The sequence below is a fragment of the Cryptotermes secundus genome, unplaced genomic scaffold, assembly GCF_002891405.2.
Source record: "Cryptotermes secundus unplaced genomic scaffold, Csec_1.0 scaffold635, whole genome shotgun sequence".
Classification (NCBI taxonomy): domain Eukaryota; kingdom Metazoa; phylum Arthropoda; class Insecta; order Blattodea; family Kalotermitidae; genus Cryptotermes; species Cryptotermes secundus.
Genome location: NW_019733328.1, coordinates 395,676 through 510,965, shown reverse-complemented (window position 1 = coordinate 510,965; position 115,290 = coordinate 395,676). Strand labels below are relative to the sequence as shown.

Sequence of the window (115,290 nt, the reverse complement as noted above, 5' to 3'; positions counted from 1 at the left end):
TGATGATGATAATGGTGGTGATGATGATGATGATGATGATGATGAAGATAATAGTAATAATAAAAATAAATGAGGGGAAGTTCTTGAGTAGCTGCACAATTCGAGGCTTCTCAAGAATGGCTCAGCTCCATGAGTGAGAGTCTAAACACGTGCTGTTATAAAATAATAATAATAATAATAATAATAATAATAATAATAATAATGAATAGCCTAAGGAATAAAGAAGGGCGAGTTGCAGGAGAGTAATGTAGAAATTAGATATTACTGAGAAAGTGGAAATTATTTGCAAACTACATTTCAAGCAGCAGTACTATTTACATCATCCTATGCAAGCATCTCCAAAGGCGGAGGAATACATCTTAGCAACAAAGGAATTGGCTAACTCAAGAATAATCCACGCACTCCGACACCTGGCTCCCCTGACAACGACCAGTGTCCCTCCGCTGTTACAAAATAGGTCCCAGGCCACGCGAATGGGAGATCACGTGATCCATTGCGGCACGCGTCCCCAAGAGATGGAAACTCCAGTTGAGGGGGGTCAAGGGGAAGCTGCCAGAAGCAAGAAAAAGGAAGATTATAAGACGAGATGGGTCCAACGTCGTTGCGTTCCCACGGGGTGGCTCGGGACGGCACGGTCAACACCTGCCACACCGAGCTAAACAGGAGATTTCAATGAGGGAACAAGAGGAGAAGCCATTTCACAGGGTCGCAAGTGTGTTTCACAAGATCACACCCCGTTATGAAGAAAAGATCTCTGTGGTTTTCGCTAAATGTCTTCTCGGTATCATACTGTGAAGAAATGGTAAAAATTATCGACTTTTCGGAGGAACTATCTGATTATTTTTTCAGAATTTGAAGCATAAATTACTTGTACTGTCAATATCAATAACAGTAGCAATATACAGAATCACACAGAATTACTGGGTTTTTGGACTTTTCAATCGTCCGGAATTCTAGGTAACAGAAGACACGACGTTTCGGAGACAGGGTGTGTTTCCGTCTTCAGGTGAGGACCAGTGATTGAGATTAGCTCTGTCTAAGGGGCCAAACTGAGTAGGTATCTTCCTTCCTCACTTGAAGACGGAACCAGATCCAGTTTCCGAAACTTCGTGTTTCTGTTACCTAAAATTCCGGACGATGGATAAAGTCCAAAAATCCAGTAATTCTGTGTGTCATCCACCATCGTCAGAACTCTTTAGAATCTACTAGTAGCAATTTAATTACAAACAACATTACTACCTAAAATCTATATTTGAGGGTGTTTGAGAATTCATTTTTCAGAAAGGCGAAATATAGGAATAATTTAGAGAATTACATAACCAACTTCATAATTCTAAAGTTTGATGCTAAAACACGGAAACTAGTATTAGAACGTTTAGGATGAAACAGTATGCAGTGTTTCAGAAATTTAAATTGCTACGGTGATAATTTTCACTAATGCCATATACATGTCATATCAGTTTTATGTGCAGCCAGTTTGGTTAGTGTCTGGCATAAACCTTAGAACTGCTCAGAAAGATATGCTTAAGTGGTTGCTGCTTCATGTTTCTGAGGTATGCAGTGATAATGCATATGCCGACAGTAAACAAGTATAGCATTAGCAAGTGAAAGCACGTTTTCTTCTAAATAATATCTAAGAATCCAGTTCGTGCCTCACAGGAAACACATTATGTCTCCGCTACAGAGACCAACCAGTTAATGCTGTTTAGGGAAACAGTCGCTGTTTATTGTGAGAACCATACAAAACACAAGGATACACTCCTTGAGCAGAATGCAGAGTTTTAGTGTCTTAAAGAGGATGGTACATATAGTAACCAATGAAGTGTGGAGGGTTAAATAAATATAGTACAGCTAGATTGCAAATACGTTTTACTAAAGACGTGTCAACTGATCATTGCAGATATTTTAAAAGAAGTGTCTCATACATATGGCCTATCAATATGAGACACCATCATACTAAATACAACAGCAATATTCGAAGCTAGTTTTCCACGTTTGATTCACTGCATTCATCACTCTCTGATTCTGGGTTAGAATAGGGTCCAATTATCAGCTTTTGTAAACACGCCGATGAATATTTGGTTTCCATAAAACCATTTAATTTCTGACCAGCTGAGCGGCTAAAACCTTATCAAACTTCCGACTTGTTTTCGAGGGTTGCCAAGTTAGTATTTCTGCTGGGATACAATTTTGACTGAGGGCTTTAGTGGTTTTCCTCAGACCCGCCAAGCATATGTCGGTATAATATTTCGAATTACGCAACGGTCGCTTCCTTCCACTAGCTTTCCACTTCATTACTCACTTATCGTCCAGTCATTCAACGCTATATAGTGCGAGCTATTGATACTGTCATTAAACATATCACATATAAATTGTACGCGATGTGACATGCGCTGAGAGATGCTGCACTAGATGCATCATCAAATGGAAGACACTGATCAACACAACGTCAAGTTATGACCATTGACCCCATCAGGATTATATCATGGGGAGAAGGGGGAATAGTCAATTTCCAAGAGGAGAAACCACGAAATTTGCTTGAAGAATTACGTTCAAGCCATTTAGAAATATTTTCAAAGATCACCCTAGAGTGTTCAGGTCAAAGTTGTTCCTCTGTTTAATTAATTAAGTACCATACCATGAGAATGTATGGGGGAGTGGAGGTATAACTACATCATTTTTAATCTCGGCACTAGATGGCGGTCAGCTTCAAGCACTGACCACTTTACCCCCCAGGAAAGAGCACCGAGGATCCACTTGGAGGATGGGTCGTCCCCAGAGCAGGTCTGCACGTTGCGGAGAAGAGAAAAATCTCTTGCCCCTGCCGGGAATCAAACTCCTGTCGTCCAACCCGTCACTGTGACATGAGCTGTCCCGGCTAGTAGAGTATTCAGGATAGAATACTTCTTAAAATACTTTTCATTTTTGTTATTAATATTAGGTATATTTCCTTTTATTTCAATTTTGATTATTTTCTCAAAATCACAGTGGACCAGGGAGCGAGGGGAATACCTGGATCCCCCCCCCCATATGTCGACGCCCATTGATATGTCTCGGAACGAAGATGTCTGCCCGAAACGCAAGCGCTTGTCACTTGTCACTTCATCTGGAGCAGAAGACAAGCGTATGGCACCAGCGAAACACTGCGCCACACAATTACAGTGGTATAGAAAGTGTGGCTCGGAGGAACGGCCCACAAGGGATTCAGCTGTGGCCCCCGTGGGGTAAGCACCTCGCCTGGTGCTAGAGAGATCGGCCCCCTTCCCCTCGCGTTACTTGCAGCACCGCAAGGTCGCCTGCGTGTTCGGTCTCTCAATAGACGGCAGTAACGGTGCCTCCAAAGGAATTGGGATAGGTAGAACAGGAGTGTACTCTGATCTGCTATTCACATTTTACGATAGTACTAATGTCCTCTGGGAGGTGACGCCGTGTAGTTTGGTGGATAGATACCAATGCTTTTGAGGAACGTGATGCATCCATCATCAGGATAAACTGAGATTTTAGTTTCTCAGGGAGGAGATTTTGAAGATTTTGTCTCCTGCGATGTGATGTCGTGTAGTTTTGTAGCTAAATAAACCAACTTCATGGAGCTGAGCTCTTCTTGAGAAGACGCCCGTTGTGCAGCTACTCAAGAACTTTCTAGCATTTTATGGAATCCGAAGGTTCATTTCTGCGTTCACAAAAACCCTCCACTCTCCCTTATCCTGAGCAAGATCAATTTAGCCTATACCACCCCATCCTATCTCTCTAGGATCCATTTTAATATTATCCACTCACATACGTCTTGGTCTTCTTAGTGGTCTCCTTCCTTCTGGCTTTCCCACCAATATTCTATATCCATTCCTTTTCTCATCCATTTGTGCTACGTGCACTGCTGATCTCATCCTCCTTGACTTGATCATTCTAATTATATTCAGAGAAGAGTACAAGTTATGAAGCACCACATTATGCTGTTTTAACCAGCCTCATGTCACTTCATCTCTCTTCGGTCTAAGTATTCTCCTCAGCACCCTGTTCTCAAACACCCTCAGTCTATGTTCCTCCCTTAATGTCAGAGACCAAGTTTCTAATTTTTACGTTTTTAGACAGCAGGCGAGAAAACGGAAGGTTCCGGACTGAATGGCAGCAAACATTAACAGAATTCAGTCTCCTCGTATTTTCCCCCTAAATCAAATTTCGATTTGTTTTATAGCTATGAACCAGAATTTTTAGGTTGAATCCGAGAAGATAGTATTCTTCGTAGACTACACAGAATTGTTGAATTTGAGGTTCTCACAGCTCTGACTATGAAGAGCACTATATTCTGGGATGTGACTACGTGTAGTCTGGTGAATATCCCTGGGCGTTAGGAACATACTGCTTCCAATTACAGGATTGAAGAGTGAGTCAAATAGAGAAGCAGGAATTAGTAGCCTTGCTTGCTGCCCGCTTCTTTCGTGACCCTGACAAAGGAAGCAGGACGTTCCTTTGAAACGTCCATGGCCTTTCACCAGACTACACGGCGTTATATCCCAGAAGACAATGTTCTTATTTATAGAACATAATTTCTGACGCTTAGCCCCTGCGTCACCAAACATCCCTTCTCTGAATATTACAGACATTTAGACAACACCTCACTTGAGATATTGAGAAGAAAGCTGTAGACTGACAAAAGAAACTGAAATGTCGACTCTTGAATTTTATTTCTCTATAAAGTTTCTTTCCCTTTTGTATTGTTATTTACCCCTGAAACTTCCCTGTAACACAGTCGCTTGTCGTTATGTTTTGAGAATAAGTGAAATGAAACTTGATGGATGTCTCGACCGTTACTATGGACACAGTGGCCTCTCTGATATGTGTCGAAGGTTTTCGTTTCTGTAGATTCACTTCAAATTGAAATGCAGTTTTACAAACCGAAAAAAAGGCCGTTTCTGAATATGTACAAGCCGTTTTTTCGACCTGGCATCTGAGATCCGCACGAGGAAATCTACAGCGAGAATAGGGTAGTGGTTGCAGCTGTTTTGCAGGAAAAATTATGATACAGTGTAGCAGAGATAAGGGTATAACAAGCATAACAAGATGAAATCCCTGTGTTTAATTAGTTAAGCATTATTCCATGAAGACATATGGGGGAATGGAGGTATATATCCATGTATTCTTGGCCTAGACACTAGTTGGAGGTGAGTGGTCGGTTTTTCTTCCCGGCCGCTTTATTTTGGGGGAAAGAGCCTCCGGTACTCATTAGACAGGGGGCTGTGTGGGCCCCAGAGACTATCTGGAAGCTGTGGAGAATAGAAAAATCTTGCTCCTGCCGGGAATCGAAACCCGACCGTCCAGCTCATAGCAATAACTCACATACACCTTACGATTATTATCTCAGTAAATCTGATTGAATGAAATGCTCAGTCTGTTGCAAGCGGCCAAGTCTAAAACGGACAGTACCATGTGATATGCACCACTGCAAGTTTCCCAGCATTTAATTTCAAAACACAAGAGTACACGTTGCATTTGAATCTTCTTTGGACCAGATGCCATTATCCTTAAAGACAGTTGCATAAATAGCTTCCGAAACGTCATTCAACCATGATAACGGACAACCAACCAAGGAAGCAACAAAGAAACTTACCAGTCAACAGACGGAAACTTACTTACTTACTTACTTGCTCATGGAGCTGAGCCCTTCTGGAGGAGCCGCCAATTCTGCAGCTACTCAAGAATTTCCCAGCATTTTATGGAAGGTTCATTACCGTGTTCACAAGAGCCCTCCACTGGTCCCTATCCTGAGCCAGATCAATCCAGTCCATACAATCCTATTCTATCTCTCTAAGATCCACTTTATTATTGTTCACCCACCTACGCCTTGATCTTCCTAGTGGTCTCTTTCCTTCTGGCTTTCCTACCAATATCCTATACGCATTCCCCTCCTCCCCATTCGTGCTATATGCCCTGCCCACCTCATCCTCCTTGACTTGATCATTCTAATTATACTTGGAGAAGAGTACAAGTTATGAATCTCCTCATTATGCAGTTTTCTCCAACCTCCCTTAACTCCATCCCTCTTCGGTCCAAATATTCTCAACACCCTGTTCTCAGACACCCTCAGTGTATGTTCCTCTCTTAATGCAACAGACGGAAACAGCGAATAAATATCCAAAAGTAACAAATTAATCAATTAACCGAATTCGCCGCTTATATAAGCTCTCAAACAATTAAACAACCAATCAACTGGTCAAGAAAACAACCAATCCACCTTAAACAGATCAGATGCACGAAAAATGACGAATACTAACGAAGCAAACAATGAAACCGACGGACCAATCAACCAGTGAAGCAGCCAGTTAACCCAAGAACCAATTGTCCATCGAGGCCAGGAAGTAAACAACTAACAAACCAGTCAACTCCCCAACCAGTCAGCCAATAGACAAACAGACGGACCAATCAACCAACTGATTACTCAGCTTGCCCAGCAATTATTCATTGCTCGCTGTGGTGAAATGTTTCTCGGTAAGAAGCTGATCAATTGCTACACAGTCTGGAGTTTCGTCATGTACTGTGGGACGCTTCTTCAGGGAGTGCAAACCACAAAAAGCCGTCGAGTTGAGCTCGACAGTTCAGTCACGTCTCCCGGTATACGTAGCGCTAAACGAGCTGCCTTGTGAAGCAAGTCACATATTGCTGCACTGATGCGAATGTCGTAACTTCCTGCGTGCTTACGGAACTTGCCCGCCCGTTTCCTAGCAATGAACATCACGTCTACTCCATTGTTAACAGACTGTCAAATAAGGATGGATCACACTTCGTCCCCACCATGCACGTTTGCATATACAGTTTCAGGTAATTTAATGTACCTGCATGAACAAATGTTGAGTGCAGAATGATGTATAATGGTGAACTATGTATGGAAATCTATTAAAAAGGAAAGTGGTCGTGGCCTGTTACAAGATATCAAGAAGAACGTCCACGGAAATGTGTCGCAATGCCAAACAATCACTCCACGATAGGGTATAAGAGGCATGGAGGTAAAGCTCCAATACACTGTAGACATCTTCATTTCATGAATGTGAAGGGCCAGCTTCACGCTCTGGCTGTGTTACAACTGCGATAAGTTTACTGCAACGTTTTTATACGAGGTCTGCTTACGTATGTGCCATGCCATTTTTATTGTTGTTATTGTCGTTATTATTATTATTATTATTATTATTACTCTTGAACTCTGGGCCGTCAAGTTTGTACATAAATAAATAAGAATTTAATTGAATTATCATCATCGTCATTATCATTACTGTCCCACTAAACCCATTATTATTATTATTATTATTATTATTATTATTATTCAGTAAACCTTTAGCAGGCTAAAAAGAGTTTACGGGACAGAATGTAGGGCATTTAGCCCTAAAAATGCTGGGTGTGATGACTAGTATAGACTGCAACAAGTATGAGATGAATAGCTCATTTTATTGGCCTATGTTAATAATTTTTAAAAGACTTATAAGTAGAATTACTAGGTGTTTAGAAATTTTCCATCGTCCGATATTATAGAAAATAAAAAAAACGACGTTTCGGACACTGGATCTGTTTCTGTCCTCAGGTGAGGGGGAAGAGACCTACTCAGTTTGGCTCGTTAGGAGGAGCTAATCTCAATCATTGGTCCAGTGTCCGAAACGTCGTGTTTTCTATTTTCTAGAATACCGGAAGGTGAGAGAAGACCAAAACCCCAATACTTCTATATGTTATACACCATTGTGAGAACCCTTTAGAATCTAATTATAAGTAGGTTTATGAGATCATCATGCTGACTGTGTGTCTGTGAATGCCCTCACGAATTCCTCAACAAATCTCTCTACTATATTTGACAACGAGATGACAGAGGAATTAATTTTAAATTTCAGCTGAATAATATTTTAAGATTCCGGTTCCTGTGTCAGGGATAACACGTTGCCTTGTTATTGCAGAAATCAGTACCTTAATTCTTTTTGGGAAAATTATCGTCTTTTATTTTGTGAATCATATGAAACAAATAAATAAAGAGTAAGGATAAAATTTAGAGTTTCAAGACACTATATCATATACTTCGTCTTTTTGTTGGTTATTTCACGACTCTGTCTATAAACACAGCATCGGATGGAGGGATGGCTGAATAATGTTAAAGGGTTTAGAAGGAAGTGGTCATGGCCTAACTGAGATACTATCCTAGCATTCACCAGGAAGGACTGGGGAATATCACGAAAATACGCAGTTAAGATTTGCCGGTGTCTGAGCGTCATCAGCTCTGAAAAACAAACAATACAAACTACTACAGGAATTAGGGTAGCTCAGTCAGTGTAGGGACGATCTGGACGGTCGCGGTTAGATTCCCGGCAGGGACAAGATTCTTCTCTTCCGCACAGTGTCAAAACCGGTTCTGGGGGCCACCCATTCTCCTAATGGGTCCCTGGGGCTCCTTTCCCGGAATTAAAACGGCCGGGGCGTAAAGCAAATCATTCACCTGCGTCTAGTGTCGAGGACAAGAATGGTGGAGCTATACCTTCACTTCCGAATACGTCTTCATGGCATACTGCTTAATTAATTAATTAATCAATCAAAAGAAATTTATTTTTTCACACTACACCAGTGTCTCGGGAGTTTCATGAAAATTGTTTTTGTTATTATTATTATTATTATGACTCTACAACCCTCTGTTGGGCCTTAGACGCTTTTTCAGTTTCTTTATCCTCTACACATTCGGTAGGACTCCTTGGACGGGGGATCAGCCCGTCGCAAGGCCGCTACCTGCACACAGAACAACACAAATACGGAATAAACGCACATAATACAGACATCCGTTCTTTTAGTGGGATTCGAACCCACGATCCCAGCTTTCGAGCGAGCGAAGACAGTTCATGCCTTAGACCGCGCGGCCGCTGTGGTCGACGTTTTATGAAAATACCCCCGAGGTCGTAAATGAAGATCTAACTGCGGACAGCGGTGGGACGGGGTCCATGTAATTCAGCAATTCAAATGGTGCACACTTGTGGGAACATGTACAGAGAAGCAAAACAGTTGAATGGAGTAGCTGAGTTACAGCTTACAGAGTACAGAGTGCGTCCCCGCATCCCTTCCGCGCATTTCCCGCACAGATAAAAACAATTATATATTGTGCAATTATTTGAGTACACTTCCCAGCTCATTCCTAAACTATCGATCGGTGCGGCCGTCTTGGAAGTTGTCACATAAATAACTTAACAGAAGCAACTTATTATAGATGTCAAGATTTCCTGGCTTGTGGTTCTAGGGAGAAATAAGTCCACGAGGACAGAAAGAAAGAAAGAAAGAAAGAAAGAAAAAAGAAAGAATGTATAAAAGAGCAAAATAGTAGGACAAAGAAAACAAATAAAAACGATGGGACTCTTTAAAGACACCGGATATGATAAATCATACTTTTAAGAATCTTATGGGAATTGTAACTTGTACGACCTCACGTCCATCTGTGAGCCGATTGTCTAGAAAATGTGGGAGCCTCGACGTCTCAAAACCCTATGGGCCTCCACGGCCTCTCACAAGGATAGCTTTACCTTTTTTTTTTACCGCTTACAACTCTGACTCTCAACCATTCGTATCTCACTGTCCATTGCGCAATTTTATAAATAAAATATAGTACCACCATAGTAAAATTAAAGCTTGTCCTTTTCCAAGAAATGTATTTTTATAATTATCTGCATCTCAATGGGTTCTGTCTATCTGTACTAGAGTATATATGAAGTCACGTGATAGCTTGGGTAGGTAACTTTGAGGAAGAATAATTCTGCATATCCTCAGGAGTCTCAGGTATGGTGATTTCGGTTCCTATCATATCGTGACATGTATACCCATTGCTAAGCAACAGCTCGGTAAACGAACTTCAACAATAGAGATATTGTTTTCTATGGCTTCCGATGGCCTATAGAAAAGTCTACCCTAGTCTGGGGATACTGAGGTGAGATTAACTAATTCTGTGGGGTCAAGTCCTTCTTGAGAAGCAGCCAGTCGCCGCTCAGAGTCTCATTACCATCCTCACAAGAGCCAGCTACTGGTCCGTATCCTAAGCCAGATCAATCGAGTCCATACCACACCATCATATCTCTCTAAGACCCATCTTAATATATCCTCCCATCTACGTCTAGGTCTTCTTAGAGGACTCATTCCTTCTGGTTTTACCACCAAAATCCTATATGTATTCATCTTCTCCCTCATGCGTTTTACATACCCTGCCCATCTCATCCTGCTTGACTTGATCATTCTAATTATATCTTGGGAAGAGTACAAGTTCGTCATTATGCAGGTTTCTCCAGTTTTCTGATATTTAATCGCTTTGGGCTTCAGATAACTGTGGTGGGGCAGTATGGACACAATTTCAGCAGATGATGGTACTTAAGAACAGTGCAGGGTTTATGTTACAGTTGCGTCTTGTTCGCTTCTGAAGTAATTTAGTAGTCAGAATAAATCTAGTTCCTGACTACAGCGAAACAGGAGGACGTCTGGATGAAAAAGAGGAGTCTCTTCTTTTTCCTGCAGTAACTGTTGTCTCATTCCGGTCCCAGAGTTGTGTAAACATGTATCCATGGAAATTCATACATTATGTATGTAGCACGAAGGCTACTCCGGATTTAGAGGTAAAGAGAACATTAATTTGAAATTGCTGGAATTTATAAGATCATTTGATACTTGTATATCACACAAGATTTAATCGCTTATAAATACGTTGAGGAATATCAGATGCTCAGTATATATGAAAAAGCTTTCAGATCGCAAAGTTCATCGTTTTCGAAGTCTAGCTGCATCATTTCTTTCTCGAAGGTCGTAACTCCAAATGGATTTACAGATCCAGAAGATCATATCTCATTTTTCTGAATAATATTTATTTATGTATGATTTATCAATCAGCATAATGACCACTCACTTTCATCAAGTGCCGAGGTTAAGAATGCTTGGAGCTATAGCTTAATATCCCCCATACGTCTTCAGAGAGCCAGGCTTAATTAAGTACATAGACTTTTTATTTTTACTTATATTTAAGGACGCTTATCATAATTCAAGTTATTGTTGAAAGACAGGGTGATTAGTAAGTAAGGAATTAGAGGTTTGAGGTATACTTGTGCCTCATTCTTAATGTTATCTACTCATCTTCTCTCTCTGTCTCACATCCCACTCTCCTAATAATTTAAGGCCCACAGTTCTCTATGTAGGGCCTATAACTTGATTGTAAAATCCTAGCCAATTGGCCACCCAATTCTACTGACCATTATTTCATATGACGTTTATACAGAAAAATCCTCATCATGTAATATTAATGCAATTGCCATCTGTGAGCCGATTGTCTAGAAAATGTAGGAGCCTCGACGTCTCACATCCCTATGGGTCTCCACGGTCTGTTACAGTGACAGATTTACTTTTCTTTTAATATAATGTATGTAGAAATTTCTGTGGAAAACTTTAATACTTTCCAATCTCTATTAGCAGTTTTAAAAAATGGCGCCTCCTTTGATCCAAATTCCTAAGCCGTCGTCAATAGTTCTTTTTCGGCAGAAGTTAAAATTGCAATGCCGCCTGTCGACCAATCCAGTAACTACTTCCACAGCTTCCTGTTTGATGGGCATTGTTTGCACATCAGAGCCAGTTTCAAGCCCATGTATCTGTACAGATACTAACCCATTCACAATTCTTTTGTGTTCTACCATATCAATATTTTCGAATTTCCGGTATCGTCTAATTTGGGCTGTATCTTCTTATCAGACAGGTTTGGACGACGGCTGATTTCTGTGTGGGAAAAACTTGGCAAGGCAAAGCCTCCTGAGGAACTGTTAGCTCAGGTGGCCGGAGACTAGTGGCAAAAACCGCCGATGCAGGAAGGCAGTTCAGGCGATATGCAGCAAGCAGTAACATGGAATTCAGTTAGTGTTTACCTGAGGAGGCAGTGGCAGAGCGGGGAGGGGAGAAGCAGGGTGTGGAGGAAGAATCCAAGGATTACTGTGTTTGGGTGCACTGCTTTTCTAATCTGATGCATGTTTACCAATATTTAGGAAGAAAAACCTGTCTCCAATCAGGGAAGAAAATTGAGACAGTACGTTCCACCAGACTATACGGCGTCATATATAAAATATATTCTATAGTGTCCGCAATGGGAACCTCAGAGAGGAGTTAATTGTTTTATTTATGGTCAATACAACGGGAACGCTACACGATGGTCGATCAAGGGTTCGGATTCGGCTGCCCCAGAGCATCCACACCGGATTATGGGTCCATATATCCAGTGGGCATGAAGCTGACCCCTAACCTCCATCTAATGTCAAGATTAAGAATGCATGGAGCTGCATCTTCACTCATCCATACGCCTTCATGGTGTAGTGTTTAATAAAGAACAATTAGTTTACTTTTGTTTTATTTAACGATGATATCAGCAGCTGATACTACAGAAGATAGCAAACAGTGAACAGGAAATGGACTTTGGTAGAAGCTGCAGAAACCCAATCTGAGGCACTGTACAACACCTGCCTTGGGGGAATGGCTGAATTAACGACAAGCCTCACTCAAGGAAATGGTAGAAAGAAGGAGGAAAGAAAAGGCGAAAGATAAAACAAGGACAAAGGAAAGGCCGAAGAGAGAACACAGGAAAGTGAGAATAGGAGAAAGAAAAACTAAGGAAATAAGAAAAGAAATGAAATTACTTACAAAGTGTAAAATGTAAAGCTAAATTTGACCTCGTGCTTAACTAATCACAGGCCGCGCCATAGCTCAAGCGGTTAGTCGCTGGCTTCCCACCGCGTCGGCACGGGTTCGATTCCGAGTCTGGTCAAGTGGGATTTGTGGTGGATAAAATGACGCTGGGGCGGGTTTTCTCCGAGTACTTCGGTTTCCCCTGCCAATTTTCAATCCACCAAATTCTCCATCATCATAGTTATCCGGGGCAGGCTACAATAGGCCAGTCAGTAGCCGCCGTGCCGAGTGGACCCAGTTGGACTCCACCACCCACTAAGCGAATAATTGAGCACAACGTCAAGAATGCACACTGAGAAATGGAGGTATAACTCCACGCATTCTAATGTCTGAAATAGTTGGAGGTGAACTGTCACGTCCACGTCCCGGACGTTTTAACCCAATGAAAATATCCCCCAGTTCCGATTGGAGAGGATGGCGAGTGGGCCCTAGAACCGGTCTGACTAACACGAAAAAAAAAGAACAATTTCATACCTGCTGGGAATCGAACCCCGATTTCTAGGTCGTCCAGTCTGTAATCTAATCGCTACTCCAAGACTATTTTATGGTGGGAGAAGTGATTGTTGTTCATACGAAACCGAAATTAAATAAATTTACTTACTAGATATAAAGTTATAAACAATTAAGGTAAAGGGTGATAATACTGTCCTACTAAGGCTCAAGATAATTGTACATCAAGACTACAAACAACTTGATGGCATATGGTGTATTACGTTACGTACTGCTTTGTGAACTGTGGACAGAGACAACCCTTGGCAAGAACGGAAGGAAGAACAAGATATTGAGGAGGGCGATTTCCTGAAGATGGCGTTCCGGTAACCATCACCATGTTGTCATATTTCCCGATGTCTCGCTTTAGAGTTGTGTGACTATAGAAGGGGTATGGATTGGTGAATGGGTTTATTGGTCGCTTAAACACACGACACGTAAGATCAAGTAGTTACAGCTCCACCGTTAATCTTCACAATTCACAAATCACCGCAGTACCCACTAAGTCTTTTTTCAGCCTCCTGTGTCTTCGAAAGCTGTTCCCTAGCAATTGCTTCTAACAGTGGAGATTCGTCAGCTTCCAGCTATCATGTCCTCTTGCCACAGCCGCCCGTACAGAAGAACTCTTGTCGATTGACAACTCAACAGACTAGGTCCCAGGTTGGCAGTTATTCCACACGAACCTCATAGTCTTCTCTTCATAGGCTGACTTTCAATTGAAACCTCTCACTCACCAACCAGCTACTTCATGTCACTTCACTCAACTGAACTGCTGACAACTCTTAACTACTGATTACTCCAGCCAACAACTTACTCCGGAACTCGACTGACCCTGCTGGTAACATTTCGGCACGGACTACATAGAAAACACCGTTCTTCAATTATTGTGTTGATATCCGTTGCTACGGAAACGTGCTTACAGAAACGTTGCTTAAGTCCGTTGTTTTATTATTTAGTGCGTTACCTAGCAACGGTAGCTGTTTACAGAGTTACTACTCAGCAAAGGGCCTGTACTCTACAATATCAAAATGAATTGCGAACCACGCTATGAAGACGTATGGGAGAGTGGAGATATAGCTCCACGTATTTCTAAATTTGTCACTTGATGGCGGTTTATCTCCACACATCGTCGCAAATAGACGGCTGGTGAGCCCCAAAGTCGATCTGGACGCTACAGAAAAGAATCTCTGCCAATGCCGAGAATCAAACCCCATTTCCTGTAGGCCAGTCCGTAGCGAGCAGGTAAAAACTATAAATTTGAGAACATATTCGTACAGCCGTTAAGACATATGGGACCAGCTCAAGGTTCTGGCACCGGAAACGGAAGTATCTATGCTTCCTCTCGCCTGACCTTGTCTCCGCCTGTATTCAAAGGTCGCCTGCGACACCTGTTTAATGATGCACAATTATTTCTCGTACTCAGGTACAGAGTCTCATTGTTTCCGGAGTAAGATGGCTTGTACTGGTTTCATCTGGCTCAGAATACGGGCCACTGACGGACTTTCGAAAACTCAAAATGAATCATCGGGTTACGTAAAAGATGGGACATTTACTGACTAGGTAAAAGGCATTTATCTTCTCAATAAAGGTTTTACTTCATTGAGTTTGTTTGTTGACCGCCTCTGTGGTCTAGTGGTCAGAGTTCCTGCCTACATTTTCAGAGGTTCCGGGTTCGATTCCCGGCGCCACCAGATTTTCTGAGAAGTACTGGGTCTGGAACATGGTCCACTCGGCCTCGTGAAGATAATTGAGGAGCTATTTCAAGGAAATTGCGACTCCGGTCTAGAAAACCGAGATTAACGGCCGTGGGGATTCGTTGCTCTGACCACGCGACACCCTCTATCCGCTAAAGTTGGCACTATCTTCGCCGACAAGCGGCGGTCGCTCGGTTGGTATAGTTCGCCACGGAGTTTGTTTTGTTTTAGTTTGTTTGTTATGTAGTTGCCTACTTATTTACTTCATTTGGCTTCACTTTCCTCTTAATACTGTGTCTTCTTCTATAGCAGACGCCTGATCATCTCTGTTATTTTCCTTCTGTCTCCATCTCTTCACTTTCAGCTCTCGCAAATCATTCTCTGCATCTTTTATCCATTTTAATATGTGCCTTCTCATATTTTCTTCTATTTTCTGCCTTGCTTTAAAACATTACTATCTGTTCTTGTTTGATCCACTCTAATCACACACCCCAAGAACTCACAGCTACTCCGGCCTTCTATTAATATTCACTACCAGATCCGACGGGGCAAGAGAATGTTCTCTTTTCCATAGTCTCCAGTCCGGTTCTGGGGCACACCCAGTTTCCTATCCGAAGGGTAACGAAGTTTCCTTCTGCAAGGATAAAGCGGCCGGGCATGAAGCTAACCACTCACAACCATCTAATGCCGATGTAAAGAATGGTGGATCTTTACTCCACTCTCCCATGATAAGCGTAATGCTTAATTAGTTAAGCACACGGACAACTTTATATTTAACTTTCACCAGATCAGGGGCTTTATATAATTTCGTCAGTTTTCGGTTAGTTATGTATGAAAGTGAAATGTGAGTTTTTTATTTAACAGTTTCACATGGACAAGGCTGCGTGGCCCACAAATTACAGCTAAACTGGCCACAAAAATGAACTGGCCAAAACAGTTGTCCAACCCTGGCCCAGACGATATTAAACACAGTCGAGCGACTGACCAAGGACAGGTGAGACGCTAAAGTAACTGGATACGGGTTCTACATCCGGAGTTCGAGTCCCGACACAGACGGAATTTTTTTCTTTGCTGCCACCACATCGAGACCGGTTTTATGGTCTAGTCCTATCCAGTGGCTATAGCGTGGTTTACTTCTAGAGGGGAAAGTGGCTGGAGCTTGAAACTGATCACTCAATTCCATTTAGTTGCCAAGATTAAAAATGCGAGGAGCTGTACCTCCTCTCCCACAACACGCATTTATGGCTTGGTACTTATAGCGCACAACTTTTGTATCTTTAGTCAAATGACGAACTAACTAGAGAACGCAGAGTACTTCCAAGAAGCTAACACTCGCTTAGCCGGTCACGGTAGCCGAGAGGTCTAAGACATGAACTGTCTTCGCTCGCTCGGAAGCCGGGATCGTGGGTTCGGATCCCACACAAGGCATGGATGTTTGGTATGTGTATGCGTTTATTCTGTGTTTAGGTAGAGGCCTTGCTACGAGCTGATCACCTGTCCAAGGAGACCTACCGTCTGTAAAATGATCAATGAAACTGAGAAAGGCTCCAAAGTGGGAGCAAGAGGAAGAGAACAGTCGCTTAGGTAGTCAAGACTTCCCCCGTCGTTCGTAGAACCCAAAAGTTAAGTTCTCAAGAACGAACAACAACAACAACAACAATAATAGACACAGGTCATTGTGCAAAATTACTGGAAGTCCAGTGTTCGATTCCACACAAGCCTCCAAACTGTTATCCAGCGGGTCCCAGGGCCTTTCTCCCCAGAAGTAAAGTTGTCAGAGCGTGAAGCTGAACACACCTCCATCTAACGTCTAGGCTAAGAATGCATGGATCCTTACTTCCATTTAATGGCTTCATGCGCCAGCATAAGGGACCGCTTCCATTTTACCCTCAACTCGGGGTTAAGGTACCTCCCCCATTTTATTTTGTTCTGTCGCATGGAGTGTTGTGTTGCAGACAGTAGAGATTGGCCATGCACCCTCCTTTAAAAGCACCCGTTGCTTCTCAGCCGTAGGATCTATGTCCCACAAGAGAGTGAAAGTTGTGTATTTTTGATCAACTTCTATTTTCTATACTTTCCCTTAGTAACGCATTATTTAAGATCAATTCCTTATTCCTGGGACAATTCAAAGTCACGGTTCAGCTTTTGAAAAGAAAAATCGCCTCTCTTAAAGCATAAACGATCTAAGTATCAGCATTATGGCGTGCACTGGACGTATGCTGCAATGCACCACAAATTTCTTGAAGAAACTGATAGACGCTCACCTATGAAAGACGTTCCATGCCTTTTCGGGAACTGGAAGATTCATTACCATGTGCACAGGAAGTAGGATTCTATCCCTGTAACAGGGCTTGGAGGTCCATAGGTTTGTGAGACGTCGAGACTCCCACATTTTCTAGACAATCGGCTCATAGATAGCGGTGAGGTTGTCAGCCTTACGCGCCGGCCGGCCGGCCGCCTTTTACCCCCAGAACGATTCGTGGTACTCATTTCTCTTAGAGACTGAGTCGACCCTAGGGCAATAGTGCGGCTGGAAGGATGAGTTCAGTTGAAAAATCCAATGACCTCATAGTGAATCGAACCCGCGACCTTCCGGCTTGTAGTAGAATTATTAGGTTTTGGGACTTTGTCCACTGTCCAGTATTCTAAAAATTATAGAACACAACGTTTCGGAAACTGGATTTATTTCCGTCTTCAGGTCAGGTGGGAGACACCTGCTATGTTGTTGTCCCTTAGAAAGAGGTAGACTGAGGTTAGCTCTTTTTAAGCTAACCAACAGAGTAGGTGTCTCGCACCCCTCACCTGAGGAAGGAAACAGATTCATTATCCGAAGCGTTGTGCTCTCTAATTTTTAGAACACCAGATGATAGGGAAAGACACCAAAACCCAATAATTCCGAGTCTACACAGGAACTCCACACTGATTCACATTATGAGCCAGCTAAATCCTATGAAGCGTGCGATGTTTCGAGTTCTAACACTCTGTAGATCGATAGAAATCCGACAAATCTACCGGACCACACGGCGTCACCACCAAGTAGATCGTAATATTAAATTTTTCTGGTATGTCGACTATTGTTTTGTGGTTTATTTAATGACACTTGTCAATAACTCAGACTACACGTCATAAGGCGACAGGATTATCAGGCAGTAATGAGTTGGAATGGATGTCGAAGGAAGCTCACATGATCTAATTTGAGGTAGTGTCTGGAGTAGCAGAGGAAAACCTAGAAAACATCAATAATAATAACCGGCTTCCAGGCCGAGATTTGAACCCACAACTTCCTCAAACTGATTTAAGTCATTTAGTGCCTAACTCACTAATAAGATAAATAAATGGAGGACGGACGGACTGACAAAAGAAATTAAATAACAAACTGAATCACATAGGCTTACTTGCTTCTCTGAGAAGCTGACAGTTAACTATCTCTTCTCACTGTTATTACGGAACTCCCGTAAAGATCGTCCTTCTGACTTTCCGTGTCTCCGCAGATTCAATCAGTCTTTCCGCGTGAATGATGGGACTTCATAATAGGCCACGGCAAAATTATGCCAGATATTTTCCAATTCATCTGTTCCGACAACCGCCCCAGTCATTATATAAACTATCTAGCTGACAAAGCAATGTGAAACAAATTAAAGAACGCTTTCTTTTGTTGCGAGTCGCAGAAGATCACCAAGCATAGTGACTAAACTGTGGGTTGGATGACAGGCATTCGATTCCCTGTAGGGACAGAGATGTTTCCTGTCCATAACCACCAGACTGTTTCGGGGGGGGGGGGTTAACCTCCTGTCCAATGGCTAACAGCATTATTTCCGCTTGTATTAGCGGCCGGGACGTGAGCCTGACCATTCGCCTCAATCTAATGTTGTTATGAATGCGTGGAGCTATACCTCCCACTCACCTATACGTCAGCATGGTGTGGTGCATAATTAAGCACAAGGATAATTTTACTTTTTGAGAAGATTTTCGTTACCGACACTTCAACCAAACACAATTTCTGTCTACCATCTGCTCTGGATATGAAAGAAGTATGGTCCCTCAAGACATCCATAAAGATATACCAGACTACACGGCATCATACCCCAGGACACAATATTCATCACTGACTGCCACGAGAAGTGTAAATCTTGTTTATATTTGCTTACGTTACTTGGTCCGTTTTGCAATTAATCGTCGGTTCTCCGGAGCCAAGTGAGCAGAAAAGAGAAGGCGCATTCTGGTAGCTGGGCCGTACCGATGAAGAGCAGACAGATGAAGTCATTGTCAACATCAATAAGCCACCCCCTCCAACCCCCACACACTTCCACTATCTTCCAACCCCAAACAGAAGAAATACAAAAAAATGCATACGCGCAACTACTTACATCGTTGCCAGATACTGACATCACAATACGCTCTTCTGGGATGTGACACTGTGTACTTTGGTACACACGTACAGACGTTTCAGAGCAACCTGTTCCTTTCTTCTCCCATTCTATTTCTTCCTTTTTTCCTCCTAGAAGCAGAAACAGAAATTTTTCCTCTTCTCTCTCTTTCTTTTTCTCCTTTTAAGTAGATAGAAGAATCAAGTCCCTTCGAAACGTCGGTACCTACCGCTCAAACTACAAGAAATTACATTTCAGAAGATTTGATTTTGCTCCCGCTGTGTGAAAATAAATCCCGAAGAGGCCTCTGTGGTCTAGTGGTCAGAGTTTCTGGCTACAGATCCAGAGGACCAGGGTTCGAATTCTAACGCTACCAGATTTTCTGAGAAGTAGTGGGTCTGGAACGGGGTCCACTCAGCCTCGTGAGAACAATTGAGGAGCTATTTCAAGGAAATAGCGGCTCCGGTCTAGAGAACCGAAAATTAACGGCCGTGGGGATTCGTTGCGCTGATCACGCGACAGCCTCTACCCGCTAAAGTTGGCACTAACTTCGCCGACAAGCGGCGGTCGCTCGGTCGGTATATTTCGCTTGCGGGCTCAAACCACAATGTTTAGTTCAGAGGCATACTAACGCGTGTGTATGACAAGCGATCATTTAAAATGGTAACAAACCCTTCTGCTTATCGAATGTATAGACTTCTACAGCCTGCTTCAGACAACAGACCGTCTCCAATGCAATCATAATGTAAATATCCGGCTACATTACAAAAAAATTAGCAAATTGTCTTGTAATCTTCGAAAACAGTCTCTTAATCTGATGGAAGGAAATAAATTAAAGGCAAGATATACGAAAATGTCTACACTCCACAGCGTCCAGGTCAGCTGTGGGGGCCCATCCAGCTTCTTATTCAATAGGTAACGGTGGCTCATTCTGTAGATATAAAGCGGCCCGGGGCGCTAAGCTGACCACTCACCTCAAGAATGGCGAAGCTATGCCTGCACTCCCCAATATGTGTTCATGCTGAATTAATTAAGCGTAGGGTAATCTTTACCTTTATAAGAAAAGCGAAGTATCTCAGGAAGACATGAGATAACGCATAAAAAGGAACATTATTTCAGGAAAAAAATATTCACGTGTATGAGTGACTGTATCCGGGGTTTTGGATAATTGGATTTGACAGTGACAGGTCGTAACTACAAATAACTGTAACACTATCGCTATTTCCGCACCTTACACAATCACGCTAGGCCTTTTCTAGGCCGCGGGCTCCCACATTTTGTAGAGAATCGGCTCACAGATTTACCGCCGGCCGTCCTCCCCCCCCTTCAGGAAGATTCCTGGTACTCATTTCTATTAAAGGTGGAGCCGACCTCAAGGCCATAGTGCGACTGGAAGAATTAGGTCAATTGAAAAATCCAATGACCTCATTGGGAATCGAACCCGCGACAAAGAAATCTGAATTATTTGAAATGCATATATTTCAAAGTGCATAAAAATACTGTGACATGTAGACCCGTTGCTAGGCAACGACCGCGGAAGAAGCAGCTATACAACAGCCACTGCTGAGTAACGGCTGAACAAACAAGCATGTTCACACAGGAACAACTGGAAACAGCAACAGACGAACGGTGTTTTCTGTACGGTACGGGCCGAAATGTTATAAACTGGACAAGTTAGTGAGAGTCGATATTTAGTCGCGAGTTTCTGTTGCTGAGGCCGGGGATAGTTCGGGAACCTAGAGTAATGGGAACGTCCGCCGTTGGAAGCCGCTACCGAACAACGGTTAGGGAAGACTGAGAAGACTGTATGTGTGCTGTAGTTACAGTGATCTTTAGATTGTGTAACTCAGTGAGACTGTACTTATATTCACCAAATGTTCAAGAAATCGGATTACCAATACAAACTCCGGTTATGGTCACTCTAAACTTATGGCAATATTTACTAAACTAATTGTGAAAACAATACATGTCTATACGGCACAGATAAACGTGGTGTTACAGAAACAAACGGACAACAGTAAAGAGCGTTTAAAACATTTTTGAGCGTGAGTCATTATCAGACATTGTAATAGTTTTTATGTAATCATTGAATGTGAACCTAATTCACTGTTCCGAATATCTCCCTAAACACACGGAACCTTCCGCCCGCCAAGATTTCTAGTACAAGGTATGACGTATTTTCGAAGATATTGTAACCTGTAGACCCATTGCTGGGTAACGGTGACGAAAATACGCCCGTTGCTGGAGCAGCAGATTATTAGTAAATATGATTACTCAACCAGTTTCTGGGCAACAGCTTAGTAAACACGTTCCTGCGGCAACGGACAAGAACGCAACAATAGAAGAACCATGTTTTCTATGTGATCCGTTCCGAGAAGTTATAACCATGACAGATGGAGCAATGAGTTCAGTTGAGTTCTGCACGGGAGGCTAAGAAGAAATTGCGCTGTGATTCAGAGTTGAGGATTCAGCTATGGAGTGTTAACCAGTAGGCAAAATAGTGACCCCAGAAGCTGAAGAATCTCTGTTGTTGAAATCCGTTACCAGAAACATCTAGTGAAAGAAGACAGAGGAGATTTAGCGTGTAGTGATTTGTAATGTGGAAAGCAGCGATAGTGTTATGGTTATTTTTAGTTAGGACCTGTAAGTGGACAATAAATCCAATTATCCGAAACCCTCTCTATATTCACTTATACACCTGACAATATTTTAGACAGATAATATACAGCTTGTTGAGGCCTATGCAGACATCCAATTTTTTATTCTACATAGATAGTAGTGTTATTGAATTTCTGCCTAACAATGCTAGACACTTCGGAAACTTTCCCCGACATATCGCTGTGTTTTTGTCTGTAACGCATCGACAATATTGCACAATGGTAAGCGCGGCTTCACAGGTAACCGAGGCGCGCGCCATCCTTCGTCATTGACGTGAACTGCTTCTGAGACACTCTTCAGGTACACAGCAGTTCTTTGTACGAATCCATCACGCGTGAGATGTGCGTGGGTCTTCGTATTCTGCCGAAATTTTGAGACATAAAAAGAACTCAGGTCATTGTATCCCACGAAATCAATGGAGGTTTTAGTTCCTTCTTCTACTCTTCTCAGCCTTCGTCGGTATATTCTTGTTTGTGTTTCGTCTATTGTGGTTCTGAACATAACCTAACAATCTCTATCGATGTTTTCTGAAGTGTTAAAATCGCAATGCATTTTAGGTTATGAGGAACTTAAATCTGGACCATACTTTGTTAGGGCTGCGCCATAGTTCAAGCGGTTAGTTGCTGGCTTCCCAACGCGGCGGCCCGGGTTCGATCCCGGGTCTGGTCAAGTGGGATTTGTGGTGGAGAAGTGGCGCTGGGGCGTTTCCTCCGAGTACTTCGGTTTCCCCTGCCAATCTTCATTCCACCAATTGCTCCACAATCACCCTCACCTATCAGCTGGGGCTGGTACAATAGGCCAGAAGTGGCCGCAGTACAAGGAACTTAGTCCCACCCCACTAGCAATAAAAATACATGTTAAGCGTGTCTATGGCTAATTAACTACACCCCACCTACATATTATAGGAACGAGGGTGCGTCATCTTCACGTGCAGTAGATCATTACGTCATTACTAGAAACTTAATAAGAGCTAAAAGTTTGTGACAACGGTACATTAATACAAATATCATGTTTCTGGACATTATCCATCGTCCTGCCTTTGTCTAAAAACAGCGTCCTATTTTAAGAATAAAGAGGACGTTACTTTTAGATAAATACAGAGCGATGGATAATGCCCCAAAATATAATATTTGTTTAGAAACTTAGTTACCGCAGCCTATTTTCAATATACTACGAGTATTTATATGCCAAATATATTCAAACATATTTACATCGGGCGTTTCTTCTGTACGTCAGCCTGCACAAGGTATAACCTACGTACCTTGGCTTCACCGAGTAGATGGGCTTTAGTGGTTACTCAACTTCCCAATAAGGGTCAAGGTTTTATGAATCCGGAAGGTCAAATTTCATGTTCATGAGACCCCGTCACTTGTGTCTATTCCGAGTCGAATGAATCACATTTATTTAAATATTTTTCCGCTTATTGGGGGATGGAGTCCAACTGGGTCCACTCGGAAAGGCGGCCACTGATTGGCCTATTGTACCTGCCCTGGGTGATTATGATGATGGAGAATTTGGTGGAATGAAGATTGGCAGGAGAAACCGAAGTACTCGGAGAGAACCCGCCCCAGCGCCACTTTGTCCACCACAAATCCCACTTGACCAGACCCCGGGATCGAACCCGGGCCGCCACGGTGGAAAGCCAGCGACTAACCGCTTGAGCTATGGCGCGGCCTTTCTTTAAATATAGTTTCAGTGTTATATTTTCAGATAATCCTGTCTTCCAAATGGTCTCTTTCCCTCACGTTTTCCGAACTAAATGTGTACACATTTCTGATCCCTGCAATATCTATTGAAGGGAAGATATCACTTAGGAGATCTAGATGTAAATGGGATACTAATATTGTAGCATGTAGACCCGTTGCTAGGTAATTACCGCGAAACAAACAATGAAACAACGTCCGCTGCAAGGTGATAGATTCCCAATAGGCAACAATTGAATTACAAGAGTGAGGGACGGTGTTTCTGAGCGGTCCGTGTCGAGATGTCATAACCAGGACATTTTTGAGCATCAGTTGAGTTGCGAGACGGTGGCTAGAAGGCAACTGCTTGAGGGCGGAAGTTGAAAAATCTCCAGTGTTAGAAGCCGTTACCAGGAAATGACTAGTGGAGGCTGTAACAGACTGAGAACACTATTGTGTAACAGCAAACGGTAACGAAGATTAGCAATGGTGCTATAATTACTTGCAGCTACGAGTTGAGTGTATAAATGATCAATAAGTCCAATCACTAATAGAAACCCACATCCAAAGTCACACACGTACACGTGATAATATTAAAATACATCATAAGGAGCTAGGAAGGGAAGATTTGGGGTGGATTGATCTGGCTATGAAAAGGGATCAGTGGAAGGCTCTTGTAGACACGGTAATGAATCTCTCACAAAGCGTGGGAAATTACTTTACTACTCGAGGAACATTTTGTTGCCCTGGGACTTCAGTTAATTAGTTAGTTAGTTAGTTTCAGAATTGTGACTTGAGCCCGCTCCCTTCATTCAGTAGTTCTGCATTTCGAGTTTTAAGAGTAGAATGAGGGTTATTGCCTTCTGAGACGTGACGTTGTGTAGTCTGGTACATTGCTATCAACGATTAAGAAAAACCTGCTACCACCGTCTTCAGAGGAGAAATGCAACACGGCGTTACATCCCAGAAGACTAATGAAAACCTAAATCTCGTGCAAAATTAGGGCACTGGGACAAGCTAACTAAGTAACCACAAGGATTACAGTCTATGTTGCGAATCTAATAGTTGCTCACCTATTCAAATGTTTTCCAGCATTTTATGGGACCCGAAGGTTCATTGCCGTGTTCACAGTAGCCCGCCAATTACCCATATCCTGAGCCAGATGAATTCAGTACACATTCTCCAATTCTATTAATACTAATTTCAGCATTATCATCCTATCTAGGCCTAGGTCATCCTAGTGTTCCCTTTCCTTCGTATTTTCCTACCAAGCTATGTATGCATTTCAGTGGCATGCGATAGCGCAGTTGGTTGAACACTATACTACAAGCCGGAAGGTCGCGGGTTCGATTCCCGATGAGGTTATCGGATTTTTCAATCGGCCTAATCCTTCCAGCCGCACTATGGCCCTGAGATCGACCCAGAAATGAGTACCAGGAAACTTCTGAGGGGTAAAGAGCGACCGGCCAGCGCGTAAGGCTGACAGCCTCACCGCCATCTGTGAGCCGATTGTCTAGAAAATATAGGAGCCTCGACGTCTCATAATCCTATGGGCCTCCAAGGCCTGTTACAGAGACTGCTTTGCCTTATGTATGTACGTATTTGTCGTGCATTCTACATACCCTGTCTACTGCCCTGTCTTAAATTTGATCACTGTAACAATATTTGCCGAAGAAGGAAATTTTCAGGCCGAAATTCAGGATATAGTTAGCCAAACTTTGTGATGCGAAGGAGGCAGATAATAGCTACTATGTCTGGGGGGGGGGGTCAGGTGCGTTGCAGTTGCAGGGCTCTGTCCTCATTAGTGGCGTTCCCAGCTCCCAGGCTAACATCTCCAAGGCCAGCCAGCACCTGCACAGCCGGCCGAATTCTTGCGACATTTAAAATCATTTACCTGTGCGCGAGCCTTGTTGCACACTTGTTTTGTTCTGTTTGTCATATTCTCATTTCCGTTCGTGAAACACCAAGAAATGTACAACCAGACTTTCACGATGTTTGATGAAATAACTCTCAAAGCATAAAACCGATTTTAACAATGTTTTGTGCCAAGCAAACTCGAGGCATCGCTTTTGTAGGTAATGCAGACATGGGCGCCAAGATAATTTTGTTTCTCAGGGAACGGAAGGCAGAAAATTTGCTTAGAAATTTATGCTTTTAAGGCCCTTGTGAATATCTTTACTGATCGCCTCGGAGTATTCCGGACAGAAGAATATTTCTTAAAATAATTTTAATTTTTACCTTTACTCCCGTATAAATTATCATTTTTATATGAAAATCCAGGTGATCAAATGAATGACTTGCCCCCGTGTCCGCGTCCAAAACCAAACTCCATGGCCTGTAGTCCGCAAGCGAACTATACCGACCGAGCCACCGCCGCTTGTCGGTAAAGTTAGTGCCACCTTTAGCGGATAGAAGGTGCCGCGCGGTCAGCGCAACGAATCCCCACGGCCGTTAATCTCGGTTTTGAAGACCGGAGCCACTATTTCCTTGAAATAGCTCCTCTTCCGGGTACAAACCCTGTGCAGTTCATGTGGTATTTGTGGTCGGTAAACTGGCAAGGCGCAGGTTTCTCTCCGGGTACTTCAGTTACCTCTATCAGGTGTTATTCCACCGCTAGTAAGGAGGTTGTTCTGGAAGTATACGCAGAGAAAACTAAGTACATGTTGCTGGCTCGTCACCAGAATGTAGGGCAAAATCATGACTTAAAGATAGCTAACAAATTCTTTGAAAATGTGGCACAGTTCAGATAATTGGGGTCAACAGTAACAAATCAATTTTGATTCAGGAGGAAATTAAGAGAAGACTGAACTCGGGTAATGCTTGCTACCGCCAGTCACGGTAGCCGAGCAGTCTAAGGCATGTACTGTCTTCGCTCGCTTGGAAACCGGGATCGTGGGTTCGAATCCAACTCAGGACATGGATGTTTAGTTTGTGTGTGTGTGTGTGTGTGTGCGTGTGCGTTTTTCTGTGTTTGTGTACAAGTAGAGGCCTTGCGACGAGCTGATCACCCGCCCAAGGAGTCTTACCGAATGTGTAAGATCTAGAAAAACCGAAGTGAACGGAGAAGTTCATGGAGGTAGGCCTAGGACCACTGGGGCTGTAGTGCCAAGGGGGAAAAAATGCTTGCTACCATTCAGTCCACAAATTTTGTCTTCTCGTTTGCTACATTTTTTTCTCCTTAGCACTACAGCCCCAGTGGGCCTAGGCCTACCTCCATGAACTTCTCCGTTCACTTCGGTTTTTCTAGATCTTACACATTTGGTAGGACTCCTTGGGCGGGTGATCAGCTTGTCGCAAGACCTCTACCCGTCTGCTGTATAGAAACATAAAAATTAGAATTTACAAATTATAATTTTGCCTGTGGTTCTGTATGGGTGTGAAATTTGGTCTCTGACATTAAAGGAGGAACACAGACTGAGGGTGTTTGAGAACAGGGTGCTAAGGAGAATATTTGGACCGAAGAGAGATGAAGTGGTAGGAGGTTGGAGGAGACTATATAGTGAGAAGCTTCATAACTTGTACTCTTCTCCAAGTAAAATTAGAATGAACAAGTCAAGGGAGATGAGATGGGCAGGGCATGTAGCACAAATGGGCAGGAGAGGAATGCATATAGGGCATTGGTGGGAAAGCCAGAAGGAAAGAGACCACTGGGAAGACCAAGGCGTAGGTGGGTGGATAATGTTAAAATGAATCTTAGAGAGATAGGATGGCATGGACTGGATTGATCTGGCTCAGGATAAGGACCAGAGGAGGGATTTGTGAACACGGTAATGAACCTTTGGGTTCCGTAAATGCTGGGGAGTTCTTGAAAGGCTACACAATTGGTGGCTTCTCAAGAAGGGCTCAGCTCCATGCAGTTAGTTTTAGTTAATGTTAAAAGTTGCTCGTCTGGGGACCGTAAAGCAGGCTCATTTGGGGCCTAAGTACCAAGGGGGTCAGTCTCTCTCCTTCTCTGGAATAAAAGGATAGAAATATGTTATGTTGGGGTAAAAACGCTACTTAATGAATTCTTAAGTTACTGAAAGTGCAAAGCATTTCGTTTCCTTCTAGGTGGTAATGTCATTTCCAAAATTCCCGAAGTGTCAGGTGCAACAATTAATTATTTTCTTACAGTTTCTGCGGGCACTGACAGAGCGTTCCCATGTGTAACACAGAAATGTGCCTCTTAAAGGCAGAAAGAAGCACAAGCATGTCAGAAAGTCATAATTTATTATATGAAGACCTATTTCAAAATGGAGACATTAGTCATCGGAAATAGACGTTTGTGTTGAGTAACGGACGGAAGAGATAGAAGCTCGTGGAGCATGAAAACTGGTACAGCCTTAACCGAGCCGAAAAAATTCTGTACTTTAATTCCTACACAGGGTCATTCAGAAATAGGTACAGAAATTGAATGAAATCGTTCACATACCTGAACTGATTGTAACTCAACAAAACAAAAAAACAAACTCCTTGGTCTGTAGTCCGCAAACGAATTATACGGACCGAGCGACAGCCTCTTGTCGGCAAAGTTAGTGCCAACTTTAGCGGATAGAGGGTGTCACGTGGTCAGCGCAATGGATCCCCACGGCCGTTAATTTCAGTTTTCTAGCCTGGAGACGCAATTTCCTTGAAATAGCTCCTCAATTATCCTCACGAGGCTGAGTGGACCCCATTCCAGACCCACTATTTGTCTGAAAATCTAATAGCGCCGGGAATCGAACCAGGGACCTCTGGATCTGTAGCCAGGAACTCTGGCCACATCATCATAGAGCTAAGACAAAATAATTTGAAGAGTATCTGTGTAGATTTTAGCAATACAATACAAAAAAAAACGATATAGAAACACAACTAGAAATGATAAACAGATTAAATTTCATAAAATAATAGACCCTGGGAAACAATGTTAAGCTACAAAAGCAAGTGGAATGATCGCATCTTAAGAATGAAATATTGAAGAATGATCCAAAATGTTAAGAAATACAACCGGATGGACGACGAAATTTCGGACGGCACAGAAGATGATGAACGATAGCCCTTGACAAGGAACGGGCCAATAAAAGCTTAACTTGAAGTGGATGATGATCATCATGATTACTATTATTTAAATTGAGCTGTGAAGTGAATAAGAACATGTGTCTTAAAATATTTATATCTTATTAAATTAGATTAAGCATAGTTGGTTGAGGCACTATGGTACAAGCCGGAAGGTCGAGGGTTCGATTCACGATGAGGTTATTTGATTTTTTTCATTTGACGTAATTCTTCAAGCCGCACTATGGTCCTGGGGTCGACTGAGCCTCTAACAGAAATGAATACCAGAAATCTTCCTGGGAGAAAACGACTGCCGGCAGGCGTGTTAGGCTGACACACTCACCGCCATCTGTGAGCTGATTGTGTGAAAATGTGGGAGCCTCGACGACTCACAACATCATGGGCCTCCATGGCCTGTTACAGGGTTAGCTCTTATAGTATTTCTACGTAAGAATACATATATATTTAATGAATAAATATTTACAACATTTAGATCATTGCATAAAATACTTCAGCATTAATATTAGCATGTCGTTTGCCACTCCTGGAGNGTTAGTGGCTAGCTTCCCACCGCGGCGGCCCGGGTTCGATCCCGGAGTCTGGTCAAGTGGGATTTGTGGTGAACAAAGTGGCTGTGGAGCAGGATTTCTCTGAGTGCTTCGGTTTCCCCTCCAATCTTCATTCCACCAAATTCTCCATCATCATAATCACACGGGACAGGCTACAATAGGCCAATCAGTGGTCGCCATGCCGAATGGACCCAGTTGGACTCCACCCCCCACTAAGCGAATTAAAAACGTATGGAGACAAATTTAGATTCCAAGTTTGCCACAGCCTACCGCACAGCGCTAAATTCGGCACGTAGGCCGTTCTTGTTGTTACAAGAAGCGAAGAAGAAAACCCGAAACAAGAAACATTCCTCAGGACAGAATTCTTGCACGAGATCCTCAGAATCGGACATCAGGCCTTTCTTCGGCTGCCTTCATTCGAGCCAATCGGAGATGACTCAGTGGGCTCACGAAAACAGAGATGAGGAATTGACACAGGGTGTCGAAAAGATAACTGCATGAAGATTTTATCATCATCCTCATCATCACTATCACTGGACTCAACTGTCCGTCTCCACAATATTTAGGGTTATTTCACCCTTACATCTACCGTCCCAGAAACTGTCTGACAACTTTACCATAGAGTTTCGTCATGCTAGGACCTCAGGAGCCGGTGTAGTGACGGGCTGAACTGTCGGGATTCGATTACTGGCGAAATCAAAAGATTTTTTCTTCTCCTCAGCGTCCAGACGGGCTCTGGGGACCACCCTGGCGCCTATCCAATTAGCACCGGATGGATCTTTCCTCGGAGGTAAAGCGGCCGAAACGTGAAGCTGACCAGTCACCTCCTTCTAGTAACAAGGTAAAGAGAGATTGCTTTATACCTGCACTACTTCATATGTAATTTTTTTTTTCAATTCACCTAAACCTTCCAGCCGCACTATGGCCCTGGGGTTCACTCAGCCTCTAACAGAATTAAATAAATAATTTTCCTGGAGAGTAAAGCGCGGCCGGCGCGTAAGGCTGACAACCTTACCGCCATTTTTTTTGCCGATTGTCTAGATAATGTGGGACCCTCAACATCTCACTTCCCTATGGGCCTTCACGGCCTGGTACAGAGATAGCTTTACTTTACTTACTTTACTCCCCCATGTGTCTTCATGGCGTGGAACGTAGTTATTTAAGCACACAGACAATTTACTTTACCGTACCATGAACCCCTTCTCCACGTATAATTAGAATGATGAAGTCAAGGAAGATGAGGTGGACAGGGCATGTAGCACGAATGGGAGAAAAAATTAATGCATATAGGATATTGGTGGGAAAGTCAGAAGGAAGGAGACCATTGGTAAGACAAGGCGTAGGTGGGTGGACAATATTAAAATGGATCTTAGATAGGGTGGGATTGTATGGATTGGATTGATCTGGCTTAGGATAGGGACCAGTGGAGGACTGTTGTGAATATGGTAATAAACCTTCGGGTTCCATAAAATGCTGGGAAATTCTTGAGTAGCTGCAGATTTGTCTTCTCCTCAAGAAGGGTTCAGCTCCATAAGTAAGTGAGTACCATGAACCCAGTGAAAATTAAAATGCATTTACACACTAATTACAGATCCATACCTACCTCACAGAGGCTGCATTAGATGTCCGTTTAAAAGATATACAGGCTACTGCTGTTTAGGGAAATAACCGCTCTTTACTGTGAGAAGGATACGAAAAGCATACGTACACTCTGTGGGCAAAATTCGGAGCTTAGGAATGTTAAAGCATATGATGCATACAGTAAATTCTGTGCCGGGGTTGGAACCGCGAAAGGCAGACGGGAGGAAAGAACCATAAATTATGACCAGAACAACTTTGTTGCTAGAAAGTAACTAAAAATAGAAAACATAAAATTTTAATTGATGCTAGTAAGGAGGTTGGTCCAGAAGTAAACACAGAGAAAACTAAGTACATGTTGCTGTCTCGTCACCGAAATGCAAGGCAAAATCATGACATAACAATAGCTCACAGATCCTTTGAAAATGTGGCACAGTTCAGATATTTGGGAACGACAGTAACATATCAAAACGTGATTCAGGAGGAAACTAAGAGGAGATTGAACTCGAGTAATGCTTGTTACTGTTCAATCCAGAAACTTCTGTCTTCTCGTCTGCTGTCTCAAAACGTAAAAATTAGAATATACAAAACTATAGTTTTGCCTGTGGTTCCGCATGGGTATGAAACTTGGTCTGTGACATTAAGGAAGGAATATAGATTGAGGGTGCTTGAGAGCAGGGTGTTGAGAAGAATGTCTGGATCGAAGAGAAATGAATTAACCGGAGGATGGAGAAAACTACATAATGAGGAGCTTCATAATTTAGACTGGATTCAACTGGCTCAACATAAGGTCCACAAGTAGGCCCTTGTGAACACTTAATTGGGGGGACTTACATAACTAGAAGGGAGAGTATTATATTCTAAACAAAGACTTTTCTCCGTAGCATTAGTTAGATAAATGTAATGATGTCCCTATGTTTAATTAATTAATCACTACGATATACAGACGTATGGGGAAGTGGCGGTATAGTTCCATGCATTCTTAACTCAGAACTAGGTGAAGGTGAGTAATGACGCTTACACTCCAGCCGTGTTTTCTTTGGGAAAGATCCTACCGGTGAGTCCCAGAGCCCCTCTGAACGCTATGAAAAAAATCTCTTGTGGCGAATCTAACACCGGTTTCTCGACCGTTCAGCCGGTCACTATACTATCTGAGCTATCCCGGTGTCGGTGATAATATAAGACACTAATCATGGATCTGTGCGAAGTGAGTTACTTGTTCCGGAAATTATGTTAAAAAGAACGGAGAAGTATTACCTTTTAATAGATAAACATTTCATATCATGCCCTATCACTGCATTTATTTATTTATTTATGGTTTATTTTATGACAATCTCAGACTGTAGAGTCTGGTGGCAAGTAAATAGTGATTTGGTAAGGGTGTGACTGGAAGTGGTCGTAGCCTGATTGGAAGCACTACACTCGTATTTGCCTATAGAGGTTGAGGGGAACCTCGTGAAACTTGGGCCCGGATTTACAGCCATAATATCTGCATACACTTCAAACTAGTGACGAAAATATAAAACCTTAGACACACTCTGGGTTCAAACACTGAATATTTCAAATATGAAAATATTATTAAGTTCCGCGTGATCAATTATGTAATTTGAAACGTTGTTTCCACACCTGCAACCATCTACATGTAAAGAGGTTCACGTGACACCACAAAAAAGTACTCATCCTTCATCTTTCGACCTATAGCCACGGCATGAAGACAAATACGTCGGTAACTCTGCGTAGCACACAGCTACCAACACGTTGCAGGCAGGCGGCTATTACCGAGCTATAAATCTACCAACGAACCCAAACTCATATCTCAATAGACATTACTGAATGCAACATGGAAGTATGTAGGTTCAGGCAATTTGACTATAAGAAATTAACCCTTTAAAAGACTAAATTTCTTCTAAGTTATACATATATCAGTTCGTACCTCACAGGGAACACAATATATCTTCGCTACAAAGCCCAACCGGTTAATGTTGTTTAGGGAAACAGTCGCTGTTTATTGCGAGAACCATACGGAACACACAAATACACTGTTTGGGCGGAATGGTGAGTTTTGGTGTCAAAGCAGGTGGTATATATAGTGGCCAACGGGTTTTACAGGATTAGTAGCTCTTTAAAAAGTACGAAATGAACGCCTTACAGGAACGTCATGTTTGCCAATCCATTTATCTCTCTGTGGCCTATAATTAGCTTCTAAACCATTGGACATAATTTCTATTATGAGATTTGATGTTTTCACTGCGGTTAATATTGTCACGTGTATTAATGACCATAGACGGGGTTGAATTAGTTGAGTGAATGAATTTGTTGCACCCTATACATTCACAGCTCGGGACTACAGCAATACAGAGCTATCGCTGATTTACACACTTTGCAGTTCACTTTTACATACACACTATAGAGTTCTCAGTCTTCACTAGTCTCATCCTGGCAACGTATTTATAACAGCTTCACTGTAACTTCAAATCACACATGAAAATCCCTTTGCATCTCCTCACTCCTTTCTGCCATTATCCTGCAACTGCAGATTCCGAAGACTCGACTCAATTCAATTCCTCTGGTCCCAAGCTCATATCCTGACTGGCTGGTTTCTCGAAACTCGATTCTTCATACTCGACTACTCTTCTATACTGCCGAACACTTTCTTACAGCCACTTTGTACGAACCACGCAGAAAACAACCTATATTGTTAAGGATGTGAATTTGTTGATCTGTTGCCTAGCAATAGACGTCCTATTGTTGCGCACATTTGCTTGCTCTGGAATGTGTTAGGATAGAAGATGGAGAGACAGGTTTCTGAGTAACCCTTGTAACAGTCTGACTAAACTTCAGGTTATAAAAATGTATCTCGATATAGGAAATGTTCAATAGTAATCACTGAGCGATTCTAATTTTTAGCCATATTGACTCCTGATAAAATAAACAAACTCCGTGGCTTACAGTCCGCAAGCGAACTATACTGACCGAGCGACCGCAGCTTGTCGGTGAAGTTAGTACCAACTTTAGCGGATAGAGGGTGTCGTGTGGTCAGCGGAACGAATCCCCACGGCCGTTAATCTCGGTTTTCTAGATCGGAGCCGCTGTTTCCTTGAAATAGCTCCTCAGTTACCTCAGGAGTCTGGGTGACTCTTAATAAAGTCCATTTAATTAGGGACATGAACGGATAAATAAGGCACCAATAAAATCCATAAACTACAAAAATATCGGCTTTGGAAATGTTTTGTATTGTGCTATGGAGTACGATCTTCCCAAACTTATTGCGAACAAAAGTATTTTATATGTGACGCAGGGTAGTGTGGTGGAAGTTTACCGGCGTTTAGGAGGAAAATACTACCAGAGCACACAACTTCGCATCCTAGAAGTTGGTGCTCTTTATAATCACTGATATGGTAACTTCAGATCCAACACGATTACAGGCAAGACTGGACGCTGAGCGCCATCGCCCACGAAAAAAGTAAGTAAAGTGAAGGTATCCCTATAACAGGCAGTGGAGACACATATGTTTGTGAGATGTTGAGATTCCCACATTTTCTGGACAATCAGCTCATAGATGGCGGCAAGGTTGTCAGCTCTACGCGCCGGCCGACCTTTACGCCCAAGAACATTCCTGGTACTCATTTCTGTTAGAGGCTGAGTCGACCCGAGGGCCATGGTGCGGTTGGAAGGGATTAGGTAAATTGAAAAAAAAATTCAATAACCTCATCGGCACTTGAACCCGCGACCTTCCGGCTTGTAGCATAGTGCCTCAACCAACTATGCTACCGCGTCACGAATAACACTCACGAAACCGTCAAACATAGACCTTCTGATGGTACATTTTACATATTATTATTACCCACACAATAGAGCGATATAAGTAACTTTATGGAGCTGAGCCCTTCTTGAGAAGCTGCCATTTGTTCAGCTATTCAAGAACAGATCCATATACTCAAACAGAAATTGCTCGCTCGTTCGTCCAAACCTTACTACATAACTTAGTTCATGCAACGCGCTAACGCTCGAGAATTCGTTGCTATGGTAACCACAAACTGCGTAATTTCATCTCACAGCCACGTTAAGTTTCTATATGCAGCACATAGAAGGACAACCTACTTCAATGGCACTGATTATTAAAAAATTCCAAAAGACCCTAAATTTCGTAGCGACACCTAATGTACCATTTCACAAAATTACGTCCAGCTTTGCGAAGCAGGATAACTCGATATAGCTACAAGGCTGAGGGATACAAGGTTCGATTCTTGGAAGGTACAACGTTTTGTTCTCTCTCTCTTCTTCAGTGTGTTCAAACCGGCTATGGGACCCATCCAGCCTTCAATGTAATCGACATGGAATTTCTATTCTTTTGGATAAAGCGACAGCGCCGTGAAGCTGACCGCTTATCTCTATTTATCTCCGAGGTTAAGAATGTGTAGAGCTATAAGTGCGCTCCCTCCATACGTCTTCATAGCGTGGTACTTAATTAAGCACAGAGACAACTTTCTGACATTTTTCGCAGGGTGTAAAATACGAAGGTCAGATCTACACGTCTGCATGTTTGATGTTCATAACCAATAAACGGATTTACATTAAATTTCGTATTTTGAGCCTAACACCAAGTGTTTTTGAGTAAATTATTTTGCTGAAAAAAAAATGGCACTGTGGCAGGTTTTCTCCGAATATTTCGGTTTCCCTAGCCAATTCTCATTCCAGCGACTGCTCCACACTCATCACGTAATATCCGGAGCTGGTACAATAGGCCAAATAGTGGCCGACGTAACAAGTGGACTCAATCTCACTAATTTTGGAGTGGTCCAATATAATGGATCAGTCAAGAAAATTAGTGGCCAACTGCAAGTGGACTCTTACAGAAATATACTGTGGACTGGTTTCAGTCGGCGAAAGAGGGAAGAGTTTGGCCAACCTTAATGTAGTTCCACAATTACGGTGCGAGGTGGGACACGAGTGAAATGTTGGTCCAAGTTGCGAGCAGGAATTACAGCAGACTGAGATAAACTATTTATAGGAACGTATCTGGGACAGGTTCTAAACTCACCCGCGACGTAGTCTGGCGCTGCTCTTGAAGAAGGGCTTTGGCGTAATGTCTGATGTTGCAAGAACAAAGGGAGACAAACAGGAAGGAAGAAATAAGAGAGGGGGAAAAAGATTTAAAAAGAAGAAGAATGAAACATTTAAAACAGGACGATACAAAAGGGATAACGGAGAGGAAAACAATGGAAGAATGAATAGGCAAAAACAAGAAAATAAAGAAAGTATGAATATAACAAATATTAAAAAGGGAGAAATGAGGAAGAAAAGAGGAATGGAGGAATAAAAACAGGAAGAGAAAAGAAAGAAGGAAGAACAGAAGAAAAATAAAGGAAGAGTGTGAGATGAAGATGTCATCACGTGATGTAGTGACTATAGACGGGGTTTGGATTGATAATTGGATTTATTGTTAGCATATTCTGTGCTCAATTCATCACAAATATTTAACCTAAAATGGGAACTCAAATACTCTATATCGTAGAGGTGTCCTGCTTCTTGAGGATGATGATGGCCGCTTAATGAACAGGTCTACTCAGCTACTCGTTGCTCATGTGTCCTTCACGTGGCGAAACAAATGACGACCGAGATATAACACAGTTAGGAATTCTCTCATTTACGGCCTTTATGCTGCTTACGTGATGACAGAGGTCAGTTTCAGGATAGGAATCAAGAATAGTGTCTTCAAGGCAAGACAGTTGCAGCCTGACTCACTCTCTGGCTACATAACTTACTAATTAAGTAATTAGTGACTGACTGACTGCCTACCCATTTACATAACAGCATAACTTAAGCTAACTACCTGCTATCAATCTAGCACAGTGGTTCACTATTGTGTTGAGGCTCTCTTCAGGTGAAGAAACAAGACCCTAAGCCCCCTGCATCTACAAGAACGGCTGAAGTTTTTGCCTGCCGGTCACAGTAGCCGAGCGGTCTAATGCATGTACTGTCTTCGTTCGCTTGGAAACCGGGATCGTGGGTTCGAATCCCACTCAGGGCATGGATGTTTGTGTACAGGTAGAGGCTTTGCGACGAGCTGATCACCCACCCAAGGAGCGCTACCGAATGTGTAAGATCTACAAAAACCAAAGTGAACGGAGAAGTTCATGGAGGAAGGCCTAGGCCCACTGGGGCTGTAGTGCCAAGGAAAAAAAAAGTTGTTTTCTAGCAATTAAATAAGAAAACGAGAAATTCTGGGAGAACTAAGTGTCTACTTTCCTTTAATATGACACGGGCGTCATGAAAAACCACATAGACAGCAAACCGAAATCATTAGTCTCGTATTCAAAATTACGGGGGGGGATACAAAGAGAGATAGCAAGGTGATCTCACAAGCATAAAAAATGAAGGGGGCATACACAGACAGACAGCAAGATATTCTCATAAGCTTACTTTTACTTTTTCAGAAAAAGGAAACTAGGCTAACTATGCCGCTAATGAACTTAAATAATATAATTAAGTAAGAAGTGCTTTTACTACGCCCCCCCACCCCCGAGGAATAGCTCCCGGTGTCCACGAGATAAGAGGCAGGATGGGCCCCAGAGTCTATCTGAACGCAGTGGAGAAGACAAAACGAAGGGCCTGAAGGGAATTGAACTCCTATCCACCGCTTGTCGAGCCTGTAGTTAAGTCACTATATTGACTGAGCTATCCCGGCGCCTATAACTAACTTCGTACTCTAACTACTAAGGGCTGTTCACACTGGCCGCGCGGTTTTGGCTCGCTGGAACAATGGGATCGTGGGTTCGAATTCCACTCAAGGCATGGATGTCTGAGCGTGCAGACAGATCTTACTACTTAGGCAGTGCGCAGCTCAGACTGTTCCCATCGTTGCAGCCTGGGTTAGATCCCAGGTCAGATCATGTGGGATTTTTGGTAGAAAACGTGGCGACGAAAAGAGAACCGAGTGCCCGGGGGTATAACTGGGCCACCCTGTCACGGGGGACATAAATACAGGGACCTGGGCCTCCAGGTTGGGGTTGGACGCAAGGCTGACGACTTTAATATGTAAGAAAACATTGTTGCAAAATCCAGAGAAGTGAATGCCGGATGCAGTCTGGCAGAATCTTACAAGGAAGGGCTGTTTTGCCAATGCTGCTAAAATGGCTCTGGTAGAAGTATTCTCTAAGTAATTCGGTTTCCCATGCCAATTCTCATTCCGCCAAATGCTCCATACTCATTTATCAACCTAGGCTGGTATAACAGGCCAATTAGTGGCCCAAGTACCTGTGGGTTCAGTCTTACCCGTACCTCAGGAATTTATCTAACTAGCTGACTATCTATCTGACTGACTGACTGACTAACTAACCATATGAGATTTGATGTTTTGACGTCAGTTAACATTCACACTTAATTGTACACCGCGATGCCAGGTTACTCAGCGGTCGCGAAGTGTCATGCTTGCAGGCGAAATTTTGGGTGAGGGGAGGGGGTTGTGGGAAATGAGGGTATCCTTAGCTAAATCAAAACAGGTGTTATCAGCCTCGAGACAGGGAGAAAGTCGTCACTTCCGGTAGGATGTGCCGCAGGGTGTGGGAAAGGCAAACTCAGCCTCTGGGTCTCGGCGCCCCGGACACCTGCAGGCGGAACTCGCATTGCTGTTGCTGTGCGCACTGTTAGGAACCAGGCCACGGTACGGAGCCACTGATAGCGAGTAAATGCTGAGGCTCAAACCTCGCCCGGCATGGGACAGTTTCTGATCCGTTATTTGCATGAATGGAGGCACGCAGTAGCGTAGTTGGTTGAGGCACTATGCTACAAGCCGGAAGGTCGCGGGTTCGAGTTCCGAAAAGGTGGATTTTTTTTTTCAATTTACCTAATCCTTCCAGCCGCACTATGGCCCTGAGGTCGACTCAGTCTCTAAAAGAAATGAGTACCAGGAATCTTCCTGGGGTGTAAAGGCCGGACAGCGCGTAAGGCTGACAACCTTACCGCCATCTGTGAGCCGATTGTCTAGATAATGTGGGACTCTTAACGTCTCACAACCCTATGGGCCTCCACGGCCTGTTACAGGGATACTTTTACTAATTTTTACCTTTTTACCTATTTGCATGAATTGTATGAAATGCTTCAGTTCTGAAATAAGCAATTATTTCAAAATATATTAATGTTTAACAACCTTTATTAAAGCAAAGTTAGATATGTCCTTGTGTTTAATTAATCGGGCATCACACCACGAAGACGTATGCAGGAGGGGAGGCACACCTCACCATTCCTGATCTCGGCAATTTCACGTGCAGCCGCTTCACACCGGGGAAAGTCCCCATCGGATTGGAGGAGGCTGGGTGAATCCCAGAGCCGGTCTGGACGCTGTGGAGTAGAGAAAAATGTCTTTCCACTGCCGAGAATTGAACCTCAGCCGTCGCTATGACAACTGAGCTACGCCAGCTCCCAACCTTTATTAAAGGAACCGTAGTAGTTTTCAAAAACAACAACACTCCACATCCCCGAGAGTCCTCCGCCAACCACCGGTAGAAACAGTGGCCTACTATATTCGTCTGCTCATAGATAACCGGCTGCCGGATGTGTCTAGCGAACTGGATCCTAAACACAGATCATGGCGGTAGTGACGGAGAGAGCAGCCTGCTACCTGCTTCATGCTTGACTTATTTTTCAGCTCTGAAGATGGAGACGATATGTATCTCCGAATCGGCGGTTGATATTCAACGGGCTACAGGGCGTTATATCTCAGAAGACAGAACTCTTCGGATCGAGAATTGTCGCAGACCCTACCAGATATCAGATAAGCTCTTGGTCTTTCTCTTGCTCATAGGCACTAAAACTAAACCAAAACACTCCGTGGCATGTAGTCCGCAAGCGAACTATACCGACTGAGCGACCGCAGCTTATCGGCGAAGTTAGTGCCAACTTTTGCGGATAGAGGGTGTCACGTGGTCAGTGTAACGAACCCCCACGGTCGTTAATCGCGGTTTTCTACACTGGAGACGCTATTTCCTTGAAATAGCTCCTCAATTATCCTCACGAGGCTGAGAGGACCCCGTTCCAGACCAACTACTTCTCAGAAAATCTGGCAGCGCCAGGAATCGAAGCCGGGACCTCTGGAACTGTAGCCAGGAACTCTGAGCACTAGACCACGGAGGCACAAACGCATAATTCTTCAACTCACGTGACAACCGTAAGCCTAGCATCAATTTACAACTACCACTAAACAAAAGAATATACACAAGGAGCTTCATTACGTACTCTTTGCGAATTATAATCAGCATGGTCGAGTCAGAGAGGATGAGATGGGCAAATCATGTAGAACACATTGGATTTGGATGGGAAAGCAAGAAGGAAACAACCCCGCTATGGAGACTAGACGTAGGTGGGTTCATGATGTTTAAATGGATCTTGAAGAAACAGAATCGGGTGTTATGAATGGATTAATCTGGCTCAGGATAGGGAACAGTGGCGGGCTCTTGTGATTATGACAATGAACCTTCGAGTTCCATAAAATGTTGGGAAATCATCGAGTAGGTGAGCAACTGATGGCTTCTCAAGAAAGGAATATTTTAATCACAGGTTGGCTATACTGTAACTGGCCTCACAACCCCCATTCCATAGGGTACGATAAATACTTTGCTCCCTGGGAAGTCTCCCTCCCCTCCTATTTAAATTAGTGCAATAAATACATCTAAAACTTTTGGAGCTTTCCTTCTGGTGTGAGTAGACGAAGCAATTGTAAATCATGCGGCATTCTTCATGTCGCACCGACTAACTTTAAAAGTAACGTAATGTACTGTAATATTTTAAGCTTCCACAACTACAGTATACAATGAATTCCTTACGGGCGCTCAGTTATGTGAATGTGGAGTTAGTAACAGGCTTTTCAGATATTCTCATCACAGGAATCAGAGACAGGATCTTAAACGAGTGACAGCAACTCCCCGCTNTTAGCGTCCTGTTGCACTGATTTATGTCCATGATTTATTCTGACCGTCTTACAGTGCATACATTTATTCACCTTACTCTTCTCTCTTGCACTACATGTTTCAGCACTAAAGTGCCATCTTCAGGCGCTTTTCGATGTACGTCGAACTACTTCATTGCATACCCTGTTGTCTTTATAATAAATAACTAAAATATATATTCGTCATATATATTGATAAATTTTAAATATTAAAAATATTAAAACTGTTCAGGATTTGTCATCCTTATGTCTTATCTCAATATGCGAGTCACACCTATCTTCTTCTATCGGAGTATTCTTCCTACTTTCATGTGTGTATTGTGCTTTGTGTTGTGCCTTGCTCCTGTGACTGCGTGTGTTCACAAATCCTGAACAGTTTTAATATTTAAAATTTATCAATATATATGACGAATATATATTTTAGTTATTTATTATAAAGACAACAGGGTATGCAATGAAGTAGTTCGACGTACATCGAAAAGCGCCTGAAGATGGCACTTTAGTGCTGAAACATGTAGTGCAAGAGAGAAGAGTAAGGTGAATAAATGTATGCACTGTAAGACGGTCAGAATAAATCATGGACATAAATCAGTGCAACAGGACGCTAAAATATAACAACGTCGATTAGATTTTACTTTCGTTTACTATAGTATATATTTTTCGTACGACACACAAAGGGATGCGTACAATAAAGACAAACATACTCAAGAGCACGCAACAGACCAAGCATGTCCTAGTCTTTGAAGATGATGACGATGATTAAAAATTGCCTTTAAAGGTTAATTGCATACCTCCAACGGAACTTCTTTTAAGTCCGCCCAGAGGTTTTGGTGTAATAAAATTCTGGCGGCCATACTTGAACATTTCTTTTAAGCATTTAATGCAAAAAACGAATAGGATGACGTACTCAGCGAGCTATATGTGGATAGTATAATTTACACTTCATTATACTAAGTAACATTGTGAACCATTCACAAAGATGAACTAGCAAAGCTAACTGCGGGTACTCCTTGGTAATTCCCGCGGCCTTCCGTCCATATAACAAACCTTCTGTAAATTCCTGGATTCATTAAAATCCCATCACAATGCCATGTCTTGTTGCGACCATTCACACTACTTAAAATGGCCGCAAGAAGCGTTTTGTAAATCCTAGAAAATAACTTCAAATCTACTTTCAATTAAGGCTTAGCGTTCCGTGTGAGTCAGGTGTGTTAATGAACCTTATTAGGAATAACCAGAAGGCAGTTAGGGAGAGTGGGCGTGTTGGAGTTACCTTAACAATGACTACGTGCAACAATAATGACATTTTTATGACATATGATTTGTGAAGGTTGATAAAGGGTACCAACATGACAGCCACATTTAGTGTATTAATTTAGGAAAAGAATCTGGCACTGCAAGCGCGAACTAAGTAACTAAACTAACCAAAAATCCATGCCAAAATTATTCTTTCTGAGACGCTGTCACTCAGTTAAGTCTGTATTTTGGAGACAAGAATGGGAAATAACCTCCTGTACTTTGAAATTAATGTTACGTAGGAGACAACATTCAATTTGCAACATCCTGGAGCAGAGTAAAGGATCTCTTAAAGACGTGAAATATCTCTGGCGGCAACAACGCTATCTTCAAGGTCACCAAAAAGGAATATAAGACGTAACAACGATGGAATACCGCACATGCCCAGGAGTGGCCTCGCATTTTATTGCACGTAACTTTTTTTCACTGCGAGATATCACGAACTAAGCTAATTCCATTTCAACGTTACTGCAGTTTTATATTACTTCATAGTTTCTTTGCATTACGTGATTGAAACTAACACACACTGGGAAATAATAAAACCGTCTGGTATATGAAGATTAATATACTGCCACATGTATTAGTGACCAATAACGCGGGTTCCGGATTGGATGAAAGGGTTTATTTACTCCTGATATACACCATCAGTAATTACAAGTAATTATATCGCTGTCGCTATTTTTACACTTTATAATTCACTGTCACACCCACACCTATCGTCTCCTAGCAACGCAATTATAACACAGGAAGTAAAAGGGCCTCACTGAATTATACATTCCAAATATTGCACATAAAGTCTTCTCTTCACAGCCCCACCGCTTGCAACCAACTCTAAACTACACTGCACTATGCTCTAATCTAAGCTACAACAGGTCTTCGTTATATAGGCTCCACACGGACAACACAGAAAACACAAGTAACGCGATTCCTGGCCAGCAATCTCATTGGCGAGCTAACTGTTGCCTACCAACGAGCTATAACTTTCGTCCACTGAAACACATTTTCCATTGTTATATGTTGGAACGTGTTTAATGAGCCGTTGCCCAAAAACGCTTTGAACAAATCCGTTATAATACATAAAGTTGTACGTGTGCTTAACTAATTAAGCACCACCACATGAAAGCGTATGGTGGAGTGGATGCATAGGTCCACGTATTCTTGACCTCGGCACTGGTTGGAGATGGTCAGCTTCAAGCCCCGGCCCTTCTACCGTCGGGGGAAAACCCCCGGTACCCATTATACAGGGTTGGATATGAGGGCTGGGTGGGAAGAGAAAAATCTTGACCCTACCGGGACTTAAACTCGAACTCCTCCGTCGTCCAGCCCGTAGCCAGTCGCTACACCGACTACACTATCCCGGCTGCTATATTATATATATAAAAGCAACGATACCACTTTAACGGGCCGTGGAGTGCCATAGTGTTGAGACGTTGATGCTCCCACATTTTATAGAAAATCGGCTCCCAGGTGGCGGTAAGGTTGTCAGCCTTACGCGCTGACCGGCCGCTCTTTACCCCCACGAAGATTCCCGGTACTCATTTCTGTTACAAGCTGAATCGACGTAAGGCCATAGTGCGGCTGAAAGGAGTAGATTTATTGAAAAATCCAAAAATCCAATCGGGAATCAAACACGCGACCTTCCTGCTTGTAGCATGGTGCATCAACCAACTACGCTACAGCGTGTCCCCAGATTTTATATACACGTATATAATTATAATTTTACACGTAGTTTTGTATGGATCTGAAACTTGATTTCTCATGTCACTCGCAAAACATAGACTGAGAGTGTTCGAGAACAGTGTGCTGAGCAGAACAGGGGATATAAGAGGGATGAAGTGACACGACAATACAGATACTACGTAATAAACAGCTTCATAACTAGTAATCATCGTTTAATATCAGTAGAATGATGATTAGATGCACAAGGCACGTAGCACGCCCGGGAGAGAAGGTAGACAGAGAGGCATACAAAGTTTCAGAAGAAACATTCTCAACGTGACTAATGCGCTAATCTCAGCACAGTGCAGAAACGGATGAATGCCTATTGTAGATCCTGAGAGTCAATTACCCTAAAAGACTGTTAACCACTTACCCGACCACATGATGTCATAAACCAGTAGACTGCAATAGGAAAGTTTGCCACCACAGAAACCTCAGCACCCAGGAACTGACCAAATTAAAACTTACGGATCCACTGACTAACTCCCTGGAGCTGAGACCTTGAGAAGCCGCCAGTGGCTCAGCTACTAAAGAATTTCCCAGCATGTTATAGAACGCGAACGTTCATTACAGTGTTCACAAGAGCCTTCAACTGGCCCATATCATGAGTCCCGTTAATCCAGTCTATATAAACCCACATCATATTTCTCTAAGATCCATTTTAATATTATTCTACCGCCTATGTCTTAGGTCATCTCAGTGGTCTCCTTCCCTCTGGTTCTCCCAACAAAAACTCTACATGTATTCCTCTTTTACTCCATGCGTGCTACATAACATGTCCACTGAATCACTTACTTTATTTTATTTTACATAAAATCAAAGCTTTTGTAGCCCGTCATTGCGTCCATGTATCCCGAATCTTTAAATCAAATAATTATTTTCATGACAATTTTTAAAATTTTCCACAGTATGAGGTCATTGAATTTTCTTCATCGCTTTTTACTAACATGGCGGCAGTACAATCTTAATCCGCTCCATGAGGAAGGGTTTATTGTTTATTAATAACACAAGGGCTCATATAAAGTTATGTGATATTATTTATAGTAAGAAAGAAAGAACGTAAGGAACCAAAAATAAAACAATACAGTCAATATGTTCACATAGCGTCATTTGTTTATTAAAAAAATACAAAAGGACATAGTAATTTAAAGCAAGATATAGGCAAGTAGCCTATAATAGATGGCTATAATACTTAACACTTTGACATTCAGAGCACTGGGCAGAAATCACAATGCGTCTGCACCCGCTAGGGTAGGTACCTTGTGTACAGATAGAGGCCTTGCGACGAGCTGATCACCCGCCCAAGGAGTCCTACCATATGTCTAAAATCTAGTAAACCGAAGTGAAACGGAGAGTTTCATGGAGGGAGGCCTAGGCCCAAATGAGGGCTGTAGCGCCAATGAAAAAAAAAAAAAATACTTAACACAAACAATTTGAATTAAATAACACCGTTACTTGAGCCTTTCATGTGCCTAACATTGCAGAACGTAATAAAATAAAATATTAATTCACTACACTAAAAGTCAGACTCCCTGAAGGGTGACAACTAACAGTGACATGGTTTGCGCTAAAGAGACTATCGTTAAGTCAGGCGTCCCTATCCTCTACTCTCTGGTTACACGTTTAGGTTACTAACCAACTTTAAAGAAAGGCCGCACCGTAGCTCAAGCGGTTAGTCGCTGGCTTCCCACCGCGGCGGCACGGGTTCGATCCCGGGTCTGGTCAAGCGGGATTTCTGGTGGACAAAGTGGCGCTGGGACAGGTTTTCTCCGAGTACTTCGGTTTCCCCTGCCAATCTTCATTCCACCAATTGCTCCACAATCACCCTCACCTATCATCTGGGGTTGGTACAATAGGCCAAAAGTGGTCGCAGTACAGGGGAACCCTTAAAGATGGAAGCAGTACATTTCTCGGAAACGTCGGTAAACTCCTACCAGATTACGTGTCATTACAATCCAGAAAAAAAATATTCTTCGCGTAAACTATTAATTATATATCTGTTAACACTACTGAACATAAAAGAAGGTAAAACTATCCCTGTAACAGGCTGTGGAGGCCCATAGGGTTGTGAGACGTCGAGGCTCCCACATTTTCTAGACAGTTGGGTCACGGATGGCGGTGAGGTTGTCAGCCTTATGCTCCGGCCGCACCTTTACCCCCAGGAGGATTCCTGGCACACACTTCTGTGTCAACCCCAGGGCCATAGTGCGGCTGGAAAATTTAATTCAATGGAAAAATCCAATGATATCAACTGGAAACTACGCTACTGCGTACCCCTTACTCAACATAACCGTTTGCTCTAAATGCTAATAATTGGCTTACATGTTCCTATAAATATTCCTACATTAATCAATAATATACAAGCTGTATAAGGGAAACTGGTTATTTCTCCATTAATGCGGAAAATTTTCTTAACTATATAAGTAAGCATAGTATATCACAGTCATTAGACAAGCGCATTATGTGTATTTGTGTGCATAGGAATGGTTATCAAATATGCTGTCATCTAGTAACCAAGAGGTGAACAAGGGAGATACATCACAAGAAAATTACTCAGTTATCTGAGCAGAATAATTTATTCGTTGAAGCACTAAATCTTCGGTCAGCAGTTTGTAATACAAGTAAGGCCGAGACAATGTTACCTCTATGCTTAATCATGCACTACACCATGAAGACATAAAGGGAGTAGAGGTATAGGTCCACTCATTCTTAACCTCAGCACTAATTAGAGGTGAGTAGTCAGCTTCAAGACCAATCTCCATCAACCCTAGAGAAAGAGCCTCCCATTCATTAGGAAGCCAGGTGAGCCTCAGAGAAGATCTGCACACTCCGGCAAAGAGGAAATTCTCTGTTCCCACCAGGAATTGAACCCCGATCCTGGTCCTCCAGCTCGTAGACTAGACGTACTGACTCAGCTGTTCTAGCTCTCCATACAAGACCTGCTCATGCAGAATGGAGATTGAATATCATGCATTTAAGTGCAATGGCATGTGTATATAAACTTGAAGATGAGATGTTTGCTGAGGTTTATTTGAAGTGTAACAAATGATTATTTTGTAATAATACATTTTCTTGCCATGATGCTAACTTGATTGTTTTATTATGTGTTACGATATATACTGAAAGTGCATAATGGGTGGTTTACGTTTGCTTATAGAATTGTAATAGGTAACTAGACGATGTTTAAATTATATGAAGAATATTTCTAAACACATAAAGTATTAGTCATAATTTTAAATATCATGAAGTTTATTACCCTTCAGGGAGAAAATAATACATGTTATAAGTAGGACTATAGTGTTTCTGGACTTTGGCCATCATTTAGTATTTCCAACATGATGCAAAATTTGGAAACTGGATCTGTTTTTCTGCTCAGGTGAAAACATTGGGAAGAACTACTCACTTTGATTCATTACACAGAACTGATCACAGTCACTGGACTCAGATGCCTCACCACCTTTTCATCTGAGGCCTGGAAGAGACCAAGTTTCCAAAACCTTATGTTCTGTTTGAAATCCTAGATGATAGGTTAAAGTCCAGAACCCTAGCAATCCTAAAGTCTGATACACATTTAACCACTTTAGAATATTCTTTAAGATTTAGTAACAGAGGTACTGATTTCAAGCGGTTTTCTTCACAAATCTCTCAACTCCATAAGTGAGTGAGTAAGTAAGTAAGTAAGTAATCTCTCTATATAATAAAAATGTTTTTGCATAAGAATATGGTCACATAGCGAGCCAACACAGCCTTACACATTTTGGCAGCAGATATTGCTTATTCTGCTGGTGGATGGACCTGCCAAAAATAGCCTCCCTGTCATCATTTTCATGAAAATGTTTATTTAAAAGAACTTCTCGAAATCTATACATACATATCTTTTCAGTACTGGATGTTATGATATTATGTCTGGATAATGGGTAATGGGGCCCCTAGTATAACATAAATATATTGTCTTAAATAAACAAGAACTTAAAAATACAAAAAAAAAAAATATGTAGGGCTATATTCTTCTGAAGCAGTTTCTATAAATATCCCTTTCCTTATTCCTTTGTATGTAACTGTCTCTTTACAATATTCAACACACAGAGTGACAAAATATTGTTATGAAAAGTTCACTGTTTCATGATATAAATACTTTGTACCACAATTCGTCTACTATGTCAGCGACATGGACCATTATGTCATAATTAGATAGTTCCTAGATTCTATGAGTGTGTTCAATATACTTCTGACATTCATACACCAGTAGAAAATGCAAACATACTGACACAGGTCTTTTGTTTTGCAAAACAGCAGATGGATTTTATGTATGCTTTTATAGCTGCCACATCTTCATGCTTTATTTTATGAATATTTTTCACATTGTCCATGGAATTATTATTTTTCACAATAGCCATGATGGATAATGGGACCAATTTACTTCACAATTTTGACAAACCTATTCTCCTGCACAGGAAATAAAACTCTCTGCAGGTTGTATAAGCAGACATCAGAACACAATGAGGTACATGAAACTTCGTTAACTTATTTTCATATAATATGGTGTACCTTCAGATTCATATTTTCACTTACAGGCCCCTCAAGATAAATTCACACACTGAAGTAACAGACTTAAACGAATTATTGCGACTTATTTGCTTTACAAGGAACATATTAATTTAATGCATTATTATCTCTACTTGTGTTAACTGTGAAACATATTATTGCCACTAACTAATTAACTCCATGGAGCTGAGCCCTTTTTGAAAAGCCACCAGTTGTGCAGCTATTCAAGGATTTCACAACATTTTATGGAACCTGAAGGTTCATTACTGTGTTCACAAGAAATCTCCACTGGTCCCTATTCTAAGTCAGATCAATCTAATTCGGACCACCCCATCCTACCCCTCTAAGATTCAATTTAATATTATCAATCCACCTGTGTTTTGGTCTTCCTAGTGGTCTCTTTCATTCTGGCTTTCCCACAGAAATCCTGTACACATTCCCTTCTCTATCATGTGTGCTACATGCCATGCCTATCTCATCCTCCTTGACTTCATCATTCTAATTATATCTGGAGAAGAGTACAAGTTATGAAGCTCCTCATTATGCAGTTTTCTCCAATCTCCCATCACTTCATCTCTCTTTGGTTCAAATATTCTCCTCAACACTCTGTTCTCAAACACCCTCGGTCTACGTTCCTCCCTTAAACCAAGTTTCACACCCATACAGAACCACAGCAAAATTATAATTTTGTGTATCCCGATTTTATGTTTTGATACAGCAGACAAGAAGACCAAAGGTTCTGGACTGAATTGTAGCAAGCAATACGCAAATTCACTCTCCCCTTAATTTCCTCCTGAATCAAACTTTGATCTGATACTGTTGTTCCCAAATATTTGAACTGTGCCACATGTTCAAAGGTTCTGTTAGCTATCTTTATGTCATGATTTTTCCCTGCATTCTGGTGAATAGATAGCAACATATGCTTAGTTTTCTCTGCGTTTACTTCTATCCTTACTAAGGTCAGTTAAAATTTTTGTGTTTTAGTTTTCGACATCTGTTTTATTTCCCAGTAGATTTACATCATCAGTTATTATTACCATAGGCTTCTTAAATATCAGTATGACCCAGAAAGAGCAGCAACAGACCTTCAGCATCACCTTAGATCATTACAAAATTAGTTCTAGAAGTGGCGTATCAGAATAAATGAAAACAAGACTATACAAAACTTTCACTCTACGAAAAAAGCCGGCACCTAACATATACATCAATGATATCCAAATACCACTCAGAGCAGAAATAAAATACCTAGGTATGACTACAGACAGCAAATTAACATGGAAGCAGCATGTAGTCAAGAAATGAAAGCAAGTAGACTTAACCATTAAACAGTTAAACTGGCTGATAGGAAAAAAATCAAAACTAACAGTTGAAAATAAAATTCTGATCTATAAGACTATAATCATACCTATTTGGACGTATGGCCTGGAATTATGGGGCTGTGCCAGCAAATCTAATATTGCAATAATCCAAAGAAGCCAATCTAAGATCCTACGAATGACAGTCGACGCACCAGGGTATGTCTCCAACGCAACTCTCCACACCGATCTCGGTATAACTTCCGTACAAGATGTCATCCAACAAAAAAGCAAAAGACATCACAACAAAATCATAACTCACAAAAACCCACTCCTAAAGATGCTATCGACAAGAGTGGACAACAGACAACTCAAACGAAACTGGCCAATTGACCTGATTTGAATTATTGAGGATTTGCCGCTGGACGACTCCTCATCAAGTCATCTAAACAGCCATAATATAAGCTTATAGAATGTATATTCTGATTTATGATCAAACAAATAAATAAAAGAAAATATATTTCAGTATATTAAATACATCTTTGGTAATTTCAGTTACATTTGTAGCACTCTCCACTGAATCTTTCTGTCTTCAGATGTTCATTTCAACTCGGGTGCAGCATTTTTTTAATATCTATGACAGATAAGACACATGTGAGATTTGATGTTCTTACAATGGCAAGCATGATGATGGCTCTCACATAGGATGTTATATCTTGTAGTCTGGGAGCTAGGTATCTACTGACATTTTGGATGAACCTGATGCCTCCATCTGAGGATATTTATTGCCCTGAAGACAGAGGCAGGAGGTTTGTCTACAAAGCTGGTACCTTTCTGTCAGACTACATGGCTCACACCCCATAAAACAGTAATATTAAAATAAATCATACTTTATTCACATCAATGAAACAAGCAAATTCTTTGGTCCAACTGGAATATCAGCACAGTCAGTTTGCAGGACAAACACCAATGGGAGAAATCCTTATATTTCTTTACTGTGTGATTAAATCTGCAGCTTTATGGAAGAGTTTGCTCCGTTTATTTACATTTTCCAAATTTCTGCTTGAAAGTGAAAACCATGGAAGAAGCTCCATTAACTGCGTTATGCAGTTATTTTGTTACTTTATTAGTAGTAGTATATTCAATTTTATTTATTTCACATTCTGGATTGGAGGCGGTTCTCTGTTTTACAATCTAGAAGGAAACTTTACTTCTCAAGAATCATTATCATCAAGTTTCAACAAAGATTAAACTTTCCTTCCGTCTTTTTAGTGGACATTACTTGCATCTTCACAGATTCGTGTAAATGTGGTTCAGACTCATTGCATGAAGTTAATGAGAGTTTATATTTTGTGGTTTCTTTGGTGACATCCAACTCCCAGTTTTGATATGGCACAAACCTGAAACCCATAGTTTCTCGACACCCATCAGGCAAGACAGATGTGAGGAGGCAATGATGAGTCCACTGCCTGAGCCTGTATCCCCACAGGCACACCAATGAAAACAACTTCTTGGAATCAATCTTTGTAATCTTCTTTACATGAGTCCCATTCAACGGTGCCATGAAGCTGGTTCTGCTCATAAGGTTCATGATTACCTATATACATCACGAATATCAGATTTCCTTCAGCAAGATGTCCAGGCAAGTGAGCAGCTGAAGTCCTAGATAATACTCAAGAATGAGATCGACCTGCCAGGTTTTCAGTCTAGTATGTTCTAAACTTACTCATGCAGTAGGTATCAAGAATCATATTCCAGAATAATACAGCATTAAAAAGTCATCAGACAAAATTAATCAGAACTGACACATAGTGCCATCTTTGGTGATATTTGTCTCTATGTTTAATTATGACCTAAATTTGAAGGTCACGGAGTATTTTCCCGCAAGTATAGAAGGCAAAAAATCAAATATTGAGGCAACGGAGTTTCTTTGGGGGCACTCGTGAAGTGAATTGGAACGAGTCTGGTCTGACTGCAGGGTCACCGCCAATAGCATTGTTTTCATCGGCGTCTTCCAGTTCATGTGGGGGTGTTGCTGGAGGCGAAGCAGGCATCAGAGAGTCTCCCATCAGTGTCTTTAAGCACAGATTTTGTTCTTTTATCCTTGATCTCACCAGAAACTCCAGTGTGAACAAGTGTTCATCCACAGCTTCAGGCAAATACTCGTGCATGAAGCCTGCAAGACGCAGCAAGTACTCCACATTATGACCACTGGGCCCACTGCACTCTACAATCTGAGAAGCGATTTCTGTTAGAGGTGCGTCACCCAGCCACAATCTGTTGGATGGTGTCGCGACATAGAACAGTGCAGGGAATGATGTGGGTTGTGGGCCACTGGTGCTGTCGGAATCCAAACGATGTGCTAATTTATGTGGGAAGAAAGATGTTAGTTGCACGTGGTAGCCACCCAGTTGGCACTCTCTTGTGTCCAGGTATGGTAATGCCGCTTCGCCTCTGACTTCGAACGCCCGCCCCCACACTATACTCTGTAACAAAGACATATATTATGGATCAACTAAGTCTGGTAAAAAGGCCGCGCCATAGTTCAAGCGGTTAGTCGCTGGCTTCCCACCGCGGCGGCCCGGGTTCGATCCCGGGTCTGGTCAAGTGGGATTTGTGGTGGACAAAGTGGCGCTGAGGTAGGTTTTCTCCGAGTACTTCGGTTTCCCCTGCCAGTCTTTATTCCACCAATTGCTCCACAATCACCCTCACCTATCATCTGGGGCTGGTACAATAGGCCAGAAGTGGCCGCAGTACAAGGGACTTAGTCCCACCCCACTAGCAACAAAAGAAAAGTTTGGTAATAGGCGTCTTTTATTAATTATGTCAAAAGAATTGTCTGTGCTTATGAATGTTCATGAACTTCAACAACTACGCTACTTTGAATCGAACTGACAATTCATCTCATGTGGTCTGTGAATCAGTGTGTGCCGCTTTAAGGAAGTTCATAATCAGGCGGACATAAATTGCTGCGATAATTATTTAATATCTAAATAGCATAAAACCCTTTACAATTTTAACAAGAAACTGTTTAAAAGAGTGTTGTCTTCATGGATGTGAAGCAGTGAAGTTAATCAGAATGCACTTCCTCCCTCTTGAGGGTTCAAAAGTAAAGCCACCTGTTTCTTGCTGGATGTTCGTTTGGTTTGCTCTTTGGCACTGAAGGCGTATGCAATACGCTTCTCCAAAACGTTGGTATATGGAGTCAATCCCAGACGCTAGCACTGTTCACAGTCATTGTTGTCATAACCTCAAATATAACATATGACACATTAGACTTCAGAACTGAGTTTCACTGACCGGGGAACTATTTGACGCTGAAATTTCTAATATTGATGTTGAACTTATTTATCCCGCTGAAATCAGTGTCACAGATGAATAATCGCGACTTTTATCACTGGAGGGCGTGAAAGTGCGCGCGCATCGTCTCGGGTTTCTTAAGGATAACATGCAAGGTTCTCAAAGGTCCTGACCTCGTCCGAGGGTCACGTGCAGAAGTTCCACTGTGGTTTACCATGCAGTCCGATACACTCCGTTACACTCATTTTAACAGGGGTATACAAATCCGTATCTAAAAAAAAAGCAACTAAGTTTTTTTGAAATTTTGAAAACACACTTATTGTTCTACCCGTCATTTTCTATGGGTATTAACGTTTGTCTTTCATCGTAAGACTGAGGATGCTTCTGAACAGAGTATTGAGGAGAATATCCGGACCTACGAGGGAGGAAGTAAAACAAATATGGAAATTATTATACAAAGAAATCTTCAGAATCTGTATTCTTCACCAAGCAGATTCATTATTAGGACGATTCAATCAAGGAGGATATGAACGGCGGAACATTTTGCAGACATGGTGGCGATGAAAAATTCATACACAATTTTAATCAATAAATTTGAATTGGAGAGTAAACTTAGAAGACTTAGGGCTAGATTAAACGATACCTAAAATTTACATGAAAGGACTAGTGTATGAGGGGTGTAGAACAGATTCAACTGGCTCAAGACAGGGTATGATGACGGTCTCTTGTGAACATATTAATGAAGACAAGGAATTTCTTGTCCAACTGAGCGACTATTAGTTTCTCCAGAAGGACTCTATTCTGTGTTTATATCTGAATGTAATAAGACTCTTCATTATACACGTAGTTTTGTTAGAAACAGAATCATTAGATTTTATATGCGTATTGCAATCAATTGAAACATTTTCAGTTCACCGATACATTACATATATACAGTATATGTATATTTACTTACTCATGGAGCTGAGCCCTTCTGGAGGAGCCGCCAATTCTGCAGCTACTCAAGAATTTCCCAGCATTTTATGGAACCCGAAGGTATATGATAATTTACTAGCTTCAGAAACTGAAGGAAGGTACAGTCGGTGTGCTTATATTTCAAGGTCTTAAGCCACTTGCAACATCACAATTATAAATAAATAACATATGCTAAAGATATTCTTGAAATTCCATCGGGAATTAAGAAACCTTGATTTTCCTATCGATTTAAATCGATTTATTGTCCGCAATGGCCGATCACAGTGGCTGCGCGGTCTAAGGCGTGAACTGTTTTTGCCCGCTCAAACACTGGGATAGTGGGTTCGAATCCTACTTGATGCAAGGATGTTTGTTTGCGTTTATTCTTTGTTTGTGATGTCTTGTGTACAGGTAGCGGCCTAGCGACGGGCTGATCCCCCAGAAAAGGGCTGTAGAGTCAGCAATAAGAGATGTCTACTAGGAACAGTCCTCCCACAACGCTGGTCCTTGTAGCCGTTAGAGGCTGGGCAGATACATGCAGGAGCTCTGCAATCTTGCAGCCAGGCCGGGGGAATTTAGAACGAAGTTCAATTTTCTTTCGCTACAGCAGCACTGCATTGTAACAAATGAAAGAGCAGAGCATCACGTCAATTCGATTGTGATTTTCGTGACGTACATGGCTTCGATTTGGGAGAGAAAGGAGAATGAAGGAGAAAAGAGCATAAAAATGTATGAGAGATGAAAAGCGAAGAAGGAAGTAAAGGGAGGGGCGAAATGTAACGTGTAACCAGTTGATAATAGAGCAGCGTTGACATGACGTTTAAAAAGCTAAAATATGGATGAAGAATTATCCCATTGACACCATGAATGCACAATTGTGACGGCCATGTCAAGGTCGAGGAAGAAGGATGAGCATGAGAAGAAGGGAATTGTGTCTTACCGTGCCTTTAGTATCTGGACTACGTGTATGTAACATACAATGCTAGGATAACTGATGAAATGGTGAGGACATAGAAGGAAAAGGTCGTGGCCTAACCAAGATATTATCCCGGCAGCCTGGAGGGACTGAGGAAATCAACAGAAAAAACTCAAGGTAGCCGGTGTCCCGATTTGAACCGAGCATCTGCCCGAATACAGGGCTAGAGCCTTACTGCTAAGCCAACCTGCTCCTGATGTTTTGGACCTGAATAATTACTTACTTCTCCGAAGTTATATGTCCATCCAATCTTAATTTCCCTTGATTCAATTATGATAAAAACATATGTTCTCCGTTACGTAAGTCCCCCTTCTCCCCGCCAGTGCCCACTCAGATAAAATCGAATAATCAGTCAGAATATTCACAGAACGTTTACCCCTGACACTTTATTTTGTAACGCTCTTTACGTCCTTCCCCATTACTGCATAAAACTAAAGACTTGTCCCCTAGACAGTGTAGAATTGAAGCGGACTTACGCCATGTTGCAGGGCGGTCGACACTTTAGCCTGATTGTGCCTCAGAAGAAAATTCATTCAGGAATAAACAGTCCATAATTTTAACCAGCACCACCTGCTTTAACACTCCGAATCATAATGAAGAAGAGAAGAGAAGAGAAGAGAAGAGAAGAGAAGAGAAGAGAAGAGAAGAGAAGAGGACACTAATTCTTTTTGGGGGGAGGATGGAGGTGACGGCCTCCAGATATGGAGGGTAGCTACGAATATAATGAATAAGCAGTCATGGACAACCTGCAAGGGGTGGTCCTCCAACTTTGGGGCAGGTCGTGAGGCTAACAACTCCTCACCATAAACAAATAATTCTGTTACGAAATGTCACAACATGCCTGGGACTTGGACAGACTCTTTGGATAAACGACCCAAGCTAAGGACGGACTGGATTAGTCTGGCTCAGAACAGAGACCGGTGGTGGGCCCTTGTGAACACAGTGATGAGCATTCTGTTGTTGAGAAATTCTTGTGTAGATGCGCAACTGATGGCTTCTCAAGAAATTCTCATCTACATGGAGTTACAGAGAATTACTGGGGTTTTGGACTTTTTCCATCGTCCCGAATTTTAGGTAATAGAGGACACGATAGATCCAGTTTCCGAAACGTCGTGTCCACTATTACCTAAAATTCCAGACGATGGAAAAGTTCAAAACCCCAGTAATTCTGTGTGTCATTCACCATCGTCAGAACCCTTTAGAATCTACGCACATGGAGTTAGTTTGTTATATGACTGATATTTGGAAATTTTAAAATGAATTGAACATGAAAGCACTGTGCAACCCTGTAAGGGAATTTAAGGACATTTATTTTCGAGACAAATCGTTCAGAAATCGGAACAAAGCAACATGGCCGCGGGGAAACATATACGACCGACAGCGGAACGAGATGTGGCAGGTGTAATTTCAGACGTCTGAGCACTCGTGCGTCCCCAGCTGTAGCGAGCAGTGCGCCACCCTTTCTCCCGAGTGGCCGCCAAAACACATTTCTGACTCCTTGAAGCAGAGTCATTCTTACGAAGCTGGTAACTGTTTAGGTTCTCAAGATCTGACACGGCTTTTAATGAACCTGGAGATTTTTTAGTCTTTACAAAAGCCGGAAACTATCCTGAGTCAAACGGGTCACGTACATAAGCTCACATACCTCATAATCTCGTTTAATATTATCCTTCCCTCTGTGATGAAATCTCCAAACTTCTTTCTTCTTTTCGGATTATTTCGATTAAAACTCTATAGATATTATCTTTTCCCAGTGCGACCTACGGATTTAGCCTACTTTATCCTCCTTGATTTGATAATCCTAATATTATTTGGTAAAAAGTACGATACACAGTATAAAGTACTGGTAGTTAAATTTTCTCCAACTTTCTACGAATCCATTTATCTTACGCAAAATACAGTATCTTCCGAGTGGTCACAATATGTACCACATGCTTTAACATACTGAAAGTCAGCATTCTGCCCACAGAGTGTATTTGTGTGTTCCGTATGGTTCTCACAATAAACAGCGACTGTTTCCCTAAACCGCATTAACCGGTTGGGCTTGTAGCGGAGACGTAATATGTTTCCTGTGAGGTACGAACTGAGTTTATATATATCTGTGTGTTCCGTATGGTTCTCACAATAAACAGCGACTGTTTCCCTAAACAGCATTAACCGGTTGGGCTATGTAGCAGAGATGGAGGTGGTGTTGAATACCTACACCGTAGCCCTGCGAGAAGTAGGAAGCGACGAAAAGCGAGGACTCGAACCTGAGACAGTAAAATATTGTCGCGAATCTCACGGAAATCTGACCCGAGAATGACTGCGCTGGCGAGGACCAGCAGAAATTGTAAACGATAGACCCGTCCTCTCGTGAGAGAGAGCGCCCCACATCAACAAACCCGTAAATGTCTGACAGTAATAAAAATCTGGTCGTAAGCCTCAGATGGGCGCTTTATTCCAAGACAGACTGGTCTACTGATTGTCGGTTGTGACCTAAGACTCAGGCTCAGACTGAACCTCCAGGAGAAGGAGAGTGACCAATAGCAGTCAGACCCCTTCGGCCGTTAAAGAAAAGGCCCCATTTCAAAATACGTAAAAGTCGTGAAAAGGAAAATATGGTCATGGGTTCCGAAGGGACTCTAAACCAAGAATCACTGTGCTGGCGAGGGCCAGCAGCAATTTAACTGGCAGATCGGCCGATCAGTCTTCGAAGGATTGATGTGAGATACCAAGTTTCACACTCACACAGAACTAGACGAATGATAGTTCTCTTTGATTTAACCTTTATATTCTTACATAGGGGAGAAGACAAAAGCTTCTGAACTGATCGTGAGCAAGCATTCCCCGAGTTCAAGCTGATATTAATTTGTATAAAGAATTTTTATTTATTTCACAACAAGAAAGGTAACCTATTACTGTTACTCGAAGGCCAGAGGATGTCTCAATACCTCATCTGGCAAAGAATCAATACCAGGATCTCATCGAATATGACGCCACTCAACCGTGACGCTTGATGGGAGTTTCAGGATCAACTGAATAACTTGCCAAGAAACATCCACTCAGAGGTGAACCCTAGTATCGAAGCCAGGTCATGAGGAACTGCAAGACAGATAGTAATATCATAAGCCCATTCTCGCATTTTCAAAGGCGACGCATGCGCAAAAGCAATATTTTGGGACACGTAGTCGAACGGTGAATCTCTCGGATTCCCCTATTCTGGCACGTGCGGTGTTCATAAAGGCTACGTGGCACGTGGGTATACAGCTTGTTGTAAGCAAAATATTACAGGTTGTTATTAAAAGAAAAATTATTTCTATTTTATATTCATAAAGTTTTAGTGTTAGGTTTAGTACCACTGGCTTAGACTAGAGAACTGCACACTGTTCAACCTGTGTTGAAGTCTCATTTCTGTCTCAGAGTAGGAAGAGTGGAAACGAGAAGAGGGCTAATTCTGGTTGCACAACAAGTGTCACCCACACATCTGTGAACACACATATGTTGTCTATTATGATCCGTCTTCTGGTGAATAGACAGTACGAACACTGTATCACATAATTTCGCGAGGGTATGTATGATATGCTGTCCGCATTCGATGTTGTCGTATTCTTACACATTGATCTTTTTTCCAAGGAAAGCAACACACACACACATATCAGAATAAAGGTTGACAACACAGCATAAGAGTTGAGCAGTTTAACCGTTTTCAATCCGTGATATAAGGAAGTGTCTACTTAACCCTGGCGTCTGAAATTCATTTGAATAATACTTAAAATTCAATTACCACCTCACGGACAACACACTACATCTATATTACAAATACCAAACGAATAATTGTATTCAGGGAAATAACCTCTCTTTATTCTCAGACGCGTAAGGAACACGTAAAAGTAGGATAAAATTGTCCCTGTGCTTAATTAAACACTAGATAATGAAGACGTATGGGGGAGTGGGTATATAGATCCACGTATTCTTGATCTCTCCCCGGCCCTTTTAGAATCGTGGGAAAGAGCCCCCGGTATCCATTGGATAGGAGGTTGGGTGGGCCCCAGAACAGGTCTGGACGACGCGGAGAGGAGAAAGATCCTTCCTCTACCGAGACTCGAACTCCTAAGGAACACGTGAAGAATTAGAAACTTAAATATACTATGTAGGCAAATCCATTTATAAAACTCTTTCAAGGGTCGTTGGAATTGATGTTCTCGCAACAAAGAGTATGTCAAGCACAAAAACCAGAAGAAGCAGGCAAATCTTGGTAGACTTACTCTTCTTCCCTGAGGATGGAAGCGATATATTACTCCGAAACGTCGGGATCTATATGACCTACACGGCGTTAAAACTCAGAATTTAATTTAATTTAATTTAATTTAACTTAATTTAAAGGTCGGAACCGAGTTGCTATGTACAGAAGTGCACCTCGCTCACAACACGTCCTCGATTTATGTGGGTGGGTTCAGAAAGACGCGATATTTAATTTCGAGTAGCACGCACTGCTGAGCGCCAACAATGGGTAGTTCTGCGCGAGAAGTCTCTGTGTATCAGCTACAATTACAGTGTCATGGAGGTTGCGACGGAGCGGAGTTCTACCACGGGTATCAAGGACTTCCCACTATCCTTATCCAGGGCAGAACCTGCTCACAGCAGAAGCAGAAGGCACGTGAGTATGTCTGCGGGATAGCTCAGTCAGTACAGCGGCTGGTTATGGGCTGGATGGCCGAAGTGTCCCGGTATGGCCAAGAATTTTGTCTTCTCCAAATCGTCCAGACCGACCCTAGCGCCCACCCAGCTTCCTATCGATTGGATACTAGGGGCCCTTTATCCGGGGTAAAGCGGCCAAGACGTGAAGCTGACCACTCATCTCCAACAAGTGCCGAGGTCAAGAAAACGTGGACCCATATATCCACTCCCCTATACGCCTTCATTAAGTAGTGCGTAATTAGTTAAGCAAAGGGAAAACTTTGCCTTATTTTTTACAGGTTATTATTATTTTTTTCTTTGGCACTACAGCCCCAGTGGGCCTAGGCCTACCACCATGAACTCCGTTCACTTCGGCTTTTCTCAGTCTTACACATACGGTAGGACTCCTTGGGCGAGTGATCAGCTCGTCGCAAGGCCTCTACCTGTAGACAAACACAGAAAAACGCACACAAACATCCATACCCTGAGTGGGATTCGAACCCACGATCCCGGCTTCCGAGCGAGCGAAGACAGTGCATGCCTTAGACCGCTCGGCTACCGTGACCGGCACAGGTTATTATTATTAGTAGCTTAAAATATTCATAAAGAAATAGGATTAATTTGTGTGGACTGGATTCATCTGGCTCAAATTAGGGACCAGTGGCAATTCTTGTGATCAACTGAGCGACTGTTTGTTTTGTAACCGTTCAGAGAGAAATCACCAGCAGTTCCGTGGAGTAAGTTCTTTTTGTAGTAGTAAAGGTGTCCTTTCTTTTTCTTTGTCCTCATCTTCATTTCCGACCTCCTCTGTGGTCTAGCGGTCAGAGTGCCTGGCCACAGATCCAGAGGTCCCGGTTTCGATTCCCGGCGCTACAAGACTTTCTGAGAAGTAGTGGGTCTGGAACGGGGTCCACTTAGCCTCGTGATGATAATTGAGGAGCTATTTCTAGGAAATAGCGGCTCCGGTCTAGAAAACCGAAATTAACGACCATGGGGAACCGTTGCGCTGTCCACGCGACACCCTCTATCCGCTAAAGTTGGCACTAACTTCGCCGACAAGCGGAGGTCGCTCGGTCGGTATAGTTCGCTTGCGGACTAGAGCCAAGGAGTTTCTTTTTTCATCTTAATTACCATTTTCCTTTCTGCTTCATCCTACACTCCTATTCTCCTTCTTTTCTTAATATTCACTCCTCCCTTCTCATCATATTCTTCCTGGGGTCAAATTTCGACCCAGGGACGGCTTCCTGAGTTCCTTCAAATTGCCCAAGGAAACGCCGGAATAGCATTCAAATTCGGCCACGACCACTTCCTCCCAAATCCTTTACAATTCCTCATTAAGTAATCAATCTACCATTCGACGGTGGAAACTATAATCTGACTATTACGTGTCGCCAAATAAGCAATAAATAAACAAAAAGGTAAAACTGTCCCTGTGCTTAATTAAGCACTACACCATGAAGGTGTATACAGGAGCGGAGGTATAGCTTCACATTTCTTGATCTCGGCACTAGATGGAGATGAGTGGTCAGCTTCACGCCCCTGCCGCTTTACTCCCGGAGAGAGAGGCCCCGGTACCCATTGGATAGGAGGTTGGGTGGGCCTTAGAACCGGCCTTCACAGTATGGAGAAGAGAAAATCTTACACTACAGGGAACCAGATTCGGGCCGTCCAGCCTGCAGCTATATCGACTGAGCTATCCCGTCCTCTAAATAAATAAATAATGCAGTGCCCGTGCTGTCTAAGGCATGAAATTTCTTCACCCGCTCAAACACTGGAATCATGGGTTCGAATACCACTCGAGATATCGATGTTTGCGTTCCTTCTGTTTGTGTTGTCCTGTGTAGGTAGCGGCATTGCGACAGGGCTGATACCCCACCCAGGGATCCTATTATTAACAACAGTCATAACCCCCCCCCCTGTGGGTCCATGGCAGCAGCACTGAGCTGGCGTCCCGTTGTTGACCTAGGATGCTACTAACAAGCCTCACATCTGTGCTTTACTCGTCTACAATTGGACCTTGACGAACCCTAGTATGAATGTTAATAGGCTAACCCGCTAGACCTGGCCTTGGGCAGCATGAGAGTGGGACAGAGGTTAACAGCCTATGAATGTCATAATGGTTATAGGCACAGGATCGGACGCCCAGTGGGTGGGACAGCTGCTACTACTGAACATGATAAAGCGTCTGTTTCGAAGTGATGTCGAGAGATAAATTAATAGGCGCTCCATAGTATTGTGAGGAGCCGCGATAGCTCAGTCGGTATAGTGGCGGGATTCCATTCCCGGCAACGGCTAAATTTCTCTTTTTTTTTCACAGCGTCCAGACCGGTTCTGGGGCCCACCCAGCCTCCTATATAACGGGTACCGGGAGTCCTTTCCCCAAGGGTAAAGTGGCCGAGGCGTGAAGCTGACCACTTACCTCCTTACAGACGCAGGGAAACAAAGTCCGCCCAAACAAACAGCTGTTTTGAATTTCAGCCCTTCTGCTAGAACATATCTATCATCATAATCTCCATTACAGCCATCCATTTGTGTCCCACTGTGGCACGAACGTTACAAATAGTGAAATGCCTCTGTCTGTGATATAAGAAGGCAGGGGTGAAGCTGTCCCCGTGCGTAGTTAATTAAACACCACACCATGAAGACGTATTGGGGTTAGTGAAGGTATAGCTCCGCCATTATTAACCTCAGCTCTAGATGGAGGTGAGTGGTCAACTTCATGCACCGGCCGTTTCCCCTTCCCCTTGGCACTATAGCCCCAGTGGGCCTAGGCCTACCTCCATGAACTTCTCCGTTCACTTCGGTTTTTCTAGATCTTACACATTCGGTAGGACTCCTTGGGCGGGTGACCAGCTCGTCGCAAGGCCTCTACCTGTANGCCGTCCAGCCCCTATCCCGTCGCTATACCAACTGAGCTAGTCCGACTCACAATAATAATAATAATAATAATAATAATAATAATAATAATAACAACTATAATTAAGTCAATAACAAAATTCTTACTTTAGTTCCTGTGGTGGGCTGAGACTGAGTCCACTTTGTACGTCGGTCACTAATTGGCCTATTGTACCAGCCCCGGATGTTAGATGATGAGTGTGGAGCAGTCAGTGAAATGAGAGTTGGCAAGGGAAAGCGAAATACTTGGAGAAAACCTGTCTCAGTGCCATTTTGTTCAAATCCTCCATGACTGACATGAGCTCGAATCGGGTCCCCGAGGTAAGGAAGCCGGTGACTAACCGCCTGAGCTATGGCATGGCACATAATAATATTAACAATAATGATAATGGTGATAATGGCCATATGATGATGAAAATAATAAAGAAAAGCACAGGATAAACCGCTGTAATACAGAACACTGAAGGTATGACAATGTTAACCTGAACTAACAGCTTCAGATGTGATAAACGAAGGAGAGGTGATTATGTCTTAATTTACGCATTCGGGAAACATTCATTGGTCGTTCATCCCAAAGAGAGAGAGAATTCTGCTTTTTATAAGCGGCATGGTTTTGGCACAGATGCGTAAACAATTCTGAGTATGCGTTGGCTGCAAGCTAAACATAACGGAATTTCTTCCACAGCCCTCTAAATCTGCAAATCTATACACAGCCCGTAATCTCATTATCTAAAAATTAGACATTTAAGTCGCCACTGTTACACTTTGGCCTTAGTTCCTTTGCAATCTGAGACAAATAAAAGAATTGTAACAATTATCATAAATTATTTACTTTAAAAATTCAATACGCTCGTATAAACGTGACCTTTCACTCCACAAAAGACAAAACCGTACGAACCACCTTGATTTAACTTTCATAATCTCTGCGTTCTGTCAATAAATTGTACTTCCTTGTTTCATATGATTCTCAAGATAAAGAGCCGTTATTTCCTCAATAGCTTTAACCGACCGACATTTTTAACGGGTACATATGTTTCCTGTGAGGTACGAACTGAATATTTAAATACTATTCAGAAGCAGTCATTGTACCGTGTGGCGGCGGGATCGAATTCCTCCACCGTAGCCCTGCGAGGTGTAGGAGTCAAGGACAGGGAACCCTGTGCCTGGGGGTATAATTGGGCCACCCTTTTCTTTGGGGATATACACGTAAATACGGGGACCTGGCCCTCCAGGTTGGGGGAGTCTCAAATTTGAGGCAGTAAAATGTGGTCACGACACCCGCGAGAGTCTGACGTGAGAATGACTGCGCTGGCGAGGGCCAACGGCAATTGTAAACTATAAACCCATCCTCTTTTCAGATAGGATGTTACATAAGGACTACGAAAGCAAGTATTCAGTTGGAAAAAAAATGATGGTCATTAGTCTCAAGGGGCTTGTTGCCAAGATGAACTGATTGACTGTAAACCGCCAGTCGTAAAGTGACCCTAACTCTGACTCTGTAGGCTCCCACAACCTTCAGTCAGTAAAATGCAGTTACGAGTCCCATGGAACTCAGAACCAAGAATCGCTGTGCTGGCGAGGACCAGCAGCAATTGGGCAGTCAGTCATGTTTCAGAGGGTTGAGATATTAAACAAAATTATGAAACACGTAATTAATGAAAAGAAATAAAACTTGCGCGGCCGTTAACATCTTGCATCAATAAACAAATTCGTGCCTTTCACACCCAGGTTAATGGCCACTGCTCAGTTCCTGAATTGCTTCCATGCCGTCGGTGTGTTCTACCTCCCGCAATTTTCGTTCCCACTGTTCGTGTTCCAGAGGGTTCAACAACGTTCAGGACTTGCCCTTGTGGTAAAGGATCACGCCAGTTTCAAAGAGGAGAGTGGAACAGATTAACAACACGTGAAGGGTAGCACAATGGCCGGTCACTTACATAGAGGTCGCGCAAGGCCCGCTCGGGTGATTGTCGTGACGTAATCGCGGTGACAATAACGGAATCACAGTCATGCGTTTGGGGTTTAGCAATCGCAGCATGCTAGAGGATAAAGTAGGATAGGGCCATGCGCAGACAGAACTGGAATTTACCGGTCATGTTCCGGTCATGTTAGGAAGCGCAATGAATTTGCAATGAAAATTGTCATTAATGCTGCACAAATCACATGACACGTTCAGAAGTCAGTTGCACGTAGACTACTACTACTACTACTACTACTATTACTTATTATTTACTACTACTGCTACAACTACTACCACCACTACTACTACTACTTACTTACTTACTACTACTACTATCTTATGTCTATAAAGAACAATGTGTTTGTTTCTTTGTGTTCACACACTTCCACGCCGTTATAATTATTTCGGCCCGCCTCTGTGGTCTAGTGGTCAGAGTTCATGGCTACAGATCCACATGTCCCAGGTTCGATTCCCGGTGCTACCAGATTTTCTGCGAAAGCGTGGGTCTGGAGCGGGATCCACTCAGCCTGGAAAAGTAGCGGCTCCGGTCTACAAAACCGAAATTAACGGCCGTGGGGATCCGTTGAGCTGACCACGCGACACTCTCTACCCGCTAAAGTTGGCACTAACTTCGCCGCCGGCGCTAAGCGGCGGTCGCTCGGTCGGACTAAAGCCACGGATATTATTTTTGTTGTATATTTATTTCGACCCAATTTGGCATGATGCTAGAGGACCGCACTGAGAAGGTTTTAGACTAATGAAAACAACTTTCAAAGTTTTCTAACCCCCCAAAACCCTTTTATGTTCATTACTTGAGTACAATTCATCCTAGCCCACTCAATTCTCTCATTGCGACGGCCTGTGTTTAGAGAACATATCTCTCATTCTCCTGTGTAGCTATCTGTTATAATTGTTTAAATATCTAATTTAATTTCAAAAACACACAATTTCAAAAAATCGCAAAAATACCAGGAGTTACATTTCAGTCCTATTATTTTAGGTCGATATCATTAAGATCGATATTACAACTTTTCAATGTATAACACCTCCTAATTAAACGTGTTCATTACGTTTTTGCATCGCCCGGTAGCTCAGTTAACAACATTCTGCTAGTCACTCAGTATGTGAAGAAAACCGTCGTATGTTTTGAAAGCGCCCTCTCTGACGAAAGGGCGGTTGTGGTTTGACCTGCCTTCAGAGCTTAGGGAGACCCGAATAGAGATCACTGCCTTCAAGGGTTTCAGTACTGTCCTCTGTCTTTTAAGAAGTCGTTGCCATGCATATGCCTTTGTCCGAAATCAGTTGCAACGATAATTCTTTGCGCGGGAACAGTGTTTACCTAACAACGGGTCCCTCTGTCGACTGCTTAACCCAGGAAATGTGTTTACGGAGCCGTTGCCTAGCTATACACGTTCCATTACGTTGTGAGATATAGTGACAGCCACAAGTGGTCATTTGGCACAATATAATTCATTGGTATGGATTTTGCAACTGACCTAATCCTTCCAGCCGCAATATGGCCCTGGGGTCGAGTAAGCTTCTAACAGAAATGAGTACCAGGAATCTTCCTGGGAGTAAAGCGCGGCCAGCGCTTAAGGCTGACAATCTCACCGCCATCCGTGAGCCGACTGTCTAAAAGATATGGGAGCCTCGACGTCTCACAACCCTATGGGCTTCCACGGCCTGTTACAGGGATAGGTTTACATTTTTAACATGAACTCAGTACACTTTGTTTTACAGATTGGGGTACACGTCAGAGATTATGTCATCTTTCATTAACGATCGAAAGTGATTAAAGTTTTCCCGTCTTTATCCCTTGCTTTGATAGCGTGTAACTTTTCTAAAGGCAGCATTCCATTCCTGTCAAGTCGTCCCAATTACACGTCACTTCTTACACAGCCTGGCCTGCACAGACTAAGGGGAATCACGAAGCGCGTTGCATCGCTCTAGATAGATCGAAATATTTCACACTTCTTTTCGCAAAAAATTGTGCAAGATAACCTCGAGGATAGATACTCACTGAACAAGCACATGCATCCAACACAAGGTGACCTACTTCACATTTTTCGTTTACTGACTACCACAGTTGCCAGTAGGGACGAGAATTGTATCCGCCAATATACACCAGCACGACGAAATTTACATATTCCATAATCGTACAGAAATTTCGTCATGTATTACCTTTATTAAGTATGAATTTATTCTATATAATATTCAACAACTTAGTGCGTACCTCAAGGGAAAAATATTGTGTTCTAAGGAAGAAGACCGAAATTCGGGTGGGGGGGGGCATGGTTCCCCAGGCCTGCGAATATTGCTGCCTGATTCATCCTGGTTTCTTGCCTTGCTACTTCATCAACCCTGAAGATGGAGGCGACATGTTCCTATAAAATGTAGGCTGACTTTCAATGGACTACGTGATGTTATATCCCACAACAGAGAACTATTTCAGTAACTTGTTGGGTGTAGAGAGCGCCACTTTTGAGAAATTTCATACGATTGTATTTAATCACTGGGAATACCCCGAGAAGATATAAGCCCACTTTTCAATTCCTGTGAGTTTTAAGCATATTATTTCCAACGTTTTTAATTGACGAGAAATTCCGTTCTAAAACCGCAAAGCAGTTTGTATGATGCAAGAAAGCAAATATACGTTTCAAAGATCCAAAATTTTGTTTTAAATACCTTGTGATCTTCTGACCCCGTGAAGTGCGCGTATGTGTTTGTGAACCATTCAAGCTTCAAGAGATATGAGGAGTACACAAAACGTTTTGTCCATAAATACGGCCCTACATTTTAAGAATTAAAGGCATCTATCAATGGCTCTACAGCCTTTGTTGGTCCTTGGCCGTTGCTTTTTTTTTTTTTCAGTTTCTTGAGCCTTTACACAGTCGATAAAACTCAGTGGACGGGGGTTCAGCCCGTGGCATGGCCGCTACCTACACACAGTAAAACACGAACACAGAATAAAAGCACACAGACATCCATGCCTCGATTGGTTTTCGAACCCACGATTCCAGTGTTTGCCTTAGACTGGGCGGCCACTATGATCGGCAATTATAGGAATTATTCTCAGTAATAAAAAATAATGAACACCATGTATTTTGAAAAGTTAAATTAAACTAACCATGAACATACTTACTTCTTTATCTTCAACCAACGTTGCCACACGACCAGGCTGTAAAAAAAAAAAAGCAAAGAAAATGAATGATAATAAATAATGTGATTTTATTCTTATTATTACATTTCAATGTAGGACTTTGCCTGGGGTTTATATCTGCTTTGTAAAAAAAAAAAAAGATGGCGCTACTGCGTTGATCACGCGGTCAACATGTGGCACTACTCTTAACATATATATACAGAGTGTCGCGAAAACTGCGAGAACCTCGTGCGAACCAGGCCTGTAAAATACGCGTATGAACGTTCAATGGCGAGGGATGTGGGCATCAAGAGGGGCAGAATGACTACATCTGCGGAGCGTTGCTGGGACGAATAAGGGAGAAGCACTTGTCGATTCTCTGGAAAGCGTATGAAAATAATAGCATGAAACAAAGGAACTGAGAAACGAAGAAAGAATAATAAAAAGAAAGAAAGAGAAGAAAAAGAGGAGATGAAATAATGGGAAAACGAAATTAAAGTAGTAAGCGAGATAAAAGAATAAAAGACAAAAGAAGAAAAGTACTAAAATTAAGGAAATGGTGACAGACAAAAAAACAAGGTTTATAACGGCCGTCTTGACGCTTTCAGTGCTGGGCTTCTTGATAACTTAACATAAAGCAATGCCAAAGGACGCTTATATATACGGGGGAGAGAGAGTAAATGGGTCATAAATGGATGTAAAACATGTGATTTTCGAAACTGGGAAAAACATTTATTTCTCGACATACCCTCCACCAACACTGATACTCTTGTCCCATCGCTTTATCAGCGCGTCGAAACCCGCAGCGCAGAAGTCCTTTGACTGTTGTATCAGCCACTTCCGCATCTGTTTTGGCATCGTCGTCGGTTTTCGGACGTCCTGGAGAAAGTTTCTCGACCACTTTAAGCGAAAAATACGTCCAACCATAAACAAACAAGATTTATTTATATGTATCCTTTGTATTAAGTCTTTTTGCCCACAAAAAGCGCACAACAGAACTTTGCTCTTCGGAAGTACACTCCTCAAGCACAGCAGCCATTTTGACTACTAAAACCAGCATCTGAACATATGCATGTGCGTCTGCTACCTACACTGTCATGAAGTTGGACTGTGCTACTACCTAGTAATGCACATAACAAAAATTAATGAGTCCACTACGGCTGTTTTAATTTACATTTGTGACCTATTTCCTGACTCTCCTAGCTATATACGTAAGTGTATAGAGTGTCCGGATGAAAGGTATCCAAAATAAAATCATTATTTCTCAGAAAGAATTTTTTTCCCCCTTGGCACTACAGCCCCATTGGGCCTAGGCCTGCCTCCATGAACTTCTCCGTTCACTTCGGTTTCTCTCGATCTTACATATTCGGTAGGACTCCTTGGGCGCGTGATCAGCTCGTCGCAAGGCCTCTACCTGTACACAAACACAGAAAAACGCACACACAAACTAAACATCCATGCCCTGAGTTGGATTCGAACCCACGATCCCGGTTTCCAAGCGAGCGAAGACAGTACATGCACAGAAAGAATTTATTATACACATTAATGGGTCACACCAATACAAAGGGAAACTATCGGAGTTTTTTCTGCGTATATAACTTTCTCAATACATTTAAGTGTGAGCTCCCTTGGTGGCACGAGAAATATCCAGGCTTGAAGCATGTTTGGTGTTACCGTAGCCACAGGGTCCCTTATGCGGGCTTTCGGGTGTTGGAAGTTCGTTGGTCTTAACCTGGTAGACAAAACTCCACTGTGGTTATACACGTATCTGACGACCTATAAGGCCAAGCAATTGGTTCATTTCTGCCGATCCATCTCCTAGCCATCTATCTGTCCTAACATGATGGCAGAAATGTGGCGGCGCTTGCACGTAAGCCGGGCATAAAAAAAAAAACTTTCAGTTTTCCTTTCCATTGACATAAACCGGACACGTGTATGACAATTAGTTTCCGAGATATACATTTTCTATTTTGGATACCTTTCATCCGGACACCCTGTACATATGCATACATCTGTAAGGCAACTTAATCTTTGTATTCTCTCCTAAGGTAAACTAATCATATATAAACTAACTTAGCCAAACCTAACATAATCCTACCTGACATAACACAGCCTAACGAACGTAATGTCAACATAGCGCAATCTGTCTTCACATAACCTAACACGTCAGAGGATGTAAATATACATTTGCACGACGTAAACTGCCAATGCCGAAAGTGAGAATTACATATTTTGAAATCCTAACAGAAACAGAAACCAACTAAAGCTTGAGCACACTGTGTTGGATAAGATGGGCGGGTCATGATGCACGCACTGAAAAGATGAGAAATGCGTACAGACCTTTACTTGAAGTAAATGAGATCATAATATTGTGACATGACGCCCAAAATCTGGAATAGTAAAGTCAGACAAGATGTTCATTGCTAGACAACGACTCGGTAAACACATTCCCGCGTCAACGAATGTGCAAGCAACACTCAAATAACTTCCACTGCTGTGCAATGGCGCTGTAAACACGCTGTATTTCCTGCGGGTTTCGTGAAAAATGGTTATAAACAAGAATTCAGTTCAAAAGAACTGAGTCGAATTTCGAGACGCCAGCCTGCCTTGAAGCAGAGGAATTGAATTGAGTCGAGTCTTCGGAGTTGGCAGTTGCAGAATAATGGCAAGAAAGGACTCTTTCCCCGGGGGTAAAGCGGACGGGGCGTGAAGCTGAACACTCACCTCCAATTAGTGCCGAGGTCAAGAAAACGTAGGTCTATATATAGACTCCCCTATACGTCTTTATGGCGTAGTGTTTACTTAGTTAAATATAGAGGCAACTTTACCCTACATTTTTAATTCACAGTGAGACTATTATAAATCCGTTGCCAGGATACGACAAGATAAGCCTAAGTACCCTAGTGTGTGTGTAACGGTGAACTGTAAAGTGCGTAGTTCAGCGATAGCGCTGTGTTGCCTCTAGTTCCGAGTTGTGTGAAGAAGGTCTCAATAAATCCAATCATCCAACCCAAAGACTGTCTTATAAGTTAGAACAAGCCTCTAAATCGTGACAATATTAAAATATGAGAACGTGGCTATCTTACCTTGTCCGGAGAAATGATCCAGAGGTGAGTATTTTGAATATGATAATGCTCTGTTAGGTTTCGAAAAATGGGAGAATACTCTTGACCAACTGAGCGGTTGTTAGCTTCTAAAGGACTCTGTCCCATAGAAATATATTTATAGAGAAAACATATATACGAATGGCGACAAACACAGAGTTAAAGTGTCTGACGTGTCCTAAAAAGGAAAACTGGCAAACACGACTTTACGAGTATGTCTGCACTCGCAGGTTAGCCAAATTCTGCGCGTATTTGCGAAGGGCTATATATGAACCCTGGACATATGCCCATTCACACGCGGGTAAGTCTGCCAAGGCCGCAGACAAAAGGTTCGTTTAAGAACGAATCCCCAAGGTGGCGATTGGAACATATGGAACTCCCACGAGAACAGAAATCTACTTTCAGTATTCGCGTCTCCGTTTAGATTTCGCCATTTTGTGGCAATATATTCCAGTCTTTAAAGTACAGTGTTTAATTCGTAATCATCTGTTCTAATTTTACAGAAGTCTCACTTTTTATTCACAGAGTGTCCGTGTGTGTATATAATGAAGAGATTCATATCTTGTACCCCTCGCCAAGTATAATTACAATAAGGAATCAAGGAGAATGGAATGGGAAGTGCATGTAGCACGAATTGGAAAGCAGAGGAACGCATAAATGAATTTGGTGGAAAAATCAGAAGGAAAGAGACTACTAGGAAGGACTAGAGGTAGGTGGGAGGATAATATTAAAATGAATCTTAGAGGGGATGGGGTGGTGTGGACTGGATTGATCTGCCTCAACATAGGGGCCAGAGGAGGACTCTTGTGAACTTGGTAATGAATCTTTGGCTTTCTACAATTTTGTGAATTCTTGAGAAGCTGAGCGACTGGTGACTTGTCATAAAGGACTCAGCTCCATGGAGCTAGTCAGTTAGTTAGTTTTACATTATTCACAGAACGGACAGCGGTTATTTCCCACAACTGCACCAGCTGACTAATCACAGCACGGAAGCTGTCCAGTGCCATCTGTGAGGTAGGATACGAATTAAACATTACCTACATGAATTTCAGACTTCATATCACTCCGATATTTCACAAGGAATGCATAGGGACTACTTCAGTATTTGAATCGATAATTTTAACTTAAATAAAAGTGAAATTAAGAGTACTGACAACATGAGACATCATTGAGGGTTTCGACGTAACAGAACAACTACTGATCAGATTTCTTTGCATTGTAAGATACTGCAGAAAAAAATGTGATTAAAATGAGACAGTATTCTTAAACTTCAAGAAAGCCTATGTTCAGTTAGGAGGAAAGTATTGTATAATATTCTCATGAGTTTGGGATACCCATGAAACTAGTTAGGCTAGTTATAATACGTTTATATGAAACACATAGAAACCTCATATCGGTAAATATTTGTCTGATAGTTTTCCTATCCAGAATGGTTTACCAACAAGGAGATGCTTTATCGCCACTCCTTTTCAACTTTGCTTTAGAATATGCCATTGGGTAGGTCCAGGAAAACCAGGTGGGACTGAAATTAAATGGGGCAGCTGTTGGTCTATGATGATCATGTGAATCTACTGGGTGATAATATAGATTCCATAAAGAGAAACACACAAACCTCAATTGATGCTAGTAAGAAGGTTGGTCGGCCGGGCCATAGCTCAAGCGGTTAGTCGCTGGCTTCCCAACGTGGTGGCCCGGGTTCGATCCCGGGTCTGGTCAAGTGGGATTTGTGATGGACAAAGTGGCGCTTGGGCAGGTTTTCTCCGAGTACTTCGGTTTCCCCTGCCAATCTTCATTCCACCACTTGCTCCACAATCACCCTCACCTATTATGTGGGGCTGGTACAATAGGCTAGAAGTGACCGCAGTACAAGGGACTTAGTCCCACCCCACTAGCAATAAAAAAAAGGAGGTTAGTCTAGAAGTAAACACAGAGAAAACTGAGTGTTTGTATGTGTTGATATCTCGTCACCAAAATGCAGGGCAAAATTATAACATAAAGTCAGGAAACAGATGTTTTGAATAAGTGGCACAGTTCAGATGTCTGGGAACGACTATAACAAATCAAAACCTTATCTAGGAGGAAATTAAGAGGCGATTGAATTTGCGTAATGCTTGCTACCATTCATTCCAGAACCTTCTGCCTTCTCATCTGTTGTCTATAAACACAAAATTTAAAATTACAAAACTATAATTTTGCTTGTGGTTCCATCTGAGTGTGAAACTACGAAACTTGGTCTCTGACACTAAGAGAGAGACATAGACTGAGGGTGTTTGAGAACAGGGTGTTGAGATTTGGACCGAAGAGGGATGAAGTGACGGGAGGTTGGAGAAAACTGCATAATGAGGAGCTTCATAACTTGTACTCTTCTCCAAGTATTATTAAAATGATCAAGTCAAGGTGACTGAGATTAACAGGGCATGTAGCACGCATAATGGTGAATAGAAATGCCTACAGGGTTTTGGTGGGAAATCCAGAAAGAAACATACAGCCAGGAAGACTAAACCCTAAGTGGGTTGATAATATTAAAACGGATCTTAGAGATATGGAATGGGGTGGTATGGACTGGATTGATGTAGCTCAGGAAAAGAGCCAGTGGAGGACTCTTGTGAACGCGGTAACGAATTTTCTGCTTTCATAAAATTGTGGGTAGTTCTTGAGCAGCTGCACAACTCAAGGCCTCAGCTCTATGGAGTTAGCTAGGTAGCAACATTTGGGATCTGAGATGTTCACGGCGCTTACTCTTAAGACGATGGTCTTCTGAAATGTGATGCCATATATATTGGTAGGTAGGTACCAAAGTTATGGTAAAATCTGATGCCCCGCCTTCAGTGCTGTACATTCATGAGTTTCCTCCGTAAATTTTATACCTACCTACGGCGTTTCACAACCAGGCCTCCTTTGCCTCACTAAGATAGACCCCGTTACCATCGGCCATGAACCTGGGTGGGCACCAGACTCTTTGGAAGCGGAAGAGGAAAGATAAATCTTTGCCCCTGCCGAAAACCGAAACCGAATTCAATTCTTCATTTATTTCAGCGCTTACTTAACAGCCCAAAAGTCAATTACAAGCAAGCAAGAATAAACCGATAAACAAAGGTCAAAAGAAGGCGATAATATTAATAATACTTAAAAGTAAAATTGTCCCTCTGCCTAGATATTTAAGCACCAAGCTATGAAGGCATATGTGGGAGTGGAGGTATAGCGCCACAATTTTTGGCCCCAAAACTATACGGAGATATCTACCCTACCTACCACTCGGCGCTACAGCCCTGGGTGGGCCTTGGCCTCCACAACCAATGCGTGCTGCCATAGGAAGGTACCCACGCATGATGACCTAAGGCTGGCTGTTAGGTTTCTGAACAAATATCTTTTTACAGGATGAGGTTGTTAGCCTCATGTCCAACCCCCAACCTGGAGGTCTAGGACAGTCTTGACTGTACCCTCTGACCTTTCCGACATGGGTGACACTACCATTAGTTAAACTACCGCCGGCATAGCTCTCCAGGTCACAGAGTCACGCAAACCTCAGCACCACGACAAGGTGGAGACAGTTTTTTTTTGGGGGGGGGGCTGTACTGCGGTATTGGTAGTAATAATAGCAATAATAATAATTTTGTCTGAATTATGAATGACATGGGCAAGTGTGTAGACCTTGCCTGTCACACGTCACGATGGCTTGCCAATTTACGTATATAGTCCTGCTGTGAGATCCAGGCACCAAAGTCATTGCCTTGAAACGATTCGAAGGCTTAAAAACCATACAAATTAATGGACAAATATTTAGAAGTTTAGCGTCATTTTTATTTCAAGTCTGCATTTAGTTCCATATTTAGCCGCTCTCATTGCGCCCTTTCAGAATACCGTACAAACGAGTGCATGCGAACTGAAATAAATGGCCAATTAAATATTTATTGTTCGGTTTCCAAGTTAAAAGGAGCCAATATCTGGGACGACGAATGTTAGCCATTAAATAAACATACAAAGTATTCAGAGAAGTATGCCACCAGAAGAGTATCTGTTTCACATTTCCTCGATTACGGTACAGAAATCGATATACCATCGCTGTGACCTACCTCTGATCACGTAGCGATCTGTGGTAATGCTTGGGAACTGATTCCTTTTTGTTAATCTTACATATGGTTTACGCCGGGACAGCTCAGTCAGTATAGTGACTAAGCTATGGGCTGGAAAATGCATATCGTACACACCTAGCTAATAGGCAACGTGAGATGTTTCCCCGGGAGTAAAGTGGCCGGAGCGTTAAGCTGATCACGCAACTTTGGGTTGTGCCCAGATTACGAAGGCAGTCACGAGGCACCTGATGAGAGACTGGAATATGTTTCTGTGTTCCCTGTGCTGCCACATATTTGTTATAAGTTTCGTTATTTGTCCAGTTTGCGTGCCTTGATGTTGAATACACGGTAGCCAGAGAGGGTTCGTCTCTGTCAAATCAGGAGATAGACAGAGAAACAGGCAGGCAGATTAGTCAAAAGACATATGTGCCTTCAGACCAGGCCCTGGGGCTCTATATGAAGCGGAGCTATGTCAAGAAGAACGGGGCAGTGTCTGCAGCTACACTGACGAAGAGAGGAGGAAGGATGACGCACTGTAACTACAATCCTCTTATAATCCATACACATCCTAAAATCCTCAGCGCATTCAGCGGAGTCGGTCAGATCCACTATGCATACTACTGAGAATGGCCAAGTTTAAATCATGGAGGGTAGAAATATAGATAGATAGATAGATAGATAGATAGATAGATAGATGATTGGATAGACAGAGATATAGAGAGATAGATAGATAGGTGAATGGATAGACAGACAGACAGATAGATAGATAGACAGACAGATAGGCAGGCAGATAGAAAGATAAATAGATAGATAGATAGATATGAAAAGAACGACTGGGGAGAATAAGCATGCGGATATGAGAAGCGACAGTTTCATACAGAATTCCTTCGAGAGAAATCTCTGATACGAATGAAACACAATGTGTGTAGAAAGCAACAGTGGTGTCTGTTGTCGAGACCTCGAAGTGCAGCGCGCAAGAGAGAACACAGGGACATCTTCCTGTTTCAGAGTTGAGGTTAAGTATACAGACAGGCAGCCAGCAGTAAACGAGCAAGATGGCTGGTACAGTATGTAATCAGACTTTCCTCCATTCCGCCAATTTATCTTGATGAAACGACCTTCATTACACGATCATTTCCCATGTAAGTTCCATCTACTGTGGCAATGAGGTTGCGTCATCGTCAGACAGTGACGTAGACCGTTACGTCATCATTAGAGAGTGACTAGGTTGTATCTTAACACACTCCGGGCATTCATACGCGGGTGGGAAATTCAAACGAAGTTACACAGGATTTTCCTTCCGTACAGAGGTCTAAACCAGTTATGATGCATCCTGATTCATAGAACAGATGGACCGTAGCAATAATCCTGTGTTAACTGCCTGAGGATGTTGTTAAGATATAACATGGCCGTGCCATAGCTCAAGCGGTTAGTTGCTGGCTTCTCATCGCGGCTGCCCGGGTTCGATCCAGGGTCTGATCAAGTGGGATTTGTGGTGGACAAAGTGGCGCTGGGGCAGGTTTTCTCCGAGTACTTCGGTTTCCCCTGACAATCTTCATTCCACCAATTTCTCCACAATCACCCTCACCTGTCATCTGGGGCTGGTACAATAGGCCAGAAGTGGCCGCAGTACAAGGGACTTAGTCCCACCCCACTAGCAATAAAAAAAATAAGATGTAACACCCCCAGCTTTGTCAGTGTTAATAATTTCTCTGCATACAATAAAATCTTCCCCTGTGGCAGTATGTTAGGATACCTCTACCGTAGCCCTGCAAGTCGTAGAAACCGATGAAAAGGGAGCCCGGCGCTTTGGGTATAACTGGGCCACCCTGTCACTGGAGGACAAATACAGGGACTTGGTCCTCCAGGTTTGGGGGTTGGATGGAAGGCTTGCTCCTAAATTCAATGTGTCTTTTAATGTATGTACTCAAATGTGAACAGAATTTTTTTCATTTTCCACATATCGCTCAGAATTATCCGACAACCGCCTTAACTGTAACCGGATTGGCGAGGGTTTACTGTAGATGCAAACCGAATTCAGAAGAATTCTAGAGTTATGCCGTTTTTGCACCTAACACTTGAGTTAACCCGCTCAGATTATTGGAGTGTGACGATCAGAAGTTGCGTTTCCGTTCTCGGAGTAGTAGACAGGAGCAGATTCAATCAGGTCAGCAACGTCAAGCGTGTCCGTCCGTAACTGGAAATTCACTTCTCAAGGTACGGCCAGCGATTGCTTTAGCATACAAACTGTAGTGACTGACCCCTCTTAACGGAACTTGCTATTTAAGTCCCTGTGCTCAGTTTATTAAGCACCACGCCGTGAAAACCTACTGGGCAGTACCTCGCCATTAGATGGAAGTGAGCGGTCAGCTTCACGCCCCTGCTGCTTTACCCGTAGGCAAAGAAACCCTACATACCAATTGGATATTAGACTGGATGAGCCCTAGAGCCGGTTTGGACGTTGTGCAGTTAAGAAATATTTCTCGTTCCTGTTGGGAATCGAATCCCGCCCATCCAAGCCGTCAATGTATCGACTGAGCTATCCCGGCGCATATATTTCCAAACTAACCTCTATTTTCTACTGTTGAAACGACAAGATTATTTAAAGAATATTAACTTTCGGTATGCGACGCCGTGTGTTCCTGTGGAAGATTATTGCTTGACTTAAACTTCGATATTGAAGAAGGCAATACGTTACTCCGAAACACCGATGATCTTTACCGGACTATATGTTGTTATATTCCAGGTGAGAATATTGTTCGTAAGAAGGCAGTCGGAACCTCAAATCCGTAGCGGGTTTTTTAAAGGTTCACAGGCGGCAGGAGACGTTTCTTTCCCCAATTTGTCGATAACTATCAGAGGTCTTAGTCGAGATATCTCGTGCAAAGCAGATAAAGTGTGAACGACAATCTGTTATCATGTGAATGACAGAGATTAAATTGGAGACATCTGACATCCTTTCCTTATTTATAATCTGAAATGAAGTATTCAAGCCGGCTGGTTTAAGCGAGCAATTGAAGGAAGGAAGAAAACGAAAGAATGGGATATGAGAAAAAATAAAGAAAAATAGAAAGTTACTTACTTACTGGCTCTGTGGTCCTCTAAGAACCTCGTCCTCCTTCACGAATGTGCCGAGCCTTCTGTATTATTTGCCTCGTGCCTCCATCTCTTCACTTTCAGCTCCCGTATATCACTCTCAACATCTTCCAGCCATCTCAATCTACGCCTTTCAACGTCTCTTCTACCTACTGGCTTATTTTAAAAAAATTAAACAAATGGAAAGAGCGGAAGAAATTGAGAAAACAGAAATGAGGAACGAAAGAGACAGAAAAGAAGGATTTTTGTTAACTTCTCCAAATATTAATACACTTTAAAATAGGCCTCGATTGCTGGTTTATGCAGCCGTAACTAATTAATGAATTAACTCGAGGAATCATAGTTTTCTTGAGACGATATTAGTGACTCAGCTGGTCAAGTAACCGTGTGCATTTTAATGCATTATGAACGTTAAATAGTGTTCGCAAAAACCTATCACTGACCCCTTATCTTTAACTAGTTAGAACACCAAGACCCCGTTTCTTTAATATTCATCTTAATATTATCCTAAGCGGCCTCCGTAGTCTAGAGGTAACGTTCCCACCTCATGACTCGTAGTACGCGGGTTCAAATACCCGGAAAAGGTCGTGGAATTTTAAGGGCGGAAAAATTCAGGGAACAAGTCCTCCGGGAGGGACTTTAAGCCGTGGGTCCCGTGTCGTAGCTTTACGGCACGTAAAAGAACCTCATATCTCCAAAGGAGGTCACTGAGCCAAATTAACGGACGTTTCCCGCCCAACAGCAGTCTCTAATACCTCTGGTAGATGGGGAAGCATTATACATACCTCTCAGCTAGTAGAGCCGGTCTCGCTGGCTGGGCGGGACTGATGGTAAGCACCAGTACCGGTAGGATATGGAAACTGGTAGAAATCATAGAGGGAAGCACAATGGACCAATACAGGTCTCAGTGCATGGGGAAACCCACCCTCTCCAACAACTAACTAACTAATATTATCCTAAAAATCTTCACCGAGGTCTTCCAAGCGATTCTTCCCTTCTGGTTTACCGACTGTAACGCCACAGTTCTATGCATCTCTCATTGCACCATGCGTGCTATATGCCTCACTCATCTCGTCCTTCTTGATTTGATCGTGCTAGTAGCTTAACGCTTGTTGAAGAAGACAATGTCACGTGACATTGGATCGGTAATTGGTTTTATTAAACACTTACAGATCGTAACTACAAGTTAACTACAGCGCTGTCGCTAATCCACACACTCTACTCGTACAATTCACTACAGCACGTACTCTTATCAGTCTGCTGTGTCTTCACCGGTCGTTTCCTGGTGGCGGATCCCAGCAATGTCCTCTGCTTCCGTGCTCACGTTCTTACCGGCCGGCGACTCTCCTACAACTAACTCATGCTCCAACTGTCCTGCTTATAACATCTCGTATCGGACCACACAGAAAACACCGTTTCTGTTGCTGTATCCATTGTTGCATTAGCGTATGTTGGGATGCCCACGTGCTCGCTACTCATCCATTGTCTAGCAACGGCCGTTGATTACAGAGCCATTACTTAGATATGGCTGTTGCATAATTGCTCATCACGCGGTCGCTGCCTAGCAATGGGTCTACATGCCATAATAAATTATGACGCATCTCCTTCGCCCCATAATTATTTGTGATCATAAGTAATGTTACTTATAGAGCACTAAAAACATGAGACTTTTCTATAGAGACAGAAAAGAAACACGAATGAGTCGCGGTTTGTTTTTCCTTCCTGTTTTCGTGTCAACAGATGTCTCTGACGTCATTTCGGCCACGAGTGTGTATTTTGGTCGGTCAAAACACATCCCAGACACATTCATTACGTAACAAAAAGAAGCCTGTATACCTATTATGTTCCTAACATGGATAAATTCGCAGTGTTTATCTCAGTTATATGAAGACGCAATTTTCAGTTGAATGGAAGAAAGGGCTATGCTCTAGTGCCATTATTTCGCAGCCACGTGTCAGGGCTGACTGTAGCCTTGGAGAGAACGCCAGTTCACGAACTGACCAAAATTCCTTCCACATGTTGGCTTACGTTGTTGCTACGGTCACAGAGATGAGGTGTGATTGTAACCTGACCACTCAGACAATGTTGTGAGATAACAATTCACAGATAAAAGGATATTTTATACTCTAATATGACACAACATAACCTGGTAGAGCCGGGATAGCTCAGTCCGTATAGCGACTGGCTGCGGGGTGGACGGTCGAGGCCTATNTGGACCTGGGGGGGGGGGGGGGGGGTAAAGCGGCCGGTGCATGTAGCCGACCACTCACCTCCAACTAGTGCAGAGGTAAAAAAAAGTGGATCTATACATCCACTCCCCACATGTCGTCATGGAGTAGTGCTTTGTTAAGCACAGAGACAACTTCGCCTTTATCATTCAGTCAGGTACAGTAATTCTCAACCTTTTGGGCCTTGCGTCCCCACCTGCCCGTTTCTCAAGAAATAAAAAAATAAAACCGTAGTCACAAGACCGACCGAGCGACCGCCGCTTATCGGGGAAGTTAATGCCAACTTTAGTGGATAGAGGGTGTCGCGTGGTCATCGCAACGAATCCCCACGACCGTTAATTTCGGTTTTCTAGACCGGAGCCGCTATTTCCTTGAAATAGCTCCTCAATTATCCTCACGAGGCTGAGTGGACATCGTTCCAGATCCAATACTTCTCAGAAAATCTGGTAGCGCCGGGAATCGAATCCGGGACCTCTGGATCTGTAGCCAGGAACTCTTCAGTGTTCGCTTGCGGATTCAAGCCACGGAGTTTGTTTTTATAGTCATAAGGCAAAAAATAAAGTTCCTATGTTTAATTAAGCAAAGCACCATGAAGACGAATGGGGGAGAGTAGGAATAACTCTCATTTATGACTTTGGCAATGTATGAAAGTGAGTGGTCAGCTTCACGTTCTGGCTGCCTTACCACCTGGAAATATCCCCCGGTACCAATGGGAAAGGAGGATGTGTGGGCCCCAGTTTTGGTGTGGACACTGTAAAAAAGAGAAAATTTCCTGCACCCTATCGGGAATCGAACTCCGGTCGTCCATCAGGTAGCTCTTCGCCACTACTACTCTGTGGGCGCTACAGTCTATGATAAACATTGACCTTCGTTCGATAGTGTCTTAATCAGGTAGACAGTCAGTAGGGCTCCTTGGGAGGGGGATCAGCCCACCGTAAGGCCGCTGCTTACACGGGACAACACAAGCACAGAACAAAGACAGACATCCATTCCTCGAGTGGGTTTCGAACCCACGACCCCAGGGTTTGAGCGGGTGCCCTACACAGCACGGTAGCCCCTCGCAGCACCGAATAAGCTATGCAATTCCGTCATGCGCATTTAACAGAAATAACCCTCGCTTTCAGAGAAGGGTGTCTTTATAAATACGCACGTTTTAGTATTACGCCTAGATGAATTATTAATTGAAATTCTTACGAACGTAAGAGTTGTAATAATTTTATGTTTCAATGCTATAATTCCATACTAGCAACAACATTAAGTAACCTTACATAAGCGTTCTCAAGATATTGTACAGGCAAACACTCCAAAGTGGATACATAAAGCTTCCCGGATCTGAAGACAGTTTTGTGTAACTGAATTTTATATCTCTGAATTATTTTCAACCTCTCATGTCTCACCCAGCTGACTACTGGATCCGATTTCAGTCCTCAGGCGTGGGAGAAGACAACTATTCAGTTGGATCCCCTAGAAGTGGCTAACCTCGTTCCCTGGACAACCCCGGTCAGATTCACACAGCTATTTAATCAACTGAGATCAGGCTAATTCGGCGGGATATAACAAGAAAATATGCGATAAAAACTATGATAGAGCATTCACAGGCGTGGAACTAGGATAGAAAATGAGGTAGAAATTTGTGCTACAAACCTAGGCAACAAAAGCAATTGCATGAGCACCAATGCAAAAAGAAATGGGGAGAATTTGTGAAGACATGTAGTATCTATCGCCAGCGCCACCTGTGGAGTAACACCTGGAAACTAGAGACTGAAACCTTATGGAAACCCATGAAGAATATGTCACGTCATACAGATTTTCTCTACGAGTTAGAAACCTCATTGCTAATGAGGAGGATCCAGATAGGAGAAATGTCCAAACTGGGTTGACTGATTGGATTGGCTAAGCATGTCATATGGGACGATTCCTTATATTTTCCATACTTGCTGCACTTACAATTTATAAAATTCTTGCATCATCCCAGCCTAATCTATGACCCTCTTCATAGATATGTTCGCCTACTTATGATTTTTCTAGAAGACCCTGTTGGAGATTATGCCTGTGTTCACGTAGCATCACGACTAGAGGTCTCCCTGTTTCGCCAGTGCAGCTTCTGCAACATTCACAGGGAATACTGTAGATGCATTCTGTTAAGGAACTCTTTCCTGCCTGGTTTTCATGAGTGAACTCCTAAGAATATGCTTAGTTTTGAAGATTGTCCTCATACATTTGAATTTCTCAGAAACGCCCTTCTTATATGGGATATATAGAGAGCCCAGGGGCCTTTGCTCTTTATTCGGACGGCTGATAACTTTGGAATTAATGACTAGTCAATGAAACCTTGGGGAAAACCGTTGAGCGGGAGATCATTTCTCAGGCTGCCGATTTCTTTATACAGATCTCGTTGTTCTTGGCACATGGTGGAAGCTCTGTTGTGCAGACTCCGAATCAAACCCCTTTTCACATGCAGCGAACAGTTAGAGTTAAGTTGGAATATCGGCCAGTGTGGATGGGTTTCCTGTAAACTTTGGTGGCAAGTGTCGTTTTTCCCTGATGACCAGAAAATCAAGAAAGGCAGTCGCGTTATCTGACTATTTTCATGGTGAACTGGATGGACACCGTTGAACTATTGAGGTGGCTGAGGAAACTCTGTAACCGCTCTGGATAATGAGGCCAGATCACATATGTGTCACCAACATACCGGTGCCACAGCGATTTCTCAAAATGTTCCATGAAGATGTTGCTAACAACGGGTGATAGGGAGCTATGCCATCTTTCTGTTGGAAGAACTTGTACACCTGAAAATGTGTGGTTCTCAGGCAAACCTCCAGCAACACCATGATGGCTTCGACCTGAAGGCAGACCGTTAAGCCAGTGCGTCATTGTCGTGGAGCTTATTTCTAATGACTTGTAGGGCTTCGTCGACGGGAACATTGGTGAAAAGATTTACGACGTCTAAGATGATGAGGGTATCTGAAGATTTACAAAGTAAGGGCCCGAATACTTAACGAATGATTCCGATTTTCCAGCAAGAGGACTTATCTTACTGAGAAAACCGACTAAGGGCATACCAAGGGGAACCAGTTGAAGTCACTACAGGTCTCAGAGGAAGGTCAGGTTTGGGAAGACCATACAGATTCGGAGGTTTGCTGTGGTACGGAGTAACTTTCTGTTTTAGATCAATGGGGACAGTAGTTTTGTGCTTGGAAAGAGGTCTCTGTATTTTACTCTCAACTTCAGTTGTATGATCTTTTGGCAAGGGTTCATAAACCCCGGACTCCAACAAAGCGTTCAACTTTTCCTTGTATTTGGATTCATCAAACACCACTGTGCAGTTGCTCCTGTCGGCCTGAAAAAGTCTAATATCTTTGTTGAGCCTCAAAGAATTTACACCTTTCAATTCCTTCATGATCATGTTAGGTCTGGAAGGCTTAGACTTCTCTAACATGGACCTGATTTTCCGCCCCATTCCATACCCAGGGACTGTGGAAGCTTGGAAACAACGGATTCCACAGCACATGCCATATCCAGGCTGGAGTGCGCATAAGTTACGGAAAAATTGAAATATTTCGTGAGGACTGCTTCCTCTGAGCCTGTGAGAATGTGTTCGGAAAGACAGAATAAATTCGTTGGAGGCTGACGCTGGGGTAGGCATAATCTGTTGATTTCTAGTCTCTAGAATACCGGACGATGGAAAACGATCAAAAACCAAGTAATTCTGAAATTAAATAAGATTTAGCTTATCCAGAAATTCAACATGTATTCGATATTGGGACGATGAGAAATATTCTGTAATTAAGAGGTCATGGATTCGAATGCCTACCGGAGATACGAGGGAGTCAGTAAATAGGTCTAAAATGGAAGTAAAACAGCTGTAAAAATATGTAAATGGTTTTACATCTGTATCGCTAGGTAGCAGCACAGTCTAGATAGCAGGGAATGCTTTCAGTACTCGAAATGGCGGCCGTGCTTGAGGTGTGTACTACCGAAGAGCATATTCTGTTGTGTATTTTTTTTTCTGTGGGCTAAAGGAGTCAGTGCAAAGGATATTCATAAAGAAATGTTTCCTGTTTACGGTTGGAAGTGTTTGTTGCGTAAAGCAATTCGCAAATGGGTCGAGAAACGTGGCAAAGGTTTCGCTGATGACGAAGAGGTTGTAAAAAATTTCTATGTTGAGGATTTCGACCCACTGGTAAAGCGATGAGACAAGTGTGTCAGTGTTGGTGGAGGATATGTCGAGAAATACATGTTTTTCCCAGGTTCGAATATCACATGTTTTAAGTGTTATATCCATTTATGACCTATATACTGACTCTCTCTCTCGTATTTGGCTTCATCTTTCGTCCATTTTGTAGTTCCTAAAAACAAAAGCAGGGATGAATAAATAAGTACTCATCCCACACATTTCACAAAGACTACATTTAAATTCGCGTGGTCCCCAAGTTTTTGTTTATTTTCAGCAAAAAGGAAAAAACAAAGTTAAGGATTTCAATAGTTTTGGGGGGCCCTTGCATGGAGTGAATACTGAAAGAGTTTCCCACATTTCGGGGGTACATACTGCCTCTATCTTCGAGATTAAAGCGAGCAGGTTGAGTTAGTGTTCATGCATATATAGTTTTGGTCCAACAGACCCAAGGGGCGGAGGCCAATACCGGCTTTTCCTACTAACCTTGTCCTTAAATGTTGTAGCAGAATGCACCTCCGAAAAGTCCATATTCGCACGGTTTAAAAAGATTAAGTAACTTTTGAAGATGTTACGAATTGGTGTTGATATGCGAAGATGCAAATGAAAATGATGATTAAAAACTGGAGGACAAAATATTTAATAAAGTTTAATCTACTGCGAAATGAAGACTGTTAACGAGATATTATTAATAGAAATAAGAGTTTTTATTTAAAGAAAGAGAAATTCACGTGTTCTCGAAAAAAGAACAAGGAAATAAAGCTGACAATTACGGGTTTGATCCCTATAAGACCATTGGATTTTTCAATTGACCTAATCCTTCCAGCCGCACTATGGCCCTGAGGTCGACTGAGCCTCCAACAGAAATGAGTACCATGAATCCTCCTGGGGGTAAGGGGCGGTCGGGCGTAAGGCTGACAACCTTACCGCCATCTGCGAGCCGACTGTCTAGAAAATGTGAGAGCCTCGCCGTCTCACAACCCTATGGGCCTCCATGGCCTGTTACAGGGATAACTTTGTCTCTTTTTTTTACATTTAACACATTCACATCAAAATATTATCAATACATCATACAATGAAACAAAAGACTGTTCGCTCGTTCGTCATCTTTTTATACAACATTCGAGTAAGTGTTCACATTCGACAAATCGTTGCTACAGGAAATGGAAAGCGCCTAATTTCAGGGCATTGATCTAGCAGTTTACTTGTAGAATTCTGATCTATATTTAGATTTAAGAGGAACATTCGGGATTTACGAGTTTCAGGAACTAAAATATCCTCCAAGGACTTCATGAGAGGGCGCAGTCTTACTGGGACATCAGTCAAGGGACAATTTAGAAAAGGGATGTTGCTCATAGTCATTGATTAACTATTTTCACGTTTCCCTACGACGATAAGTAAAAAACAATGTCATTTAAAGTACTACTTTTCTACCAATAAACATTCAAAGGCTATTACTCGTACAATTTATATATGACAACACACAGCTCTTTCGCAGCTCAATAGCAAGATGAATGTTATCTTCGTACTTCTACGACTAACAGCTTGGAATATATCCCTCAAAACAACAAAAATAAACTCCGTGGCCTGTAGTCCATAAGCGAATTATACCGACCGAGCGACCACGTCTTGTCGGCGAGGTTAGTACCAACTTAGGCGGATAGAGGGTGTCGCGTGGTCAGCACAACGGATCCTCACGGCCGTTAATTTCTGTTTTCTGGACCGGAGCCGCTATTTTCTTGAAATAGCTCCTCAGTTATACTCACGAGGCTGAGTGGACCCCGTTCCAGATCCAGTACTTCTCAGAGAATCTGGTAGCGCCAGGAATCGAACCCTGGGCATCTGGATCTGTAGGCAGGAAGTCTGACCGCTAGACCACAGAGGCGGTCGGAAAATGCCACTCAGACATGGGAGACTATGTCTTAACATAATATAAAAGAAGATGTGGAATTATCTTCTGGGTTATGACACCATGTAGTCCAGTAGAGACTCTCCGACATTCGGGAGAACATCCATCTTCAGGACAGCAGAGTAAACCGAAGAAGCAGGGCTCTCGGTTTGCTGCCTATGTCCTTCTAACAGACTTAAACTTTTGCCCTGAAAATAGAGGCAGAATAATCCTCCGAAAAATCTGCGAAATTACTCCGGTCTACAAGAGGTCACATCTTAAAGCATAAAACTCATCAAGCTGGATCTGTGCTTCTCACAACGGCCATTATGAAAAGAATGTTCTCCTAAGTCGTAACGCCGTGTAATACATCATAAATGCACCGACGTTTCGGAGATAACATTGAGGTAATATAGAAATTACTCTGTGCTTAGTTTATTTAGTACCACGCCACGAAGGCGTTTGTGGATTACTGTTAAGCTTCACGCCAGGACGCTTTGGCACCCACTGTGTAAAGGGGCTTGTTTGGCTCCTGAGCCGGTCTGGACGAAGTGGAGTTAAAGAATCTTTTTCTTCTGTCGGAAATCGAACCGCGACCTTCTAACCCGCTTTAAACCCGTTACCCATTGATTAGCAGGAACCGGGGTAGCTCAGTCGCTATAACGACCGGCTAAGGGCTGGAAGACAGAAGGGTTGGAGTTAGAGTCCTGGAAGGGGTCAAGAATTTCTCTTCTCCACGTCGTCCAGACTGGCTCTGGGGTCCACTCCGCCTCCTATCTAATGGGTACCAGGGGCTCTTCCCCTGGCGGCAAAGCGGCCGATGCATGAAGCTGACCACTCACCTCCAAGTAGTGGATAATCTATGTGGATTTATACAGCCACTCCCCCATACAGCTTCATGACATAGTGTTTAATTAGTTAAGCACAGGGGCGAATTTACCTTTTTATCTTTACCCATTTGGTTAGGAGGTTGGGTGGGCCCCAGAGTCGGTTTGGAATCTGTGGAGTTAAGAAAAATCTCTTGCTCGTGTCAGGAATCGAACCCCGGCTTTCCAGTCCGTAGCCCTTCGCTGAGCTCTCCTGACTCCACAAGAGATAACACTATGGTTTTAAAATCAAAATATTTTTACATTTCAGTGTCTCATGTTAGGAGTGCAGGTGCAGAAGTACAAAACATACGTATAAGCTTACCTGCTTTTCGGTTCCTCTATGAGTTGTATTCCCTTGCCAGAATTTCCTTGAAAAACCTCTAACGTATCCGATAAAAGATTTATCGAATTCAAACCCAGGATGCCAGCATAAAGATCCATAACCAAATATCCATAGGCCGGAAGAGTTAGATTTTCCAGCAGTTTCCTGCTCTTGCTGCATGTCTTCTTGTGCTACGGTCAGAAAAGTGGAGCACGAGATCAACACGAACAGCTCGGTGGAACGAAATGCCGCTAAGAATACAACACTGATGTGAATCCCTTGCGTTCTGCACTGAACTGTTGGCAAACAAACCGCCGGCCGTCTCTTTAATACTGTAAACAAAAGCGCGATCAAATCATGACTGTCGCATATTGTCAAACGTGCAACTTGTAAACTTGCAGACTCTTTGGCGGAAACACTGAATTCCTCATAAGAAGTGGGGGGAGGCGAGATTTCCCTCGCAGCAGACGCGAAGTGCGAGTTCAACCAATAGTGACATCGCGCGGCAAATCAAGATTGAATATGATTGGTCGAGGCCGAGCTCAGCTGGCCCTCAGTCAACGACAAATCAGCTGATGTAACACAGATAGCTAATTTCAGTCCAATTCCACGTGAACATTCGAGCGTGCGTAGAGACAGTATGTATGCGAGAAGGGAGAATGGTTTAGCCTTGTGACGTATTTCTGACGTAATGAATGAATCTACTGATATCTTCAGAATTTCAGTAACAATTTCACACCGATAAACAGCTGAGGTGTAAGACACATGTCGGGGTTTTAACGTATCGATTTTGTGTCCTGCATTCTGTAAAGGAAAGTCCCACAATAAAATGCGCGCCAAACATTTAAAGATTAAATTTTAACTGTGTATTTTCTGTGTACAATCTACAATTACGAATTTATTAAACATATTTTTGGAAATTTTTTATTCAAATAATCTTGTCAATTTAAATATGTGCGAATACAATGCGCAGTAAATATTTCGAATAAGTGCATACTGAACTGTGGTAAATGCAACGTTACTATACAAGTCTGGAGAAATAAATCAGGGTTTTCGAACTGCTACAAAGGTTACAAAAAAGTAAATATATCCCTGAAAGAAGCCCAGAGGTTTGTGAGATGACGAGGCTCCCATATTTTCTATACAATCAGCTCACAGATGGACGAAATATGTAATTATAAATTGAAGTAAAGAAGGGTTTATAGTCATCAAGTTTTATTTCTTTTAAACGGGACTAAAAGGAGGAAAACTATTAATTTTTATAAGAACAGTGAAGAAATTTGTTCATTTATACAAGGCGCAAAGAAAATTAATTAACAGCCTGAGCAACTTAATGTAACGACGTTTATATTGCCGCGTATTTCCTAGGCAACGCGACCAGAAATTTTATGGGTCTCGGAGTTGGACACATATTTATTGGGCGCACACTCTTTGCACTCATAAATACAACTATTCGTGCTTATAACGTTTTCGGACGTTTCCTCTTCAATGTTATACACTCTCGCACCGCTAGTCTCGGTGAAGGGTCTTCTGCTCTGCTCGGAGCTCAACTGTACTTAGCTCTCATCGGATACGAACTCTCATATCCTGCACGCGGACTAAATAGGGAACACCTTGTCGAAGGGTTAATTTCGCAGGCTGCTATGCAACGAATTCCATGTTGTCGCGGGAATACGTGTCTGCCTCAAACAGTTCGTTAGTAACCGTGGAAACCCCACTGTTAGACTTTCATCTCCGGGGCAATGATTTCCTAGGCATTGCTGCCTAGGAATTTCTAGCCGTTGACCAGTGATGGACGTCTTATCGTCCGGTCTTCCTGGCGGCACGTCATACTATTTACACTGTTTTCTGAGCTTATGTTTAAATGGGCATGTCTCCTAATATAAACTAGTGTTTTATTCCTAAACCCGTCGAAGTACGTCACTGGATTGAGGTGTGTGTTTCGTAATAACAATGGCGGAAAGCCAAACTTGGTGTTTCGTATCTAACTTCGTCTTCTAAAGGTAAAAAGTGTCATAAAAGGTAAAGGCTCTGCTTTGGACAATCTGTCATTAGTCAGGGACTTAAATTATTTATTCCTGATAATTCGGTGTCAAACTTGTCAGCAGAGAACACTTGAGGCCCTCGGCGATAACGTCACTATCTTCACATTATGTCCTCATGTTTCTGACATGCGATAAACCGCACGAGTCTCTGTGTTAGAAATAAGTTAATATTATTACTGATATCAACTGAACATTCCGACACTAAAGTCCAAAGATTCTGACGGACAAGGAAACTAGGAGACCTACGAGACAAATTAATGCTTATACAGGTTGAACGTTGGAGAGTATTATCTTGTGGGATATGACGCCACAGAGTCTAGTGCAATGGGTACAGGGAGCTCTTTCCCCGGGAGTAACGAGGTCGGGGCGTGAAGCTAACCACTCACATCCATCTAGTGCCGAGGTCAAGAAAGGTGGAGCTATACTTCCACTCCGCCATACATATTCATGGCACAGTTCTTAACTCATTAAGCACAGGGACAAATTAACATTTTATCATCTACGCTTATGTCTTGTAAGTGGTTTCTTTCTTTCGGGATTTCAGAGTAAAATTTTGCGATGTTGAATTATCTAGATAAAAGTAGAAAGTAATTTATTTATTAAAACCGTCACAACACAACTATATTAAGGTCAGTGCCTAGTTTGGCTCTGCTACATGTTTCGGCTATTAAAAGCCATCATCAGNAGCTTTACATTTCTTCTACTATATAATTGTATATACTGTCGCGTATCGGGCTTATATCGCGACAAATAACTTCTCGATGTATTCGATGTAGCGAATTTTATTTCACATTCGCACTTACAATCACCCAAATTACAGATTTACGATTACTGCTATCTGCAGTATCACAATTAGTACACTCCAAATGCCACAATACAACTGGCTGGTTGCTGGCTAACTCGGAACTAACTCGGAGGTAGATCCNCTAGTTTGGCTCTGCTACATGTTTCGGCTATTAAAAGCCTTCATCAGGCAAATACATGGCTAACATATATACACCACTGAACTGCAGTACTAATAAAATTGGATATAATAATATTAATTATATTAAAATACTTGGCGTAAAAATATAATAAATTAGACTATATAAAACAAAGTTATAGTATAAAACAAGAACAAAATTCTTCAACTGATGCTTCACATCATCGAGTCAGTCGTTGCTTTGTGAGATTTTGTTGCGTTCCCACGGACAAATTGAAGTATTCTATATTTTGCGTGTATAATGTTTTGGAGGCTTGTGATGTAGATGAAGTAATATTAATGTTAATTATTTAGTCGGTGCCTCCTCTTACAAAGTATTGTACGTTCTGTAGGGAATGTAAACAACGTTGCTTAGAAACGGCCCTGGTAAATCCGACTATCTCGCCGTCATTGCATAGCAACGGCTCTATACGCTACAATATCTTTGCTATTCTATGTTACTAGCTGTTGTGCTTTCTAATTACGTTGTTTTAATAACAGAGCTTATTGATTTACAGAGTTGCATGGAATGAGGTACTTGACTCGTTTTTCAATATACTTTCTGTGGTATTCGCATGCATATCATAAGAAATCATGAGAAACCTCTAACAGAACAGTCGCTAACTCAGCCTAGATTCGAAATGGGTGTCTCTCGAACATGAGTCAAGAGTGACAGTGTTCGGCACGTGTTCCCGAGAACCTGTAGGATGTCATTGAAACGTAAGCACTTCAAGAATTGAAGCTTGTAGTGTATAAATGGACAGACATCAACTTACACTAGGAAATCGTTTTAGTCTGCCGGTGAAGTTCGGTAGTCGAGCGGTCTAAAGCATGCACTGCCTTCGCCCACTCCAACACTGGGATCGTGGGTTCGAATCCCACTAAAGACATGAATGTCTATATGAGTTTATTTTGTGTTTATGTTGTTGTGTGTGTAGGTAGCGGCCTTGCGACGGGCTGATCCCCCATCCATGGAGTCCTACCGACTGTGTATACGTTCAAGAAACTGAAATAGTGGCCAACGTCCAAAGGGCTGTAGAGCCATAGAGATATACAGTAAAAGTAAAGTAAAGCTATCCCTGTAACAATCCGTGAAGGCCCATAGGGTTGTGAGACGTTGAGGGTCCCACATTATCTAGACAATCGGCTCAAAGATGGCGGTTAGGTTGTCAGCCTTACACGCTGGCCGCGCTTTACTCTCCAGGAAACAACCCGGAAGGTCGCGGGTTCAAGTCCCGATGAGGTCATTGGATTCTTTTCAATTGACCTAATCCTTCCAGCCGCACTATGGCCCTGGGGTCGACTCACTCTCTAACAGAAATGAGCACCAGAGAGAGATACACATGATGTAATAATTCTAGTACCCTATCGCCTTAATTACCCGCATTTTTTCAAATATTGAGTGCAAACACTAAGAAATACAGTAAAACAAAACTTACAGGGTTTTCCTTTCCGTTGACATAAATCGGATACGTGTATGACAATTACTTTCCGAGATATAAATGTTTTATTTTGGATACCTTTCATCCGGACACCCGATATTTTGTGACTTCCGGTCGACGTGCACATAGAAACGCATACAAAGCTTAATGTAAATCAGTTGACATTTTATCAGATTTTGACCTGTGATGGAATCTGTCCAAACAATCTAGCGGAAATTTTTGATCTCAAATTTCATAAATAGAAGTTCTGCAACGACCTAATCTCCTACCTTCCTTTGATACGACACGAACGGCATAGAAAACGACGTCTCCAACAATTCTTCTATTATTCCGTGTGTATTCGTTGCCGTTGTAAATTTTTGTTACCTAGCCTTTGCCTAGCAACTATAAGGAGATAAACATACAGACCCACAGAATCTCCTTTGATACAACACGGACCGTATATAAAACGATGCCTCCAGCAATTCTTCTATTACTGCGTGTGTATTCGTTGCTACCGTAACGTATTATCTAGCCGTTGCCTAGCAACGACAGGGTGGTTCACATACAGATAAACTGATGGAAGGGATCTATGAAGTACGACGTTGAGATGGGCTCTGGTATCATGATATACATACCAAATATCATAAAGACTTCTTCAGGCACTGAAAAGTTAATAACGGGGGATACACACGACAAACATATTGATCACATACTCGTAAGCCTGCATTTTTTTTTTTTCTTTTTTCAAAAGCGGGAACGTTAGCTAGAAATAAGTCCAGTAATTTTTTATTTATTTGAACTCATGTCCGTGGAGCGTATTTAGAAGATTATATCGTGAAGATGACTGTTTCTATTTATCGTAATTCTATTTAAATTCATCGGAAGTTGCGTCTCTGCTTGTCAGCCATTTCTTTGCTTCTGAGATCGTAATTTGTACACGAATCAAGCAAGCGGAAGTCATGTACAGACTGCGATGTAAGAGGCCATGAGGCTGACTGGCAGCAGGAAACATGTGTGATAGTTAATTCATACAGAAACTGTTGTAATAAATGTAGATGGGCAGTTAACAAGAAAGAGTTTCGGTCATGGACTTGTTAAAAGCGGACAGACGTGCACTTTTGTAACTTTCCGTTTTGAGCTATCCTTCCCACCCACCCACACACAAAGACTGAAGCGTTCTAGCTTCTAGGACATGACACTGTGTCGTTTGTTGAGATTCAACAGACGTTTCATAAGGACATGTCGCCTCCATTTTCATGGTCGAAGAATAAGTCAAGCAGAAAACCAACACGAAGCAGATAGAAAGCACAGGGAGACAGATCTGTTTGCTACCCATTTCACCCCATGTTCCTCCGAAACGTCGGTTTGCTTTCAACGGACTACAAGGCGTTATATCTCAGAAGATAACCGCCTGTGTGACAACCTCAAATCCTACAAAATAAAACTGTCCACCTGCTAGTAACAGTTCAATGGTAGACGCAGAGGTAAACTTACTAATTAAACACTACGCTATGAATACATATGTGGGAGTGGAGGTAGAGATCTACGTGTTCTTGAACTCGGCACCAGCTGGAAGTCAGCTTCACGTCCCTACCGCTTTACCACCAGCGAAAATGTCCTCCAGTACACATTGGATAGGAGGCTCGGTGGACCCCAGAACCGGTCTGGACGCTGTGGAGAACAGAAAGAACTTTCCACTATCTGGACTCGAACTCGAACCCCGCGGCCATCCAGAAACCTGGTTATCAGTCTTCATATTCGTCTGCTAGCCTAACACTGCTACAGGTTTCTATGATTAGGGAAGATCCAAATTAAAAACCTGGGCCGTGATATTTGTCCGAGAAACGTCAAGCTCTCCAGTAGTCTGAACTCGAGGACCACTGCAATGGAGCCGCTTCCCTCCACTTCTACTGACGTCACGTTCCAAGAAGGTCTGACAGGAGCCAGGAAGCCTCACACAATAGGAACATCTGTCCACTGAGTGGCCGAAAGACGTCTCCACAGCGCAGTTAGAGGCAATGTGATGAAAGCGCTACGAGGTCGGCTTCTGTGCAATATGGGGACAAGTTACCAACAGTCGGGGTCAACATGGGGCCCCGATTTAACGGATTGGTTCTCATTTAGTCTGGAAAGCTGGGATGGAACATAGGACGAAAAGTAAGGAATAAGAGAAAAATTGGAGAAAACAAAGAAAGGGAGAATAGGAAAAAGGAGGAAAAAGACAACAAGACAGATAAGGTAAGGTAAAGTTGTCCCTATGCCTACTTAACTACAAACCATGCCATGAAGGCGTATGGGGGAATGGATATATAGATCCACATTTTCTTGACCTCGGCACTAGCTGGAGGTGAGTGGTGAGCTTCACGCCCTGGCCTCTTTACCCAGGGGAAAGAGCCCCAGGTACCCACCGGATAGGAGGCTGGGTGAGCCCCAGAGCCGGTCTGAACGATGTGGAGAAGAAGAAATTCTTGACAATACCGGGACTCGAACTCCGATCCCTAGGTCGTCCAGCCCGTAGCCAGTCGCTATACCGACTACGCTATTCCCCCCTCCCCCAAGAATACAGAAAACAGAGAAAAGAACGAAAGAAAAAATGAGGAAAAACAATGGAATAGAAATTACTAGTAAGAAGAGGAAAGAAAAGAAGAAAAGACGAATAGGACGGAGAGCGAAAGGAAATATGGCAGCTCGCAGCGAACTGTCTGCTGTACCAGACGCCACACACACTGCAGCGACCACTGAGGCGCTCGCAGACGCTCCGCTAGACGTGTTCCTCGTCATCGCCTCGCTTGCAGACCGATCTGATGAGCCCCGGAATGCGGTTTCATGCGACCGGTTTCGTTTTGCCAGCTCAAAAAACAAGCCAAACATGCACATAAATAGCACATTGTAGACTGGAAATAGGTTAAGGGTACATTCAGAAATCTCGTCCTAATTTAGTGCTCACAGGTGTTCTATTATCATGAATTAAATCAATTTTCTCCTTTTTTTTTCTGTTTCTGGTCCATCTAGTCTCATATTCTGCGTGTCCCGAACCGTTTCAAACTTGCGCCTGACAATTACGCCATCTCTCCGTCCGTATGTAACAAGGATAGCTGCACTGATTCTTATGAAATTTCATATTTAAGAGTTCTTTAAAAATCGTCGATAGCTCCCAATCATAAATCGATATTAAACCTTTAAAAGTTCCCAGTTATACCCCCAGGTATCGAGTTCCAGTCCGTCGTCTCATAAGTTTCACTAGGCTATGGTGGTGGTATTCAAGCCAGCCTCCACGTCTCGAATAAAGACTGAAGTCAAAGTCAAAGTCCAAGTCACATTGTGACTGACGGTCAGTCAGTAAGTCTTGGTATCGAGCACCCATCTGGGGCTCACGACCAGATATTTATTACTGTTTGATAGTTACGGTCTTGTTCTTCAAGTGCGCCCTCTCTGACGAGAGGACGAGTCTGTCTTTTGAATATGCTGTTGGTCCTTGCCAGGGCAGTCTTTCTCGGGTCCGAGTCCCTTGGAACTCCCGACCATATTTTACTGTCTCAGATTTAAGGCTTCCCTTTTCGTCGCCTCCTAGGACTCGCAGGGTCACGGTGGAGGTATTCGATCCCGTCTCCACACGGGTGTAAAGACTGAATTTCTTCTAAATAACATATACATGTATAAATCCAGTTCGTACCTCAAAGGAAGCACATTACGTCTACGCTACAAAGCCCAGACGGTTAATGGATATGAAAATAGAATGAAACACAATAGCAAATATGTCAGCAATATGGCAACTAATCAGATAAAGTCGGATGTGCATTTCCGAAACGTCCTGTTGCACGTGGGATAGCGTAGCGACAGAACTGTCAATTGATATTCGGGAGGTGCTTGGTTCGAATCTCAGCCAAGATACTAGACATCCTGAGGTGTTTATTGGTTTTCTTCCTCCCTTCCAGGCATATTCGAAGATAGGCCAAGAACTTTTCCGTCCCAATTTATTCTAATTCGTCAGTAACCAATAACCCTACTGACAAACTGGCAGCACCATAAAGTGAACCACAAAAAAAAGAAAGCATTCTGCTGACCTCATGTTACGAAATGTATTCAGTTAAATTTAGGTCATGAAATATTCTTCCTAAGTATTTAAACGTGTAACCCATTTAGTTAGGCCAATATATTAAAATTCGAATTTTACGGCCACGTGACACAGTGACTAACACGGTGGTTTGGATGGGTAATTGGATTCACTGAATACTTGCAGGCCGTAACTACAAATAATTATAACACTATTGCTAATGTACACAATTTACAATCACTCCACACTATTATTCTCAGTCTGTTTACACGGATTTATAACATAGGAACTATAAAAGTCACTACCTCCCACGTTAAGTCTTCACAAGATGGCTTCTTGTACTCTTCTTCAACTACGAACTTCCAGTGACTCTCTCCTACAGACAACTAACTCCTCCCTGAACCGAACGAATTCTGTCATTTATATAGCCAAGAAACGGGCAGACAGGAAACACATGTCACGTGACAACCACCAACCTCTGCGTGACGTCACCGCGGACACGGAAAACACAGCCTCCTCTACTGTTGCGTGCTGGACCGTGTTTACAGAGCTGTTCCCTGGCAATGTTTTGGTTAAATCCGTTACAGTACGTTCAAGAAAACCGTGCATGCGTTATAACGCCAAATCAATTATCGATGTTTACGAAAATAATCGCTGTTCAGATTCAGGATTGTACCAAACACAATTACCAAGTTTGTGTACACTACATATAGTTACCACTTCACTGTGAACAGTTAAATACATTGTAGAATGTAGACCGGTTGCTAAATGCTGACTCTATAACCAACACCGTTGCTAGGCAACAGATTAAAAGGCACCAATGGAATAACTGGGAAACGATGTTCTCTACGCGGTCCCTGAGACAGTTGCATGACGCAAAAATAGAAGAGATGTTGGGTGCGGTTTCTGTGCGGTCCGTGCCAAGGTGTTATAAGCAGGGTAAGAGAGTGTGAATTTGCGACAGAGCTGTAGTTGCTGATAGTTACGATCTGTAATTGTTCAGCAAATCCAATTCCCAATCCAAACCACGTCTATAGTCACATTCTATCACGTGACAATACGCTGCACCTGCGTTTGTAACAGCTCCGTGTTAATAAAAAAATAGAGTAACAATGTGTGACGGTTAAACAGGAGAGAATTGGCGAAGAGGCCCACGAATTTGTACTTGGATACCTCTCACGTTCTTTTAACGAAACAAAAGACTACAACTGTTCCCATGGCACAAGAATGACGTCAAAGAAAGAAGACTAACAAGTTCCATAAATGTTAGGGATCTCACAAGTATGCAGCCACAGAATGTTCCAAATTTTAGCGTCTGAACAACTAAATCAAATATAACGAGGAAAGGGAAAATCAACTAGAATAAATTTTAGCATATGATTCCAAGCCCGACAAGAACCGGTCTCACGTGTTTCCATGTCCAGACTCTTATAACTTGACTAATTCCTTAGGGATAAGCTCTTCTTAAGTAGACACCAGTCGCTAAGCTACTCAAGAATTTCCCGACATTTTATGGAATCCGAAATTTCATTATCTTGTTCACAAAAGCCCTCCACTGGTCCCTATCCTGAGCCAGATCGATCCAGTCCATACCTCACCATGCTGTCTCTCTGAGATCTGTTTCATTATTATCCACTCACCTATTGTCTTGGTCTTCCTAGTGGTATATTTCCTTCTGGATTTCCCACCGAAATCCAATAGGCGTTCCTCTTCTATCCCATACGTGCTACATGCCCTGCCCATCTCATCCTCCTTAACTTGATCATTCTAATTATACTTGGAGAAGTGTACAAGTTATGAAGCTCCTCATTATGCAGTTTTCTCTAACATCCTGTCACTTCATCTCTCTTCGGTCCAAAAATTCTCAACACCCTGTTCTCAGACGTCCACAGTCTGTGTTCCTCCCTTAATGTCAGAGACCAAGTTTCACACTCCTACAGAACAACAGGAAAAATTACAGTTCTGTACATTCTAATTTTATGTTTTTAGACACCAGACGGGAAGACAGAAGTTCTGGACTGAATGATAGCAAGCATGACTCGAGTTCAGTCTCCTCTTAATTTCCTCCTGAATCAGGTTTTTGTTTGTCACTGTCGTTCAGAAGTAGGGTGATTACAATTAAGTGAATTTAATTTTGACGCAAATATATTTCATTTTACTGCCAAATTATTCTTGCTGTAAGCCCATTTACGATGCTAACTATGACCTAGGAATGGTAGAAAATGTAATAGATAAAAACGTGTATATTGAAATATTAACAAGTCCTTTTTATTTGACTGAGGAGACCCTTTTATTAACCATATACACGAACATGCCTGGGACCCACCCAGCCTCCTACCCAATTGGTAACGTGGACTCTTTCCCCCGGAGATAAAGCAGTCAGGGCGTGAAGCTGATCACACCCCTATCTAATGCCGAGGCCAAGAATGTTGGAGCTATACCTCCACTCCTCCATACATCTCCATTGAGTCATGCTTAAATAATTCAGCATAGGGACAACTTTACATTTCCCCGTGCACAAACCTGATGTGTCACGGAGGGGTCTGCACCCAGTTCAGTCTAGACGTGAAAGCAAGAATCCTGCTGTCAGGCCGTTCGAATCATTTGCGTGAGTACAGTCTGCGCTATTCCATACTGAAATCTACGAAAAGCAGCTCATGGAAATTGCACAGTGGTCGGACTTCTCGAATCGGAACCGCTTGTACCAGACAGTCAAACCAGAGGATTTTCCGGACCAAGAAGGGTACGGTACCAAAACATCTGAATAAGCCACTGTAACACAAGGTGTTAGTGTTGATACATTGGTGGAAGGAACAAAAATAGAGCTTTCGCTCTTACAGGCGTTGTCATCATCACCTCTGATTTCTGGTCTCTTTATAGACACATTTAAGGGCTCTAGTTGAAAATTGAACTGGTGCCGTTGCCGGGCAGTGGGATGTCCGTATAACAGCTCCGACCTGTACCTGAAGAAACTGGCGTAAGTTTTAATTTCTTATACTTTCATATCATAAAAACTTTCATAAAATTATTTTAAATTTTTTCATGTCAAACATTTTCGTAAAGATAATAAAGTAGTATTGAATAGGAACTGTTCTTCTCTAGAAACCAGTAGCAAGAATAGTAATCACATTAGCTTGGCCTATGTTTGAGCCGCCGTCGCCAGCGGAAGTGCACGGGTAGCCTCGGGACATCTCTCCGCCCCCTCGACGTGTCTCATATCACGTCATTTCATCATCAGAATGATACTTGTATACTCAATGCGTCTGCTTGCTACATGCTGTCAAGTTATGGGGTGACTATAGAAGGGGTTTCGATTGGCAGTTAGATTCAATGAACACTTACAGAACGTAACTACAAGTATCAACATCTCAATGAGTTACTCTAACCAAAGATCACTGTAACTAATGTACACATAAAATCTTTTCAGTCTTTATTAGTCGTTGCTCGGCAACGGCTTCCAACGGCGGATGTTCCCTTTCCCTTAGATTCCCAAACTGTCACCGACCTCAGATACCAGCTTCTCAGCTCTCACAATCCCAACTCTCAGCTGACACAACCAGCAACTCAAGTCAAAGTCATATTGCGACTGTCAGTCAGTCAGTGAGTCTTGGTGTCGAGCCCCATCTGGGGCTCATGACCAGATATTTGTTACTGTTTGACAGTTACGGTCTTGTTTATTTGTGGGGCGTCCTCTTTGACGAAAGGACGGGTTTGTCGTTTGTATATACTGGTGGTCCTTGCCAGTGCAGTCTTTCTCGGGTCTGAGTCCTTTGGAACTTGCGACCATATTTTTTTTCCTTGGCACTACAGCCCCAGTGGGCCTAGGCCTACCTCCATGAACTTCTCCGTTCACTTCGGTTTTTCTAGATCTTACACATTAAGTAGGACTCCTTGGGCGGGTGATCAGCTCGTCGCAACGCCTCTACCTGTGCACAAACACAGAAAAACGCACACACACAAACTAAACATTCATGCCCTGAGTGGGATTCGAACCCACGATCCCGGTTTCCAAGCGAGCGAAGACAGTACATGCCTTAGACCGCTCGGCTACCGTGACCGGCCGCGACCATATTTTACCGTCTCAAAACCAAAAATTGAACTAATAGTTCTCGTTATATAGCCCGGCACCGACTGCACCACTCATCTGCATCCAGTGCCGAGGTCAAGAATGGTGGAGCTATACTAACACTCCCCCATATATCTTAATGGTGTGGTGCTGAACTAATTAAGGACAGGGACACTTTACCTTTTTTTCACAGTACTTTTTAGTGAATATAATACATAGTGTCCAACGGGGATAGGCTCTGAATGAACTGCCAAGGATCTGCAATGAAGCTGTCGTGGCCTATATTCATTCTCACATACCCCGAAAGCACAACAGCAATCTTCATAACAACGGAAGAAAACTGGAAAGAAAATAAAATTAAGAATATGTAGTGAACTAAGAGGAGACCTCCCCCCGAAACATTAGGAAGCCTCTTCTGCCCTGAAAATGGAAGTTGAAGATTTGTCTAGAACGTTGGTACACCCTCACAATGCTGAATATGAAGAAAGCAGGTTTCTCCGAAACGTTAATACACCATCCCTATCCTGAAGATGGAGGAAATAATTTACTCTATAATGTCACACCTCCTTTACTCTGAAGATGGAGGAAGCAACTTCCTCCGAAACATTGGTAGATATGTCATACACTGAAGACGGAAACGTCAGGATTCTGCGAAACACTGGTATCTATCTAGCACGGAGTCAAGATACAGGAGACGGTAATCTTAAATTGAAGTGTCTTTGGTAGGTTTCGTGCCGTCTATTGCAACGTCGGTCGCTATGGTTTCATCATATTCCTTAATTGGACACTACATGTTTCGCTCTAACTGACCCTCTGATAATGTACACTGTACACAGTATCTCTGGGATCAATATATTATCGAGGGTGGCAATTAGTAGACTGCCTAATATCGTCATGTTAGAGAAGATAGTAAATGTACACAACTGAAGCACTTTGTTATCACTAACTACACAATCACCTTCAGACAAAACACATGAGGAAAAAGAAGTTTATAAATATGCCTAATTATCAGATAAGAGCACTCAGACACGGAGGCCTACATTTTTCTTTGATAATATAAACAATATATAGAGAGAGACTCATGTACGTATAGTAACGACAATGATTTAAAATTGTAACACAAATTGGGGGCAAGCGGTAGCGTAGTTGGTCGAGGCCCTATGCTACAAGCCGGAAGGTCGCGGATTCAAGCCCCGATGAGGTGCATTTTTTCAGTTGACCTAATTCTTCCAGCCGCAATATGGCCCTGGGGTCGACTGAGCCTCTAACAGAAATGAATACCAGGAATTAATTAAATAATTTTCCTGGGAGTAAAGGGCGGCCGGCGCGTAAGGCTGACAAACTTACCGCCATCTTTGAGCCAATTGTCTAGATAATGTGAGACCCTCGACGTCTCACAACCCTATGGGCCGTCGCGGCCTGTTACAGGGATAGCTTTACCTTTCTACCTTTAACACATAAAAATTGTATAATTCCGCTCCCTAACACCCTCTTGTTTCGAATGAGAAAATTTGATTTCGAATCTGAAGTTTTTGCCTGCATTTGTTGGTCCGTTGCTTAGCTTTCTTTTTGACACTGAAGATGGGGGCACTATGTTCCTTCGAAATATTAATAATCTCGTACCAGACTATACGACATCTCATCTCTTCACAATCACCGCCGCGAGAACATCAACTCTAACGCTTGAACACAACACGTTCCTCCGAAACGTCGGTAAACTTACACCAGACTACAAAGAGTCGCACCCCAGAAGATAGTAATCTTCTTAGTCACCGCCGGCAGACCCTCAAATGTAATAATTTCTTCCGTTGTTTTTCCTTATTCCTTGACACTGAAGATGGTAGTGGAACATTCCTTTGAAACGGCGATAAACTTATACCAGACTATACGGCATCTCATTCCAGGATATATTAATTTTCATATTTATTGCCGCAGGAACCTCAAATCTTTAATTTATGTTGTTTCCCAAAGCGACAATATTCACACTCGCCTGGTTTGAGAGCCACATTCAGACCGAATATTCAGGTCCGCACCCGCTACATGTCATCCTGTAGCGGTACTTAGTACTACAGCCTCTGACTTTACTGTTCCCTGACTCGTTAACTCAAAACAAGATCATAAGACAGGGGTTCGTTTTATCCACCGTCACATACCACCTTTGATATAGGCATCCCAACTTACAGGCCAGTGTGGAGTGATGTAGTACGAGCCGGCGGTGCCAGCCACGGCCTGATCGATGCGCGGAGACTTCTCCGTCAAGTATCGCCCGGTTCTCCCACGCGTGGCATCACTGCCAAAACTCTCGTCTTCGGGAAGATCCAGAGTTAGAGTCCCGAGCGACACACTGCTACTAACTGATGCGGGACTAACGCAATTCAAATGCAATGACTCTAATTAGGCCTCTTAAAAATGTTTCGTGGTTCGTATGTTGACGACGTTGTATTAGCTGCAAGAACTATTTAACACAGTATATTTCAATTATTTTCACTTGGCGAAAAATTGAAATAAATTTCAATATCTCAAGATATATAAAATAATGTATTATTGTAAAATTATTTATTTATGTATGCATACACAGTGTCCATATTATTGTTCATATAATATTTATATGTGTAATTGCAGTTACATAATTTTCTGTAACTTACATTAAAGTTCATCAAATATTGTCAAGGGTGGGAGTAACTATTAGACAGGGTTTGGATTGGGAATGGATTTATTGACACCTTACACATACCCTCTGAACTACGGGAAATTACAGCGCTATCGGCAATCTTCTCACTGTTACACACACTACTTTTCGCAGTCTATTACAGCCTCCACTATCCGTTTCCTGGCAACGGTTTTTAACACAGGAACTATAACACTGTCACTGAATTACACACTCCGAATATCACTATACTATAACACATACAGCCGGACTTTCAACTCTCAAATGAACCCTCTCTAGTCTTCCGGCAACTCGGGAACTCTCAATCGAATTTTCTGCTGCAATCGGCAACTATCTCGGTGCCATAGCTTCTCAGTCATCTTCGCAGAGCTTAACTCTCGACTGCCTATTCTCCACTAACTCCCTCAATTATTTCAGCTGGCCTGAGGTCCTTGTTATATAGCTTCGGGGTGGACCCAACAGAAAAAGCCGTCCCTTAATAATCCCATCATTTTTACTTTTGTATTCGTTGCCGCTGGACAGTATGTATCGAGTCCTTGCCTAGCAATAAACTTCCACTCTTGTTCCAGTATTCTGACTTTAAGACGTCATGTCATAATATTTAAAAAAGTAGCCCTTTACTTATTAAGAATTATTTTAAGATAGTATTGGGACATGCGGCCCGGAGCCATGCGTCAATTGTCAGCCAACGGCTGGGCGAACGTGTTCCCAGGCACTACAAGAATAGGCGCCCATTGCTAGGTAACGGTTCTAGTTACTATGGTTCACTGTTCCTTGTTGAAAGCTGATAACCACAGCAACGAATCGTAGGTTTCACAGTAACGATTTCTAACACAAACTTTTACCACGGATATGAAAGGTACAAATCTTCAAGATGGTGATTTCTATCCCAGCAGCCTAGCACGGTTAAACCGTGTGGAGGCGGGGTCGAATACCTCCACCGTGACCCTTAGGTCGTAGGAGGCGAAGAAAAGGGAAATCTCAAACCTGAGACAGTCAAATATGATCGCGAGTCCCACGGGACTCGGACACGAGAATGACTGCGCTGGCGAGGACCAGCAGCAACTGTAAACGACAGAACCGTCTTCTTGTCAGTGAAAGCACCCCACATCAACAAACCCGAAATTGTCTGATAGTAATAAAAATATGGTCCTAAGCCCTAGATGGGTGCTTTATTCCAAGTTAGACTGGCCGACTGGTCGTCGGTCGTGACATAAGACTCAGGCTCAGACTGAGACTCAGACTCAGACTCAGCTCGACTAGAAGTGAAGTCAGAAAACAAGAGAACACAGAAAATGTGCGAACTGTTATAACCGAGTGTGATTGTAGTAGTGACGTCAAATAAACCTAATCATCAAATCTAGAATCCACAGTTAGTAATCACGCTACCCCCTACACCTGACAGCATTTTTACCTAGACTACAAAGCGTTGAATGATAGGGTGAACTAATAAGTATCTGGAACGAAGGGGTCGTGACATAATCGAGGAAACATGCCGGTTCTAGCCTGGAGGCACTGAGGAAAATCCTCGAAAACCTCAGTCATGATACCCCGTGTCTTTTCGAAACCAGAACCTCCCGAATTCCAGTACAGAACGTTACCGCTGCCTGGACGCCTTCGGTAATCCCACGAAAACAGAAATAGCAGATTTCCGCAAACCATCGTGCTGATTATGATCGTCTGAAATAATAGGATACTTAAACGACTTTACAACACGAAGCTAATTTAATTTAGAATGCACTTCTCCTGACTTTTAGGGGCACGCGGTAGCGTAGTTGATTGAGGCACTATAATACAGGCCGGAAGGTCGCGGGTTACAGTCTCGATGAGGTGGATTTTTTCCATTGACCTAATCCTTCAAATAGCATTGTGGCCCTCGGGTAGACTCAGCCTCTAACAGAAATGAATATCAGGAATCTTCCTGGGGATAAGGGGCGGCCGGAGCGCAAGATTGGCAACCTCTCCTTCATCTCTGAGGCGACTGTCTAGGTAGTGTGGGAGCCTCGACGTCTCACAACCCTATGGGCCTCCACGGCCTGTTACAGGGATACTTTTACTACCACTTTGCTCTCCTGACTTTTAAAATACGAGGACCAGGAGGAGCAGAGATAGCTTAGTTATTCTAACGGCGGGCTACATTTGAAACGGCCAGGGTTCAATTCCCGAAGCAAGACATTTTTCTCTTCTCCACAGCATCTATTCAAGATCCGGTCCCATCCAGCCTCCTACCCAATGGGTACCGGAAAGGGGGGGGATCTTTCCATGGAGCGTGAAACTGGTCACTCACCTCCATCTAGTGCCAAAATCAAGAATGGTAGAGCCATACCTCCATTCCCGACGTCTTTATGGAGTGGTACTTAATTAATTAAGGACATGGACCTTCATACAAGGTTTAAGACCAAATCTGTCCACCTGCAGACTCGATCTGAACTCACGTACTGCTTTGTATCGCATCTTAAGAATTTATCATGAACGAAAAAGCACTCAGACGTGATTTAACTGAAAGTGTTTCTGTGTTAAGCCGACACGCGGAGGTACAAGTGCAAACCAAACATCAAAGGCCTCTTCACTTCATTTTTCTTTCTCTCTCTGTTTAACGTTATTCGTTTGTAAAGCCCTATGAGTGTACATACGTTAAATTGCATTACATGTGAACATAAGATTCTAGTTAAAAAATAGTAAAAGGATTATGTATACTGCAAAACCTGTCTATAGAACCGGCCGAATATGATCAATAAGTAAACCGGTGAACCCTGGTTTTCCGAGCGCAAAGCGCCTGGTTTCGGTATATCGTGGAAAAGTGTTATAACCAACATTGCAGAGACAATCCTCAAGCCTCAGACTCGTGAATGAGGAAAATATAATTACGGGTCCCGCGAAGCCCGGAGCCAAGAATAACTGTGCTGGCGAAGACCAGCAGCAATTTACCCTAGACGACCGACCAACAGTGCAAGAGTCAATGTATACATAATGCTCCTTTAATTAACGCCACAAAATATATATGCTCTGATGATATAATGTTTCTACCCTTGCTGTGAATTTTAATCTGAAGAGAGCTGGCAGAGCTACTCGTAAATCTAAATATGTGCTTCGAAGAAGCTACGGCCTAACCTGCACAACCATTTTTGCCAAGTGTCGAATGAATGTCGATATAATTTAAGTGAATCTGAGATTTTATTCATGTCATTTTTTATTTTTGAAATGTTCAAAATAATTAAAAATTCAGTTCATCTTAGCAGACTCTAGTACGCGAGGCAAGGACACAGATTTCATATATCAACAATTATTGTTGTATTTGAAGGTGTCCCTTCAGAAGAATTCTAAATATTTTATAAAATTTGAAGTTCTTATGAGAGTAAGGATACATCATTCGGTATAACGCCGAGGTTCGATTCCCGGCATGGGCAGGAATATATTCTCGCCTCCACAGCGTCAAGACCGGCTCTGGAACCCACCCAGTCTCCTATCCAATGTGTACAGGGAGCAATTTCCCGGGGGTAAAGCGACCGGGGTATAAAGCTCACCGTTCACCTCCATCCAGAGCCGAGGTGAAGAATGGTGGAGCTAGACCTACACTCCCCCATATGTCTTAATGGCGTGATGCTTAATTAAACACAGGGACAACTTTCCTTTTACATTTTTTTGTTTCTTAAAACAGTAAATATTAATACGCCGTGAAGCCTGGTATATAATTAACAGCGTTGCAATTAACACGGAGGCCCCAGTATTCGGTATGGTCTCTTATTCTACCATCATAAAATAAGAATTTCACGAACTGTGTGAAAAGAATTTATATCTTCTGTAGGGTTGAGGGTTTCTGCATGTTCCTACTTGCATCTCAAGAAGCACTCTTTCTGAAACTGAGCAATTTATTAGCATCTAACAAAGGAGCGGCCGGAGAAAAGAAAAACCGAAGTTACATCAGCAAAGAATTCGGTTCTCGGATAGTGCTAATGGGAGCCAAGCACTTCAGTCGGTGAATCTGCTCTGTAACGCTCCACAAGTGCACTCTAAATGTTGTGTTAATCCCCATGGAGAACGAATATTAAAGGATTTAATTAGAATGGGAACAACAAAGAGGAATACGTCGCTTAAACTTCAGAGCAATCTTCAGAATACTTCAATAACATGAGATTTTAATAATAAATATTTAAGAATAGGCAAATTCCTTGATCTAGCCTTCCTCAAGTGCAGCAGTCGACAGTTGTCGTGAGTCAACAGACGTAGGACTGAAGGTGTTGCCAACTTTCATTTCAATCCACACGCTACATCGACTGGGCGTCATGGACGAGTGACTGGCTTTCTTGCTGTATATTCAAAAGCTTCCAGATTCGATTCTCGATAATGGATGTCGTATATAATTCCTAAGGATTCCCGTGGATGCCTTCTCTTCCAGCAGTAAGTGATGGCATACTAATATTGAATTGGACCACGGCATTCTTTATAGCGTTACAAATTCACAATTTGAAAAAAAAAGGAAGGAAGACGAGTGGAAGGATACGAAGATGAAAACATGAGTAAAATTGGGAAAAACAACAAACAAGCTCCGTGGCTTTAGTCCGCAAGCGGATTATACCAACAGAGCGACCGCCGCTTGTCAGCGAAATTAGTGCAAATTTTAGCGAATTGAGGGTGTCGCGTGATCAGCGCAATGAATCCCCAAGGCTGTTAATTTTTGGTTTTCTAGACCGGAGCCGCTATTTCCTTGAAATAGCTCCTCAATTATCCTCACGAGGTTGAGTGGCCCCCGTCCCGGACACACTACTTCTCAGAAAATCTGGTAGCGCCGGAATCGAACCCTGGACCTCTGAATCTGTAACCAGAAACTCTGACCACTAGACCACAGAGGCGGTTAAGAAGGGGAACAAGGAGGTGAAAAAGGAGAAGAGGAAACAGCGTGGAAGGTGTGATAATGCAGTGTGGGGATACACCAGAATAAGGACGAACAAGCTGATTGAAGCGACAACGATTCTGACTTGTTTTCGGGAGGTATATATTTCGAATCTCGTCCGGAACACAGACTAACCTAACGGAAATTTCTCATGGAGCTGCTCAATCAATTCAAGCAAATAATTTAAATTATGCCAAGACCGCTTCCATCCTATTTAATATTATCACTATTTTTTGGCTCCGTCACTGCTAATAACGGTTTTTGGATTGGATGATTGGATTTGTTAACATCTTCTTGTACAGTCTCTCTTAATCACAATCAATCGTTCAAGGACTCGCTCCATTCTCGTTCTCGTTCTAGACTGACTTCTGATCTGCGACTAAACTACTGATATAGTCTCGAGGCGGACCCACAGAAAACCCATCCGTTGCCCCGCAATGGGTATATGCGAAACATAGAAAACAACTTTTCCTCTATTGTATTTACAGTAAGCTGCATAGCGATGGGAGTTATCCGATTGTTGACTGCGGATTCGTTGCCGAGGGAATGTGTTATCGACCCGTTGACTAGTAATGGGCATGGCGAGGACCCTATAGGAAACACTTCTTGCAATCTATTTTCTATTGTTGCATGCGCAAATTTCTTGGGTTGCTTAGAAATAGGTCTACATGTCACATTAGCATTCAAATGTTACATAACTGACCCTCAGAATCTAAGCAATTGAGTTAAAAAAAGGTAACAAGCCTTGGAGGCTCCCACATTTTCTAGATAATGGACTCACAGATGAGTGTCTGTAAACATCTTGTCTTCTTGTACAGTACCACAGACCAATCTTCTTTCTAGAGATTTAGTAAGAATCCTTAGACGGGGGATCGGGCCTTCGCAAAACGTCATTGAATGGAGGTTACACAAACCAACCAGAATAACAACCAATGTAGAGGTGGATCCTGTCGCCTGCTCTGCTCCTCCCCTATTGGGCAGACAGAGGAGACCAGCAACAGAACGAGAAGCGCAGTGTTACGTAACAAAGCTAATTTGCTGGCTGGCTAAGCCCCGCAATTTGGAAAGCGCCACGACACTGCCGCATCCGAAGTAAACTCCTCATCTGTACCTCAAATAAGCAGCACAAATTTCTGGGGTGGGATATCGTACAGTCCAGCAGACATACTGAAGTTTCGTCAGAACTTACTGCCTTCAACTTCAGGGTTAAAATTAACCCATGCAAATGACCAGCAAGTAGGGCGGGTTGCTGATTTATTGCTTCGTTTAACCTTCTTTCCTGAAGATAGAGGCAAGACGTTCCTCTAAAATGTCGGTAATACTCTACCGAACAGCACGGCGTCACATTCTGGAAAGTATTACTCTCCTTAGTCACTGCCGTGAGAATATCAAATCTCTTAAAAGTAAAGTTCTCATATGAGTATTCACCACGCCATAAGGATGTATAGGGGGCCCTGAGGTAAAGCTCCTCACTTGCTTCCCTCGACTATGTGAAGAGTGAATGCTAGGTTTCATAAGAAGGTAAGGTAGCACAGCGGTAGGAAGCTGTGTAAATCCTAATGTCAATGTGGATACAACAATAGGGAACAGAACAAATGTGCGTTTGAGAGGAACCAGTCCTCGGCCTATAGCCTACAGATCGGCTCAAATTTTGACAACAAATTTAATGTATTACAAGGTTCCGAAGGAATAGGAACTTCTTGTGAATGTCGCTACGACAACCTAAAATATACCAAGGTTTTCTTCGTCCGAGGCCTTATACTCTATAGGACCTGCCGACCGTTCTCGATCACTTGATAATCAATTCTGGCGCTAGATGACCAATGCAGTTTAAACAGGGTTATTATACATCCATCTTAACAGGAGATCAAAATGACTCTACATGGGGTCAGTCCCATTCAAGGGGTCGTGTCAAATGTCTGAAATGGATCCACAATTTCAGAAGTTAATTCTGAGGGCACTATGATCGACTAGAGACGTACATCAATCCATTGATGAAGCCGCTACTGGAAGAACCCAAAAACAGACGCTTGAAAAGACGTCTTCCAGTTGACCTCAAGTGAATAACAGAGGCTCCTTCGGTGGAAGGACCCTCATCCTGCCATAGGCGGGCTCAGTAGCCCAATGTCACCACAATAGCTTATAGAATATGATAATTCTTATTGCTATTTAAGTAACAATAAAAAAGAAATTCTGAGGACCAGAAGAAGGAGGAGGAGGAGTAGGAAGAAGATATAAAGTAACAAAGACATACTAGAACTTTATCTAAAGTGATAGACTAGCTGTGATTAGGCAGTGTGAGTGTAGCTTTGTAACCGGGTAAGACTGCACCGTTTGTTATGGTGTAATGGAATGAAGATCCTGCTTAACGAGCTAACGGATCAAGTGGGAAGTTAAACTCCATTGCGATTTTATTCTCTCTCCTGCTTTACAATATCTTGTTACCCAAACATTAACATCTAACCCCTGCATATAGGGGGTGCGCACCCCAGTCTAACAAACCCCTGTGACATTCAAAGCCAAGGCGTTATTAACTACAGAAAGTTCATTTTATGCCTTTAGTTAATTAGATATAAGAAACCTGCCATTAAGCCGTAAGTGTTTCAAATTTCATTTAAGTTTTCTTAGTGCTTAATGATCACTTTCTGGTTCGCTAAAAGATGATTTTTGTTTATGATTTAGGCCTTATGGGCCATGTTGTGTTGCATATTAAAAGTTCACCAGCATTTCAGCAAAAAACGTTGTTTCCATTTTCAGGGGTAATTTCTTTAGGTGAAATACGGAAAACCCCTTATACAAATGTGACGCTGAATGGTGCATGGTATTTGTATGCTTGGCTTACTCTTCGGTCCTGAAGATGGAGGTAATACATCCCTTCGAAACTTCGATGAACTCCTATTAGGCTAGACGACGCCTAATCCCAGATGATGGTAGTTTACTCTTCATAGACACCGCAATGTAAATATCGACTGTTACCCTAAACATCGTTAATCAACTCTTCTCCATATAGGAGACTCGGTGTGCTTTCTGTGAGGTACGAACTGAATCTTTAAATAGTGACTTGTATGTTTGCCCTAATACAGTTCTCTCTGATGCTAATATCAAATGCCGTTCGAATGCAGTAAGGGCTGTGCTCAACTTAATTCCTCTGCTCATAACCTAAAATTCACCTCTTCCCAACAATTTACCTTCTGGGCCTTTCACAACGCTCTACATTCACTCCAACCTGCCATTACCAGGTCGAGTGAACGCAGCCTGGGAACCTTAAAACCCGGAAATTTGTTTCCTCCAGTAAAATGTGAATTCTTTCTCTGTTCCGTCTTTGTAGAGTCTTACTCTCCTTCCTGCATAATTTAAAGGGTTAAGGATCTGGCAAAGAAATCAGTGACTTCCAAACAAAGAGGAAGCGCGTGTGTTTAGCTTAGGACACATGTCTTGCTCCAAGAAAATAAATTATAAACTTCAAGAAATCATTTCACTAAAAAATAAAAACAACATTCTTATTAATGTTTATATTATGCTAATAATATTCATTTAATTTCTTCAAAATGAAGTGAATGAATTCACGTCGCCTTAAGTTTTTTGTTTGTATGACCTGTGTTAACCTTAAAATGTATATTTAAAGCGAAGAATTTGTTGCGCATTACCATAGCAACCAAGCAGATAAGCGCAGTTTTCATATTTATGTGAGAGCCAGCCGGCAAGTTCACTCACCTCAGGGTCTAATTGTTTTGCAAGATCGCTAATCAGAAAATCGCGCTGACACTTGGAAGGCAATTGACAGGTGCACAGCGAAGTGAACAAATTCACTCCATTATCAATCTACTGTTCCTGCAAAAGAGGAATTTGGAAACTAAAGAGATAGGAGAAATAATAAACAACGGATTTGATAGAGTAACGTATGAGGTTTGAAGGAACAAACTTTGGGGGGGGGGACGAAATATTGAGCTGTCGGTTTAGGAGTATCGACACAACAAAGCATACTGGGAGAAGAGTAACAAGTAAAAAGTTGAAGTTGTCCATGTGCTTAATTAATTAAGCACCACGCCAAGAATATGTTGGGGAGATTTGAGGCATAGGGTCATCATTTTTGATCTCGTCACTATAAAGAGGAGGGTGACTAGCTTCATGCCCCCTCCTCTTCACCCTCGGGGAAGAGCCGGTATGGATGCTGTGGAGAAAAGAAAAATCTTGCACTGCCGGGAATCGAAATGCGATCATCCAGCCCGCAATCTGTCGTTACATCGATTGACGTATCCCAAATAACAGGAATATAAAACTCGGTGGCTTGTAGTCCGCAAGCGAACTATACCGACCGAGCGACCGCCGCTCTTCGGCGAAATTAGTGTCAACTTTAGCGGATAGGTGTCGCGCGGTCAGCGCAACGGATCCCCACGGCCGTTAATCTCTGTTTTCTAGATGGGAATATATTGTCACGTGTTGGGTGTATCACGCAACAAATAACTTCACGTCGTTCTGGATCTATCGAATTTATTGCACATTCGCTCTTACATTTATACAATTCACAATTTTACACAAGTACTGTCATCGGCAGTATCACAAATACTTCTCCTGTTTCCATTCACTCCGGCGAATGCTAGACTGCAACTGACTGGTTGCTAGTAACTCTCTCGTTATGTAGCTTCCACGCTGACAACACAGAGAACAGTTACGTGATAGCTACCACTGTTGCGTAAACGCCGTGTTTACAGACGTTGCTGGGGAACGCTGCCGAGAGTGTTCACTGCTGCGTAGTAACCGGGGTGTCCCCTGTTACGTCACAATGGGAAGTGCTGTTACGTCATCGCGGGGGAAGGGGACGGAGTGTTGACTGACCTGTTACCGTAGCAGCGGCAATTGCTCCAATGCTGTTACGTCACTGCTGGAGGGGGGTGTCCTGCATAACACAAATACGTCACAATATACATGAATAACTGAAAAGAAAAACGGGAGGAAATAGCAGGTAAATATAAAGGTGATGTGATGAGGACGGGCCGTAATAGGGTGCATATGATTAAAACATTAATGAAAAATATGTTCTATGCTACAGACAGGACGTCGACTAAACATATTTTTAAAAAATTAATTGTGTACTGGAAAAAATGATAAGTACTGAAAGAAAAACGAAAGAAAGAAAACAGGCTGGAGACGGAAAATTGCTGATCTTCAATTGTAGAAGCAGGCCGAAGTGGCGGGACCCATAGCGGTTTCTATGAAGACACTGGGAAGAAACGACGTTTCGAACGGACATACTATCGCAATCTTCTGGGTCCAAGAATAAGCCAAGCAAAAGAAAAGGAAAACAGCAAATATCAGGATGAAAGCACAGCTGATGTCGAGGAATATTGACCGAACTACGCAGCCTCATACCCCAGTAGATAATATTCTTCATAAACCTGTAGTGTTTAACTAGATCCAAAATATCAGTCGGATTTTAGCCATTAGCACTTCGATGGTTACAATGTGTACCGTCAGCTTTAACATAAAAACTCTGCATTCTGCCTACACAGTGTATTTGTGTGTTCCATGTGATTCTCACAACAGCGAATATTTCCCTAAACCGCATTAACCGGTTAGGCTTTGTAGAAGGGACATAATGTGTTTTCTGTGAGGTACGAACTGAGTTTATATATATCTGTGTGGTCCGTATGGTTCTCACAATAAAGAGCAACTGCTTCCCTAAACAGCATTAACCGGATGGTATTTGTAATGGACACGCAGTCAATTACCTGTGTGGGAGGAAGTAAATTTTAAATGTTATTTAGATTAATTTCAGGTTATGGAGATTTATAAATATGACAGACGGGAGACTCTCGCCTTAACGTATAAGAGCTGTATTATCACACGATCTGTCTTCATTTGTCTGTCTGTCCATCTGCTTTTAATAGACTGACCTTATCTGTCATGCAATGCACTCAAGATTTTTCTCTATACTGCAGAATATCCTAATGAAGAAATTTCTAAATTAAGATCCACCTGTCGTGTGTGTGAGAGAGTTCTGATAACTTATCGCAAATTTAAAAATGTACAAATCTATGGCTACATATAAAATAACTTCACGACATTTATAAACAGTGGTTCCAGCTGCGACAGAAGAACCTCCCCAAATATTTTCGTCCTACCTACATTAAATATTATTTGTAGGAATAGCCGAAGAATACTCTAGTGAAGCCGGTCACGGCAGTCGAGCTGTCTAAGGCATTTACTGTCTTCGCTCGCTCGGAATCGTGGGTTCAGGGCATGGATGTTTAGTTCATGTGTGCGCGTTTTTCTGTGTTTGTGTACAGGTAGAGGCCTTGCGACGAGCTGATCACCCGCCCAAGGAGTCCTACCGAATGTGTAAGATGTAGAAAAACCGAAGTGAACGGAGAAGTTCATGGAGGTAGGCCTAGGCCCACTGGGGCTGTACTGCCAAGAAAAAAAGGGTTGGGAGGCGGGGTGCGGCATTGCCAGTCAGTTACATAAAACTGTAAATTTGTCCGTCGATCACAACTCCTCTATACTCCCAATAAATGACTGATAGGCTCGACTGTCGATAAAATATGTTAGTACATTAAGATGCTGTGTATATGCTACATGTTTCTGTCCTTAATTACTCTCATCACTGAACTGTATCTACGTCCGTTATTGGACTGCGTGTCCCATTTGTTATTGGCCTAGTCATGTACAAGTTTGTATGTAGAATTACAATATTTAAATATATCGAAATTTGTATCTAAATTAACAAAGTTTATTTTAAAATTATTGTTATTTTCCTAAATGTTATCCTATTATATACAGAATGTTCTTATTGGTGGGATGGAGTAGGGATAATTGTGCGTATATACTCTATATGATGTGTTTAAGAAACTTTGTCCTTTATGGGGACGTGGGTATTATACGAGTTTGCGTCATGGGCGCTACTGGTTGCACGTGTGTTGTTTTTGGTGAAAATGGGGTATATCTAATGTTTTGTTCCCGATGGACTCGAGCTGTCTTCTTTATGTTTAGTGTAGTTGGTTGAAGCACTATGCTACAAGCCGGAAGGTCGCGGGATAGAATCCCGATGAGGTGGATATTTCAATTTACCTAATCCTTCCAGCCGCACTATGGCCCTGGGATTGACTCAGCCTCTAATACAAATGAGTACCAGGAATCTTCCTGGAGGTAAAGGCCGGCCGGCGCGTAAGGCTGACAACCTCACCGCCATCTATGAGCCGATTATCTAGAAAATGTGGGAGTCTCAACATCTCACAGCCCTATTGGCCTCCACGGCCTGTTACAGGGATAACCTTACCTTATATGAAGATATTAAGAATATACATATTATGAGGATATAGTTGAGTTATTAGCTTTTTATAGTTTTCTTTGTGTGTGTGCTTACGCTTTTGACTATTTGTGGTGGACTCATTGGGCGTATTCTCACTTGTTCTACTTAGGCATGCTTTTTGCGTATGTTTACGGTGCTGTTTCCGGATTATCTGGAATTAATTTCGAATGATATCAATGTACTGTAGATTAGAGTTATGAATATTTACTTAGTGTATAAAAATGTAAAACTCTTCCTATAACAGGCCGTGGAGACCCTCAGGGTTGTGAGACGTCGAGGCTCCCATATTTTCTAGAAAATCGGCTCACAGATGGCGGTGAGGTTGTCAGCCTTATGCGCCGGCCGCCCTTTACCACCAGGAAGATTCCAGGTACTCATTTGTTTTAGATGCTGAGTCGATCCCAGGGCCATAGTACGGCTGGAACGATTAGGTCAATTGAAAAAAAATCAATGGCCCCATCGGGAATCGAGCCTGCGACTTTCCGGCTTGAAGCATAGCGCCTCAATCAACTACGCTACCACGTGCCCCTACTTACTGTATACTTAATGTATATATATATACATATACGATGGGGTACCCAAAAGAAACCGAACTAATTTTTTTGTGGGCAGAGCTTTTGTAGTACCGCGTTTTGCCGCTATGAGCGCATAGAGCTAACATTCCTGAGTCGATAAGCCGACT

The 115,290-nt window shown here is 42.5% G+C and overlaps 1 protein-coding gene across 3 annotated transcripts; it reads right to left on the bottom strand.

Moving 5' to 3' along the window:
* Nucleotides 1-50,058: 50,058 nt before the first annotated feature.
* LOC111868037 (glutathione-specific gamma-glutamylcyclotransferase 1) lies at nt 50,059-87,613 on the bottom strand. 3 transcript variants are annotated; one of them, XR_002843449.2, is made up of 4 exons: nt 87,191-87,278; nt 77,696-77,865; nt 67,440-67,475; nt 51,987-52,042 (listed from the first exon to the last, which is right to left on the bottom strand). XR_002843449.2 is itself a non-coding variant. In XM_023858381.2 (3 exons), exons 1-3 carry the CDS (start codon nt 87,368-87,370, stop codon nt 51,461-51,463), a joined length of 798 nt encoding a protein of 265 aa, XP_023714149.1. In that variant the 5' UTR covers nt 87,371-87,613; the 3' UTR covers nt 50,059-51,460. The 3 variants fall into 3 exon arrangements, 2 of the variants coding, with proteins under 2 accessions (XP_023714149.1, XP_033608797.1); XM_023858381.2 differs by lacking the exon at nt 77,696-77,865 and having other exon boundaries at nt 50,059-52,042; nt 87,191-87,613; XM_033752906.1 differs by lacking the exons at nt 77,696-77,865; nt 87,191-87,278 and adding an exon at nt 70,523-70,688 and having other exon boundaries at nt 50,059-52,042.
* Nucleotides 87,614-115,290: the final 27,677 nt, after the last annotated feature.

Excerpts from the sequence above, each read along its gene's own strand:
- LOC111868037 (XM_023858381.2), bottom strand. The coding sequence starts at position 87,370 with ATGCAGCAAGAGCAGGAAACTGCTGGAAAATCTAACTCTTCCGGCCTA. Across the intron at positions 67,476-87,190 it reads ATAGAGGAACCGAAAAGCAG|CCTGGTCGTGTGGCAACGTT; the intron begins GTAAGCTTATAC and ends TTTTTTTTACAG. Across the intron at positions 52,043-67,439 it reads CGTTGGTTGAAGATAAAGAA|AGTATAGTGTGGGGGCGGGC; the intron begins GTAAGTATGTTC and ends TCTTTGTTACAG.